The 127,527-nt window shown below is 37.5% G+C and overlaps 8 protein-coding genes across 13 annotated transcripts; 5 read left to right on the top strand and 3 right to left on the bottom strand.

Annotated features, from left to right (window-relative positions):
* Positions 1–4,917: 4,917 nt before the first annotated feature.
* Positions 4,918–7,890, top strand: LOC125241825 (protein ABHD13-like). The gene is given in 6 exon segments (XM_048150472.1): positions 4,918–5,296; positions 5,551–5,779; positions 6,006–6,139; positions 6,142–6,198; positions 6,533–6,693; positions 7,039–7,890. Coding segments are annotated over 6 exon segments (1,053 nt in total). The 5' UTR covers positions 4,918–5,139; the 3' UTR covers positions 7,354–7,890.
* Positions 7,891–14,147: 6,257 nt separating this feature from the next.
* Positions 14,148–39,695, bottom strand: LOC125240847 (staphylococcal nuclease domain-containing protein 1). 2 transcript variants are annotated; one of them, XM_048148987.1, is made up of 10 exons: positions 39,672–39,695; positions 29,327–29,448; positions 28,132–28,435; positions 27,816–27,986; positions 26,986–27,211; positions 26,358–26,574; positions 20,004–20,207; positions 18,940–19,915; positions 18,460–18,699; positions 14,148–15,963 (listed from the first exon to the last, which is right to left on the bottom strand). In XM_048148987.1, the coding sequence occupies exons 1-10, from the start codon at positions 39,678–39,680 to the stop codon at positions 15,790–15,792; spliced, it is 2,643 nt and encodes an 880-aa protein (XP_048004944.1). In that variant the 5' UTR covers positions 39,681–39,695; the 3' UTR covers positions 14,148–15,789. The 2 variants fall into 2 exon arrangements, with proteins under 2 accessions (XP_048004944.1, XP_048004943.1); XM_048148986.1 differs by lacking the exon at positions 39,672–39,695 and adding an exon at positions 29,746–29,906.
* Positions 31,382–46,310, top strand: LOC125240848. Of its 2 annotated transcripts, XM_048148988.1 has the most exons (8): positions 31,383–31,586; positions 32,506–32,688; positions 34,991–35,073; positions 36,979–37,149; positions 37,387–37,530; positions 37,969–38,109; positions 39,220–39,342; positions 45,225–46,310. In XM_048148988.1, the coding sequence occupies exons 1-8, from the start codon at positions 31,506–31,508 to the stop codon at positions 45,325–45,327; spliced, it is 1,029 nt and encodes a 342-aa protein (XP_048004945.1). In that variant the 5' UTR covers positions 31,383–31,505; the 3' UTR covers positions 45,328–46,310. The 2 variants fall into 2 exon arrangements, with proteins under 2 accessions (XP_048004946.1, XP_048004945.1); XM_048148989.1 differs by lacking the exon at positions 34,991–35,073 and having other exon boundaries at positions 31,382–31,586.
* Positions 46,311–48,736: 2,426 nt separating this feature from the next.
* Positions 48,737–101,845, top strand: LOC125240749. Its single transcript, XM_048148801.1, has 7 exons — positions 48,737–49,098; positions 63,261–63,338; positions 64,145–64,546; positions 86,935–87,069; positions 94,905–95,057; positions 96,346–96,520; positions 97,256–101,845. The coding sequence occupies exons 3-7, from the start codon at positions 64,284–64,286 to the stop codon at positions 97,466–97,468; spliced, it is 939 nt and encodes a 312-aa protein (XP_048004758.1). The 5' UTR covers positions 48,737–49,098; positions 63,261–63,338; positions 64,145–64,283; the 3' UTR covers positions 97,469–101,845.
* LOC125240750 lies at positions 65,669–97,225 on the bottom strand. Of its 4 annotated transcripts, none has more exons than XM_048148804.1 (4): positions 96,540–97,225; positions 80,688–80,852; positions 66,943–67,083; positions 65,669–65,889 (listed from the first exon to the last, which is right to left on the bottom strand). In XM_048148804.1, exons 2-4 carry the CDS (start codon positions 80,822–80,824, stop codon positions 65,778–65,780), a joined length of 390 nt encoding a protein of 129 aa, XP_048004761.1. In that variant the 5' UTR covers positions 80,825–80,852; positions 96,540–97,225; the 3' UTR covers positions 65,669–65,777. The 4 variants fall into 4 exon arrangements, with proteins under 4 accessions (XP_048004761.1, XP_048004762.1, XP_048004759.1 ...); XM_048148805.1 differs by lacking the exon at positions 96,540–97,225 and adding an exon at positions 86,904–86,944; XM_048148802.1 differs by lacking the exon at positions 96,540–97,225 and adding an exon at positions 86,899–86,938.
* Positions 101,846–107,679: 5,834 nt separating the features above from the next.
* Positions 107,680–112,937, bottom strand: LOC125241216 (TBC1 domain family member 13). Its single transcript, XM_048149582.1, has 9 exons — positions 112,835–112,937; positions 112,426–112,499; positions 112,173–112,298; positions 111,918–112,096; positions 111,685–111,783; positions 109,820–110,030; positions 109,269–109,470; positions 108,739–108,861; positions 107,680–108,578 (listed from the first exon to the last, which is right to left on the bottom strand). Exons 1-9 carry the CDS (start codon positions 112,852–112,854, stop codon positions 108,458–108,460), a joined length of 1,155 nt encoding a protein of 384 aa, XP_048005539.1. The 5' UTR covers positions 112,855–112,937; the 3' UTR covers positions 107,680–108,457.
* A 3,679-nt stretch (positions 112,938–116,616) lies between these two features.
* On the top strand, positions 116,617–118,606 carry LOC125241918 (CRISP/Allergen/PR-1-like). The gene is made up of 2 exons (XM_048150630.1): positions 116,617–116,660; positions 117,582–118,606. The coding sequence occupies exon 2, from the start codon at positions 117,650–117,652 to the stop codon at positions 118,556–118,558; it is 909 nt and encodes a 302-aa protein (XP_048006587.1). The 5' UTR covers positions 116,617–116,660; positions 117,582–117,649; the 3' UTR covers positions 118,559–118,606.
* Positions 118,607–120,065: 1,459 nt separating this feature from the next.
* Positions 120,066–122,573, top strand: LOC125240469 (plasma serine protease inhibitor-like). Its single transcript, XM_048148362.1, has 3 exons — positions 120,066–120,119; positions 121,733–121,871; positions 122,398–122,573. The coding sequence occupies exons 1-3, from the start codon at positions 120,066–120,068 to the stop codon at positions 122,571–122,573; spliced, it is 369 nt and encodes a 122-aa protein (XP_048004319.1).
* Positions 122,574–127,527: the final 4,954 nt, after the last annotated feature.

Here is a 127,527-nt window from a genome sequence, read left to right as displayed (position 1 = left end):
TTTTGATAACCCCGCCTGTAACGTCGTAATAACTACTAAACGTCGTAATTTTGTCCGATGTTTGACGTTTAAAAAACATTTACACTGACGAGACGAGGCTGTCAAAACTAATCTAAATTGCTGCCAACTTACCCTGGTAGTCAAACCAGGAAACTACTGAAACTAGCATATATTTCGTGCACTGCATAATAGTTATTTTCCCCTCACTAGCTCGGAAACACGTGTTTTGTCCTTCAATACCAGCGGGTAAAAACGCATTTTATCCACTAGTGGGTAAAGTAATTTGACCTTGAATAAAGTCAAATTAACTGCTTTAAAATTTATAAAAGTGAGTGAATCTAGTAATAAAGATGATTTACCACCTGTGGAACTACTGGAAGCAGTGATAAACGCATTTTTTGCGTTGTAGTTTCCTCGCTATAGTGAGGGGAAAAGTTTTGTGTTAGACTCGGGTGCAAGTGTATTTTACTTCTCGTGTGTTAAAAAACTCGCAAGTTCAGGATTATATTCTCGATCCACTCGCTTCGCTCGTGGTTCAACTATAGAATCCTTTCACTTGCTCGTTTTTCAATTCGACACTCGGCGTTAAAATACAACTTTGCCCCCTTGTATAACAATAGTTATTTGTTATACAAGGGGGCAAAGTTGTATTTTAACGCCGAGTGTCGAATTGAAAAACGAGCAAGCGAAAGGATTCTATAGTTGAACCACGAGCGAAGCGAGTGGATCGAGAATATAATCCTGAACTTGCGAGTTTTTTAACACACGAGAAGTAAAATACATTTGCACCCGAGTGTAACACAAAACTTTTCCCTCACTATAGCGAGGAAAGTACAACGCAAAAAACGCGTTTAACACTGCTTCCAGTAGTTCCACAGGTGGTAAATCATCGTAATCACTAGATTCACTTCACTTTTATCAATTTTAAAGCAGAAAAAATGACTATATTCAAGGTCAAATTACTTTATCCACTAGTGGATAAAATGCGTTTTTACCCGCTGGTATTAAAGGACAAAACACGTGTTTCCGAGCTAGTGAGGGGAAAAATATTTTATTTTAAGTATAGGGAACTAAAGTATTATATTAATTCTAGTGGGAGTGGCAGGCTTGTTGTTCATCATAACGAATATGCACAATGAGACGCCTTAATTGTTGCGTGAGCAGTTGTTTGTACCGACCAACCTCTATAGTATATTGTGTCACAAGGAAGCAAAATGATAATATTTACGTCGAGGGAATCCTGAGCGTAGTGAAGGATAATTAATGTTACCGCCCGAAGTGGAAATAATTTTGCTAACATGTGACATCGGAACAGTAGTCCCGCACACGATTGGAAAATGGATAGGACCTATAGATCTCATAGGAAAGAAAAGATAGGGAGCTCCACTCGGATTCCGGTGAGTGTAGAGTCGCGTTCTGATCATCATCGCCTGTTCCAGTTTTTGAACGCAGCTTGATATGTTAATAAAACATAAAACACAAACATTTTTAAATGCACCTATTATAATTGATAATTTAGGGACACCGCAGATCAACAGAAAAAATAAATAACCGTAGGTACAGGAAGGTCGCTTTAAAGGGCCATAAGTAACATAAGTACAAGGTACAATATTTTGCAACTGCAACAAGAGTCGACTCTTGTTGCAGTTGCAAAGAGTATTTTATAATATGGTCGACTCCCTTCGGTCATCAACGTCATCAATTCATCATAGGTCCTTTGTATCGAAATGCCTATTTTTCTCACTTGAGACTGCCACTCACTATCCTAATACTAAGGAAAAACAGGCGGCAAATAAACAATAGAAGATTTAAATTTTGTGTCTTATGCTACTGACAAAGTGGGTGTATCTGAGTATGACTACAAAACTAAATTATATATTTTGTTATTTTAGTTACCGTAAAATCTTAGTTTGTTATCATATAAATTACACTTGGGCGTTTTCCAAATTAAATATTTGAGTCAAATTTCGCTGTCCTACAACTTTAGCCTAACTTTTTTCCATGAAAAAATGCCATGAGAGAAATATTGTCTATATAAAAAGTATAAAGCAAGTAATTATCTATTTAGTCATAGTAAATAAAATGTTTCAAAACCTACATGAAAGAAAAAAAAATACTAAAACCAAAAAAAAAGTACGAATTTTTGGGTGTCCCATGCATACATCGCGAACTTTGGAGCAAAATATTTGTATATTCTGTCTCCTTCTGGCCCAGACATGGCTGTTATTTTGATAAGATCTTTTATGCCCAAGTGAATTATAACGTTATTACTTAGCTTGTAGAGTACAAAATTAAACAAATTTTAATTTATTTGTTGTCCTTCAATATCGGCGTTGTGGAATTTTCCGTATACGTCACGGTGTTTTTAACAATTTGGTAGAAATAAAATACTATATTGAGTTGAATTTTATACCGTGGCAACATTACGATCCCCAATATTGGGCGTTTAATGTTTTAAAACGTCAGTTACGTTCGAAAAGAGCGAGGTGTTTGTCGCGCGTCACGTTGTTCGATTTTTATTCTTCCACTACGAACTGGACAAGCTCGAGGTAAGAAGCCACTTTTTGACTTATTTTTTATGAATCCTTATAGGGTGATATGTGTAGTTATTAAAAAAATAATTTACAGTATAGAAAATTCAAGGGATTATACCGCTATTTCGGTTTATTTCCTAACTCGCATACCTACGTCACGTCCATTACGCCACATCACAAAACGTGTTGTATAAGGGAACCCAAAAACGTGACGTATGGAACAAAAAAGCATGGTTTACATGCCGGTGGCTTTGAACAAATACGCTATGGCTGATTCTGATCCTTTATGGGTAATTCCGAACCTTTAACATTGGTTTTTGACAATTCAAAGCTTATTATGCCATGTATGCATGATTTTTCCATTTAGAATAAAAGTAGCATGAAACGTATTGTTAAAAACACCTACATCAATACATACCAACTAGCTGATTAATAACTACCGGCAACATTTTAAATCTTTTCTCACCATCGATGGACCTTTTGCCATTGGAATAAGGTTCACAACTTGATCAAGTTGTAATAAGGTTTCTGTATGTAACCTGTCCAGCTATATGTCAGTAAAATTCAAGATTTACCTATTCACACGTGTATCGTACTATGTTTTTCAGTACATTTGTTTTTTTGATGAGGCACGCACAGTGCTCTAAACCGCACTAGGGAGGTAAATTAGCACCATGTGTACTAATTTTATTTTTTTATTTTGTTCATCTAGCAAAAAAACCAAATTTAAAATATTGTGATTTCAACTTTCACAAGTTTTTTGTTTAAAATTCCAATGCCTTAGTTTTTTTTTTTAATTTCTAACTTTTTTCTGAAAACTACTATACACCTGCGATAGAAATTATTAAGAAACCGGCTCTGTGTGTTCGATATGCGATTGACATGTCATAGTTTTGACACTTTACTTAGTGTAAGTTAATTGTAAGCCCGTTTCTCTACAACACTCGAAGTTAACATCTATCGCAGATGTATGGTTTTTTTCTAGACAAAAAAAATACGAATTTAAAAAAACTAACTTTGCCATTCGGTTTCTTATACACTTAACTATACGCCGACGTTAACGGAATTCAATAAAAAACCGGCCAAGAGCGTGTCGGGCCACGCTCAGTGTAGGGTTCCGTAGTTTTCCGTATTTTTCTCAAAAACTACTGAACCTATCAAGTTCAAAACAATTTTCCTAGAAAGTATTTATAAAGTTCTACTTTTGTGATTTTTTTCATATTTTTTAAACATATGGTTCAAAAGTTAGAGGGGGGGGACGCACTTTTTTTTCCTTTAGGAGCGATTATTTCCGAAAATATTAATATTATCAAAAAACAATCTTAGTAAACCCTTATTCATTTTTTAATACCTATCCAACAATATATCACACGTTGTGGTTGGAATGAAAAAAAATATCAGCCCCCACTTTACATGTAGGGGGGGTACCCTAATAAAACATTTTTTTCCATTTTTTATTTTTGCACTTTGTTGATGTGATTGATATACATATTGGTACCAAATTTCAGCTTTCTAGTACTTACGGTTACTGAGATTATCCGCGGACGGACGGACGGACGGACGGACAGACAGACATGGCGAAACTATAAGGGTTCCTAGTTGACTACGGAACCCTAAAAACGTGGTGTACACATAATACCTACTGAGGGCCAATTTAAGTGTCTATTTTCGGCACATGTAAACCTTTCATGTAGTTCCTAAACGTGATATTCCGTTCCATTACGTCACTTTGTCCTATTGTTGCTGTGATAGATTTTTAAAAAATATATAATAATTAAAAGGATAAAACATAATACTTTAGACCTCATTTATTTAAGATATTAAGTGTTAATTGGGAAACGAAAAACCAAAGTGTAGCGTATTGGACAAATAATAGTCAATAGCTTTATTATGATACATGTTATAACAAGTATTATTAGTTTTTATACGATTGTTTATGTTTTTTATTACGCTAAATAAATAATACTTCACATAAAACTCTCTGATCTTTACTTTAAATGTACCTCAAAGTTGTAGCGTAATGGATCTTCACACTGGGGCGTCATCAGTTTAAAGTATGTTTTTATCAATATATAATGTTATTTGTGGAACTTAAGTTGTATTTACATAAAATAGAGTAATAAAGCAGTCAATTTAAAGCATTTTTAATAAAAAACTTAAAAAAAAATCGGGGTGGAATTCCATTACGTGACGGAACAAAATTTGAAAAAGGCCCACTTACACTAGTTTGGCATCCCGAATACGTAGTGAATAAAAGATGTCGAATCCAATTAGTTACAAATGAACGCAGATTTTTATTTATAAATGTATTCTATGGTGAACGCACATTAAGCCCATTTGTCAATCACTGTCATAATGCATCTCTGCATATGTGACTGATAATGTCAAAAACATTTTAGTTTATAAATTCGGGCCTTGCATCTAATCTAATACAATTCACAATGCCAATATGCTTTGTCAATTTTAGAATACCGTTTATGCTATGAGACTTTATTATAGCTTCCAATTCCAGCAACTGTAAAATTACGTTATGTTATGATATATTAACAAGAATATTAGAAGCATAATAATTATATTAAAAGAACATTATTTTTTCTTATTCTTAATGTCGTGCCCGTTAAGTGTTAGAATGTACCATATTCTTTGGGTTATATTGTACAGACTGTGGGATGTATCCACGTTAACATTAATATCCAGTATTATAGTATTTTTCCTGTATGGATATTTGATTGCTTTTTGTGTATTTATGGTAGGTTTGTCCGGTAAGTATTGACTGCTGTTCATTCATAATATCTTCTTTTATTTCCTCTTGGATTACTTAACTCAAAAATATTTATTTGATATTTGGATACTTTGTTAAAATGACTTATTGGGTACTTTGTGAAACAAGTTTAAAGTCCCACTGCTGGGTAAAGGTCTCCACTTGACGCTGGTATACTTCTTGTAAGTTAGACTGTACCTGTGTTATGACAAGTCAAGGTTTCAATTTTCATTTAGAAATGTGTACATGTTTCAGGAATCCTGTACAATGCTCAAGACCTGCTATTATACTATCCAAATGACCCACCAGAATCCAGAATGTTCATCCTCCAACCTAGTAACTTTAAGCTTCCCCATGAAAATATTAAGATAAACAACAAGGATAAATTGAAAATTCACATATTTCTTATCAAACAACCGACTAACAGCAACCACATACCAACAATGATATTTTTTCATGGAAATGCTGGAAATATGGGCCAGAGGTAAGTACTCTAATTACAAGTTCTTCATAGATTATACGAATAGCTTGGCTCTTATTTTAAAATCTTTGGCTTTGCTGCCCCAAGAAGTGCACACCGCCTTGTGCCATGGTTCAGTTGGCCTTAGCCTTAGGGTAAATATGTCCTTGTGAACAGTCATTATTCTAAAAACATAACAAAGAATGATCTGGTAGCTAAACATTACAATATACAATAAACTTGTTCACAGGTTGTCTAATGTTTCTGGATTTTATCACAAACTAAAAATAAATATTATGATGGTGGAGTACAGAGGTTATGGTTTATCAGAGGGCACCCCATCAGAAAGGGGGCTATACACTGATGCTCAATCTGCACTGGACTACTAATGCACAGGACTGACATTGATCGCTCAAAGATTATTTTATTTGGCAGATCATTAGGTATGCATATCTCTGGTAAAATTGATTTCATTTAAAGTTTGATTATTTTGTTCATTGTAATAAATTCTAATGCATTGAGCAGGAACCAGACAGATCCATATTCTATTTCATGTACAGTCCATCAGATATATCGGAGCTTCCAAGTTTCTCACAATTATTTGAATTCCCTCTATTATCACTACAGTAAAGTGTCCAGATATGTTTAAGCACCTTGACAGCTCAACTATATCTGATGGCGGCTGTGCAAATTGACTAATAGTATTAAATATGAGTCTAACAATGTTTGTTACAAATAAACATACTACCTGCTGATGGTTCTGTCTTGTTTCAACAGGGGGAGCAGTGGCTATAGATTTAGCTTCCAGGTTGGAGAATAGAAACAAGATTTGGGCATTAGTTGTAGAGAACACATTCACGAGCATACCAGACATGGCCCAGATCATTCTCAAGTGGAGGTGCTTGAAGATACTGCCACTGATATGTTACAAGAACAAGGTGAGATCAGATCAGATCAATTCTAGAATGTTTCATTCAGTTTCAATGGAGACTCTATTTAATAATGTAAAATTTGTTAAATATGATAAACAAATTGATTAATTGAAATTACCCTTTGTACCTTCACTGTTTGTGTCTATAGGTACTTACTTCCGCTTTAAGACATCTTGTTTAGATTTCTCAAAATCTTCCACTTTTATATTTAACTAATATCTTATCGTCGCATATCCACAATACAAGCCTTACTGAGCTTAATATGGGACTAGGTTAATTTACGTAAGATTACCTCATAACATTTTCCATATACCTATTTCATAGTAAACCTTTACTATTTGTCTTTTTCAGTACATGTCAATTAACAAAATTGGTCAAGTCCTAGCACCCACATTAGTAATGTGTGGCTCTAATGACGCTCTAGTGCCGCCCGAAATGGCAAACCAGCTGTACATGAGGTGTGGCGCCATCTGCAAGAAGCTGACCGTGATGCCGGGCGGCGGGCATGACAACACGTGGACCTGCAGGGACTACTACTCTTCCATCCAGCAGTTCCTCGTCAACGTGCCCATGCTGCCCGCCAGTCTCGGACCGCTTCTTGATGACGAAGACAACGATGCCTATGATAATAACGTGACGAGACAGAGCTTAGTGCATACAGTATAGTGAGTTGAGTGACTGAGTGAAAATACCTATTGTGTACAAAAACGTACTTTTACCTCAATTTGCATAAATTACGCTAACATGCAAATTATTTTTATAACATCTTATGTATTTTAACTGTACAGAAACTTAATTAGCACCGCCATTCAATCCTTGACAAGAGCACATAAATGGTGTTGTAAGTTGAAGTAGGTCTTGCAAAATAGATGGAACGTAGTTACGCAAAAACGTTCCAATCCACATTAAATTGTCATTGAGTTTTAGACCTTGTATGAAAAACAAAAGACTTTAGTCTTCTTCTCAAAAGTCAATTTCAGATGAATTAGAACCGTTCTGCGTAACTACGTCCCTATTTTATCTTTATGTAATGTACGGCACTATGTGCACTATGTGCCGTACATTACAAAATCTAAACCGTTAAAATTGTAATGTAGCACAAATCCAGTTAAAAAGCAATATTAAACGCAAGCTTGTCATTTAATTTCGAGAAGCAATATATTTCAAGTTATTTTAATAGAATACAAATAATGCAATTTTTGAATAGTTTTGTAGTTATTACAAAATACTTGAAATAGTGTTTGAAATAGCTCCCGTCTTAACCTGTTTACGAGTGCACAGTATCTTACCGGCGGAAGGCCTCCATGTTAGAGTTAACTGCCGCCTGCGGGCGCAGCACACTAGTGGGATAAACTTTATCGCACTTACGTGATTGCCTTTATAACGCTAGCGTGCTGCTTCCCCGCCTGGTCACGATCAGGGCTGCCAGTGTAATGTTTTACGCTTTCCTCCTAGAATGCCCAGAACCGCTACCCTTCAACGGCTGTCACACAACATGAACTATAATAATAAAGAAATCGCAGTAAGAAACCATAGACTTGGCACGACTTTGTCTAGATTTCATTAGGTACTTTCTAGAGATGAACAAGTAGCTCCATCGAGACTTGGCTAGTTTTTTACATAATGTTTTTGGTGGGATTTCACTTCTTTTTGTAGAAACGTGGGCATGAAATGAAGCGGCACACCAAGTTGAATATTTTTTGTAAAGGCGGTATGTTGATCTCTAATAGTTTGGCTGGGCTCTTGTGTTTTCTAACCAGGGTCACCAGGTACTCCAGATCTTCGATTATCCTACTTTTTATAGTTTTCCCTTTATGTGGCCATTAAACCCTAACTCTGTACCAAATTTCAGCTCTCTGAGTTTATGGGAAGTACTAGTTCTGTTCTGATGATCATGAGTGAGAGTGTCAAAAATTCGAAACTGCTTTCGCTTAACTTCGGAACTAAATGACTTATAGTATGAATTTTTTGAAACGAACGTTTCTAAACAAAGGCATTGTTCCTTTTGTGTTGAGCAAGAGCTTCTGTTTTACGCCGCGCTAAGACAACAAGAAGCAACTGTATCCGGATAATTGTAAGGTTCAAATCTGAGCAACATCAAATTTGAGATAGATTGTTTTGGAAATGTGAAGCGATAGACCACACCGGTATAGTTGCAAATATACAGCGCTTCTAATACTTTGATACTTGGTGGTGGTGGTGTAAGTAATGAAACACGTATATCACTGTTATTTTTTATTAATGATTTTGTTAACAATCAACAATTGTATATAGTAATATATAAATAATTAATTACATATATGTATATATAAGGTACAAGTCTTGATACATAAAATAACATAAATAACTAAACAAACCGTAATCTAAATTATTAGGAATGTTTGTCTAACAATTAGAATATAAAAAAATCAATAAACATTTTTAAATTGTAATAACTACTGTAAAAAACAAATAAAATAAATACTTTAGTTACAATAAATCTAAATTTCAAAATATAAATAATACAGTACGAAAAAATGTGTATGTATATATAGTTAATTAAATAAAACTAGTTTCATATTCACTAACAATCATAAATAAAATAGTATAATAAGATATAACTGAACTGTAAGCACATCTTAATTAAATCATACATTTCTATTACAAGCATACATATAAATCTAGTAATTAATAGTTATAAATATATGATAAATACGTTCAGTATAAAACTTAAATAAATGATTTCCTTACAATTACATAAATCAACATTTAACATTTATAAATAAAGCGCGAGCAACTAAAACGATACTTAATATAATTATAGAACTAATACAAAATAATTTTAACTTATTGCTGTTTCGATTTCGCTTTCAGTCGAGTCACCGTCTGAGGCCGAAACATGAATAACCACCGGCGGGTGGCTATAATTTCTAGCCATATTCTTTTCTACAGTGTGCACATGTTTTCAGCAATTTTTCCAATGAATGTTCGTTTTTAATACAACGTCCCTTATTATATTCAAAACCCCATCACTGAATTTAGGGTTGGTATTCAGCTTCCTAACGTCTCTTTTCACAAGGCTCCACATGAGTTCGATAGGGTTTAGTATGCAATAATAGGGAGGTAATCGCAGTACTTTGCAGTTCTTCGCTTCTGCCATTTCGTCAGTGTAGTATTTTTTTTCAAATGTGTGTTCGGATAATATGTCCAACAGTGCTTGTTTTGTTCCTTTGCGAACTGAACCGTATAATTAATTAATTACATGAGAATAACAGCATCCTCTCGAACCCTATGAAAGGAACAAAACAAGCACTGTTGGACATATTATCCGAACACACATTTGAAAAAAAATACTACACTGACGAAATGGCAGAAGCGAAGAACTGCAAAGTACTGCGATTACCTCCCTATTATTGCATACTAAACCCTATCGAACTCATGTGGAGCCTTGTGAAAAGAGACGTTAGGAAGCTGAATACCAACCCTAAATTCAGTGATGGGGTTTTGAATATAATAAGGGACGTTGTATTAAAAACGAACATTCATTGGAAAAATTGCTGAAAACATGTGCACACTGTAGAAAAGAATATGGCTAGAAATTATAGCCACCCGCCGGTGGTTATTCATGTTTCGGCCTCAGACGGTGACTCGACTGAAAGCGAAATCGAAACAGCAATAACTTAAAATTATTTTGTATTAGTTCTATAATTATATTAAGTATCGTTTTAGTTGCTCGCGCTTTATTTATAAATGTTAAATGTTGATTTATGTAATTGTAAGGAAATCATTTATTTAAGTTTTATACTGAACGTATTTATCATATATTTATAACTATTAATTACTAGATTTATATGTATGCTTGTAATAGAAATGTATGATTTAATTAAGATGTGCTTACAGTTCAGTTATATCTTATTATACTATTTTATTTATGATTGTTAGTGAATATGAAACTTGTTTTATTTAATTAACTATATATACATACACATTTTTTCGTACTGTATTATTTATATTTTGAAATTTAGATTTATTGTAACTAAAGTATTTATTTTATTTGTTTTTTACAGTAGTTATTACAATTTAAAAATGTTTATTGATTTTTTTATATTCCTAATTGTTAGACAAACATTCCTAATAATTTAGATTACGGTTTGTTTAGTTATTTATGTTATTTTATGTATCAAGACTTGTACCTTATATATACATATATGTAATTAATTATTTACACAACATTAATTATTTACATATACAATTGTTGATTGTTAACAAAATCATTAATAAAAAATAACAGTGATATACGTGTTTCATTACTTACACCACCACCACCAAGTATCAAAGTATTAGAAGCGCTGTATATTTGCAACTATACCGGTGTGGTCTATCGCTTCACATTTCCAAAACAATCTATCTCAAATTTGATGTTGCTCAGATTTGAACCTTACAATTATCCGGATACAGTTGCTTCTTGTTGTCTTAGCGCGGCGTAAAACAGAAGCTCTTGCTCAACACAAAAGGAACAATGCCTTTGTTTAGAAACGTTCGTTTCAAAAAATTCATACTATACACCGTTTGGATTTTGAGTATGTGATTATAGCTTACTGGATGACGAAAATTTCTGCGTTCTGGGGCCCATTTCTCGAAGCTACAAGTTACAAGTGGTAGTCACTGTCTAATATGACAAGTTGGAAAGAGACTTCCGCATGTCACTTTCAGTTTCACTGCCGTGCCCCCTGATAGTAAAACCTGACCAGAAATATATGACTATTGTCAGGAGGGCGCTGAAGTTATGGGGTGACAGTTCAGTATAGTATGAAGAAAATAGTTCTGATGAAATTCCGCAACATGGCGCGTAGTCGTATATTTCTGGTCTTGCTTTAGTTGACGTCGGCTGCTCGCGTGCGGTCCGCTTGTTAAGCCTTCCGTACTTGTACTATAATAGATACGGAGTAAGAAGTTCGAGGGGTTAAATTTAATAGCAGTACAATAGGTGCTACAGATGCATGTATATAAATTGTCGGAAACGTTCGTATTTGTCAAACTAGTTCAGTCAACGATAATACTCCTATTGAGATTTGCTGAGAAATACACGTACGAACATTTCCGTGAAAATACGAAGGAAAAATATTTTGCATTACATCTGCATGGAGTTTCTATTTTTTTTAAGGTGATATCTATAATACCATTCTCTCGCTATTCAACGCAAATGCAAAAACGACGAACTATTTGGCTGACTGCTTACATTGTAGCAGCAGCCAAGTTGCCGAAATAATTCGGACATACCGTACCGTACTAAATATAATATATGCCGTGACTTGCCACTACGGCTGACTGTTCCTATGCACGTATCTTCACAGGATCACAGAATATATGAGCAATTCCCGTTAAGTTTGTACATTTGGATCACGTCTCCGATTTTGATAACAATTGGTAGGCTGATAGAGTCCATGATGCTGATGATCCACTAGGTTCCCCAAAATGTTCTAGGCTGATTGTAAGAAACTTTCCTTTTTTGTTACCGAAAATGTATAGAATTCTGGTAACAAAAAAGGAAGGTTTCATACAAACTACATAGGACATTTTGGGAAACCTAGTGGATCTTGCTCAGCGTCATGGACTCTATCAGCCTACCAATTTTTATCAAAATCGGAGACGTGATCCAAATGTACAAACTTAACGGGAATTGCTCATATAATATTACAAGTAGGTACATACCTAGTAGTTAAAACTGATAGGATGTAAAAACCACATAAAACGGCGTATGGGTTCTTTTAACTTACAATTAGAAGTATTTTGTACAAAAACTATTCGGTTTTGTTTCAGCTGATAAGCTTCAAATAAGGTAAACCTACACCTACACCCTATACCGTAAAGAAAGACTATTACGTTTTGCGATCACGATCCTCAGTACAGACGTCTTCTTTTTCAGCTGTCAAACTCGATCACGATTTTATCTCGCACGCTCAATCAATGATTGACTAACGCAACGAGAAATGTTACTTTTTTAACAACCAGCAAACGGGCAGACGAGCTGCCTGATGGGAGTGGGAGAGGGTGCGAAAAATGACACTTTCATCTACGTAAGGCACTGGTCCCACCGCGAGCTAGTAAGCTATGTGCTATCGGCTATAAAAACGAACAAAGTATAAGCAAGCACTCCCGTGCAAATAAAAGAGACACGGCGATATTGATAGCTCACCGCTGGGCGAGTAACTATAAACATCGCCGTGTCTCTTTTATTTACGCGGGATTACTTATCTTTTGTTCGTTTTTATAGCTCATAGTTTACTAGCTCGCGGTGGGACCAGTGCCTAATAGAGACAAGACACGAAATGTTAAGATTTGATAAAATCGCTCTTCATCGGAGCGAGGCACAATTTCGACTGGGGGCAAATGCAACTGATCCATTTTTCCATGTTTGCAATACTAATTAGTATCCACTCCACTGGTTATAATATACATATATGGCGCGCGTGTTTAGTGGATACATGTGGAACCCAATAGTGTGATGTGATAATGGAAAAAATGGATCAGTTACAATTGCCCCAGAGTCGGGATTGTTATACAGTCAACCAATTGGAACCACTGTATAACTATGTCATAGTGACGTTATAAAATAAATCTCTTACTGCTTGTCATTTTTCATTTTGGCATGGTTGTAGAGTGGCCTACTGGTTCCAATAGGGAACTTGACTGTAGTTAAAATAAAATATTTTATACCAGGCACGAAATAAAACATCAGATAATTATAAAAAAAAACATGGACAGAAGTTACTTTTAAATCTAATTTCTATTTAATAAGTCAGGTAGAATAGTATTTTATGCAACAGGCGTTTAAAGGGGGTCAAAAAAGACGAGTGGCGTGGGTAACAATTTAAGGACAATAACTTTCGTGAAATTCACACTGTTTCCTTTATTTTGACGCAAAGGTTTGCACTGTTCAGCGGCCCAAAGCCTTCCCGCACTTTGCCATGGTTACAGAGCCAAACAATGCGTTTTCAGTTTTTTCGATACTGCGCGCAAATCTTTTAATTTCTATGCACGACCCTTAATGACGAATAACAGTTCGGGAGTAGAAAAATATATATAAAGTAACTGAGTTTACCGTGACGTCACTGAATTCGATTTCATAATATAAATTCTATATTGGCAATTCGTTTTGACGTGAGCGTCAGAATGGCGGGTGTACATCAAGCAATCCTGGTGTGGTATACGTCAGGAGTTAGTGCTAGCAATGTGCCAAATGTGCGCCAAAATTCGAGCAATGTGCTCTTTGAACTCCAGAGATATTTAAGAAATTAATGACACTTGCTTGATGTACACCCGCCATTCTGACGCTCACGTTTTGACGGTTCTTAAAAAGAAGCTGATTTGACTAGGAGGCAAGTAGGTAGCCTATTGGTTGACTGTACCTTATTGTATGTTCCCGTAACGAGAAAGTATTTTTAAAACCGTGCAGTACCTATCTAGGTAATAAAATAACATTTTTTCCTAAATTATTTATTTTAATATACCAAGTCCTTTTAACAATCCACGCACCTTATGGTACTTAAATACATAATGTGTAAACAAAGTATCTCCTACCTTATAAAAATCTCAAGAAGAGAGGTAGGTTTACAATACGTTTATAAGTACGCAATACAAAGTTAATAATTATTTCATATATTCAAGATAAAACATGATTCAGTAAAATAATAAAAGGTACATCATTTTAATTCAGACTCGAGAGAACGGTTGTAATAAGAAAACTATATAAATTAAAAAAGAAACAACGTTGACAAAATTGGCCTAGAAAAATGAATAAAGGTGTAACCGCGATGACTGTACCGTTTAGTCCGGCGTCGGGCTCGCCGGCGACCAGCCGCGGGCGCGAGGGCGCGGGCGCCTGCATTGCACTAACTACTTCAACATTATTGATCCGCCAACATCCTCTGATGTACATACATCATTTATTTTATTACATTTTTACTACTTATTACGCAAATACATACATCAATTTAATCATTTACCGTTGGCAAGGAAGACTAACTATTAACCAATAGTAGTTAAAATTATTTTTTTCTTTTCGAAACTGGTGCTATTGAAGGGTACTTGTGTACAATCAAACCGACATACATTTTCAGGGGAAAGCTCACTTATTTTGGCAGAGAATATTTTTTTATTTACCATTTCAAATAAGTAATGATTTGGTCAGTATAAAAACGTAATTTAACGTTAATGTTGGGTCTAAACTGCAAGTACCCAATGGTTGATTATTTGGTCCACCTTAAAACAAATTTACTCTGAAACACAGTATTTCAGTTTAAAATAACACTTAAATAGTATCAGTTCATTTATTTTTTAAAATCAATTATGAGCATGTAAATAACTAAATTAACTTTGACATAAATAAAATACGTATGACTTGCTGATAACACTTATAATTTACAATAGTATTATGAGTATGACTTATTAGTTGATATTAAAGTAATATATTTTATCAATTTAATTTATTATGTCGTACTCTCGCGTGGCAGAAATATAGGTATATGAAATTATGTATATACATCTGGCTTTCACATCTATAAGGTATTTTCTCAAGTTCATTATAGCGATGTCTGTAGTGTACGAATGATAAGAGGGAGCCGGGCGAGGCGTCCGCGGCGGGGCGGTGCGGCGGCGCCCTGCACACGCGCGCTGTCACTTCTGCTCATATCGCCAGTTAACCTCCTGAGTGTTGCCATTGCCACATGACTTTCTGCTCATCTGATTTTATACAGTTTAAAAAATCATTTATGAGATATAAATATAAAAATATTCATGTAATTTCATTTAGTTTACAAAGGATAAATAAATAAATCAAATAAATGTGTATTTACAGATTAATCACTTTTTCGATATAGAGAAGTATCATTTCTGACAACACTGCCGCGTTTAATAAATTACCTACATTATTATGTTTATAAAAGTTATAAAAATACCCAGTCGTGCCCAGGAGGTTAATGTTCACAACTTGAATTGATCGTGTTAGAGTTCCATGTGTCGGTAAGGCGGTTGCGTAAAGAAGAAAGTTTAGATGGTGTGTAGCGTCCGGGCTCGCGGGATGGTGGATCCTGTCGGTAGGCTGAGGTGGCGGGGCGGGGGGCGCTAGCGGCGCGCGCCGAACTCGACGGCGTCGTCCTCGGTGATGTCGCCGTGCTGCCACAGGTTGAGGCGCGAGCTCTTGGCGTGCTCCTGCGCCGCGCGGTACTCGCTCACCAGCGTCGCCAGGCGCCGGTCGCGCACCGCGTCCAGTAACACGAGACCCTCCTTTATCAGGTTCTGCAATCAAACGCAACTATATTACATTTCGTGCATATTGTTAGTCGCTTTAACTGATGTGCCTACAGAAACATTACATGATGATCTTGAACTATAAATATTAATAAATTGATAGATTTCATTCTGTTTGATATTTTACAATTAATATTTTGAAATAAAATGCATTTATTTGCTTAACATTATTTCAACAACATAATATTATTAATTTTCTTCATGATCATGTGGAGAAAAAAATTGTATTTTACTTAGTAATAAAATGTGTTTAACCTGCCTGCCTTGAAGCCCTCGCAACGCTCAAGATTCCACTTTTTGAACCTCTCACTACGCTCGCAGTTCAATATGGGAATCTTTTACTTGGTCGAGTGTCAATATTGGCAGGTTTGGTTAAACAACTTTGCCCACTTGTAAAACAGATAACTATTTCAATTAGAGATGGGCCGAATATTCGGTAAATATTCGGTATTCGGCATATTCGGCAAGTTTTTCAATGTTCGTATTCGGCCGAATAATTCGGTTGCATTGCCGAATATTTACCGAATAAACAAAGTAAATAACTAATGAAGATCTTACGTATTCCATTGGATAATAAGCTTCTATTTTAGTAGCTTTCTAAGGAACTACTAAAAAGAGATAATTACCTACGCGTCAAAATATAAATACAATTGTTTTGTAAAAAAGTTAGAACATCGTAGCGAGTTGAGAAGAGTTCAAACTTCAGAGTTGTTTTAACTAAGTTTTAGTTATCCACTAAAACTTATGAACATAGTTATAGTAACATATGTAACCATTATAAATAAAATTTAATAGTTTTAATGAACATCGTCTTTAAAAATATGGCGTAACCGAATATTCGGCCGAATGTTCGGTTCGGTAAGAGCTGAACCGAATGTTCGGCCGAATATTCGTATTCGGCAAAGTCCATATTCGGCCCATCTCTAATTTCAATATATTTTTTCTAACTCGTAAAGTGGGCTCAGGTGGCGGACATGGGTGTGTTGTCGCCATACAAGCGGGCAGTTATAGATAATAACGTCCTGTTTCTGCCGTATTTTTTGTATGGTAGTGAATGTGTTAAGCACCATTAAAATAAACTCTAGGGAAATGTCATAAGGACGACGTGATATGTAAAGCCTGATCAGAAATATATGACAATACGCCATGTTACGGAATTTCACTAAAGCTATTTTTTCATTGGTACTAGGGTTTCTGATTTCTCGACCTATTTGAATTCTCGAGCCCAAAGTCTCGAGTCTTTTTTTATAAACTGTATAATTTTGATAAAATAATAAACAATAATATGATAAGTAGTTTTTATTGCACCGCGCTATGATAAAAAATGCGTAAGAACAATAAAAATCTTCTTTCAAATAAACATAAATCAAATTTTAACAAGAAAACTACAATTATAGTCTTGATAATAATACTTAATCCTTGGCAACGACTTTAACTGCCCCGCCTGTGCACGGGTGAAGTAAATTAAAATGTCATGTATTAACTCATAATGTCATTGAAATTCGTTCCCTCAATGCTGAGGATCGCAACCACAAGTAGCATGTAACCATTGAACGCGGTCATTAGCCATGTGACTGCACGCGGTGCACGGTATACGCTGCCGCCACTCGATTTCTTCATACAGTCAGACCATCTCTAACGAGCCCCACACCAAGAGTGTACCTCAATTCGCCATATTGTGCATTCATGATCTCATAATGTGTCCGGATAATGTATGGCGGGGAGCCGTGTGGTAATATTCAGTTCCTGCAATGTTAGTTCTGGCTTTCCAAGTTATACACGTAGCAGTCTTCGCCAGCACCACATGTCAAAAGCTTCAAAGTTAGCCACATCAAAAGTCCAAGTTTCGGCATCATACATAAATATCGAGATTACCGAGAAGACAAGAGCTCGAACCAATCCCACTTTAGTTTGACGTCGGATTCCTCTGTTCTTTCAAATCTGGTCGAGGTTAGGCATAGCACTCTTCGCCATACCGACTCTACGGCGTATACCGTCAGTGCCGCCACGGTCGCAGTTTATTAACGACCCAAGTACATAAACGCGCTGACTTTTTTGTACTGATGAAGTGCTTTTAAATAACACGAGGCTGTCAAATCTAGCCAAAATCTCTGCCAGCTTACGTTGGAACGAGAGGTTAGATCGCTTTATCTCATTCCAATTTATGGCCGCCGTTTGACGCCGTCCCCACCGCCTCGCGATGAGACCGGGCAGAAGGTAAAAGGTTGCATTTCGCTTCACGTCTTACGAACGTACTTTACATTCGGAACTCGAGTGTCGAGTACCTGTCATTTTTTTCTCGTCTCGAATGAAGCCGAAATTCTCGAGAATTCTCGAGTTCGAGAGTCTCGAGCAGAAACCCTAATTGGTACTATACTGAACTGTCGCCGCATACATCAGAATAACAGCGCTCCCTTGACAATAGTCATATATTTCTGGTCAGGCTTTATATGGACACAACGTAGGAAAAGATGTTACTCGTACCTTGCCGACGTCTTGGTTGGTGGCGGGGTCGACGAGCGTGACGGCGGCGGGCGCGCCGCGCGCCTCCACGTTGAGCAGCAGCTTCTTGTTGAGCGTGTCCATGGAGAAGGCGGTCACGGCCTCCAGCCGGTCGTCGGGGTCCGCCGGGAACTTCACGCAGCACAGCGCGTACTCCGTCGCGTACGGCGGCTCGCCCTCCGTGCCAGCGGGCAGGCTCGCCAGCCGAGAGTAGTTCACCACCTGCAATACATATTTCAAATTACTACTAATCACTTATTGTTTTAATAATATGTAATATCTTCTATATCATCATTATATTTTGACAGAGATTAGGAAGCGCCTAAAAAGTTTTCAATACCAAAAAAATATGGTGAAATTATGTTGTCATAAAATTCTTAAAAGTTTAATTAAGTATGTGTGTTAGGTAGGGAACTTCTTAATATTACATCAAAAGTATTTAATGATATTTCTAAATCTTACCTCTCTGTTTCCATAATCAATGTAGAATATGTGGACCTTTTTGTCTTCAGTGATCTTTTCTACTTTGGCTCTGTACCACTGGCTGTCTGCAGAAAATAGAGCCGCACAAACTTGACCCCTCCTTGGCGCGAGTGACCCAGGTAGTGGCGCATTCGCTTTGAATTCTTGGTGAATTTTATCCATTAACGCTTCCAATTTTGCACCACTTTCAATATTTTGTGCGTAAAAGTGACCTTCTGGTGTAATTTCGGTGATGATCACTTTGTCGTATTTCACGGTTCTGTCCTGAACTGGGGCATTCTTTTCCTTTTCGATTTCCTTCTCTACTTCGACGTAATCTTTCCAGATACCGATTCGTTTTTTGATGGCGTTCTCTTCGGCGGTCTTGATGACGCGCGCGAACTCGGAGGTCTCGGCCGTGTGGTGCATGGAGGCGAGGCCGTGCTCGACGAGCGACACGGACAGGTTCTCGTTGTCCACCCACAGCCAGCCGATGAAGTTGCCGGCCTTGTCCATCTCCTCGATGGTGACGACTACGTCGTGCTGCAGGCACTTCTCCTTCGTGTAGTGCAGCGCCTCCTCGCCGAAGGGCTCGGCCTCCTGCGTGCCGCCGCCCGCCGTGGGCCTCGCGCCGCGCGGGCAGTTGATGCCGGCCAGTAGGAATGTCACCAGGACAGATTCCTTAGGAATGTATATTCTCATTCTTGAACCGCTCGCCACGAATTCCACTGTGGCTTCGGTTTTCTGAGCTCTCTTTAGGAAGGGGAAGAATTTCTTAGCCTTCGCAGAGTCACCACTTGTGTCTTGGATGCGATGAGCCGGGATGTCCTTTTTAGCGTAAATGCCGATTCCTGCCTTCTGAGCTTTGAGTTCCGCTTCGAGCAGTTTGTCGTAGTGGGAGCTTCTCTGGTCATTGTCTTTGCTGTACCTCACCACTGTTGCGTAGCCTTTACTAACTAGAGCTTCTGCAATGTTCCTGTTTAAAAATGTGTGAGATTAGTAAAATTAAATATTTAGCACTTGGTGGTCATCAAATTCTTAATTACAATTTTATGTATACTTACATTCCACTGGCTTGAACACTGCAACATGTTTTTTCAGGGAAGTTGTCCTTGGCTGGCTGAATGTAATCTACAGTCACGGATACTTTCTTGCCAATTAGCTTTTTTCGCAAAAATTCACGAGCTTCAAACATCCAGGGAATATCATACAGTGGCTTGAAACCTTTCGGCCTGATCGATGGCTTACCCTCTTCATCTGGGCTGTTCCTAAAAACAAATTTAAACAATTAGCTTGTCCATATACATAAATATATACACCGTGTTTCCGGTATCACGCAAAACCTCAGACACCCCAACTGATTTTTATTTTTTTAAATGTATCTAGAATATTCATTTTTTAATTTGATGATTATTATTTTTTTAAATTGAATATTTAATTTTCTGTGCAGCTCTACTCGACTTTTAACTCTACACTCAATAAAATAATTGGTAGCTACCAACGTAAAGCTTAAAACTGATTAATTGTGTATGTTACTGCAACAACATAAGGTTTACCAATACCAGCTATGTCACTGTAAAGCACGTTAAACTGTGTCACAGTACCTAAACTTCAAATTGGACAGGTGACGCAGTAAGCAAATTTAAACCTAAAATTCAAAATAACAAGGTTGTAATTAGGTAAGAGTTCAATTTGTTATGACTTATGATAAACTTTAAAATTAAAGTGACGCACAACGTCAAACTCGTAGCGGAAAAAATAATCGTCCAAGTAACCAGCCAGTATTAATACCCCTAAATACTGAAAAAGGTATACAACCTCTAGCAATATGATATGCACAATGTTGTATTACGAATTTGTAGAATGGGCACGTAAACAATAACTAATTATACAAATTAAAACAAAAAATATTACCCCCATCAAGATATAGCTCAATCGATTCTACTCTCGATTCTGAACAAACGGTTTTCAGGTTTTTAGTGTTAAGTGAAACACGGTGTATAGATAAAGTCATGTGACAAGAAAGGCATTACGAATGAATGTAGAAGGTAGTAACAAACTGAGGAAGAGGTGGACTGAAACAAAAGCAAGTTAATGATGAGATAGATAGATAGAATACTCTTTATTGGCACACCTCAGCAAAAGATACAGTGGAGACAAAACAAATGATTATAAATAGAAGCAGACAACAGGCGGTCTTATCGCTAAAGAGCGATCTCTACCAGACAACCTTTGGGTAGCGGAAATAACAAACATAATCAAAAAGAGTAGGTGCTTCGAAATAAAAAAATCTTAATTATTCTAATGTCCAATGAGATGACGGGTGAATGGTGATAAAGATGTATGGAAGAGGAAGATATGCTGTGCCGACCCCAAGTGAGTTGGATAAGGGCAAGAGAATGATGATATAATGTTAGTAGAGCGGCGAGAGGGTCTCGGAAAAAGTTGATGTGACTGGAGAGTATACTGCTGACAAGTGGTATCGTTGTGATCGGCAGACTTTACTGAGTACGAAATAATGACTTGTCGCATTCTCAGACTGTGGGGGGGTTAACTACGACGTCACAAAGATCGCGGTCCCGGGTTTCAATTTTTTGCCAATTTGTCTAGAACCCCTTATCCAATTTTGAAAAATGAGGTGTCGATTGAAAGCGTATAACATGCTGATTAAGATTTCTTATATGTGAAAAGTATAGTTTTGTTAGTTATTTTTTAATTAACAATAATGCAAAAAATACTTTTTTTTTACTCTCTTTTTTTATTTTTGTGACTCAAAAAGGCAATGAAAACGGCCACTTAGCTAAAAAATACACCGTGTCCAATAAGTCCGAATACTCACATTTTACCTCAGTTCTAAAGATATAGGGATCACAAGCCATCAAATTCTTATTTAAACTGAAGAGTATATTCCTTTTAATAAAATACAAGCACAAAGTTCATGAAATTTCCGAAGTGTCTAAGAAAAACAAAGAGGTAAAGTGCCAACAAAATACTTGCTCGGCACGCAGGTGACGAGTTATTTTTTATAAGCAGAATCTGTATGTGATAAAACAGACGCCACGTGTCCAAAATAAACTATTATGGGTACCGAGGATAGATAACGTTCCGGGCAACTAGAAAAATGTGCCTAGGTTCCAGAGCTCACCATCGGCTCAGGTGTGGGATGCAGTATGTAAGCGAGGTAAACTACCTTCAGTACTTACAGATAAAAGCGTTAAAATCAACGTTTTTTTCTTTAAAACCAAGGTTTTGGAGAAAAAAATGCCTTAAAGTTAAAAAGGATGCTTGGGAATGAGTATCAACCCAACAAGACGCACCTCCAGCACATTCGGCAAATGGTATTCTAGCGTAGTTTCAGACTAATTTGGCAGTTTTTTATCCGAAACATGAGTGGCCACCCAGGCCTCCAGGTTTAGGCGTATTAGACTACTTTGTATGGTCATACATGCTTTGAAGACTAAATGTTTATAAAATCATAAACCTAGATCATTTCAAAAAGATTATTGAGAGTATTTGGGATGAAATGTGAAGAAAACGGTGCGTGCCGCGTGTGATCCGTTTGAGAAGCGTTTGAGGCTGGTAAACAAGTTAATGCTGGAGTTATTCCAAAACATTTGTTGTGAATGTAGTAAATAAGAGTGCCATTCATAAAATATAATAATAATGTAGTAACTATTTGTTCATTTTGTTTTATTGGCTATTTGTGCTGTATTCAAACTTATTGGACACGGTGTATGTTATATAAATCATTTAACTACATTATTAAGCTATCTGTTGCTTTTTAAATTTCTACGATCGGATAATAAATAAGCAAACTACCACCACATACCTGTAGGCGGGGAGTACCGCTTGACACGCGTTCCCATACATTCGGCGTCTACCAAATAACACCTCGCGCAAAATTCGTTTCAAGCAGATATACCTCTAATCTTATTCATCGTAACCTATCAATATTGGTATCATTTGAAAGTACAATTAAAGTACTTTAAGAAACAATGTCAATCATTTTCTTAAAATCAATAATCGCCAGTCTGCGGTGGTTACAAAGGAAAAAAGTGGGTATGCAATTTGACTGGTTTCCTAGGTTTGATACCCTAGACGAGTTTAAAAGGGGAGGTAAAGGTGACATATGGGTTGTTCTCTGGCCTAAAAGCTACACAGAGGGTCAGGGGAGAAAAAACTAGGTATTTAAGTTTTGTTTTAAGTAATTTTTTCTTTTATTTGTTGATTTTATTGTGTTTAATTTTTTTGTAATTTTATCAAGGATACACGTTGGTTTCTTTTGTTAAAAATTCCCCTTTTTTATGAGAAATGTTATGAATTTTATGGCATTTTCCGATAGAGACTAAAATTAACTTTCAAATAAGGCCACATAGTCATAATTTTACTTATATAATATTAAGGGTAATAGCCCCGGCGAAGTACCTAGTGCAAGCGGGACAGCAGTGTAGCAATCCATAGACCTGACTTCACTGGTTCCTCAGTGCCACACATAGTCTTACGAGGCGGCCTGCGTGCCCTGCTCTCTAATATTTCGTGGTTGTTTCCAGTACGCTGGTATGAAGATCTGGAATGACTTGCCTCCACCAATCCGTTCGCTGAAGTCGTTAACTGGTTTCAAGTCAAACTGTCGTGCGCACTTTTTACAAATTCAAACGGAAACTTTCACGTAGCATGTCTTTCACTTACACATTTATACATTCTCACTCACTTATACATTTTCACTATACGAGTACCTACCTACTTTGTTTTCTGTGGCAAAAATTTAAATTTTGAACTGCGGTTCACTAACACAGTTGGTATTGTTGTCCTACCGTCAAAATATTTTATAAATTCTTCTGTTTTTTTTTGTAACGGCTGTTGTGTTTTTTATTTTTTATAATTTGATTTTGTATGTTTATTTTAATTATTCTTTTTTTTTTTTTTCTTAATTGTTTTTATGTGTCGTTGGCGTACGTGCCGCCACTAAACCTAGGTCCTCACAGAAAACCAGCGCTGCGGGTTGCCGTGGCACCATGCTGAGTGAGGGTCCTATTTAGCGTCCATTGTATGTTTTGTTTGCATGCCTTCTTCTTTTTGTGTGTACCATGTTGTGACGTTAAATAAATGAATTCTATTCTATTCTAATATGTGGGTCAATACTGCTTCAACGCAAACGATTGAGATGTGTGATTTTTTTGACACTGAGTGTATTTGCCGGAGCTGCATGTACTTAACAAGTGTACCTCAACAACTATTTCATATTTCTAACGCGTTATTAATAATAAATATGCTCTTAATGTTATCTTGACTTCTGTTGAATAATTATGTTTTGAGAAAAGTGGCTAAAAGTGAGGATTATAATTACTAAAACATTATAGGTAACTTCATTTTAGTGATTTAATATGTATAACGACCGAAGCCCAATCGTTTTGATTTTACGATTACTTTTTAATACCTACTGGGTCAAAAAACAGCACCTCTAAGTCGTTTGAGTTCAAACGGTATTACTTGGTATTACCCTTAATATTATATAAGTATCAGTATGACTATGTGGCCTTATTTGAAAGTTACTTTTAGTCTCTATCGGAAAATGCCATGAAATTCATAACATTTCTCATAAAAAAGGGAATTTTCAGCAAAAGAAACCAACGTGTATCCTTGATAAAATTACAAAAAAATTAAACACAATAAAATCAACAAATAAAAGAAAAAATAACTTAAAACTAAACTTACACCCTAGTTTTTAGGGTTCCGTACCTCAAAAGGAAAAAACGGAACCCTTATAGGATCACTTTGTTGTCCGTCTGTCCGTCCGTCCGTCCGTCTGTCAAGACCCTTTTTCTCAGGAACGCATGGAGGTATGAAGCTGAAATTTATATCAATTACTCAGGTCTACTGTCCCTTGAAGCTGTGAAAAAATCAAACTTCTAAGCCAACGCAATCAAAAGATACAGCCGTTTATGCCGCAAATTTTCGACACTTGCAAGGGAATCAAAACCTACAGGGTGCTTCCCGTGAACTCAGAATCTTGAAATTTGGTACGAAGCAACGTCTTATAGCATAGATAAAGGAAAAATTACGAAAACCATAAATTTTTAGTTACATCACATAATATATTTTTATTAAATAATTTTAACCTTACTACCCATTTCCTCATAAACGCGTAGAGGTATTAAATTGAAATTCATACCAAATACTCAGGTCTATAATACCTTTAAGCTGTAACAAAATCAAACTTCTATGTCAACGCAATCAAAAGAAACAGCAATTTAAGCTGCATATTTTGAAACTCGCAAGTACTCGCAAGGGAATCAAAACCTAAAGGGTACTTCCAGTCGACCTAGAATCTTGAAATTTGGCATGAAGCAACGTTTTATAGCACACATAAAGGAAAAATTCCGAAAACCTTAAATTTTTAGTTACATTACAAAATATATATTTTTTAATAAATATAAACTTATTACTTTTTTCCTCATGAACGCGTAGAGCTATCAAGTTGAAATTCATATCAAATGCAGGTTTGTACGGAACCCTCGGTGCGCGAGTCCGACTCGCACTTGGCCGGTTTTTTTTTTCTCCCCTGACCCTCTGTATAGCTTTTAGGCCAGAGAACAACCAATATGTCACCTTTACCTCCCCTTTTAAACTCGTCTAGGGTATCAAACCTAGGAAACCAGTCAAATTGCATACCCACTTTTTTCCTTTGTAACCACCGCAGACTGGCGATTATTGATTTTAAGAAAATGATTGACATTGTTTCTTAAAGTACTTTAATTGTCCTTTCAAATGATACCAATATTGATAGGTTACGATGAATAAGATTAGAGGTATAGTATATCTGCTTGAAACGAATTTTGCGCGAGGTGTACTTTGGTAGACCCCTAATTTATGGGAACGCGTGTCAAGCGGTACTCCCCGCCTACAGGTATGTGGTGGTAGTTTGCTTATTTATTATCCGATCGTAGAAATTTAAAAAGCAACAGATAGCTTAATAATGTAGTTAAATGATTTATATAACATATTTTTTAGCTAAGTGGCCGTTTTCATTGCCTTTTTGAGTCACAAAAATCAAAAAAGAGAGTAAAAAAAGTATTTTTTGCATTATTGTTAATTAAAAAAAAAGTAACAAAACTATACTTTTCACATAATAAGATATCTTAATATAAGGGATAAGGGGTTCTAGACAAATTGGCAAAAAATTGAAACCCGGGACCGCGATCTTTGTGACGTCATAGTTAACCCCCCCACAGTCTGAGAATGCGACAAGTCATTATTTCGTACTCAGTAAAGGCTACCGATCACAACGATACCACTTGTCAGCAGTATACTCTCCAGTCACATCAACTTCAAAACTAGACGACTTTTTTCAATTCCGCCGCCTTACTATGTAGGCACATGGTAAAATGCGATATAACGGGCGGTTGAGGTGAACTTACTTTTCGCGGGGGGGCCTGATACTGGCCAGGAAGATCTTCTTGGTGGTGTTGTTGGACAGCTTGACGACGAGCGCGTCGCCGTTGACCACCTCGAGCACGGTGGCCGTGAACTCCTTGTCCTTGGCGGCGATCACGGGCGCGTTGCTCACGTAGTTGGTCCACATGCGCAGCTTGGCGTCCCTAGCGGCGCGCTCCGCCGTTCGCAGCGTCGATGCACCTGATTATCAGTTTAATATGTTACTTATCTCTAATTCTTATCTACTTTAATGAGTGTCACTGTATATTTATGTGACATTTTACAACATTTTGTCGCCAGGTTATATTCGCATTGCATAGTTAGCCACGCCGCATAAGCAATTCACATAAAAATTTAGATTTTCCTTTTTTTCTCACATTCATGATCTACTTCGTTTGTTTTACTATGAAAAATGTGTTTAAATAACAATGTCTGTTCAAGATTAAACATAAGTAAGAATACTTTCAAAGATATGTTGTACTACAAAATGTGCACGATAGTAGCTCCTGTCAATAGCAGCATATCAAGAAAACATGTCAAATATCAGCCTAAAAACGAAGTTTTTACTCTTATTTATTGTGGCGTATGGAAAAATTATAATGTCAGACAAACCTGATTTCATAACAGCAAGTGACCAGTCGACACATCTCGCGAAGCCCTGTCGCAGCAGAGCCTCAGCAATGTTACCTTGCGGGTGCAAGATGGTGCCCACAAAGTTATTGTTGTTCACGGACTCCAGAATCACTTCCACATCTTTCTGTAGGAGTCGGGACTCCAGGAAGAATCTGGCTTCTTCGGCATAGGGCTCTGAATCGCCGTCTTGTTTTACAGCAGGACACTAAAATAAACATCAATAAGAATATTATGAGATAAAACTTCCAATTTATTTCACCCTTCACAAAGGATAAATAGTTAAGCTATTTCACCTCTAATAACATGACATTTATGTGTCAGTCTATAAAAGGAATAGTTACAAGTAAACTACAGTCTCCTTCTTGTATTGTTAAGTCAAACTAAATTTAATTTAGCATTATACTAGTACCTATAGTTTGTATCTTTAGGCATTTAACACTTTCGCTACCAAGAACCCGACTGTCGGGCACACCGCTCGTAGAAGCGTAGCCGATTACATGGGTTTCCCCGTATGTAGCGAAAATGTCGTAGCGCCGCGTAGAGCCCGGTTTAGAAAGTGTCAAAAGTGTAAACAAAACTTACTCTCAAAAGGCTTCATATGCCAGTTGAGGGTAAATTAAAACACGCGACCAAATAAGAAAGTTAAAGACAGGTTGCTCAGTGATAAATCTGCTTAGTTTTTGTATTAGATTGGTTAACCGACAAATTTTGCTACTACCCTGTGCTGTTGATTCAATAATTATTTAAAAACCCGTTATTCAGATCAGTAGCAGAGTATATGATCAAAGCATTGTTGATATTATACTTACTCTAATTCCAGAGAGCATCAAGGTGATCTGATGGAAATCAGGCAGCAAGCACAACCTGACAGTGGAGCCGTCGCGGACATACTCAATGATGGCTTTAATGGGCTGGCCATTGTACTTGTTCACAAACTGCTTCGGGTTGTCAATGGTCCATTTGATATCTCGGACATGCCCCTAAAATAATTCGACATTATGTTATTACATAAGATTGCTGGAACATTCTTCCGTTATGTTTTGATATGTAACTACAACAATCTTGCATGAATGAATATTAAACTAATAATTTTTTCTTGCACACCATGTAGAGGACTAAACTTACACTGATATCTGAGCCCCAGATGCCTTTGCCTTGTGATTTGGCAATGTCTTCAATTTCGACAAGTCGCTTCAGCTGAGGGATATTTCTCCCGCCTTCCCTCACTTTTGCCAATCCTTCAGCAAGTAAAGCTTCAGTCACATTCTCATCTTTAGTGGTATCTTTTCCTGTCCACACAGACCCATACTCTCTCGTGGTAGAGTTATTAGGTTTTTCAGATATGAAAACTACTTCTTTTCCAACCAGCTTCTTTCTTAAAAACTCGCGGGCCTCCCACGCAAAAGGTTCGTCTTTTGACTCCACATCACTATAATATTAAAATATTGGTTATTAATGGTGTGGTAGCTTTAAGTAGTAATTCATATTTGACAAATGATCGCTTAAAGTTAGTGCCGCCCATAGTGCAAATCACTGATGATATGTGTACTGTACGCATATTGAGCATATATCATACTCAAATATGAATTATTAACTAATTAAAATTGGAGAAAGTAAGGTGTTTATAAGGAGATTTAATTCATCAGTATGAATTCATGAAAGCAAATATAAGATATCCCATCAAAAGTATTACTCTCAGAGAACAAAAATATCCTCCATAAACTAATTGAAGATGTTAGTTTTCATATGTATAGTTTAGATTACCAAAGTCTATTTAAGAGACCAAAGACTTTTCATAATGATTATTGTACTTCATTACCTAATTAACAATCTAGTTTGTTGACATACTTTTACTAATTACTCTATAAAACTGAAACTATGTATATGTAGCAAAGTTATAGTAAATAGTTCTACAGCCTGGCACGCTAAGATGTATAATTATGGTACACTTATGAATGAATCAGTTAAGATAATTTTACTTGCACTAAAAAGGTGCTGTTAAAGGCAAGATGATATTTTCACAACAATGTTACATATTGTATAAAAATGTCTATGTAGAATGCAATATGTATTGATAAAAATTATAAAGTGAGCTTGGATATTTATTAAAGAAATTTGGTTGTATAATCAGCACATATATAGAATTATTGACAAATAAAAATACAAGACATTGTCTTACACATATCATTAAAGAAAATCCTTTAATGGCTATATTGTTTATTTTTCTTTACCCATGGTTTTCTAATGTAATAAAACATAGGACAGAAATAAGGGAGAAAAGCAGGAGCAAGCGTGAAGGGTGCACACGTTGCGTACTCACTTGTTGGCCGTGCGCTGGCGAGCGAGCTTAGGCGCCGTGATGCCTGAGAGGGCTATCACTTTCTCTGGAGGAGGCCCGCCTCGCGGCTGCTTTCTTATTACTATAGTGTCTCCCGATAATACCTATAGTATAAATAGAGCATATTTTCATTTACAATATTCCATTCCGACGAAGAGTGGAAATTCTTCAGATACATTTTGACAATCGGTACGCGCAACATGCCAGCTGGCAAATAATGCATTAAAAGAATCCGAATAAAGACCCAACGAATTGAATTAAAGTGTATATATTCTGTTTCTGTTCCCATATTTCTACAATTATAGGTGAACCTGTGTGCCAACAAGGCAAACTATGCAATCGGCACGAGGCACCGCAGGACCCCACTGTGTTCAATAATAAAAGTATACACAATTACATACCTGCTTCACTATCCCTATTTTTTGAACGGGAGCTGGTGCTGGAGCACTCATTTTAAGTTATTATCTGGACCACACGTAAATGGATAAGAAGCTAAGAAATTACTGACGAGTGAACAACTAACAAGACTGGCGAAACGTGGCGGGCCGCCGGTGTTTCCACATTCAAAAAAAGTACTTTCTCTGATGAGTTGTGTAATGCCGCGTCTACATGGCAAAAGGTGTTTCGACTTGCCACAGATAAACATCAACAACAAGTTCAAGGAGATAATTATTTATAATTTTTTTCCATACGACCCCTTTTGTATTTACTTTGTTCAGAGCTTTGGAAAATAAAAGTAAATATAACCAAAGAGTATTGAATCACTACGTTTTATATTACCATGAAAATTTGACTTTTATCAAACTAAACTCAGTTTGGAACACATATAATGATGAAATTACAATTTTAAAGCCTATATATCATTTATCATAAGGCTAAGTTAGGATCTGAAAATATACAATAAAGCGAAAACAATTATTTAAAGAAAATATTATATTTTGATGAAATAAACAGAGCTACACTTTTCCGTTAGCACCATCTATTTAACGCAGTAGCACATTAGAAGCCATTGTTTTACTAAAGCTTACTGCATTAATATTCACTAGATGGCGATACTATTGCGTATTGATTACATAGGCCTGTGCTATCTGTGGTAGAGTAGATCTGAGTAATCTGGCGCGCCATTTGAAATTTTTTTAATGTTTTAACATCAGTTAGGAAGTTTGATTACTGATGTATTCTATGTATAGAGCAAAAGTTGAATCAAAATTATGATCGATAAAGTTCCTAGAGACCTCAAGACCTCTAACATGAACCTAATAACAATTTTGGCAAGCGTATTGTATTCTCTACTTTTCCAGGCCATTAAATAAACATGTTATGTATTATGTATTAGGTATTTTTGTCCGGTGCATAACTAAAATACGATGTACAGTTATTTCCCTTACCATACTTTACCGTTAGATTTAATTTAATACTCCGTTTAATACATATAGAGGATCGTCATCGCCGTGTTAACCTTGCACACTAATTGACCCCTGCCGTGCAATGGGATGTTTCCATCCCATCCGAGTACAGTTACTATAGGGTACTATCTACACATAATTATCTGTAGTTTCTTGTAGGTACAATATGTGTACGGCAAACTCGTATAAGTAATAATCAGCGATCAAGCGATCACCGAAGTTTGCTAATTGCAGGCATCTTTCTCTTTTCTACCACTTATCATTTTGTAGGGGCACTTAATTAGAGTAACTCGTAACCTTAGTTCCTAAAAGACCACGTATTGAACATTTTTATCAGATTTGTGGTTTTTGTTTAATTAAGTACATACCATACAGTGTATATGGGTTAGCACCCATGTGAACTCTATGCAAAGACGGGTTGCTAGGCACTGTAATACAGGTTGGCTATGATATTTGAATTTGAGTTGGTAATAGGTATCTTAATTTAGATCCTAATTGAGATATTTTTTATAATAATACTGTATTCAAACCTCCTTGGGCAGAACCAGGCAGACAGAAAGGACAACGCCATATAGAAATGCATAAATTAAATTTCGAATTTAGGAGGAAATAAATGACAAATGACTTCTGTTAATAGCTATCCAAAATATCAATCGGGATTTATGGTTTTTATTATGTAGTATTTCCATCGCTGCTTGTCACTGTTGTTCATGTATTTTATTTAAATACTGGATTTGAGTTGAAGAAATTTGAGAATGGCTAATGCAGACTTTAGAAAGGACGGTACTATACCTGTGCGCCCCAGGAGTGTCTATACGGCACATTCGTACAATCAGGTACTTACCTACTTATGTCAGGTCTCCATTGATAACTATAGATAGCTTTTAGAATTTCTAATGATTTCCTCGGATAAGTAGCATCGTATCCGTTACAGGTGCCTAGCGGCCCTTGCGGGGTGACTGGGCCATTACCTAGTCGCCCTAGCTACCTGTGATAAGTCGATGATCATGGGTTCGAATCCCGGTAAGGTCATTTGTGTTTTTAGCACAGATATTTGTTCCCGAGTCATGCGTGTTTGCATTTGTATAGTTTATGCATAGGTACGTGTCAGTTTACCCACAACGCAAGCCTTCTTGAGTTTATTGCTTAATAGTGTTAGAGTGCCCTAATAATATTTATTAAGTGTCATATATATGTTATAGATTTGGCATTTTTCTAACAATTCTAACCTACAGCAATCTAGGTTTCCCCAAATATCCTCCTTATCCCTCTAATGAATCCATCTGTAACGATTAAACTGTGTAACCGTATAAATTATATATTATGTAGGTAATTTCTTATGTGGTTCAGGCGGGCAATTATGGTCGCGCGATAAGTGATAAAACATCGGGCCGTCCCTATCGCACTTACAAATAGTGCGATAGGGACGGCCCGATATTTTATCATTTATCGCGCGACCATGATTGCCCTGCAGATCATGCCTGAAAAAGGTTAAAGGTGTATTAAACCATTGCATCAGTGGGAGAAGCATATAATGAAACATCCTGTCCCATCAGACGTATTTGAATCATTAAGAACCTAGACAACGAACGTAAGGCAACACCAAGCCATTATTAGGTAGGTATATTAGTACCTATTAACATTAAGGTGCATTCAAACTTGTAGGGATTCTGGGAAATTATTTGTGTTATTGCAGCGTTAGAAGGGTAAGGTAAAGTTTTGTGTTCAGTATGTTGATGTTAAGATGTTCGACAGGATGAGTCCAACCTGTCCGTGTTCCAAGACTACAGCAAGTTCTTGGAAGGGGGCCTGGGACAGGCGGAGCTGGTGGGGGCGGCGGGCTGGCAGCCGCCGTGGCGTGCGCCTCTGCAGCGGAACAAAGCACCGTTCTACCCTGGAGACGACATCTACCATGCTGACACTTGGCGAGAGCTCGAGGTATTACAATTTGTAACATCCCCTTGTATCTCTCAAAAGCGACTGCTGTGGTTATAGGTTAGTATGTGGCGTTCCATGGCTAAAAGGTCCTTGTACCTATTTCATGTGCAAAACGACATCTTATTAGAAATCCCGCGGCACATGGCCTTCTTAGCAAAAATAGTTATTTATTATACAAGGGGGCAAAGTTGCATTTTAACGCCGAGTGTGGAATTGAAAAACGAGCAAACTCGTTTCGCTCGTGGTTCAACTATAGAATCCTGAACTTGCGAGTTTTTTAACACACAAGAAGTAAAATACATTTGCACCCGAGTGTAACACAAAACTTTTCCCCTCACTATAGCGAGGAAACTACAACGCAAAAAATGCGTTTATCACTGCTTCCAGTAGTTCCACAGGTGGTAAATCATCTTTATTACTAGATTCACCTACTTTTATCAATTTTAAAGCAGTTAATTTGACTTTATTCAAGGTCAAATTACTTTACCCACTAGTGGATAAAATGCGTTTTTACCCGCTGGTATTAAAGGACAAAACACGTGTTTCCGAGCTAGTGAGGGGAAAAATACTTTTTGAATTACCTGGGGATCGATTTTTGAATATCGAACGCACGAATTCTGCGTTCGAAAGTATGTGGAAAACGAGCGCCTCGTTTTTAGTAGGAAGTTAAGTCATTTTTTTTGCGAATAATCGATATTTTGAACAAAACGAAACTGAAATATTTAAACGCGCTCACACAATTTCAAGAGATTTGGTAACTGCAGCTGGTTTTGGCAGCGGCAGTGAGCGAAATTCGTAATAGTTATAGTTAGTTAGTTATTATTAGTTAGTTATTAGTTTTTTTCTTTTAAGTCCGACTTACTTTACTGTAGATTTCTAATAGGTTTTCCTGTAATCTATAGATTGAAAACTATCTCGTGTCTTTTTTTGAAAATTTTACGCTTAGTAGTTTCGAAGATAAGGGGGATGGTCATTTTTTGCCTATTTTCTTAAATAACTTGAAAATGACCTTACTACATTTACTAAAAATTATTAAAAAAATATTTTTGAAATACTTATAAAAACCTCTTTCATTTGATATCTAACACAATATAGTTCTTGAAACTTTGATTTTTAATTTTCACATTTTAACCGCCGCCTCAAATCTCTCAAGGAAGGTGGTTTTCAAGTCGTCTGTATGTTTTTTTTTTAATGTTTGTTGCAAGATATCTCCCGGTCGTTACTGGTCCTGGTCGTTACTGGTCCTGGTATGCATACAGATTGATCCCATTTTTCTCAGAACCCAGTTCTGATGATGGGATCCTGGAGAAATCGAGGGAACTCCTCAAATCTGAAAGGCATACATATGGTGATTTTTGTGTTTTTTAAGGAACACCATGCATTTACGTACGGAATCGTGACTTTTGGTGCAGTGGAATTGCTGATGGTCAGAACGGAACTCCTCAAATCTGAACGGCACGCTCATAGTGACTTCGGTATTTTTATAAGAACAGCATGCACTTCTGTCCAGAACAGTGACATTTGGTGCAGTGGAACTGCTGATGATGGTCAGGACGGAACTCTTCAAATCTGAACGGCACGCTTATAGTGACTTTGGTATTTTTATAAGAACAGCATGCACTTACGTCTAGAACAGTGACATTTGGTGCAGTGGGTCTGCTGATGATGGTCAGAACCGAACTCCTTAAATCTGAACGGTACACTTAATAGTGACTTTGGTATTTTTATAAGCACAGCATGCACTTGCGTCCAGAACAGTGACATTTAGTGCAGTGGAACTGCTGATGAAGATCATAAGTATCAGAACGGAACTTCTTAAATCTGAACGGCACACTTATAGTGACTTTGGTATTTTTATAAGAATAGCATGCATTTAAGTTCAGAACAGTGACATTTATTTAGTTATGTTTGTTGAGAATATTGAGTTTTCAAGTCAAATTTTCGCTAGTAGTGGAGATATTATTGACCGAATTTCACGAAATCGAATGGCCGAGATTCAAAAATCGGCCTCCTGCGGCACGTTTCGTCATAAGCAGGTAGATAGATGTTACATACCGTGTCTGATAGCACGAAGTGTGTGTGCGTCATTTAAAATGGTGGATTTTACTCTACATACAGTGGAATGGAATTACTACAATTGCATTTATAAAATTTAGTTTTACAAATTCCGTTCATTCGCTTCCCTGCAAGAATAACAAACATTCACGCATCCAGTGTTGTCTAAACAATGCTTCTCACTTAAAAATCAGTAGGATGAATAAAAGTATAGACTAGTTTGTAAACATGAGTGTTCGACTGACAGGTGACGGAGGTCGGAGGAGCCGGGTACAATGGTTCGGTGACGCCCCACGGCACCATTTGTCTGCGGCTAAGAGACAGAGTCAAGTGAGTGGGATTTTTGGAATAAGTACACAGATAGAAAAGATATTTTAATTTAAGACGGAAAACTCTCTCAAACACTGTTATTTAAAAGGAATAATATAATTCTTCATCAAATAACATGGTCTTAACCTAAAGGGATATTCCTTTTTCAAAGAAGAATCAAAATTGTTCAGTCGTAACTTTATATACATTTGGTACAAATAGGACAGATTTGAATCAAAGAAGTATTTATTTGCAACAAAATATTACACCGTTTTAGTATGAATATGCTAGTTCTTAAAAAACGTCTTTGGTTCAAGTAACCTTATCAAAGCAAAAATAAAAACCTGTTAAAAGAAGATTCACCACAATTTAACTACAAGAATTCTGCGTTTTTAATAGGAAATCATAATTTCTTAATTTAACTTTTACGTTCTACAGTCAAGACATAAAAGTTTAAATAAAAAAAATACACGGTTTTACGTCAAGATTTAGTTCAATCTTGGCTTGATTTTAATAGTTCTTGATTTGATGCTTTGCAACTCCATTCAAAGTTCCAGAATAACTTAAAACAAAAATAAACACAGATTTATGTCAAGATTTATTAAGTTCTTGGCTTTGTGTCACAAATTCTTGATTTAATGTCTACAAGCTCCATTTGAGAATCAACAAGTTCAAATCAAAAAATATCAAGGTTTTACTTCAAGATTTAGAACAATCTTGGCTTGATTATAATAATTCTTGGTTTGATGTTTATAGACTTCATTCATAATTCGAGCAGGTTTTAAATAAAAAATCAACACGGACTTAGGTCAATTTATTACATTCTTGGTTCATATCACAAATTCTTGATTTAATAGACTTCATTCATAATTCGAGCAGTTTTAAATAAAAAATCAACACGGACTTAGGTCAGATTTATCATACACGATTTAGATCGAAAACACGTTTAGATCGAAAAATAATAAAGTTTTGCTTCAAGATTTAGTTCGCGCGCCGAGCGGCGACACCGGTTTAGTTACCAAAAAACCCGCTAGATGGCGCTGACCCCAGCCCATAGAATTCGTACATCGCGGTGTTAAGATTTTTCCCGATTTGGTTAGGCTCGCCGGTTGGAACTTGATATGTATCGAATCATAGGAATACAAATTCCGACATAATAGCCCCCTGCTTCCCTCTGGGAACTACGCGCTATTATTGAGGACTATCCTAAACGTGCTTCCGCTCCAGTTCTCTCTCTCTCTCTAACTGGCTGGGGAACTCGAAATTATATATTTTAAATGAAATAAGATAAATTACATCCAAGAAGTAAGTATATTTGGTTTAAGATACTTACTGTTTCACCCCAAGAAACATTAAATCTAACTTCAAACATGTAAATCTTCATCTAATACCGTCAGAACTTTTAAAATGAAAAATGTATATATTTGGTGTAAGTAACTAATTGTTTCACCCCAAGAAACATTAACTTTTACTTTAATTATGCAGAACTCTTAACCGAAAACCGTCATAACTCTTAATACAACAATTTTATTACTTAGAACCAAGAAATATTATACTTGTTTTTAAGAACTTGCTGATTTGCTTCTGAGTAATAATTATCACTGAACAAAACGTTTACGCTCTTGGAATAAATGATTAAGTTTTAAAAAAGAAGATATAAAATGGTTAGTGCAAGTAATAAACATCGAGACATTTTATGTTTTATATCAAGTAATTAAAATCTTCCTGATATGGGAAACTGGATATCTCTTGGTTCAAATAGGTTTCTTTGGTTGAAGAGATATTTTCTATCTGTGTACCTACTTATTACGTTACCTTTTCTCACTCGTTACCGTCTTATCTCATACAAACAAAGGGAGTTCTTTAAAAAGTCTAATTTCTGCGTCTACTGTACAGAAGAGATTAGCCATATATTGTTTTACTTAGGGTGGACATGACGATTGACGGCGCTGTTCGAGTGACCAACGCCAAGAACAACATCATACTGGCGCTGTCGAGGTCGGGTGCGGCAGCAGCGCTCATCCACCCCAACGGACGAGTGTACCACTACGGGTCTCGCGTCGAGATACAGGCCTGCCACTTGCAGGGCAATAACAAGTGAGTCGTCAATCAAGAATAGCATACTGCTTATCCGCTAACTGACGAGACGAGTCCACCACAATCTCTCTCTCGTCGATATACAGGCCTGCCACCTCCAAAGCAAAATAATAGTGAGTCTTGACTTATCAAGACATTCATATTGGCTAGACAGCTTGGACGTTGCCGTTCAAGCCTTCACCCTGGTCTTCCTACCTAATTATAAAGAAAATATCGATAATGAATAATAATATCCAGATACGCGAAGATGTGGTACAAGGGCGTGTCGTTCACGGCGGAGCAGTGCGCGCTGGTGTACCTGGTGGACGCGGCCGGCACGCGCACCACCACCGACACGTTCCTCGACATGAGCCAGGACTTCACTCTCAACGTGTTCTACAAGTGAGTAGACAAGCGGGACAGTAGCTCGTGTTTTGTTTTGCGGGCAGCAGCAACAGCAGCTAAGCTAATGTGTTTTCGATCAATATCTGCAAACTGCTTTGCTCTTCTGATTAAGCACTGCTGCTGCCTGCTGTACGGTGAATAATACCTATCACTATATAAAACCAGTAGCAGATACGAACTAATGCTTAATACCCTACGCGTCGTCGATAGATGGTCTGACAGTTTTCTCCATTGTTTTATTATGTGACGTAGGTTTATTTGAGTTTCCTCCACTGTTTTGGAGAGTTTTTCTTCCAACATATGTTTACAACCATACATGACAGCTGTTCCATATAAAACTGAACTACAATAGGACACGACGTTAAACAGACACCTACTCTCAGTATCTAGTTGACATAGTTTGCAAAGTGTGGCACTAGTGTACAATGTCCCCAGCGAGTCGCGGCACGGGCCGTCGTACGTGAACGAGGCGCTGTCGCTCCTGGAGACCACGCAGTACTGGCTCACCGACGACGGCATCGACAACTGGATCATCAACAACGTGCGCGTCAGCCAGACCGCTGATGGACTTGTCAGGTGAGTCGCTACTGCTCATACCACAGCGATGCACTGGCTGTATCACCTGTATGTACCAGCGTAACACATGTAAGCGGATGAGAATGAACGAGAATGAATTATTCCTCGGAAGAATGCTCACTCACGTCCATATGTTGCGTACGCATACAACGCGCATACATAACATACTGCACGGCGTACGTTTAATAAAAGTTATAACTGTACCTACTAAATGAATTCGAAAACACATACTTTCGTAGGCAGTCAGTACTCGCGTTTCAGTGCCAAATTATGGGGTGACAGAAAACGAAATTGTGACATTGCTCTGACAGGCTGCCAGCCTTCTCGCCTACGTCACAATTGAACACATCCCACAGTCGACTTCTACGACACCCAAGGAAGGGAAGGAATGTTGAAATACTTAACCCGCCACCACACGGCCTGTTATTTTTCAAATAAGTACTTAGTTAATATTCATTTAGACACGTCAACCCAAAACTAGTATTACTACTTTACTCAGCAGTGTGAATTAGGTGCTGCTTTCTTAAGTCTGGACTAGGGTTGCAAAAAAACGGTTTTTTTTTCTGGCTTGAAAAAAACATGAAAAAAAAACCGTGAAAAAAAACAGTTTTTTTTTCTGGAGTAGGTATGTTTTTTTTCTAAAGAACGAAATCTCAAAATTTGCAAAGCAGTTAATACTTTTATACGGTTTTTTAGACTTAGTGTTAACTATTAAACGAATTTAATCAAATAACTTTAATTTCTGGTCTTATAAAAGTAACATTTACGAAATCTGTAGTTGGTAGTTATCACTATTTACTGTTGGCAACACCACCACCTCTCCACGCTGCACGCAGCATCGGGGATTCCCCAATAAACGTTTATATACTGAATGTTAGTCGAATTAAAATGTACGTTATTGTTATTGAAACACGCGACAAGTCACGAAAAACCGTTATTGTCGAATTATTTGTTCATCTGAAAAAAAAACCATATTTAGAAAAAAAACCATGGTGCTCGGTTTTTTTTCATGTTTTTTTTTCATAATTCTGAAAAAAAAACATTTGTTTTTTTTTCTATTTGCAACCCTAGTCTGGACGGATATTTTGAATGGCTTTTATTATTTGTCAGGATCCACCGTTGCAGCCACAAGTACCAGCTGCGCACGAGCCCAACAAACGGCTCCGCATCGATCACCAGCCCCTTCCTGCACTGCACCGCTTCTCTGGGGCAGACTCAGCATCTTTTCGTACGGTACGTAATTACTGTAATTGTATTAATATCACTAGCGTTCGCCAGCGGCTTCGCTCGCGTTTAGTTCGCAAATTGCGGAATTCTCCATACAAACATCCCCCCCCCCCCCCCCCCCATTTCAGAGAAGTGGGAGGTTAGAAAGAGATAAAAAAGTAGCCTATGTCACTCTCCATCCCTTCAACTGCCTTCACTTAAAAAATCACGACAATTCATCGCTCGGTTTTGCCGTGAAAGACGGACAAACAAACAGACATTCACATTTTCTCATTTATAATATTAGTATGGATTCATACACAGAAACACATCGATAGAGTAGGTAGGTACTGTACTGTTCTCATCTCTGCGCTTTTATCACCTCGCACCTCAAGCCAAACATCAAACTGACGTGAGGTTCTTGAAGAAGCAGGTATTTAGAGTTCTCAAAGGTCGGCATCGCATATGTGGCACCTTTAAGATAGAAAGAAAGATAATATTTATTGACAGATAGATGTTCAAAGTAATTACGAATTAAATTGTACACATGCTTAGCCAAAAAAATATGGCATGCAAATTAACTTAAATCTAAAATATAAAGATTGTACAAAATCACACGCAATTCAGAGTTCAGTATTAATTACATTATAAACACATTTAACTAACCAAAATTACATTTAATAAATAATGATAATACGCAATTGCATTGCCTTGATGTTGCTTATGTCCATGGGCGGCGATGACAGCTTCCCATCAGGCGGCTCGTCTGCCCGTTTGCTGGTTGTTAAAAAAGTAACATTTCTCATTGCGTTAGTCAATCATTGATTGAGCGTGCGAGATAAAATCGTGCTCGAGTTTGACAGCTGAAAAAGAAGACGCCTGTACTGAGGATCGTGATCGCAAAACGTAATAGTCTTTCTTTACGGTATAGGGTGTAGTGTAGGTGTAGGTTTACTTATGTCGGCTTCTGTCCCTTGTGTATGTTTAACCCCCGACGCAAGAACGACGGGGTGTTATAAGTTTGACGTGTCTGTCTGTCTGTGTGTGTGTCTGTCTGTGGCATCGTAGCTCCCGAACGGATGAACCAATTTAGATTTCGTTTTTTTTTGTTTGAAAGCTGAATTAGTCGGGAGTGTTTCATGAAAATCGGTCCACTATGTCGCGGTCTGGGGTTTATTCAAAATTTTAATTTTGTGGTTAGGTTATTAAGTATGGGGAGCTTACAATGTGTTTAAGGTAGGTACAGTACAGATGCTCTAACCCGAAACACATTAGTCATATCAAAACTGTATAGTTATATCAATATCCTCAAATGTAATGTGCATTGAAATGAATAGCTTGTGCCTGAGACGTGACAGTAACAAAAGGCCGGTATCAAGTTGGCTCTAGATAGCGTGCCGCCTCGGGAAAATAGCTCGCTTTCACAAACTAAACTTGTACACTGGTCAAAAAGAGAAATAAAAAAACAAAGTGTGATGTAAAGCTGCATTTTTGGTATGTTATTTGGGGTCCTTGGGGGAATGTGGGACTATATTTTGCAAGCAAAAAAATGGTGTGCTAACTTCGTAATTAAAAAAAAAAGTAAAAAAATCAGACTTTTTTTGGTTTTTGCCGTTTTATTAAAAAACTATGCATTTATGGTCGAAAGTTGCTGTGTAATATTGAAAGCGCATTAAATTCCAAACAGTTTGATATCATTTTTATCAATGTCCGTCAAATATTTTTTGAGATATGAAGCGTCAAAAAAGAGCATTTTTCCTCTTTCTATGAAAATATTCGTTTTGCTAATATTTTGAGACAGATATCAGCAAAACAACTCAGGCTATTACATAAATTGTAAAATAAAAATGTAGAAAATTTCACTAGCTTTCATTTAAGACCAAAAGAGTGCCAGTTATTTAAAAAAATAGGATTATATCATAAGTCTAGTATAACTGGATCAGAAATAATCGGTGGATGGTAATGGCCAAATGGAATAGTTTACATATATTTACAGGAGGCGTAGCGGAGAACGAATTATTATTATTTGGGGGCTGTTCAAGTATTACTTAGGGCCACTTGCACCGACGAAAATGGAGGGTTAACCCGAGGGTTAACCCACCATTTTATATGGAATGTGACAGATGACAGCCCACTAACCCTGAGTTAAGTGGTTGGTGCAAGTGGGCCTTAGACACATATTTGCGTATATCAAATCAACATTTATTTAGTAAGTTAAGTTTACGGTCAGAAAGACCTCAGGATCGCCGCTTGGCGGAAAAAAATATTTACGAGTAGAAAACCCTCATTAATTGAATCAGATTGTTCCGAAATTGTTCTTGTACGGACTGGTTTTTAAAGCATATCACTGAGGGTCAATAACATCACTGCAATCTCACAAGCGTTGTCGTGGACGTGCCCGAATCATAGTATTCTCCGTTTAACGAAATATCAGTACATAGTATGTGTTGTATTGCACGCGCAGGTCTCTCACCGCCGCGCAGGTGTAGTCGGGCCATAACTCGACAGTATACACGCTTGTACAAAAACTGAGGAACAGCTGTCTTTTTACGCTGTCACTACATTTGGTGAATCTTCTAGCCAACATGTTTGCCCTTACTGCGGTGGCTCGCCTCTGCCTTTCTATGTCCTCCTGGTCTTTTAAACTGGACAACAAGATGTGGCCAAGATATTTGACTTCGTGTACTCTCCGCAATTGAACTCCATCAAGCAAAAGAGGTGGTACAGGTGTGGGCATATGTGCTGCCTCCATGAGCATAAATTCAGACTTGTCCGGATTGTATCTCATGTTATGCTGGCTGGCGTATCTCTTGCATTCTGCAAGTAACTTACGCATAGCTCCCACAGATGGTGCTAGTAGGACCATATCGTCTGCATAAGCGATGTGATTTATCATTTGCCCATTGATGGAGCAGCCAACCTCGGTACTGGTCAAAGCCTGCGACAGCCCATCCATGTACACGCTGAAGAGAGCCGGAGACATACTGCCTCCTTGTCTCACGCCACAGTTTAGCCCGCTGGCTGTGGACAGAGTTGACTTCCATCTTACTACGTTCTTCTGCTGGGAATACCACTTCTCCAGTATCTTAATAATTGGCGTGGGCGCTTTCCGTTCCCGTAGTTTATTCCACAGCAATTGGTGGTCAAATACAACTCAAGTGGACTTTCTATCACTACAGGAGTTGTGCCATCAAGATGCAGAACCAGGACCCTCAAAAAGGAAAAAGTAAAATCTAACTAATTCTGTTTTATTTTTCTAATTTACTAAACTTCAAAATTTTATTGTATTTTATTTCTTCATTAGTAATAGTCAAATCGATGCAAAGTTAGCTTAATCGTAAACTAGAACGTTCCTTTGCTAATCCGCGAATTGATAACGTGCACGTTATCAATTCGCGGATTAGCAAAGGAACGTTCTAGTTTACGATTAACATGGATTTCCGCAAAGTAACGCCTGATTCCATCGATTAAAGTTAGCTTAGACAATTTTTTCAGATAAACGGATATCAAAGAAAGTAAGATCGAATAGATAGCACATTCAACCTAAAACTTTTAGCGTAAACTATTTTACCTTAACCAATCTACCAGACTCTTGGCTTCTCTATTTATAGATTTTTTTTTGTTCACCAAAGTAACTATTCGTCTTACTGACCTTTATTTGCACTAAAACTAAAGCAAAATAAATTTTATACAATGTTATATTGCAATATATATCATATCATGAAGTATTTTGCAGATATTTGTCTAAAAATATTGGCAAAACGCTACATTTTATAAATGCTTCAAAAATTAACCTTTTTTGACGCTTCATATCTCGAAAACTATTTGACGGACATTGATAAAAAAGATGTCAAACTGTTTGAAATTTAATGCGCTTTCAACATTACCCAGCAACTTTTGACCAAAAACGCATAGTTTTTTAATAAAAAAAATAAAAACCAAAAAAAGTCCGATTTTTTTACTTTTTTTTTAAATTACGAAGTTAGCGCACTTTTTTTTTGCTTGCAAAATATAGTCTTACATTCCCCCAAGGACTCCAAATAAGATACTAAAAATCCAGCTTTACATCACACTTTGTTTTTTTAGCCGATTTTCATGTAAGATTTGACCGGTGTATTGTGCCGGCAAACGCGTGTTGTTTGTTGTCGCGATGATGGGCTGATTACGATTGACATAGCGTCACTACTTTAAAAAAAACTTGTATATTGGTCTGTCAATGAAAAGAAAATTGTAGTAAGTATGTATGGAATGCATATAGACTTACTGCGTTTTAACTTTGAGGAACAGCGTGAGATACGAGATTTTTTAAAAGTAGTGACGATAGGTAATATTTATGTGAATCTTCTAGTGTTTCAATGTCATGCTCTCTACTAACTAGTAATAACTAAGTACTAACTAACCTCACTGATGCGTTTTGGTTTTTTGATTGCTCCCTTGATCTCCCTCAGATTGGTCCCATTTTTATCAGAACCCAGTTCTGATGGGATCCTGGAGAAATCGAGGGAACTCCTCAAATATAGTGATTTTTGTGTTTTTATAAGAACAGCATGTATTACGTACGGAACAGTGACATTTGGTGCAGTGAAACTGCTGATGATAATCAGAACGGAACTCCTTAAATCTGAACGGCACGCTTATAATGACTTTGGTATTTTTATAAGAACAGCTTGTATTTATGTTTAGAACAATGACATTTGGTGCAGTGGAACTGCTGATGATGATCAGAAGATCAGAACGGAACTCCTCAAATCTGAACGGCACACTTACAGTGACTTTGGCATTTTTATAAGAACAGCATGCATTTACGTTCAGAACAGTGACATTTATTTGTTAGTTTTGTTCTCTTTGTTATGTTTGTTAAGCATATTGAGTTTTCAAGTCAAATTTTGTCAAGCTCGATTTCTTATTATCGGATCGCAACTCGCAAGGCGTCATCCATATATTACGTCACAGTGTAAGGGGGGGGGGGGTCATACTAAATGTGACAATCCCTGTTAAAGGGATACAAAAAAGCGTGACATGGGGGGGGGAGGGGTCCAAAAACCTGAAATTTGGTGTGACGTAATATGTGGATGATCCCCAAGTACCTTTCACCAGAACCCCAAAAGCGGCGGTTTTTTTCTTAAAAATTATTAGCCGTAGGTTTTCTTTTTGGACTGAACATGTAAAAGTTACGACTCTTGTAGATATTCTATTTGAAATGCAGGAATATAACCAGGGTGGCTAGCCGAATGGCACAATCGCTCACGAAACGCTCACGAAACGAAGCGCTAGTAGATATCTATCTCTATCGCGCTTGCGTATTGGCGCGACAGAGCCAGCGGCGTATCGCTTTCGTTTGGCGTCGGAGAAATGCCATTCGGCTACGGGGCCTGGTCTTATCGAATAGCTGTTTTTATTTAGATAACCTTTTTGGCATCGCTGCAATTTCACTGATATTATATAGTTTTTTTTATACCACGTTGGTGGCAAACGGGTATACGGTCCGCCTGATGGAAAGCGGTCACCTATGAACCGCCTGCAACTCAAGGGGTGTCACATGCAGTGGCGTAGCGTCGATACAACTCTATTCCCAACGGGTTCCTTAAAATTCTCCTGCATCTGTAGAAGTCCATACAAAACAGATCCCAAAAACTCCTCCGGCTTTACCAAAGAACATTTTCACGCGCCGCCACTGGTCACATGTCAAAGTTGTAGTATGTGGGCCAATGTCGGCGAAAAGATTAAGCTAATAAGTTTCGAAGAGCAGTTCCCGGCAACTTTGGACTAGAGAACCTTAATGAGGAAATAAAACATAATAAAATCTCAATTCATCAACAAAATCTTGGTAACAAAATAGGAATTAATAAAAACAAATTTTTGTACTTACAAACTTTTCAAGAACTGCTGATAAGTACTGTTTGTGTCAGGCGCGGCGAAAGGCGCATGCACTTCGACGGCAACTCGTTCATCGTGCGCAACGCGGGGCACTCCGCCGGCTTCGACGACAAGAACCAGCTGAAGGTGTACTGACCGCGCCGCCGGCCGCCCGACCGCCCGACCGACCGCCCGCTCCGATGTTGTACAGATCGATTGATTCCCCGACGAACTATCTAACCGACCTGTTTACTAATTACAATTATACCAATCGTTTAATTTTGTTCTAATCGCGAAACACATTGGACAAGTCAAAGGCCAAATTAGCATTTCTATTGATCATTGTTTTTAATTCGTGGAACTTAGTGTGTAAAGCTTGCTGATAGTTTATATCATCACTTTCATTTTGAATACCATTTTACGGCACTGCTAAGCTCACGTTTTTTATGTCGGGTACATGAGTATAGGTACCTACAGTCCAGTCATAGTGATTAAGATTACAGTTTCATGATTCTGTGATATAACGTGCAAGATCTTCAATGAACTCCTCAGTCAACTTTAATATTTTATAAACATTTTGCGTACGGTAGACAGAGAACGTGTTATTACATTTGTCAACGTTGTATAGTCAGCGCCGAAAATAATACTATTTACTTATCATTTTTATTTTGATACGAACTTTATCTCTATTATACTGAACTAAACCCCTCTTACTTGCTTATTTTTTGTTATTATTACATAAGTGTCCGTTTAGTAATTATTACACTTGCCCACATTCATCGAACATTCTTTACATTTATTTCTCTGGATAGGTCTCATATTGTTTTCATTGATTCGATAGGGATTTATAAAATATTATAACAATCCAAAAACATTTTTTATACTGGATTGTTGAAATGTAAAAATTATATCTCTAATATAACATAGACTTCCGTGGTAATAGACCGCTTCAGTGGAGTTATGCAATCGTAATTGCATATAGAAATGAGCTTAGCAGTATTTTGTAAAGCAGATATCAATTTCCTCATGAACATAATTATTCGGATTATCTACCTATATTGCGCTTGTCCCATCTGTTTCTTTTCTTGAAAGTTCAAAGTAATTATATTATGAGTTAATAAATAATTATAATAATGAAAGGCATTGTTTTCTTTTTAACCCTTAACCAGGCTTACTGCGTTTAAACATTATCCGATTCCGATATCGGATTTAACTAGGAAGGATTTCAAAGGCAAAAATCAAAGATGGCGGCTTAACTGATGGGATATCGGTCCTACATCCGATAATGTGAAAAGTTGAAAACTCACTTAGGGTGATGTTTCACATTCAGTATTTCATACCATAAGTAGTTCGGTTTTAACTTTTCAACCTTCTAAAAATCAAGGAGTTCAATTTCCCTAATTCGTCTATGCCAAGTATGCCAACCAAGGACGATATAATACCGGGACAGACAAAGCCCATACAAATAAGCGTGACCCTGAAATGGGCCTTTTAGGCTTATAACTAGATGGCGCTGTTTCGCAGCCTGGAAGTGGCCAAAATCTTATTTTCCCCAAATATTTGAAATATTTTTGCGTTTTTGAGAACAAATTCGTCTATCACTACTTTGAAAAAATCTCTTATCTCACGCTGCTCCTCAAAGTTAAAACGCAGTAAGTCTATATGCATTTACAATTTTCTTTTCATTGACACGAAGATACAAGTTTTTTTCCCCTCACTAGCTCAGAAACACGTGTTTTGTCCTTCAATACCAGCGGGTAAAAACGCATTTTATCCACTAGTGGATAAAGTAATTAGACCTTGAATATAGTCATTTTTTCTGCTTTAAAATTAATAAAAGTGAGTGAATCTAGTGATGACGATGATTTACCACCTGTGGAACTACTGGAAACAGTGATAAACGCGCTTTTTGAGTTGTACTTTCCTCGCTATAGTGAGGGGAAAAGTTTTGTGTTACACTCGGGTGCAAATGTATTTTACTTCTCGTGTGTTAAAAAACTCGCAAGTTCAGGATTCTATTCTAGAACCACTCGCTTCGCTCGTGGTTCAACTATAGAATCCTTTCACTTACTCGTTTTTCAATTCCACACTCGCCGTTAAAATACAACTTTGCACCCTTGTATAACAAATAACTATTAAAAGTAGTGACGAAATTACATGCTTCTTTATTTTAATATCATGATTGATCATGATATCTCGTCAATACACATTTTGAAAAAAATAAATTTGTAGGCATCACCAGTGTAGTTACGATAGTATTTAATAGGTGGCGCTCAAAAATGGAGGTACGATTCTTAGTATGAAGATTGTACATCCTATATAGATTATCATTGATGCCAACTAAATCGATCAATTCCCTAACGGTCATTTCTGCAACTAAAAAAAGAGCAGTAAGTACTTTGTCCAGATCAGAGATAACATATTTTTATTTCCAATTGAAAATACAGTCATCCGGCAGTACTTTGGAATCAGCCGGATGCAGTCAACCTGGACGGGTACGAGTAGGCATGTTATATGATCCGACGGTGCACCCGAGAACCCACGGTACGAATAAAGTGAAAGGTGGTTGCTATACATTCTATATGAGGAGTGTCTTTTCATAAGGACTTATTTCTATAAGTCAACAGAGGTTATTTTCATCTATTATGTCTTCCTAGACAAATAAAATAACCCTTGTTGGATTATAGAAATAAGTCCGTTTGAAAAGACACTCCTCATATATATTTAGGTTAATAATGAAATTGTCCAAACTACCAGGTAATCACAGATTATATTTCACCTGGATTATATTTTACGCATCTTTGAAATTAAAATACTTATGGATGCTCGATTTTCAACAATCACTTCGCTAGCAAAATTTTCTTTGTTTATAGCTAAACTAGCTTTTGCCCGCAGCTTCGCTCGCGTTAGAAAGAGACAAAAAGTAGCCTATGTCACTCTCCATCCCATCAACTATCTCCACCTAAAAAATCACGTCAATTCCTCGCTCCGTTTTGCCGTGAAAGACGGACAAACAAACAGACACACACACTTTACCATTTATAATAGTAGTATAGTATGGATTTTCCTTTCTTCGCGTATACTGGGCCCATAACCTATTGGGTTAATTGGAATGGAATATTGGAAATGATAAGCGAAAAATATTATTTGGCGCAAACAGAAATACGATACGTATTAATTGATTAGTTAAACGACAACAAAAAGCTTGTTAGGCCAAGTTCAGTTTTCTAATGTACCTACTCCTCCAACAATTAATTACAAATACTATCAAACAGAAGAAACTAACCAAGACAGTGCCAATATTATATTATAGGTGCCTGTTACACACAGTAGGAATATAATTTGGTATTGGGGTTTGTGGTGCGTATTTATTGTTGTTGTGGGTCGCGCAGAGGGCGACCGGCGACCGCCGGCCGGCAGCGGGCCTCGGGCGCCCGGCGCCGCGCGCACTCGCCGCCCGCGATATTGATCGCGGCCCGACCGCCGGTGGCGCCGCGGCGCGGCCGCCGCCGGCGTCTCCGCCCGATGCGCCACCAGCTGTCAAGCGTGTGACGTAACAAGTAGGGCTGCGCGCACACGGCAGCCGCCAGCCGTCCGCTTCGTACGTACGTGCGCATCGCCCCCGTTCGCTCCGCGCGCCGAGTTGCACTCGCCGCCTTCCTCCTGCTGACCCGCGAGAGTGCATACATTTACCATTCGCGCAGCAGGTGAGGTTGGGGCCGACGAGGCCCCGGCCGCTCGGAGTACGCTCGACGTGGTATTGATCGCATTCCGTCCCGTTGGACTATCCAATGTTTATAAACAGCCGGCCGCATCCATTCGCTCCTTGTTTTCGGTACGATTGTCTGACAACGAGTGATCCGGACTGCCGGTCCTGAATGCGCTTAGGTTGCAACTCCAAACAATCACCAGCCGGAGTTTAGTCAAGTACGTATGCACTTTACCTATTTATTTCCTATCTATTTGTGTCTATTTTTCGCGAACGAAACATCATGACGACATGATAAGCCTACCTATCTTTAGCTGCATTCCTACATTAGACGCAAAAACAAAACAAGCAACGACGGAGGCATGAAAGGTGGGCTTATTGAAAGTGTAATTGATACAGTCTGTGTTGTTTGGTGTGAGAGTGAGCCGCCGCAGGGCGGTGCGCCGGCAGCCGCGGCGCGCAGGTGAACCGCTGGTGCACTCTTGCAACGGAAATGCAGCCTTCTGTCTGCCTCTCTGCGTAGATACCAAATCGACCTATTCTCTAAACACCAGACACTAGCGTCGCGAAAAAACTAATTAGAATCTACGATAAAGAAACGCATTTAAAATTAGAATTTTAACTACGCAACAAATCACAATTAGGTAACTACTTACTTATATTCTAATTATAAGTACTTATAGTAATCATCATTTGACAGAATCATTAATAGGTATATTTACGTGCAATATAAAAGCGGAGAACTACAAATATCGACAAGTGCGAGTGGAAATCAAACTCCCGAGGGTACAACTACATTATAATACATGTGTGGGTATCGTATATCTACTTGGTACATAATTTTAAAGAAAAAAAACGCCGCTTTTGGGTTCCGGTGAAAGCTGGTACTTGCGAATGTTGGATTATGCAGAAATGTGTAGTTTGTAAAACTGCTTTAATGTAAATATTTGATTAAGTATTTGAATGAGTATACGATACGTATAGTATACCGTTCAGGTTTGAGGAGTTGCCTCAATTCCTCATGAATCCGATATCCAATTATGTATAAGAAAACGAGCTTGACAAAATTTGTCTCCAAAACTCAATATGCTTATCAAACATATCAATGGGGAAAATCGGTATTCGGGGATACATGTATACATTCTAATTCTACATGAATGCAGCTAGCAGAGATATATCGTCACTACTTTTAAAAAAACTTGTATCTTCGTCTGTCAATGAAAAGAAAATTGTAGTAAGTATGTATGGAATGGAATGCATATAGACTTACTGCGTTTTAACTTTAAGGAGCAGCGTGAGATTCGAGATTTTTTCAAAGTAGTGACGATATATTTAGTTTACAATTTGAACTACATAAAACAGTCCTAGGTTACGGGTTAGAGCCTTTCTTTCACCACAAAGCTTAATACATATACATAGTCTAGAGATGGGCCGAATATTCAGTATTCGGCATATTCGGCAAGTTTTTCAATGTTCGTATATTCGGCCGAATAATTCGGTTATATTGCCGAATATTTACTGAATAAACAAAGTAATTAAATAGCGTAAGTTGTTTCGTAATTCATGGGATAATGACTCTAATAAGGAAATACCCCATAATGGACGGTGATGCCATTATGGACAAAAAAACACAAATCCTTAAAAATAAGTATCTAAAATTAGTTTCTAAAAACTGACGACTATGTTACCATAAATTAGAGTTGTAGAGCTGTTTCATTTTGAAGTTTCAATTAATTCGGCTATTTCTGAAGGATTTGGCGACAAGATAAAATTCATCAGTTTACTGAAAAAAATATCAAGACGAATTCTTAGTAATGTTGCTAAGAGAGTTGAGTTCATGTATAAAATAATAAAAAAATAATACTCGGTGTAAACTTTATACGTGCGTTTTACTTACTGCATTAAGCATGAGATAATGTATAAAACATACTAGTTTGTTGCTCCAAAGATATAAAACAATGGCATTATTTTGCGAGTGTCCATTACTGGAACCGAAAAATTGCCTACCTCCTATGACAAGGAAGAATTTACAAAACCAAAATTTACAAGAAACAATGCTATGTTAAAATAACTCAAACTAATTGTATTTATGGTATATAAAATTGACTCATTGAGTATCAGTTGGCTTTAAAAGTAAAATTTTAAACTTATTTCACTGTCCATAATGGGGGATCCATTACTGGAGAACTGCCGTCCATAATTGGAGAAAAAACACCTATTTTTGATTTGTTAAGTATGAAGAAACTAATAGGAGTATCCATTCTGCAATACGCTTGAAATGTAAAAGAAGGATAGGACATTCAAGATTTAACACGCTTAGCGGTAGAATTTTTACATTTATGAGTGAAATATCAAAAACAGTCGAAAATTTTTCTTAAACTGTCCATGATTGGATCCGCTTAGTCATTAGTCTTAGAGTTAAAAACTTTTCAATTATTGCTAATGGGTACTAACTAAGGCTCTTAATGTTCCTATAAAGTAGTGCATAAGAAAATTTTGATTTTTGTTTCTTAAGCTACGTTATTTTTACTTTTTTACATAATTATTGTAGGTAACGCATTTTTAACTCCCTTTGGTCCTTAGAATCCTGAAATAGGATGTCATTAATTGACATCCTATGAATGACTCATTATCCCATGAATTACGAAACAACTTACGCTATTTAATTACTTTGTTTATTCGGTAAATATTCGGCAATATAACCGAATTATTCGGCCGAATATACGAACATTGAAAAACTTGCCGAATATGCCGAATACCGAATATTCGGCCCATCTCTAGACTATGTATATGTATTAAGCTTTGTGGTGAAAGAAAGGCTCTAACCCGTAACCGTAGGTACGTAACGGTACTTATATTTAACGCATTTTTAACTCCCTTTGGTCCTTAGAATCCTGAAATAGGATGTCATTAATAATTAATGTCATTAATAAATAATTAATGACATCCTATTTCAGGATTCTAAGGACCAAAGGGAGTTAAAAATGCGTTAAATATAAGTACCTACAATAATTATGTAAAAAAGTAAAAATAATAAGAGGCCTTATTCCTAAAGACGAGCGTTTTTTGCAAAATGGAACCTTTTTCATTCAAAATTATAAAGAAACTATAAATGATTATTAAAAAAATGATAATGTTCCTAAAAGTACATATCTTAAGCTAGAAAGTCAATTGGTACTACTTTAAAATATGTCTTTTTATACTTCCGAAAAATCAGTTTTTTCGGAAGACGTTTTCAAATTTCGTAGTGGGATAGCTCGTTTAGAATCGTGATTGTGCTGTTAAAAATGTTATTTGGGGTAATAAATGATCACAATCCTATTTGTTATATCCTGTACGAGTTAGCTAATACTTTGACATTTTAAGATTTACTTGAAATGGTGGATAAATAACCTTCCGTATCCTCCCCATTTTTTCGATAAAAAGAGGTTTACATTATGTATTTTTCCTGCGATTCCTGCATTTTTTGTAACTCTTAAATAATATTATCCTAAACTAGAACTTCTTATTGACCTATAAGAAAAAAATCATACATATAAGACATACTTTTCTGTCGATAGATATGTTTTTAAAACACCTAAAATTCGAATAAAAGACACTGTGCTAACGCGAGCCCGCTCAGTCTGCGCCGAGCGCTCGAAAACAACGGACCTGCGTTTGATCGTCCGGCGCACCTAGCTTTCGTAAGCAGCTCGATAGTTCCGAGAAGTGCCGTAAACTGCGACTAAACAAATCTTGATCCTTTTTACACCTTATGCAATTTTAGCATTCGACATGCTTTTCATATGATTTTGGATTTTAAGTTATACGTGAAGTTTGTTGAGAGTTTGAATTATTATTATATTTTGGGACCAGGATGAGGTTCTGGTTCTCATGATGATGGAGTCAGGCAGGAGATGTTCAACAGAACTGCTATTCTACTTATCATAACTCCACCATGTTTGGGCTCATTAGATTTGGGCTGATGAGCACCATCGATCTAGATGAGGTCCAAGGTCTCATGATGGAGTCAGGAGGTGGTCAACAGAACTGCTATTCTCCTCATCATAAACCCATCATGTTTGGGCTCATTAGATTTGGGCTGACGAGCACCATCGAACTAGATGAGGTCCAAAGTCTCATGACGGGGTCAGGAGGTGGCCAACAGAACTGCTATTCTCCTCATCATAACCCCATCATGTTCGGGCTCATTAGATTTGGGCTGACGAGCACCATCGAACTGGATGAGGTCCAAGGTCTCATGATGGAGTCAGGAGGTGGTCAACAGAACAGCTATTCTCCTCATCATAACCCCATCATGTTTGGACTCATTACATTTGGGCTGACGGGCATCATCGAACTAGATGAGGTCCAAGGTCTTATGATGGAGTCAGGAGGTGGTCAACAGAACTGCTATTCTCCTCATCATAACCCCATCATGTTTGGGCTCATTAGATTTGGGCTGACGAGCACCATCGAACTAGATGAGGTCCAGGGTCTCATGATGGAGTCAGGAGGTGGCTAACAGAACTGCTATTCTCCTCATCATAACCCCATCATGTTCGGGCTCATTAGATTTGGGCTGACGAGCACCATCGAACTAGACGAGGTCCAAGTTCTCATGATGGAGTCAGGAGGTGGTCAACAGAACTGCTATTCTCCTCATCATAACCCCATCATGTTTGGGCTCATTATAAATATGTGGAAGGTCGTTAATAATAATAAATGGAAAAAATGTTTTATTAGGGTACCCCTACATGTAAAGAGGGGGCAGATATTTTTTTTCATTTCAACCCCAACGTGTGATATAGGTATAGTTAGATAGGTATTTAAAAATGAATTAGGTTTTACTAAGATCGATTTTTGATAATTTTCATATTTTCGGAAATAATCGCTCCTAAAAGAAAAAAAGTGCGCCCCCCCCTATAACTTTTGAACCATATGTTTAAAAATATGAAAAAAATCACAAAAGTAGAACTTTACAAAGACTTTCTTTGAAAATTGTTTTGAATTTTATAGGTTAGTTTTTGAGAAAAATACGGAAAACTACGGAACCCTACACTGAGCGTGGCCCATACCAACAAACATAACTAAATAAATGTCACTGTTCTGAACTTAAATGCATGCTTTTCTTACAAAAATACCAAAGTCACTATGAGTGTGCCGTTCAGATTTGAGGAGTTCGGTTCTGACCATCATCAGCAGTTCCACTGCACCAAATGTCACTGTTCTGGACGTAAGTGCATGCTGTTCTTATAAAAATACCAAAGTCACTATAAGCGTGCCGTTCAGATTTGAGGAGTTTGGTTCTGAGTGTTCTGACCATCATCAGCAGTTCCACTGCACCAAATATCACTGTTCTGGACTGGACGTAAGTGCATGATGTTCTTATAAGAATACCAAAGTCACTATAAGTGTTCCGTTCAGATTTGAGAAGATCGGTTCTGACCATCATCAGCAGTTCCACTGCATCAAATGTCACTGTTCTGGACGAAAGTGCATGCTGTTCTTATAAAAATACCAAAGTCACTATAAGCGTGCCGTTCAGATTTGAGAAGTTCCGTTCTGGCCATCATCAGCAGTTGCACTGCACCAAATGTCACTGTTCCGTACCTAAATGCATGCTGTTCCTTTAAAAACACAAAAATCACCATACGTATGCCTTTCAGATTCGAGGAGTTCCCTCGATTACTCCAGGATCCCATCATCAGAACTGGGTTCTGAGAAAAATGGGACCAATCTGTATTCATGTACATTCAATATTTTTTTTTAATCGGTCCAGTAACAACGGAGATATCGAGGAACAAACATAAAAAAATTAAAAAAATAAAAATAAACATACAGACGAATTGAGAACTTCGCCTCAAATCTCTCAGATTTGAGGCGACGGTTAAAAAGTGACACATCATGAGCAGTTCCAATGCACCAAATGTCACTGTTCTGGACGTAAGTGCATGCTGTTCTTATAAAAATATGAAAGTCACTATAACTGTGATAATTTCCGAAAATATTAATATTATCAAAAAACGATCTTAGTAAACCCTTATTCATTTTTAAAGACCTATCCAACAATATATCACACGTTGGGGTTGGAATGAAAAAAAAAACAGCCCCCACTTTACATGTAGGGGGGGTACCCTAATAAAACATTTTTTTTCCATTTTTTATTTTTTCACTTTGTTGGCGTGATTGATATACATATTGTTACTAAATTTCAGCTTTCTAGTGCTTACGGTTACTGAGATTATCCGCGGACGGACGGACGGACGGATAGACAGACATGGCGAAACTATAGGGGTTCCTAGTTGACTACGGAACCCTAAAAAACAGAAATCACTATTAAACTATTTTCTAATTTCAAGTTCCTAACTAAAATTTTCCTAATAAAAAAAAAAACAAATTGATCCCGCTACAAACTTTCACTCCCTTTTTCCCTCTACTAGGGCTGTAAATTTTCATAATCAATTCTTATCTCTTCGAAATTGTGTTAATGCAATCTATACAAATTTCGACTTTCTAGCTTTCGTAGTTTCGGCTCAGCGGTGTTGGTTGTTGAATCAATCAATTAGGAAACCTGAATTTATATATGTATATGTTGACTAATACTATACTTTTACTACATTCATATACCTTATTTACTACTACCATACCATGAATATGAAATTAAATAAAGAGTCCCCATATAAAATTGAAAATTATGTTATTAGCAATTTAATTCAAAACTATCAAGATTATTCGTGTCTGCGTTGAAACGCGCGTTGAGTTGCCGGTGCTCGCGTACCGAGCGCCAACGCCATCTATCGATGGCCGTTTCGTGAAATTGATGAGCGCTCTAAGGAATAAGCCATGATTAAGGATATGGTGGAACCGAATATTCGGCCGAATGTTCGGTTCGGTAACAGGCGTAACAGCTGAACCGAATGTTCGGCCGAATATTCGTATTCGGCAAAGTCCGTATTCGGCCCATCTCTAATACATACCTTTTTTTTTTTTTTAATACTACGTCGGTGGCAAACAAGCATACGGCCCGCCTGATGTAAAGCGGTCACCGTAACCTATGGACGCCTGCAACTCAAACAGTGTCACATGCGCGTTGCCACCCCATTAGAAACTAAACCTATCTACTTGTATACCTAGTTCGGTGAAAATCGCTGGCTCATGTTAAGGCTGCTTTCAAAAAAAACGTCAAAAGAATGTAAAATTTATAGTTTTAGCCGGTGAAATACTACACTTTCCGTTATCCAATAGATTTATTTAATTCAAGTTCCAGTTAGAGCATCTTATTATCTTGATTTTTATAAGACTGGATTTTTGAAAACTAACTCACTAAATTAATTATGATTTTTTCTCTAATGCACGTTTAGAAAAACGCACGTATAGAGCTGAATCAGTCGATCTTATTTGTAAAATTTGGACAATTTTGAATATTAAAACGGGTAAATTTATAATTCGTATATCCTGTACCACAATCATTTCAGACTAGATTTTTATTTTAAGTTTTTGAAAAAGAGTAAACTAGCCTAAGGCGAATTCAATTTTTTTCAGAAATTACCTAAAATTAAGTGACAATTTCTTTGAAAATCTACATCACATCGAAGTAAGTTTTGTACTAAATTAATCTGCAATGTTTATTTAAATTGCTGTTATGCCTTAGTGATTATAAATTGCTATTATTGATTTTTGCCAATTTTTTGAAAACGAGCCTTCACCGGTACAATTATTACCACTTTTGGACATTTTCTCATATTTTGTTAGACCAAGTAGAAAAAGTCCTATAATGTGATATATATTTATAAACTACTCGCAAAGCCCTTTAATTTGATACCACACACGGTATGATCGAGCGCTCGGTTGCGATTTCACTATTTTTAACACGAAAGCCCTCTTAAGGATCCCTCGTGACGTGCTGAAAGTTGTATGTTTGCCGTCCATATTACGCCGGTACGTACAATTTTATTTTTTAGTTTTCGTTATAAAACTTATGTACAGCGGGGAAAATCGCAATCAATTGTAACTGATCAATTTTTTTTCCATTATTATTACACTATTAAGTTGAGTTCCACATGTATCCACTGCACACGCGTGCCTTATATAACTAGTGGACACTAATTAATAATGCAAACATTGTAAAACATCGAAAAAAAAATGGATCCGTTGCATTTGCCCCCCTAGTCGAAATTGTCCCGCTGTACCTTATCTGAAATAGACAAAGTTGGAGTTTGGACGGTGCGTGCACAGTCTTACCTAATATAATATTAAACTTTATAAAAACAGAATTATTGAACTAATCTCAAAATAAAGTTTGGTCTAAAGAGGTATAGCTACTTACTTAAAAAAAATGCTACAAAAATGAAGGAACAATTTCTTGACATTGACTGGTATCGAATTTAGGTACGAAAAAACTATAAAGGTCACGACACGGCCGGCCATGGCGATTTTCGAAGCGATAAATTAACATGCGATTGAATCGCGAGATCGACGACATTACGAAATTACGTTAACCAGGCAGGCAATTATGGTCGCGCGATAAGTGATAAAATAGCAGGCACTATTTGTAAGTGCGATAGGGACGGCCTGATATTTTATCGTCTATCGCGCGACCATGCTTCCCGTGCATTTCTATATAGGTATTGGAAACTTACGGCATGCCGAGCGGCATTTCCTTGAACCCGCACATTTACGTGGTATGATCTATTTTTAGCTGCCTCATTAGGTGAGGTCATGTCGTAACGATTTCTAGGTCAGAGTGATGGCAGGATGCGTGAATTTTCTTTGGCCGCGATGACCAGATCTAGATCCAGACAGACGGTAAACGTAGGACGTCCTGTGCTGGCGCGGCCCGTCTCGTGTCGGTACAGGCATCACGGTGATACCGGAAACTGTTCGATGAAAGGAGTTGTGCGAAGGCCGTTTATTTTGAGAGTGACACGTGTATTTTTTATTGTCTAAAGAAGTAAGCCGCTAATGCCGCTATCGATATAAACATTGCGCCGTCTGATTAACCAGATTTTATTAGATGCACGTTGACGTTGATTGCCTGTTTGTCATTTAAAAAGAGCGCGTCAACAAAGACTGCTGCTCCCGAAGATATCTGAGGAACTTTGATAGCGCACTGGAGTAATACTAATATTAAGACGATACAGGAGGGGTCAATTCTCCATACAAACGCTCTTGACTATTTCCTCTCTCTTTTTTGAAGATAGAGCAATGATTTTTTTCAACACAGATTATTATTATGGACCGTTTTGATTTTTGATATTCTTATTTTTAAAGACGCTAGAGCCCATCAAAAATTTCCAAAAACGGCCTTATTGATTATGGCGCAAAAAAGGTGTGGTATTCAAAATTAGTAACAATTAGCCAAAAAAACTAAACGGTCCGACACAGATTATTTCATTGTTATTCAGACTCTCAAATTTCATTACGATTAAGTTTTGAAGGAGGAAACAGTCGAGAGCTAAACCTCGATTAAATAAAAAAGTGCGCAATATCTTTTAACTCAGTTGTTCTGAATGGACATTTTTTTTGATAAATCTGGTTATTATTAGTATATTTAACTAAAATTCCAAATTTGAAAGGAGGGCTCTTTTTTATTTTAGCATTTTCGCTCTTGTATCGTCTTAACCAGATTTTATTAGATGCACGTTGATTGCCTGTTTGTCATTTAAAAAGAGCGCGTCAACAACCACTGCTGCTCCCGAAGATGATCATCTGAGGAAATTTGATAGCGCACTGGAATAATACTAATAAAATAAGACAGTTCGTGGTTCGCTGAAGGTAATGCGCATGATCGACTAAACAATTAACAATGGACATAACTGTCCCGTACTCCAATGGACATAACACAATATGTCCCGATAATTTGGCGATTTTGCGGCTGATACTGTCATAGTTGGTTAATTGAACACTTCGTTTATGATCCTTCTTCTAAGTTAGGACAGTACAATTTGATTTATCACAATAAATCATCATTTATCAGATATCCTAGCCAAATGGGAAATATTATGCAGTTAGGGGACCTATAGTCCGGTTATCATAAATTGACGATATACATTATGCTACAATTTGAGTCACAATTTCATTTATCAACCTAGCCGTGTTAGGTGACATAAATTGGATATACATTATGCTACTAGTTTTTGTATAACCCCGTTCACCACCCCCTTTCTTCCCGTGGGTGTCGTAGAAGTCGACTGTGAGATATGGGTTTGTGGCGTAGGCGAGAGGCTGGCAACCTGTCACTGCAATGTCACAATTTGGATTTCTTTCAACCCCTTTTTGCCAAGAGTGGCACTGAAACTTAGTAGTTCATGTGCTCTGCCTACCCCTTTATGGAATACAGGCGTGATTATATGTACATAATTATGTATGTATCGAGTCGATATTACTGGTCAAACGCGATAAGTTGAGCAAACTGGTTTTTGAAATTCGAACTATGTGTAAATTTCACAATGTTCTTATTTCAAAGGAAAATTATCTCGATTTATCGGGTTTCACCAGTAAACCCTCGGTATGTACTTTTTGTAAATAAAGCTGAGAATCACTATACCGTTAGTATGATTCCACTCCACATCCGATCGGATAATGTGAAAACGCACTTAGATGTACAAAATTTACTTGACTGATAAACTGTTCACAATTGATAAGTTACCTATTTAACATATTTTTGTCCGTATAGGTACTCCGTATTAGTTTAAGTTAGTACTTGTACTATTATACATATATTCTGTGGTTTTAGCTTTAGATGTACAACATGAATATTATGATGCAAGCGTAATAAATCTGAACTTAGATAACCATTCTTCAGATAACCTACGTTATTTAATATCCTATACCTACTTAAATCCAACTACTTAGTCACAAATGCCAGGATTACTTAGTCAAAATTAGGAATTTTGGACTCGGGATGAAGAATTGGTGCGGATGTTTTTCTTCTCGTGTCTTGTATTGTAAAATAAATACAAATAGCGATCATAATGGTCTAAGTATCTCAATAAGTTCAAAAGTTTCAAAACTGTATTTTTTTTTCGATAAGAATTGGGCAAGGTAAACTGCCCATTTCCAACCAGGACAATAGTTATTCGAAATAGAAAGGAATGAATGACACGATAGACGGTTCCAACTCAACTTACCTGCGTACTTCGCTATAGTTAGTATAGTTACCTAAATAGCATAGCATTGTGCATAATAGAATGGGTTTGCGGCTCTATGACATTTAACTGTACCTAGAGCGACCCAGTGAAGAACCAGAGCTGGTGAGCAATGTTGCCATGTTATGAATTAAAATTATCTGGATCGTTTGAAATATCCTGTAAATCCCGAGTCAATGAAGTCTTTTTTTTGTAACTTTTTATTGGGTAACGAAGTTTTTACGGATGCATACCTACGTTTAAGGAAACTACGTAAATAGTATAGTAGTTATTCTTATTGTTATGTTACAGTATAATATTTGAAAACTAAATATGGCAAATCAGTGTCATTTCGAACATCGACTATCAGAGGTAGAATAAGTTCTTGCATTTGTGGGAAAGAGAGTCTGTGCGGAAAGAGAAGAGTCGTGAATCTACAAATTTTGTCTCCGCACAAAAGTCTAGAATATAGTAAAGTAAAAGCTAACATGCTTATGCAGCTACCCTAAATCAGTGTGTAACTAATAGACTGGGAATCTATTGGCAATTGATATGGCAACTCCGCGCGTAAATAGTTCACTTTCCTATTCATGCACGATCATCGGATATTAATAGTACGTACCAGGTACATATGTTTATGTATATACTGACTAGCTACTGATACAGATGCAGTGATGTGCCCTTGCCGCTGCCGTGTTACGTCATATGGACAAACAAAATAAACATTAGGTGTCCAACAATTGTGCCCAGCCCACGCTGTGGGCGCGCCGAATCATTTCCACCATTGCCTACAACATTTTGAATGTCGCTAGCTTGATGACCACTGGGTGAGGCATACGATTATTGTCATTCACGCGGTTCAGGTTGCATCATTGGTTTCATTCTTCAAAAAGGCCATTTTTTTGCACTCGATGAGGAAATGTACGAGTACTTAATGCTCAGTTAATTAAAGTAAATGGCCGTTGGTAGTGTAAATATTCAAAGTCGTTTTCGCTGCTGCTGTAGCAGTTGTAAATAAACCCAGACAAATGAAACAGAAAAACCGGCCAAGTGCGAGTCGGGCTCGCGCACAAAGGGTTCCGTAGCAGCAAATATAATAAACTTATTATGTCAATTTATACACCTGCCAAAATTACAGTTAAATCAACCTATCTCAAAAACTATAAGAGATACTTTGATCAAACCAAAAATCGTTGAAAGAGTTAATTAGCATGCATCACCTCTATTTTTTTTAGAATTTTATACCCCGTAGTTATAAAAATAGAGGGGGGGGATACTTTTTACGACTTTGAGAGCTGATATCTCAAAAACCGTTCACTTTAAGAAAAATGTTTTTTAGAAAACTTTATATCATTTTAAAAGACCTTTCCATTGATACCCCACACGGGTATGTACATCGAAAAAAAAATTTTCATCCCTCAGTTACATGTATGGGGGGCCCCACCCCCAATTCTTTTTTTTACTATTTAGTGTCATAATTTTGTAGCGGTTCATACAACACATATTCCCATCAAATTTCATCACTGTAGTACTTATAGTTTCCGAGTAAATCGGCTGTGACAGACGGACAGACGGACAGACGGACAGACGGACAGACGGACATGACGAAACTATAAGGGTTCCGTTTTTGCCATTTTGGCTACGGAACCCTAAAAAGGGGGTCAACCTCGGAATGCACGATAATGAAAGATAAGAGATAATAAGTTTTCTGTAAACTTTAAATATGTCCTTTAGAACGCCATATTATGCAATGAAGTACACGTCGCGTAGGTAGGTACATAATATGGGCAACAAATATGGAGAATACGTTTTCGATACGATAGGTTGTCGGTTGTTGATACGTCGAATGCTGCAGGCGCAAGAATAAGGCCGCTATATTTACACGGCGATGTGGAAGTTCTAGCCGGTAGGAAATGAATGTGAACTTGTAATTATTTGTTGCCAATCATGAGCGTGTCCAGAGCACAACGGCGCGTGAGTTCACCGCGGGCGAGTGACCTTTCCTTGCCTCAGGAATGCTATTATATTGTCATTCCCACACGGCTTGAGCATAACATTATCAAAAATGCACATATGATAACGAGTCTTCTTAATTTGTCTAGTTTTATAGACATGCTCATTTTAATTCAGCAAGGCCACTGTCTCAGTTCTGAGCGCTTAGGTAACGTGTGACTATGCATAGGTAGTGCGCCAATCAAATTAGATTTTGTCGAGTACTACATACTTATCTAATAAAATTGCAAGCAATCTCAAGAAAAATGTACGCTTAAACCCGTCTAAATTTACACACACCATGGGATTTCGTTAACGCCGTGGCTCGCGTGGGCGACGGTCGCGCGATGGTCGCGCGACGGCGATGCGACGCATACGAAATCAAACCTTATCGATATGGAAGTATAAGACGCGACGGCGACGGTCGCGCGACGGTCGCGCGACCGTCGCCCACGCAAGACACGGCGTAACTCTGACCAAACCCTATTAAGGCATTCAAAAGATTTCCATCTTGCTGGGAATTCATTCCCCAAAACGCTTTTTATGCACTGGTCTTTAGGGAATAAAATGAATAACATCATTTTCGATATCAAATTGCCAAACGATTTCCGCCATAGGAACACAATCATAAGTCTCCACTGTATCGAAATATAATAGAAAAGGCAAAATGCAAATATTTTTTCAGTACAGATGGTGTTTTTTTTACGCACTAGTGCGAGAAGTGGTTCATTATATGCCAGGTCGAAACTTCGGAGTGTCATCTGTACTGAAAAACGTCGTACAATACACGTGCGAAAAGAAAATTCGTAACTCGTGTCGATTTAAAACACTCCCTTCGGTCGTGTTTTAATTTATCGCCACTCGTTTCGAACTTCCTTTTTTACGCACTTGTATCGTAATGTACTATTTCAGTACAGATGGTGTTTTTTTTACGCACTAGTGCGAGAAGTGGTTCATTATATGTCAGGTTGAAACTTCGGAGGGCCATCTGTACTGAAAAACGTCGTACGATACACGTGCGAAAAGGAAATTCGTAACTCGTGTCGATTTAATAATAATTTATCGCCACTCGTTTCGAACTTGTATCGTAATGTACTATTTTACCATTGACGTCTAACCTATTTTGATGAAGGTTGCTTTCATTATTTAGAGCATATTATTAATTAATTGTTAATTTAGTCACCTGCGGCTATATTATAAATTGGTTAGTTTACAATATTTGCAATCTGTATTAGACTCGTATAATTTTAATTACTTAACAATTACTTATTTATTTCCAGATTGACCAGAAGGCAGTAGTCAATAAAGTGAGAAATGTTCACGTGGACTGGGTCACGTGGCGGAGATAATATTAATAGGTAAGTAATAACTATCTAAGCACGTTGCTTATGCGTAGCGCACCTATGCCGATGTCAGCACATGTGACGTTTTCAATCAAAAGGTACCACGTCGATAAGTTCGATTTCATAATGAACCTAATAATATGAAAATAGTGCCTTAAAGATGACCGATAGTAAGTACGATTTTGATAGAACATGACACATATGGCTACATAGATACGTACGAACGTATAGCATAATATATAATGAAGTATAATTCAAGGCATAATATGCCTTTACTAACCTATTCGTAGAGATTATTTATATACAGAAATTTACTGCGCATCCCGCCGCCTTTTCATTAACCGTGCATTATGCGGCTACGGTTATAATCTGTTTTGAATTGCAATTAGGGATCATCCACATATTACGTCACACCAAATTTCAGGTTTTTGGACCCCTCCCCCCCCCCTATGTCACGCTTTTTTGTATCCCTTTAACAGGGATTGTCACATTTAGTATGACCCCCCTCCCCCTTACACTGTGACGTAATATATGGATGACGCCTTATTGCAATTTCGTAACATGAGTGATCTGATCTGGTTTAGTCGATTATTGCGTTGCATTGCTATTAATACGACGCGGCAAGCTTTCTGTTTATGATCAATACTTATTTTATTAATTGATTATGATTATAGTGGCGGGAAAAAGCAATCGATTTTTCCCGTATTTCGGCTTTGGAAAACCTTCTTTACTTATAGTCACACGGCATACATTTTCTAGTGGCTTCCGATGATTTTACTTTACGAAATAAATGCCTCGCTAAATTAGTATGTTTGTTTCAGATCTCAGTAGGGTACGAATCGATTTTTAACTAATAGTGAGTGAAGTGATACTTAAGACTGATAAGGCTATGAATTCAATAGACGGATTACTGAAATAGACTGCGTGAAATGTCACGAGTAGAGAACTAAGGAGGCAGCGATGCTGTCTTACATGGTGCCCGTGGAGCAGAAGCCGCCGGTGGCGCCGGCGCCGGCTGGCAAGGCGCGGCTGGCGCTGGAGCTGGCGCCGGGCAGCCCGGAGTCGGCGGCGCGCCGCGCGCTCAAGACCGCCATCTCCAAGGACTCGTCCACCAGCTCGTTCGCCAGCGACCTGACGCTGTCCTCCTCCACGCCCACGGGCGCGCACGACAAGCCGAAACACAAGCTCCTCTCCAATGGCACCAAGCACACCTCTTTGAAGAGGTAAGTCGATCTTTAGCTGTGGCAGATTGCCAAATTGTGGCGTACGTATACTCGTACTTACTTATAAAATATTAATTTAGGTAGAGTATAAAGGGCCTCTACTTATTGCTTCTAATGTAGGAATCAATATGATATGATTAATAAATGAATGCACCTACTATTATTAGTCTATTACAGATTACTCATATTGTTTTATTAAAAACAGAAATATCACCGTATTTTTATGGAGAACCTATGTATAGCAACAAAGGTCGACCAATGGCTCGTTGGCTATTGATACAGGTAAATATCAGTTACGTAAGTAGGTACATAAATAAACTGTAAAGGTTACGTTATAAAAATTAAATTACCTTTGCAAGTCTACCTACTTAGACTGTCTATAATAATAGCCTAAGGCACTGGTCCCACCACTAGCTAGTAAAGCGATGAGCTATCGGCTATTTATGCGACAAAAGATAGTCGTTGCCGTGTAAACAAAAGAAAGAGATGTATTATAGCTGAGCGATGAACTATAAAATAGTCAATAGCTCAGCTATAATACATCTGTCACTTTTATTTACACGGGAGCGACTATCTTTTGTCGCACAAATAGCCGATAGCTCATAGTTTGCTAGCTCGCCGTGGGACCAGTGCCTAATAGTTATTCATCTTTTATTATAATTTATATGTATTACTATTGGTATTACTGATATTTTTCTTTCCATATGCCAATATTTCCGACAGTTTACTTACCTACTACAATAAATTAAATAGGTAATAATCACCTAGATGTCCTATATTCTAGGTTACGTTAAAGTTAGCGGGTACGATCAAGTATTGTATAGAACATAATTAGGCTCTACGTGACTACAAAATTGATTATATTAATTACCAAAAGGATTGATAACCTGATATGATGACTTAACATTTGTCATAACATAGTGAAATCGATCCGTCTTGAAATAAGAGTAGGTATTGGTACACGCGTAGCGTAGGCAAGCTACTCGTGTAGTGTACCTAGCTACTCGTAGAAGAAATAAAACGATGTTATCGGTCCGGCTATCGCTGTGCGGCTAAATTGGATGAAAGATAGAGCTATTGCAACGAGTTAGCTGTAAAGTGGATCAATCAATTAAACGAAAGTTTTCTTCATAGGCAGCTGTATTGACCAATATTTAAGTCAGTCTAAATATAGATGAAAGCATTAGCGAGGTAGAACAGTAAGTACTAATTGTGTTGAGCAGTAATTGATTTAATGCTTAGTGATTTTCGGTCCCGTGTAGTTTTTCATGTCCCAGGCATCAGGAAGCCTTAAAGGAGGTTTCGAGAGCCACGAAGTGTAAATTTCTAACTGGCAGTCGGGCCTGAAAAATATGAATCTGAGTCATTATGACGTCGACTCTATATACGAATGATGTATTCCACCTACAAATCTTACGCAGCATATTATACGGGTTCGACATTATCATTCACCATAGTTTTCACTTGGAAAATAGAATGAATAGAAATAAGTACAAGTATGTATATTAAGACTAACATTAATTACAACAGCATCATATTTAAAAACTCAACGCCCGTCTAAAACAGGTTAATAAATAAGGTAAATTTCTAACCCCCCTCATAGATATCTTCCATTCAAGCTTATGTATATCCCCATGCATTCAAGCTACAACTAGTATTTTTTTCAAACTATTCACAAGGAATAGAATTTCAGCTGCGTCTATTTAACGTTGGCGTAAGGAACTCATTTCGCGTCTAATCTTAGCCTCGGTGCAAAATGTCCTTCCCGTAAAGTAGAGGCTTGGATAGGGTACACATTCGTGCCGCGATGCCGGGCGAGATGTTTTCAAAAGGGCGCTTTATGTGAAACATGAAAGCACGCCTTACTTTGACAGACATCGATTAAAAAGCTCGTTGGCGCTGCAAAACCGAGAACCGTTTCACACTACGTTCGATCCGAATCCGTGAAAATGAGATCAGTTGTAGCTTATTTGTATGGTAATTTACGCACTAGATCCGATCTCCGTCATCCGACTTCTTTCCGTCATTTTTAGGATCTGGGAGGCGAGTTTTGAATCTCGCATGCGGGATTTTGTCACTCGAATGTCAGACTGCCAGTGGAAAACGGTGACTTGCTATTTTTGAAAGTCTTACGAATTAATTCGAGATTCGAGTGGTGTAGACCACACAATATATTCAATGCGTGCGTTAATTATGTACCTTACAAATAGTTCTACGGCTACAGCGAATCTTATTTTCACGGAATCGGATCACCGCTCTTAGTCTTCAAATTTTGTGAGCACTTCAAAACAGAGCCACTTAGGTCGATATGTTAGTGCAGACTATAGCGAAAGGATAAAGATTACTCTTTAAATGATATATTATCTAAATCGAGTAAATAAATGATAATGACGAACTTGGACGAGAGCCAGCCGATGGCTCCGGTTGAAGTGACGGGGACGGGCTTGAGCGTCTTGGCGGTCTCTTCCTTGGACGCGACGTGCGGCAGGGCGGCCTCTACTTCCTTCTTAGCCGCCTCCGCTTCTGCCTGCGTTTTGCTACAATTTGACAGAATTAGCAGTTGGTATTTAGGTCAAGGGTTACACTGACGTCAGAATGATACTTAATCATTTACTTATTTTGCGTCTCGGCAGAGTCGATACAAAATGTACGTTATTATAGGTAATATTAGTGTATGTTCGACTTGGTCTGATTGCTTCACCATTGATACATATAAATTTACAAGTCTATCTTTATCTCTCTGCTGCAATCGAACCTAGGTACTAGGATTGATTAAAAATGCAGATAATGATGTACCTATATGTATTTTCGTAACGTAATATGTAAACAAACAGAGAGAAGTCTAAGACGTGTCTGATTTTTCAGACAAAGTAGTTAGTGATTGAGTAGGTGTTTTGTTTGTGGAGGAAATAATTTAATAAAGTGTCGTATAATTTATTTATATCCATACTAATATTATAAATGGGAAAGTGTGTGTGTCTGTTTGTTAGTCCGCCTTTACCGGCAAAAGGGAGCGACGAATTGACGTGATTTTTTAAGTGGAGATAGTTGAAGGGATGGAGAGTGACATAGGCTACTTTTTGTCTCTTTCTAAAGACAGATAAAATAATACGCCGAGCGAAGCCGGGGCGGCTCGGTTATAGTAATATAATAAAAGACTTAAAATCCCAAAAAAGTGTTGTTTTATTTGAAAAAGCGAAATAATTAGACCAGTCCCGAAAGTACCGAAAATCCCGGGAAATCCCGGTTCCACATTGCTTCGGTACCGAAAATCCCGGTTCTTTAAAACAGTACCGGTACTGCAATCCCTAAATTGAAAATCCGTTTAGTAGTTTTCGAGTCTATCGCAAAATTAGCGAACACACAGACATACGCGTCGGGAGACTGTTTTATAACATGTAGAGAAATGAGTCAAATGAGAAATAAGATTGAGAGAGAAAAAATAAATACACAAATTAATATAACAAACCTTCACCAAAAATACAAAACTCCACTACCGACTAGCGGGACTAGCTAGGGTATCACGGTGGCTACGGGAACCAGTCTGCCACTGCCACCCGCTATTAAATATTAGTAGGCGCGTGTTACTGTACCTACGCCTATTTTTTAATGGTATAAATAATATAAACAGAAATAAATATTTGTAGCAAAAAAGTCACTAAAAAGTATTTCCCGAAAGTACCGAAAGTACCGGGATTTTTCAACTTGATTTCCCGGTTCTTTGCTTGGCCAAAAATCCCGGGAACTCCCGGTACTTTCGGTACCGGTATTTCCCGGGAGCAAACCCATTTTTCATACGTTTTCCACCTATGTTATTATAAATTGATTAAAACATGACGATATGTGCTAAAATAATATGTGGTAAAAATGACTTAAATGACGCTGCTTAACAGCTGTAATCAAAAACCCTACCCATACCGATCAACATAATAACAAAATAATGTATGGTGGTATTGTACCTCTTATACATTCTTCGTTTCGTTCATTCGTTTTCTTTCAACCCCTTATTTGCCAAGAGTGGCACTGAAGCTTTAGTAGTTTCATGTGTTCTGCCTACCCCTTTATGGAATACAGGCGTGATTGTATGTGTGTGTGTGTGTATGTGTATACATATACATATGTAGGTCTAGAAAAATTTTTAGGTTTATGTCTAACTTTTAAGGATAACTGCTATAAACATGTTAACTTTTAAAAAACGTTTATATTATAATGTGGTATTGCGGTATCCAAATAAATTTCCAGAAAATTACCAATTTTCTCGAGAACGTTCCCTCTGACTAGCAAGAAATAATGTTTTGTTTCCTTTAGTTTACATCCTTTGCTTCAAATGACGTGTTTGGGGAATTTTGTGAGGTTTTACTGCCGGTCTATAATCAGTTATTATATTTCTGTAGTAGTATTTGTCTTATTTCTTTTACTAAGCGATTAAACATCTCTCAGTAATGGCAGATCACTTAATCGGAGCAATGTATTGCAACAGTAACCATTGGTGCCTATGGTTGCCAGATCGGGTTTAGGCGGAATTCTCACGATTTTTTGCTTGTTCTCCCAAATTCCGATTTATAATTAAGTAATAAAAAAGACAGATAAAATAATACGCCGAGCGAAGCCGGGGCGGCTCGGTTATAGTAATATAATAAAAGACTTAAAATCCCAAAAAAGTGTTGTTTTATTTGAAAAAGCGAAATAATTAGACCAGTCCCGAAAGTACCGAAAATCCCGGGAAATCCCGGTTCCACATTGCTTCGGTACCGAAAATCCCGGTTCTTTAAAACAGTACCGGTACTGCAATCCCTACTCGGAGCGCCTACTTTTGCCCAACAGTGGGTCACTTAACATAGGTGGGTCACAATACAGTAGAATAGAAAAAGAAAAAAAATACGTACATTAAAAAACCTAAAATGTACTTTAAAAATAGTATTCTATGCGATCTGTAGACGTTGAATGGAATCACATTCATTGTCATTATGATCATGATTTATGAGATCCTATCCTGCCTGTGCCTACCTCATTCGCACATCGTTTTACACGCCATAGCCATTTGCCAGTGACATTGAATCCACTGTAACATTGGCAAGCACCTACCTATTATCTCGGTATGTCTATTATAGTCAATTTAATTTCCGTACTGAACACTCCCACTTAGATGTCGCCCCCCTTGCGGCGCAACGTAGGCGGATAAATAGATGCACCTAGACATAGACAACATGTGTAAAAGAACATCTACAAAGCTAATCTTATTCCTGCTGCTAATACAAGCGGAGAAGACTTATGCACATGGTTCTAATAGGGTTAAGTCTGCGATCAAGCCGCCAGTTCAACTTGTCAGCTCGCCTCATAAGCGGACTGCGCTATGTGCGCATCGAGAGTTGACGAGGCATGTATGGCTTGACGTGCAGTTGGAGTATGGCCAGTAGTATGATCTAACGTTAGACATTGGCATTCACCATTATTAATAACGCGTTTGGGTTTCGTGTACACTTCCTCGACATAGCGGACCACCTGCCACCCGGATAAGGTGGATACATTTTCGGACATAAATTGCTTTATATAGAGAATTTTCTATTGCGTTAGGTATCCATATTTAATATTTAATGAGTGATTTATTTACGGCAAAGTACCTAAGTCAATTTCTGCAAAATGTTACTTACCAAAGGATAAGGTAATATTGTTACGCATGACGATAAAAGCTTTAACTGTGATAAAAGATACCTAAACTAAGGCCCGATTTAGACGGCGTGCGATCTCGCATACGATTTTAGTTACATTGCGGGCTGTTCAGGTTACATACAAATTTGCACAGCCATCAAATACCGCAATGTAATAAAACTCGTATGCGAGTTCTCGTACCATCTAAATAGGCCCTAAATTACAAAAAAAAATGCTTTAAGTGTGTCTGCTGTTCACTAACACAATTTTTATTACTTATGTCATAAATTATGACATAATAAATTAAATATAACAAGATCATACCATCCCATACATTAAAAATAACTGCGACCGCCTTACGAATGCTTCTAGATAGTCGTATCTAGAGTGCATTTGATTATTTGGATTAAAATAATATTATACGCGCTTACTTATGTCCTACACTCCACCACCGTAGATTTATTTTGTAGTTAAGAACAAAGTGAATATGTATTTAAAGTATAATTGTAAGTATTTGTTTTTTTTTGCCAACAAAAAAAGTGCACCTGCGATCTTTGTCTTGTTGCCACCGAAAAATGCCTTGTTGCCACCGATTATTTGTAGATTGGCATTGTGTCAATTCCGAGCCGTAAATCTATGTCAAAAGTGACACTTAACGCCATCTACAAGTATAATCGAAAGCTACAAGACATTTTTATTGTGGCGCCATCTATGTGTGGTGGAGTGTAAGCGCGGTCTTAGGCGGTCGCATTTTAATGTATGGGATGGTATGATCTTGTTATATTTAATTTATGCTTATGTATAAAACACCTGCGCTATGCTAGTTCTATAAACTTCGTCTCGCAAAAATAAATGTAAAGTGGAATAACCCGGGTGTCGGAGGCACCTGGAGGGTGGCAACGGCCTTAGAAGCAATTGAGGGGTGTTCATGCAATCTAGGCCATCTATGGGTGCGGTCGCCTAGAATTCTACCTACCTACCTTTATAGTACTTCAAATATACTTTAAATTTACAATCTGAAATATATTTTTGGCGAAGCCAACTAGGTACACTGTGTAATGTGCAAAGTTATCGATTCTCAATCGGATAACCGGTACGGTGATATCTTATTACTTACTTACATTTGCGTAAAAATAACAATAAACCAACTAGGTAAACGTATACATATAATATTTAAATGAGGTCCATGGCTCTTCCATAGACATTGTTCTGCGTTCACACTTGATGTGAGAGACGCGTGTCATATATACAGGGTGGCCCATTCACATCGGTCAGTATGGGAAAGTCTGAAACTATAAGACATACGAAGATTTGTTCTTAGGAACCATGTCACCGATTTTGATAAAAAGAAAAACTGCATTCATACAATTAAAAAAAAAAGTGTACCCAGCTGGGGAATCGAACACGGTTGTTTTGAAAAAATAAACTTACACTATTTCTATTCAGATATCGTTTGTGTAGGTCTTAAGCAGTAAATATCTCTAAGAAACATAATGTCTAAAATGAATAAAATGCATTTTTTTCACATACTTTAATTTATCATAGTAGGTGTTCAAAGTGACCACCGTCTTTTTCAATACAATATTCAACACGTCTAGGTAACGATCTTACTATTGCATTTTGTATCTTCATGTGGTGAATCTGCGTTAAAGTTGACTCTATGGCTACTTTTAGGTCTTCAACGGTGTTATGCTATTTTTGTACACTGTTGTAAAGATGAAGTGAACTTGCTGAATATTGTAACGGTGGTCACTTTGAACACCTACTATGATAAATTAAAGTATGTGAAAAAAATGCATTTTATTCATTTTAGACATTATGTTTCTTAGAGATATTTACTGCTTATAGTGGGGATGTTTATCGACAAAAAGGGGCCAAACCTTTTTTTTCTTGACCAAAGCATGAAACTTGGAACAGTTGTTCCTTATATCAAAATAAGCCGATTAAGATCGGGAGCCTTCGGGAGCCTCCCCCCTGGGGCTCGGGAGGGGGGGTCAAAGTACCGCTTCACCCGGCTTGCTTTGAAAAATTCTAACATACCCCGTTTAGTTCATAGGTCATGTTTGGTATCGTTTTTGAGTAAATCAATAACGTAGAATTCATTTGGTACTAAAATTATAATTTAATGGTAAATAAAATAAAATAAAAATGAAAAGTTTGAAATTTTCATCTATGATTTACAAATTCAAGTCATCATAAATGTCAAACTGTTTGCTTTTTCTACAAATAAAAAATATGATATGAAAGCCTATTTAATATAGATTATGAATAATATAACTTTTACCCACCTTTCCTAACGTTAAGTTTCATAAAAAAAACTTTAAGCCGCGCGGCGTCGGGACGCCGCGAGCGTAATTTTAAAATGCCTTTATTTTAAAAAACTCTATTAGAACCCGTTTAGCTATTAGGTCATGTTTAGTATCGTTTTCGAGTAAATAAATAACGTAGGATTTAGTTTTGGTACTAAAATGACCATTTAATGTTAAATGAAAAAAAAAAAAAAAAAAAAATCTGTGAGTTGCAAATTCAAGTCACCATAAATGTCAAACGTTTGCTTTTTCTATAAATATAAAAATATGATATTAAAGCCTATTCACAAAGAATAGTACGCGTTCACCTACGCGAGCTTAGACTGTGTGCGGGGAACGCGCCTCTTTCATATATTTGATCGCCAGTGTCAGAGGTGTGTTAATGCATAAATAGAAAAAGATTCATTATTATTGACTCCGGTGTCGACAACGGCAACAGTCGGGTCGGACCACACTATCTAAAGACCGACTGTACCTGTTATTTATTCATTGTAGTGAATCCTGAAAGAAATTTATACAATAGTATTTTATACAATCGTGATATAATACAAAACTTTTCAGTCGAGTACCATGTGTAGTACGGTACGAGATTGAAAAGCTTAATTATATCACTATTGCATACAATACTTTTTCTACGAGTCATCATCTTCTTCATCAATGGACGGAAATATCACCATTCATGCAAGTTAAAATTAATGTCAATAGAGTCGTTCACCGTTGTATCAACATCAAATTACCTGGCAACCAATTGTTTGTAATAACCGTCTCTGATTGGCCGATAACGCGACAGATAAAAAAAATGTGTTTCAGATGCAGGAAAATTTGCCAGGTATCGCAAATTAGTATAGAAATTGTATGAAGTTCTATTTTTGAAATTATTATAGTTAACTAAAGTCAATTGTAATGAGCTTATTATAATTGAGTCGGAACTGCCATAGAGTATACAACACTGAAAAGTTTGCACTTATAGTTTAGTCTGTGGTCTCCTAATTGACAGATTACTCATACTCATACTATACATTCCCTTCACAGAGACATAGCTGGGTACATATGGAACTGAATAAAGAAGGGTCTACCCTCTTTATGCAGTTGCATCGGTTTTTGCAACCTGATTTACATTTACATCTTGTAACTTCTAAGCATATACTGGCCACTTCAGTGTTGTCTGACCAGTGTGGTACCCATTCGTCTCCTTCTTCCTTCCATCCCCAAGAAGACGGACTTGGCAAATTTTGGTGTGGCACCAACGCCTGACTCCAAACAAGAACGCCCTGAGTCCCATTTCTCAAAACTGAAAGTTACAAGTTACAAGCGGAAGTCTCTTTCCAACTTGTCATATTAGACATTGACAACCAGTTGAAAATTGTAACTTGTAGCTTCGAGAAATGGGCCCCTGGTACACTGTGCGCAGTATATGCTGATGCAAGGCAGCCTCTGAAGGAGGTATATGTTCTCCAATTGTCGATCTTTTCTGGTACCTAAAGAGGTAGGTACTTCGACCACTCATTCACCGTTGCGCAACGACTTGGTCTGAAACAATATGTGCATTATCATTTTAGAGTCTACAACTATCAAATTACAACTTTTTGGTGGATCACGTAACCTTCTGTATTACCCACTTAGGCACTTACGTTACGTATCATACAAAATTATTACAAACTTTAGTAGAATCTGATTTGCCTCTGATATTGCTCCATCTTGTAATAGTTTGACACCTTGGGTGGCCTGGCTAAGCTTCAAAGCCAAAAGAAAACGTTTCTAGATTAGACATAGTATGGGATAGGTACGATAAACGCAGCTTGAAACGATCAACAAGGGAGAAACATGGCCACCCAAGGCTTCAAACTATTACGAGATGGAGCAATATCATAGATAGGCTAATCAAATTCTACAAAAGTTTGTAATTATTTTGTATGATAGGTAAGTGTGTAATAGTGAAGGTGATCCACTAAAAATGTTGTAATTTGATAGTTGCAGAATCTATTTAAATAAGATGACAATGCACATATTGTTTCAGATCAAGGGTCCTTACGCAACAGTGAATGAGTGCCGGAAGAACCTCTTTACTAGAAAAGATCGACACTTGGAGAACATACCTCCTTCCGAGGCTGCCTAACTTCATCATATACTGCCATTTGTCTAAGACTGGGGCTAAATGACATGCCAACCACACCCTTGCTGCCGACGCATTAGGACACCACGGACTCCACTGCCAGTCTAGTGCTGGCCGAATTTTGTGACACGCTGCACTTAACGATTTAATCCGCAAGGCTCTCGGCACAGCGAACATACCGACAACCCTCGAACCTGTCGGCTTGTCAGCAGCAGACGGAAAGCGGTCTGATGGTTGCTCGCTTTTGCCTTGGTTTCTGGGACGACCCTTGGCGTGGGGCGTGACCTGTGTGGATACCTTGGCTCCGTCCAACGTCTAACGCTGGGCCCAGAAACCAGGGACTGCTGCTGCAAAACGCCCAGTTTAAACGCGCAAATATGCATTTTTAAAAAACAACTACATATTTGCGGCAATCGCATTTGAAACATTTGGACCATGGTCATCAGACACCAAGCAGTTCGTGAAGGAAGTTTCCACCAAACTTGTCCGGGTGTTTGGTGACATACGCATAGGCTTTTACATCATATTTTTTATTTAAAGAAAAAGCAAACAGTTGACATTTTTGTTGACTTGAATTTGCAAATCATAGATGAATATATTTTTTTAATTTATTTACCATTAAATTATAATTGTAGTACCAAAAATAAATTCTTTGTTATTAATTTACTCGAAAACTATATCAAACATGACCTAATAGCTAAACCGGGTCTAACAGAGTTTTAAAAATAGAGGTATTTTAAAATTACGCTCGCGGCGTCCCGACGCCGCGCGTTCTAAAGTAATTTTTTTGTGGAACTTAACGTTTGTAAAGGTGGATAAAAGTTATATTTTTTATAATCTATATTAAATAGGCTTTCATATCATATTTTTTATTTATAGAAAAAGCAAACAGTTTGTCATTTATGATGACTTGAATTGTAAATCATGGATGAAAATTTCAATTTTTTTAATTTTTTTTAATTTTACTTACCATTAAATTATAATTTTAGTACCAAAAATGAATTCTACGTTATTGATTTACTCGAAAACGATATCAAACATGACCTAATAGCTAAACGGGGTCTAATAGAGTTTCTAATATAAAGGCATTTTAAAATTACGCTCGCGGCGTCCCGACGCCGCGCGTCTTAAAGTAATTTTTTTGTGGAACTTAACGTTAGTAAAGGTAGATAAAAGTTATATTTTTTATAATCTATATTAAATAGGCTATCATGTCATATTTTTTATTTATAGAAAAAGCAAACAGTTTGTCATTTATGATGACTTGAATTTGTAAATCATGGATGAAAATTTCAAATTTTTTAATTTTTTTTATTTTATTTACCATTAAATTATAATTTTAGTACTAAAAACGAATTCTACGTTATTGATTTACTCGAAAACGATACCAAACATGACCTATTAACTAAACGGGGTAAGTTAGAATTTTTCAAACCAAGCTGGGTGAAGCGGTACTTTGACCCCCCCTCCCGGGCCCCAGGGGGGAGGCTCCCGAAGGCTCCCGATCTTAATCGGCTTATTTTGATATAAGGAACAACTGTGCCAAGTTTCATGCTTTGGTCAAAAAATTTAAGGTTTTGCAATAAACTCCCCAACTATTAAGACCTACACAAACGATATCTGAATAGAAATAGTGTAAGTTTATTTTTTCAAAACAACGTTTTTGTATGAATGCAGTTTTTCTTTTTATCAAAATCGGTGACATGGTTTCTAAGAACAAATCTTCGTATGTCTTACAGTTTCAGACTTTCCCATACTGACCGATTTGAATGGGCCACCCTGTATACCAACTTAATATTTTTTGTCAACGTGTTATTGTTAATTTACATCAAATTGTTGTATGGCAAGGCAAAACATAACGTCTAACAATGGAATTATTCAAATTAGGCAAACTAATAACTCGACAGGCATATATATTTTTTAACAAACTCATTCCTACAGCGAGTCTGTACCACATTAGATTTGAACCCGCGGCTTGGTCCTGGCGACTCGGCGCGCCCCAAATTTCTCGCCCCACGGCCCCACGCTAAAGGCTTTCTGCCCTAGTTTAGATGTGCCCATGATAATTTCGACTGCATTGAGAGGGGCTTTTATTGTCATGGGTAACAATATTAGTTCTTCTTTTGCAAGCAGTGTTGTGCACAGATATCACTTATTTAGGGACCCAATTACTTTACCTATGTTATATTTCTCTCAGGAAATTAAAAACTATGCTTTTGCTTTTTGTTTTTGTGCTTTGCTTGTTTGATTTATTGCTTTGCTTGTTTGCTTTTTTGCTTTAGCCTTTGCGTGCTTGGGAGCACTCTCTGCCCGCAGCTCGGCCTGCGGCCTTCGCGTGCTTGGGAGCATTCTGCCCGCAGCTCGGCCTGCGGCCTTCGCGTGCTTGGGAGCCTCTCAGACACGCTCCGGGCCTTCGGCCCTCCGCGTAGTTACTGTGGGGGTTGTAGGGAAGTTGGAGCTTAAACACGACCCAATAGTAAAAGTGTCTTGAGAAGCTCACGACGGGCCTGCGGCCTGCGGCCTCCGGCCCGTCGTTTCGCTTCTCTAAGACACTTTTACTATTGGGTCGTGTTTAAGCTCCAACTTCCCAGTCCGCCGGCGAGTCGATCAGGGACGCTCCGGGTCTTCGGCCCTACGCGGAGCTCGGCCTTCGGCCTTCGCTCGGCTCCGAAGCTCCGCGTCGGGCCTTCGGCCCGCCGCTTCGCTTGTTAAGATACTTTTTGTTATTGTTTTCTTGGGAGCACAGTCTGTACGCAGCTCGGCCTGCGGCCTTCGCGTGCTTGGGAGCACTCTGCCCGCAGCTCGGCCTGCGGCCTTCGCGTGCTTGGGAGCCTGTCAGACACGCTCCGGGCCTTCGGCCCTCCGCGTAGTTACTGTGGGGGTTGTAGGGAAGTTGGAGCTTTAACACGACCCAATAGTAAAAGTGTCTTGAGAAGCTCAAACAAAGCTGAAAGCTATTTATACTCGTAAATAGATATACATACATACGAGTACCTAATATATATTGATACCCGAGAAAGAGAAAGATTACAATATTTCAAAAAGGTTCTAAAAGTGGAATCTTGAGCGACGCGAGGGTTTCAAGGCACGTATTAGATTAAACAAACTTTGCTACAGAGAGACGCACAAAATTTTTCACCACACCAACGAACAAAATACTGACTATATAACATTAAATTAAATCCAGCGATTTTTCAATATTTATAATTCAAATTTCATTATTTTTGTAGGTAAATTTTACCAGCCAGCTGAGCCAGCTCTAGGCATCAAGTAAAAATTTGTATGAAATTACTTTGCAGTTTGCACTCTTGTCTTGTGGATAAAATGCTATTATGCTATCTGTTTTCGAATACCAAAATTGATCTTTACCAGTTGGTGTGGTGAAAAAATAGTAAATTATAAAGGTGGCTTAGAGTCCTTACCACATTAACGTAATCATACTTAGTTTCGTTTCTAAATTATGATTTGTACTTAACACAGCAAAAGGGAATGTACAAGTTTCTAATGGGGTGGCAACGCGCATGTGACACTATTTGAGTTGCAGGCGTCCATAGGTTACGGTGACCGCTTTACATCAGGCGGGCCGTATACTTGTTTGCCACCGACGTAGTATAAAAAAAGAAAAAATTATGATTTGTAGTAAAATTAAAATACATACCTCTAGTATATGCTACAAACAAACTGATCCTGTTAAACACACAATGATACTAATGGTCTTTTCTCCTTTTGTATATTGGTAACCATTAAATCTATTAATAATTTATTTCGGCATCCCAAAAATATTAATAATAATAACACACCCTAATAAATCCATAGTCATATTACAAATGTGTCCGTCTGTTACATCTTCACGCTTAAATCCCTGACTTGATTCCGGTGAAGATGGTTAAGTATTGTACGTAAGAGTATATAGGGATAGTTGGAGACTCGCCTCCATAATCGTAGTTTAATCTCAAAGATACTAGAGCAGGGGTTCCCAAACTTTTTTTAAGCACGCTCCCCTGTCGTCAAAAAGTCCACGTCGCCAACGTGATGTGTGCTCTTGTCTTACGGTCCCGCGCTCCCCTTTATAATGTTGCTGCCCCCCCCCCCCCCCCCCTCCCGTCAGGAGGGCGCGCCCCACAGTTTGAAAACCACTGTACTAGAGGCTGCCTCTCGGGTGCTCACATCCGTTCGTCCACTAGCCACGCCCAGCGCTTGAACCACTGCTTGCAGTTCATGCCCTGCTCTGCTTCCACGAGCTCGAACTATAACATCTCAGTGTCTGGACCGAACTTTAAAATTACCAAAAGTCAGTCAGTAGAATATTTATTCTACACTCAGTACTCGGGTGCTTACATCTGCACGTTTACATCATTACATGTCCTGCTTCTAGTGCCCCCGTAAGTCCGTCCCCGTCTAAGTGCCTGGGGCCGAACTTCAAATAATACTAAAAGTATACTATAGTCTGACTCTCGCGTGCTCACATCCGCTCGTCCAGCAGCCACGCCCAGCGCTTGTACCACAGCTTGCAGCACATGTCCTGTTTCTAATGAACCTGTAAGTCCATCTCCGTCTAAGTGCCTGGACTGAACTTCAAATATACTAAAAGTATACTTCCCGGAAGAAGGTTCGAATCCCGGTAAGGGTATTTATTTGTGTGACGTGCACAGATATTTGTTCCTGAGTCATGGATGTTTTCTATGTCTATTTTAAATATCGTTGTCTGGGTACCTGCAACACAAACCTTCTTGAGCTTACCGTGGGACTCAGTCAATCTGTGTAAGAATGTCCTATAATATTTATTTATTTATTTTATTTATTTTTATACTGTAGTCAAGACTCTCGCGTGCTCACATCCGCTCGTCCAGCAGCGACGCTTGTACCACAGCTTGCGGCACATGTCATGCTTCTAATGCTCCCGTACTTAAGTGCCTGGGTCGGGCCGACCGTCGGACTTCAAAAATACTAAAAGTATAATTACTATGAGTATAGTCTGTCTCTCGTGTGCTCACATCCGCTCGTCCAGCAGCCACGCTCAGCGCTTGTACCACTGCTTGCGGCACATGTCCTGCTCCCACTGAACACGCATCTATAAAATCTGTGTCTGGGTCGGACTTCAAAAATACTAAAAGTAATACTATAGGTATAGTCTGACTCGTGTGCTCACATCCGCTCGTCCATAAGCCACGCCCAGCGCTTGTACCACTGCTTGCGGCACATGTCATGTTTCTAATGCTCCCGTAAGTGCCTGGGTCGGACTTCAAAAATACTAAAAGTATAATTACTATGAGTATAGTCTGTCTCTCGTGTGCTCACATCCGCTCGTCCAGCAGCCACGCTCAGCGCTTGTACCACTGCTTGCGGCACATGTCCTGCTCCCACTGAACACGCATCTATAACATTTGTGTCTGGGTCGGACTTCAAAAATACTAAAAGTAATACTATAGGTATAGTCTGACTCGTGTGCTCACATCCGCTCGTCCATAAGCCACGCCCAGCGCTTGTACCACAGCTTGCGGCACATGTCATGCTTCTAATGCTCCCGTAAGTGCCTGGGTCGGACTTCAAAAATACTAAAAGTATAATTACTATGAGTATAGTCTGTCTCTCGTGTGCTCACATCCGCTCGTCCAGCAGCCACGCTCAGCGCTTGTACCACTGCTTGCGGCACATGTCCTGCTCCCACTGAACACGCATCTATAACATCTCAGTGTCTGGGTCGGACTTCAAAAATACTAAAAGTAATACTATAGTTATAGTCTGACTCGTGTGCTTACATCCGCTCGTCCATAAGCCACGCCCAGCGCTTGTACCACAGCTTGCGGCCATGTCTCCTTCTAATGGCCCCGTAAGTCCGTCTCCGTCTAAGTGCCTGGGCCGAACTTAAAATACTTATGTACACTATTATAAGTATACTATAGTCTGACTGACCCCCTTATTTATAAACGTACTCTAAAGTTATCAAGCCGGTAAAGTTCGTTTGTTCTTTTCTATCACACCAATACGTCGGAAAGGGACAAACGAACTGTATCGGCTTGATAACTTTAGAGTACGTTTATGAATAAGGGGGTGACTCTCGTGTGCTCACATCCGCTCGTCCAGCAGCCACGCCCAGCGCTTGTACCACAGCTTGCGGCACATGTCCTGCTTCTTCCACTGCGCCCGCATCTGGAACGCTTCCGTGTTGGGGTCGAACTTCAAGGCGCGGGGGGCTTCTTTCGCCATGGCTACTTCTTCAAATCAAACGAATATACTGAAAAGATAATTGAGAAGACATTGAACATTTGACAATATGGAAATTACATTAAATTAGGTAGGTACTCTACTCTATCTACTTACTTTGGCATAGCGAGTAGGTATAGCGACATTATCGACCTACATGGTGTAAAGGAGGAAACTTAAAAAATGTAAGCGGGTGAAGCTCAAATTCTCTAGATATTCTTCGCGCCTACCTAGTTACCTACCGACATCGATAAATATAACGTTAGTAGACTCCCGTGAGAAAACATGTCTGCTCTTTTCATTGAAATGCCGGTTATTGAATATCAGTTTAAATGGAAAAGACTTGTAAATTTTCTTTTATTCTTCTATTAATCTCTCTGTTTGTGTCTTCCTAGTGCATCAGGGCGTACCTTCTTCGAAGTATCGTGCGCAGAAACTATTCACTACACACGTTTTTGTCAGGAAGCTTTAGCACAGCACAGCCTGTCTACAATCTACACAGTGAGGTGATAAACATAATCTTGGGATTATACCGTTCTGCTATGCCTCCTACCTAGTAGGAAACAAGTACAGTTGTTTTATGTAGGTATTATCTGTTTTAATAGTGATTGCACTTATCTAGTATAGTATAATAGTAGTGTATGATAAATATCTAAGTAAGTAATTAAATTTCTAAATAACTTTTTATAAATTTACCTACTTGAGAAATTAGAGTAGATACCCCCAACAAAAGATAAATAGTTATCAAGTATAAGTGATCTCAAAGTTCTCAAACAACAAAATATAAAAATATACACGCTTTCTTATGTGGCTTTCCATTATAAAAGAGTCCTAATGCGCCTTGTATCCTTTAGTATCAGAATTTCAGATAATAAGATCCTAGTTGCGATTGGTCCTATCTGCGCAAGGAAATCACTTATTCTCGTTTTTATACGTCTCAGTACGTAAGGTGAACTAAATGCTTTGTCAAAATACGCGGCGCATAACAAATATTATTCAAGTAGCTTTCCATTAGCCATGAGTCCATCATTCTGTTACGGACAAAATAGTGTTAAAACTACGTGACCGCCTTAAAAGGCTCTGGATTCGACTATTAGAAAGTAATGAAAATCGGTCAACTGCACTTACGAGTCTAACAACGATGAACGCTATTGAATCAGACAGAGATCTACTTATATTTAAAAAAAAAACGCTCGATAGGTATTTGTCCCAGCAAAATAATATAACGAGAAATTCTTTAAGAACAGAATATTTTCCAGCAATAATATGTTACACAACGAATGGTTCAATAATATTAGACATGATCTTATTTGTAGCATAGCACCATAAGAGCGTGCCACATTTTTTGCTCCCTGCGAAGAGTAACGACCGGTCTGGCTCAGTCGGTAGTGACCCTGCCTGCTAAGCCGCGGTCCTGGGTTCGAATCCCGGTAAAGGCATTTATTTGTGTGATGAGCACAGATATTTGTTCCCGAGTCATGGTTGTTTTCTAGGTATGTATGTATTATGCACTGTAATTATGTAACTAATTTAGTTCTAATATACCTAAAAAGTATATGAAAGCAGCAGTTTACCTGCGAATATGAATATATATGGAGGTAGATATTTAGTTGTCGAATAATATTATTTGAAAATAAACACCACGTAAACACAGCTAAAACTGATCAAAAATGACACACCCAATCTGTACATGTCAAAATGACATATTGTTGCAAAATTAAATCTTTTTGCTACGGGATTTTGAAGTATAGAGTCAGTTAATGGCCACGACCACTCTGTAAAAAGAGTAAAAAATAAGAACAACTTATGTAAGTACATATTTATAAAATGAAAGCTCACTTTGTAGGTCTTACGTCCTTAGTTATCACGATTAATCGATTTTATAGTGTCGATATTACCTAACTCTTCCTCAATCGCAAGCGCATAATTTTTGCTATCCCGATCACACATGGACGTAGTTACGCAGAAAGGTTCCAATCCATCTGAAATTGTCATTGAAATGAAAGACTTTTGTTTTTCATACAAGGTCTAAAACTTAATGACAATTTCATGTGGATTGGAACGTTTCTGCGTAACTACGTCCACATTGTCATCACGAGCGGGACTGCAGCTGCACACTTATCCGTTCGACTCCGATAAGTAATCGACCAACTAATATGAAAATTCCGATTAAAATAGCATTTCACACCCCCTGGGTACGTTGCCGAATGGCAAACGCTTACGAAACGAAACGCTCGTAGATATCTATCTCTATCGCTCTTGCGTATTGGCGCGACAGAGCCACTACCTTTCGCGGCGTTTCGTTTTCGTTTCGCGTCGCAGAAATGCCATTCGGTTACAGCATCTGCGTGCGTAGCCGAATGGCATTTCTCCGACGCGAAACGAAAACGAAACGCCGCGAAAGGTAGTCTGGCTCTGTCGCCTTATCGGAAACGGCGCGAGCGCGACCATAGATTAAATATAAGAAGATCATACCAATCCATATATTAAAATGCGACCGCCTAAGAACGCGCATACACTACACATAGATGGCGCCACAAAAAAAAGCCTTGTTGCCAATGCCATCGATTATTTGCAGATTGGCGTTAAGTGTCACTTTCGAGCCATAAATCTATGTCAAAAGTGACACTTAACGCCATCTACAAGTATAATCGAAAGCTACAAGACATTTTTTTTCTGGCGCCATCTACTATGTGTGGTGTAGTGTATGCGCGTTCATAGACGGTCGCATTTTAATGTATGGGATGGTATGATCTTCTTATATTTTAATCTATGGCGCGACTAACTTAAGACTGTTTCTAGGTGTAGTGTAGTTATATTAGGTAAGAGTTAAATACTACGGTTCCTGACGAAGTAGCGGCTGGCTGTAGCTAGGGTGCATATTAAATTACGGGGTATAGTGTAGTTCCTATCGCTTACGATGTGGAGACGAGATGAATTGTCAGGCGACTATTATAAAGGTACCCCAGACACCTGAGTAAAAAATCAGACGTGTGTTGAGTACAGTCATAAACATTGCTATCACTGGATGTCGCAGTTACGCTAGAACCTCAGAGGAAAAAATTCTATAGAGAGGACAAGCCGCGCGCGGCCTGGTCGCAGATGTAGGCCCATTGGGCCTACACCGCCGCCAGTTCGCCGTCCGCTGTCATCGAGTGTACACGCGCGCTGTTCACCGACGAAAAACGAGTTTTATCAAAAATGCCGAAGTGTGCAATAATAACTTGCAAACATCGCAGTGACCTGAATAATTTCCAAGCCGATAGGATAACATTTCATAGGTAAATACTATTTATTTCCTTTTATTTCACATAAAACACGAATTCAACGTAATACTCCGAGTTGTACCATGTAACCTTACGTTTTGCTTGTGCTTTAAAACGTTCATTATACATTGCGGCTACACAAGGAACATATTGTAAACAGTGTAGTGTTTTGCGCCGCAATGAACGGTGTACAAAACGATTCACTCAGTGAGACATTTTTCTCGGAAACGAGGCGAGGCGTTCCCGCCACAGATTTCGGGAGATAGGTCATGCCGGGCGATTTGTATAGAATACGCCTGTCGCAAGGTCTGCGCAACCCACACAAAGCACCAGTAATTGTAAAGATAATGCACGCACACACCTAATCCACACACACTTGTAGCTGGACGCTCCTATTGCGCAATACACGCGCATCATTTCAATGTATGTGTACACGCGAACGATAAGCGAGCGCGATCGCGCACGCACACAACGATAAATAGCGGGAACGCCTCGCCTCGTTTCCGAGAAAAATGTCTCACTGAGTGAATCGTTTTGTACACCGTTCATTGCGGCGCAAAACACTACACTGTTTACAATATGTTCCTTGTGTAGCCGCAATGTATAATGAACGTTTTAAAGCACAAGCAAAACGTAAGGTTACATGGTACAACTCGGAGTATTACGTTGAATTCGTGTTTTATGTGAAATAAAAGGAAATAAATAGTATTTACCTATGAAATGTTATCCTATCGGCTTGGAAATTATTCAGGTCACTGCGATGTTTGCAAGTTATTATTGCACACTTCGGCATTTTTGATAAAACTCGTTTTTCGTCGATGACAGCGGACGGCGAACTGGCGGCGGTGTAGGCCCAATGGGCCTACATCTGCGACCAGGCCGCGCGCGGCTTGTCCTCTCTATAGAATTTTTTCCTCTGAGGTTCCCGCTATTTATCGTTGTGTGCGTGCGCGATCGCGCTCGCTTATCGTTCGCGTGTACACATACATTGAAATGATGCGCGTGTATTGCGCAATAGGAGCGTCCAGCTACAAGTGTGTGTGGATTAGGTGTGTGCGTGCATTATCTTTACAATTACTGGTGCTTTGTGTGGGTTGCGCAGACCTTGCGACAGGCGTATTCTATACAAATCGCCCGGCATGACCTATCTCCCGAAATCTGTGGCTAGAACATAGGTAATTCTAATTACCAGTGATCGGAACTATGGGAGCAAAACTTTAACAAAACCTTAGAGCTGACGTAAATTAAAAAAAAAAAAACAAGATTAATATTTTCAGATCAGTGTAAAATTTGATTCTATATACCTGAATCCAAGATTTACAATACTTTACTACAAGGATACTAATATTTTCAGGTCTGTAAGCACTCTATAATGTCCACGTAGCAAGTTTTGTTAAAGTTTTGCTCCCATAGTTCCGATCACTGGTAATTAGGTAAGCACTAAGCTCCTCACAGACGGAGCGATAATATATTAAGTAACTGGTTTAATGTCATAAGTATTCAGCTGCCAGAGAGTTGCTAGGGCATACTTAACGGTGAACGCATATAAGACTTGCTGGTAGTGAATGTGTCAATCGTAAGACAGGTAGGTTATAAAATAAAAATAACTTACCTACGTATTTTGCCATGTTATCTCGATACTTGATGTTGCTCCTTTCGACTAGACGAAGGACTCAACCTCGCCATAGCTTAGCAATAGGAATATGACAAGAGACAACATTTGGCGAGTCGCATGCCCTTGCGGCGCCCTTGTGGATATAGAGTTCCCTCCTTGATGCACAATAGCCTTCCCCAATATTAGTAGACTATCAAATTTATTGGGCAAGATCAGTTATTTGTCTTATAGTGTATATCAGATTTATCAGACCTACCGTACCGTACGTCAGTTTCGTGACTCAAATGGGACCACAAAATTTAAGAAAAACTTCTTGGGTGCTCCGCTTTGCCACGGATACAGTGTCTGTGCGAAAAGAGAAGTCATGAAATTTATGGGATACAATACAATACATTAATTATATGACTCTTCCCTTTCCGAATGAACTCTAAGCACTTCTAACGGCCGTAATGACACTAATGACCATCAAAATACTCGTCATTCAACTGTTAACCGCAACGTCTCGCACGTAATGCAAAAGTCATTAAAATATTGTGCGAGAATATAATACCTACCTAAATAATTGAATGAGCTTAACAGCATCATAGCTTACAAGGCTGGAGGTCCTGCATACTGGCTTGGTACTAGCCAATTGCACAAACACAAACGCTTACGGTAATATCGCTCTTCTGTATTAGCGCGACAGCGCCATGCAGACGGTGTTTCGATAGGCGCTTAGCGTCAACAATTTTATTGTCATATCGGCTAAGACACGCTGAGGTTCGGAGCACTGTACAAGTTGTACGAGCATTTTTATTTACCTATGTATTTTTTTTGTGATTAATTAATATCGGGGTATAATACAGAGTGGGGCCTGTAACAAAGGCGAAGAATTGAACTGTAGGCTATTCTCCTTATACTAATCAACATTTGTTCAGTGACTTTTAAAAATTATGATGTCTTTAAATTTTTAATTTTTCATACAAAATAAATATTAGCTTCAATGTACGCCATTATTGTTGTCATTGACGTTGTCTGTCACACTTTAGACTTAACAGAATTCGCAATGCATTAGAAAAAACTTTCAAGGGTGATAAAAATAAAAATAAAAGTTATTTTTAAAAGTCGCCGAACAAATGTTGATCAGTATAAGGAGAATAGCCTAGAGTTCTATTCTTCGCCTGTATTACAGGCCCCACTCTGTATATGTATAGTACTTTACAAGTTTTTGATGACGTGTTTGGTTTGTGCAGGGTGTCATTCGGGAGCTCTAAAGGGTCTATGGTGGAGACTCTGATCTACGAGAGCCCCCTGCAAGAGGAGCCTGAGAGCAGTCCCCCGCCGAAGCCGCAGGAGACAGCGTTCCCTTACACCCCTGTGGAGGACGAGTAAGTGTTATAATCGTAATAAGATCGTAATAAACATTATACAGTCCTAAAAGTATCGAATCAATAGCGAGATAAAAAACCAAGAATCATTACACGTTTTGTCTATGGTTAATGTACCCATGGAACATTTTTTCATTGATTTGTGACTTGTCTTTTGAGTATGTCGGTAGGTACCAGAATAGAAACTATTATACTGATGGATACAATTGCAATCGATAGGCATAAACAAATGCTTGTGAACAATATTGTACATCACCACATATGTACAAGGAAAATACTGTCTCGATTTATGGCTTTTCTAGTCAGATTTTTGTTTTTGCCATGTAAGCTTTTGATACGAAAAGTTTCTATCAAAATACACCCTGTGTACATAACACACCCAACTTTCTCTGCAGAATGATGGACGCGATATTCATCATTTAGCGCTACATTTTTTAAACATACCACCTTTTCTTACTGACGAGATGGTTGTCAGAGTATAGGCGTTATTAAAGCTGGAATAGATGGGCGATATTAGGCTCTCTGATGGACGTATATTTTTCTCGCTCTAACTTATAGCTGCGTTCGAAAGACCAACTTCCAAACGTGCCTATTATAGTCTGTCAAGCCTTTTTTGTTACTAGAAAAAGCAGAAACTTAACAAATATTAGGCGCGAATTTTTATCGTCACATAGAAATTTTGAATTAAAAAGCGCCCTTTTCTAGTGGCAAACTTGTTTGAATATCATTACTGCCCCAATAGAACAGTCATTTTGTTAGTTTAGTACTTTTATTATTGTAATAACGACTATATTTGTATACTTACAAACTATTTGAGACTTGGTTGGTAGTAAATTATAAATTACCCCCTAATTTTGACAAGATATCGAGTAAAATATGTAAAATTACTTTCTTTATACAATTCAAAACATATTTCTATAATAAAATCATATTTCTAATTATTATCTTACAGTAATCATTCGGTGTTAACTTATAATAACGAGATTAAAGCTACGAACACACTACGCGGACGTCCGTCGTGAATCGACCGCGGACGGGAATCTGGACAATGGAAATACACTAACCGTGCAAACTATCGGTCGACGGACGTGGACGTGGCCTTGAGCGCATGGACGTCCGATCGAAATCTGGTTCGCTGGATGTTTTGTTTTGTTCCGTGCACACTGATCGGTCGCGGTCGCGGTCGATTTACGACGGACGTTCGCGTAGTATGTTCCTAGCTTAAAGCTAGGAACATATTACGCGGACGTCCGCTGTCGCGCGACTGTGGACGCGGATCTAGACAATGAATATACACTTAACCGTGCAAACTATCGGTCGTCGGTCGTGGACGTGGCCTTGAGCGCACGGACGACCGATCGAAATCTGGCTCGCTGGATATTTTGGTCAGCCGAAGCCACATCCCGAAGACCATGCACACTGATCGGCCGCGGTCGCGGTCGCGTAGTATATTCCTAGCTTGACGAGTTAACCCTTAAATGCATGGTGATGTATATATGCATCATATATTTGATGGCCCGTGGCTCGATATGTAGCTATCCAAAATCACATTTAGTGCTTAATTATTATTCATTACTTATTATTATTTAATATACAATTAAATAAATTAAATAATATAATGATTTACTATTTATTATTTAAGGATTAAGATGAAATGGCGGAAAAGTGTAAACAAACAGGACGATGGCGATTTTTAGTATGTGATTTAGGCTGATTTTTTCGGAGTTAGTAATTAGTTTATGTTTAAACATTTTATCATAAAGGTTTCACAAATAGTGTACCTTTTTAATAGTAGTATTTTTTTTTAATAAAACTTACCAATTACGATATATATATTTATATAAATAAGATTTGGCCTATTTAACTTCTAACACTGATTTAGTATAAAAATCGATCTTAAATATTTTTTTTATTATTTTTCCCAGAGTCAGAAAACCATTGTCTATCACATATATTAGTAGAGCGGCGAGAGGGTCTCGGAAAAAGTTGATGTGACTGGAGAGTATACTGCTGACAAGTGGTATCGTTGTGATCGGTTGACTTTACTGAGTACGAAATAATGACTTGTCGCATTCTCAGACTGTGGGGGGGTTAACTATGACGTCACAAAGATCGCGGTCCCGGGTTTCAATTTTTTGCCAATTTGTCTAGAACCCCTTATCCAATTTTGAAAAACCGGCCAAGAGCGTGTCGGGCCACGCTCAGTGTAGGGTTCCGTAGTTTTCCGTATTTTTCTCAAAAACTACTGAACCTATCAAGTTCAAAACAATTTTCCTAGAAAGTCTTTATAAAGTTCTACTTTTGTGAATTTTTTCATATTTTTTAAACATGTGGTTCAAAAGTTAGAGGGGGGGGACGCACTTTTTTTTTCCTTTAGGAGCGATTATTTCCGAAAATATTAATATTATGAAAAAACGATCTTAGTAAACCCTTATTCATTTTTAAATACCTATCCAACAATATATCACACGTTGGGGTTGGAATGAAAAAAAATATCAGCCCCCACTTTACATGTAAGGGGGGTACCCTAATAAAACATTTTTTTCCATTTTTTATTTTTGCACTTTGTTGGCGTGATTGATATACATATTGTTACCAAATTTCAGCTTTCTAGTGCTAACGGTTACTGAGATTATCCGCGGACGGACGGACGGACGGACGGACGGACGGACGGACGGACGGACGGACGGACGGACAGACAGACATGGCGAAACTATAAGGGTTCCTAGTTGACTACGGAACCCTAAAAATGAGGTGTCGATTGAAAGCGTATAACATGCTGATTAAGATTTCTTATAAGTGAAAAGTATAGTTTTGTTAGTTATTTTTTAATTAACAATAATGCTAAAAATACTTTTTTTTACTCTCTTTTTTGATTTTTGTGACTCAAAAAGGCAATGAAAACGGCCACATAGCTAAAAAATATGTTATATAAATCATTTAACTACATTATTAAGCTATCTGTTGCTTTTTAAATTTCTACGATCAGATAATAAATAAGCAAACTACAAGCACATACCATTTCAAATACGTACTCGAAACTTAACAATAGGGCGGGTTATCTAATTAGGCCCAGTACCGCTTGACACGCGTTCCCAATGTTCCCATACATTCGGCGTCTACCAAAATTTGGTAGACGCCGAAATCGTAACCTATCAATATTGGTATCATTTGAAAGTACAATTAAAGTCCTTTAAGAAACAATATCAACCATTTTCTTAAAATCAATAATCGCCAGTCTACGGTGGTTACAAAGAAAAAAAGCGGGGATGCAATTTTACGGGTTCTCTAGGTTTGATACCCTAGACGAGTTTAAAAGGGGAGGTAAAGGTTACATATGGGTTGTTTTCTGGCCTGAAAGCTACACAGAGGCCCAGGGGAGGAAAAACTAGGGTTTAAGTTTAGTTTTAAGTAATTTTTTCTTTTATTTGTTGATTTTATTGTGTTTATTTTTTTTTTGTAATTTTATCAAGGATACACGTTGGTTTCTTTTGCTGAAAATTCCCTTTTTTATGAGAAATGTGATAAATTTTCCGATAGAGACTAAAATTAACTTTCAAATACGGCCACATAGTCATACTTTTACTTATATAGTACCAAGTAATACCGTTTGAAAAACGACTTAGAGGTGCGGTTTTTTGACCCAGTAGGTAATAAAAAGTAATCGTAAAATCAAAACGATTGGACTTCGGTCGTTATACACATTAAATCACTAAAATGAAGTTACCTATAATGTTTTAGTAATTATAATCATCACTTTTAGCCACTTTTCTCAAAACATAATTATTCAACAGAAGTCAAGATAACATTAAGAGCATATTTATTATTAATAATGCGTTATAAATATGAAATAGTTGTTGGGGTACACTTGATAAGTACATGCAGCTCCTGCAAATACACTCAGTGTCAAAAAAAATCACACATCTCAATCGTTTGCGTTTAAGCAGTATTGACCCACATATTAGAGAGCAGGGCACGCAGGCCACCTCGTAAGACTATGTGTGGCACTGAGGAACCAGTGAAGTCAGGTCTATGGATTGCTACACTGCTGTCCCGCTTGCACTACTCCGCCGGGGCTATTACCCTTAATATTATATAAGTAAAAGTATGACTATGTGGCCTTATTTGAAAGTTAATTTTAGTCTCTATCGAAAAATGCCATGAAATTCATCTCATTTCTCATAAAAAAGGGTATTTTCACAAAAAAAAACCAGCGTGTATTCTTGATAAAATTAAAAAAAATTAAACACAATAAAATCAACAAATAAAAGAAAAAATAACTTAAAACTAAACTTAAACCCTAGTTTTTCCTCCCCTGGGCCTCTGTGTAGCTTTCAGGCCAGAGAACAACCCATATGTAACCTTTACCTCCCCTTTTAAACTCGTCTAGGGTATCAAACCTAGAGACCCTCAAATTGCATCCCCGCTTTTTTCTTTGTAACCACCGTAGACTGGCGATTATTGATTTTAAGAAAATGGTTGATATTGTTTCTTAAAGGACTTTAATTGTACTTTCAAATGATACCAATATTGATAGGTTACGATGAATAAGATTAGAGGTATATCTGCTTGAAACGAATTTTGCGCGAGGTGTAATTTGGTAGACGCCGAATGTATGGGAACGCGTGTCAATTTATTATCCGATCGTAGAAATTTTAAAAGCAACAGATAGCTTAATAATGTAGCTAAATGATTTACATAACATATTTTTTAGCTAAGTGGCCGTTTTCATTGCCTTTTTGAGTCACAAAAATAAAAAAAGAGAGTAAAAAAAAGTATTTTTTGCATTATTGTTAATTAAAAAATAACTAACAAAACTATACTTTTCACTTATAAGAAATCTTAATCAGCATGTTATACGCTTTCAATCGACACCTCATTTTTCAAAATTGGATAAGGAGTTCTAGACAAATTGGCAAAAAATTGAAACCCGGGACCGCGATCTTTGTGACGTCATAGTTAACCCCCTACAGTCTGAGAATGCGACAAGTCATTATTTCGTACTCAGTAAAGTGTACCGATCACAACGATACCACTTGTCAGCAGTATACTCTCCAGTCACATCAACTTCAAAACTAGACGACTTTTTTCAATTCCGCCGCCTTACTATATTAATATCTCGTTAAAAGAAAAATTCATGCATTTAAGGGTTAAAAAATAACGTTTCGTTTTTAATTCTGTGAATGTGTTACGTCACTAGCCGAACAAGTGAACGAACGAATAGCGCTGCTCCTCTCCGTTCCGTTCCATTCGTATTGCGTGCTAGCAACTTCCGAGATCGATGCTTGTTGGGTTGGGTTGGTTGAAGTTGGAAACACTGACGGAGCGAAAAGCGTCTACTAGCGAGCCAAACCCCGTGTTGCGCATATTGCGCTTTTGTTTATAAATTTATAATTCTATGTGTCAGTATAAGTATTTGCGATTCATAACAAGTGGCCAGTGATAATCGTAGTTGTTGAAATATTGTGATATTTATCAGGTGAGTGAGCATTTTAACGTCATTCTTTGGGTGTTAACTCGCCGAATGTACGCCGATCATATTTTGATTGTTTAAGGTACCTATTACAAAACAATAACTTGTTACATTTTAAAGTTTGTTTAGTTTACGTATCAGCTTATGCGACGTTAATGTTTAATATGAGATGTAAAGTTAATAGACATAAAACAAATTTTCACGAGATTCCGTCATCATGACGTCACGAGGACTGATTTATAAACATTAAAATGACTTTTCGTTCCTTTGCCATCAAGAACACAAGGTCACTACTCGGCGTGTTATGTTCATATCGTAAACATGAATTGGCAGACGTTTCGAAATCATAAGCTCTATTTATAATATTGATATCAGTGATCGGCTTCCTTGATCGAGGAGCCGCCCTGCCCGCCGTGCCGTACTGCGAGGCGCGGGTAACCTTCGACGCCATCGCGGCTGCGTCCTGTGCTAGCTAGGCCACCATGCATAGGATATGGTTAAAAGGAACTACATAATCATTTTCTATATATCTCATTGACACTGTTTAGGGAAACACCCTGACAAAATTAAATTAGGAACTTCATAAGCATATTAGGCATCAATTTACTTTAAAGAAAAGTTAAGTTAAAGTTGTTTTCGTGTACAATCCTATAATAAGCTGTTGCATTAATACATTTGCATAGAAAAACTGAATGACTATTCAGCAACATTAGTCTAAATAGCTTCTTTTACTTGATTGGGTACCGTTGCAAGAATTCATCTATTAGACTTTAGAGATTAAAGTGTACAACATTGGTAATGTTGTTAATTGTATCTAAATAGGTACTTGCAATAAACTGAGACAGGAGTTATTCTAATTGATGACAATATTAGTTTTAATTGGCTACTCATAAATAGAATAAGTGGATCGGGAGTTCTGCCGTGGCAAACAGAGTGACCTTGCAGCCACAATTAAGCTGTGCAGCGGTCCATTTTACCTTAAATAGGTATTGAATCATGACTTGTAATGGCTAGAATGATGTCAGATGTTCACATTGTGGAGCCAGACACAGGGACATTTGATGCTAATAGGTCATGTGTGGGTGGAGGACCAATTTGTTGATTTTACTTGTGTGATGTAACAACTAGTTGGACACTTCGGTGGAATATAAAATAATGTCTAATAGAACTAGATATTTCAATTAGGTTTGGTTATGATGAGCTGTCAAAATGGGACTACTCTGAAAAATAAAACTGGTTACAGTGGTTACCCTAGGTATACTATAGGTGTAATGGCATGCGCAGAATGATTGTACTTGTACATATATTCTAAATTATGAAAAACTCCAAGTAATAAGTCTAATATTAATGTATGTTTTCCAGTTATACAAAAATAAATCGGTTTTCTGGAGTCAATTTTATTTATATTAATATAAATGTTGCTGTTATGCACAGTTTTCTTAACACCTTCGCTGCGGAAATTAACCTAACTTGAAATGAACCATACTTTGTAAGAGGTGTAAAGACGTACCACAGTGAATGTGTTAATGAATACAATATACAAGGGCTCCTTGTTGTTATTGTTCTTTACATATTTGTCTGTATGTGTAACATCTACTTTTTAGTTCAGTCAGTTGAAAAGCAAACTTTCTATGCAAAAACTATTGAAATATCTTTGCTGGATTGTATGCTGCACTGAATATTTATAAATGTTTACCATGTATGTGTGTAGTAGCACCTCACCATTAGAACTGTTTACTGTTTGTTGTTCACATATACACTCAAACAAGCAAATGCAAGGCTGAGCTCTCGCTGCATATGTATATTATGTTAGCATCAACCAAGTGGGTGTTGGATTTAGTTGACCTTTTAATAAAAATGTCACCATTTAAAATTAGTTTTTACAGCGTTAGTTTAGTGCTCTAGCTTAAAGAATAAGTCTGATGTAATGAATGCTGCCAAGCGAATTATTTCTCAATTGTCTTTTGTTTTGCCTGAGCAGAAAGAATATACTATAATATGATTCTATTATTCATCAGAATAAGCCAGGTTCACAAAGAGTGATCAGAGTCGGGAGGCAATTCCCTTTAACGGCAAACGGCCGGCATGTTTACATTGGACTTTTGCCGTTGCCTCCGGACAGTCGGGACGCCGCTTGCTCTGTGTAGACCTGGCTATTAAAGTAGATTAATATAATTTATGTACATGGGCGCACTTGTTTAGTATTATGAGTATTATGACATCGAAAATAAATATTGTTTTGTCTAAAGAGATTTTCTGAAGTCGCGTTAGCGTCGCTCAATACCTGAACATAATAACTGACCTACTGTGACCAATCACGTATTACTGGGCCATAATAACATGTATTTGTAACGTGTTTCAGTTCGGAGCGCGCCAAGGTTCGCGTTTCGTTCTACCAGGGCGCGCGCCCGCAGTGCCTGTCCCCGCCGCCGCCCGCCTCGCACGAGCTGTACGCGGCCCTGCTCGCGGCGCACACCGACATGGCGGACCACGCCGCCTACAACCGACAGATCAGGTATGTGCCTGCTCCACAACCACCGTCTCCATCACCAGACCGTCTCATTCACGAACACGCGCGAATTTCTGAAATCATAACTTGTGGAACGCCTATTCGAAAATGACAATAACTCGTGTCATCAGAACTATCCACTCAGATTCAATGCCAGTGGGATCTCGTGCACTATGAATAACGTTAATTTTTGGTTGTCGAAGACTAACTGGTACCAGTAACTAAAATTTTATCAGTGTTTTATCACAAGGAGAAAACACGCGACATTTTTAAATTACGAGTCTCGATTTTAACGGTTTACTAGCCCTTCAGCGTTAGCTCATGAGTTTAGTCAAATAGACTATTTCAAATTACTCGTACCTTATAGCACTACACTTGCATCCTTTTAGATCTAGGCCGGTAGCTCGACCGCTTTGTTCAGTGCCGGCCGACACCGCAACTAATTTCATACTGATGCTTACCGTTCTTTATCACGAAATTAGACTCGGTAAAGTAAGTATTTACCTTGTATTTACGTTGTTTCAAAGTTTTTATAAACAAGATACCTGAATACTGAAAGTATTGAGACTAATTATGGTATAGAGATTAAATTTGTATTTGAACATAAGCCTTCTTGAGCTTACCGTGGGCCTAGGTCAATCTGTGTAAGAATGTCTTATAATAGTTATTATTTATTTATTTAATATCAGTTTTCTAATTGCATTAGAGAATCCGTTTATTGATCAACATACAATTTATCTGTAATCTTGTTATTATTGACATATTCCGAATAGTTAGCAGTATTATTTTTTAAGAATCTATCATAAAATTAAATTGGAAAGGTGAAAATGTTGGTGAACATAATAACAAACATTATTACAAGCCGTGCTACCCAAGTTACACCCTATTTTGTTGTCTGTTAAATCTCTGATCTGAACTCTAATCAAAAACCTATGCCCTCGGTTTTTGATTCGTGCCTGGTTGGTTGTTGTGTAAGTACTCATAACTGGACTCCAGACATTTCGAGCTAAGTTAGACAACGTGACTATTAGCGAATTGGCGTTACGTATCGTCGAACATATGTGACATAGTTTATACCTGACCTTTAGCACAACTTGCCTTGTCGCGCGCGAGTCCATACATCAAACGCGACTTCAAGTATGGACTTGCGCGCGACAGTGCAAGTTGTGCTAGAGGGGCTGGACGTAGGGTTCCTTGGTGTCAAGTGATAGTGAGTGTCATGTAACATAGCTTACATACGTAGTCTATCCCTGGATTTGTGGTGTCAAGCGCTTACATAGTTGTGTGTTTACAGCACGGAGAGCGGTTGGGACAACCCGTTCCGGCCGGACGGCGACTTGAGCCGTGAGGCGGACGAGATCGTGTCGCTGATCAAGGGCGGCAAGCCCATCACGCCCACGCCGACCGCGCAGCCGCAGCTCGCGCCCTGCGTGGAGGAGGAGAAGCAGCAGCATGCTAACAACCTCAGTGTGAGTACCCACTTGATACCTGTTATATCTATCGACCCGAGATGCGCTATGTTCATGTGTTTGATATCTACAAGTCATGTTCCCTGGTCCACATAGCAAAGCACTGGTGTCAAATAAATATTGATTACAATTAATTAGTTTAGAACAACTTTCACACATCACTGACTAGCCAGACATACGTACGAAGCCATATAACTATAAGATATCCAAATAACGAGCAAATGACTAAATTCAACGAAGACTAACTACGACGCGGTCCTTAGCTTGTATACTGTTGATACCTTAGTTGAATGTTTAGTGTAATCACTGTACCTACACATATGAGTGTAAATTAAGAGTATTTTTAGAAGTGAACTCATACATCGTAAACAACTTCGATTTCAAACGTGCAATGTGATTGTGAATGAATGTCGAAATAATTTGATGGTTTGGTGTAATTGAGAAATATTGTGTGAATTGAGAAACAATGAATTATATTTCTTTATATATAATTCTGTCTATTGTAGACGTAAACATTACCAGGTGCGCAACACATCGACACTTGTATGACATGATAAGATAAATATGTACCAAAGTGACATTCTTGTGCTCTGTAATAAAAAATAAAGACATTTATATTATTATGTCTCTCTTAAAGAAGTATAAGAACTCTTCTTCAAACTCTTTCCATCTAATCCACACATTGTATTAAAATGAAATAACTGTGATGGACCTGATGATTTATTATGGTTACAGGCAAATGCGCCCTCTTCGCCCCAGACGAAAGCATCGAGCGGTGTGGTGGCGAGCACCCCGAAGGCGATGAACGGCACTAAGAACGGCGCGGCGGCGGGCGAGCCGCGCGCGGGCGCCGTGGAGGTGAGCCGCGCGCCGCCGGCCGAGCCGCAGCAGCCCGAGCACGTCACCATCAAGAAGAAGCCCAAGTGCAAGTGCTGCGTGCTGCAGTAACCGCACCCGCGCCGCCGCACTGCGCACCGCCCGCACCGTACGTTCGCTTCTCTATACGTCGCATGACCCATCAAGACCTCGGTGTTTACTCGGTGCTATTTCATTTTTACCCATGTTCACAATTTTAACGTTTCGCGATGAATTTCTATCATTACATTTATTGAAATTAATAGGTTATCAATACGGTTTTTCCGACTATAAATATTTTATTTGTGATATTTTACTATTATTACAAGTTTACAAATACTTGTCTACTACTTACTTACTGTTAGTTAGGGTTCCGTACCTACCAAAACCCTTAATATACCTTATTTGGTACTACTATTGTATAAGTATAATCTATCACTATCAAAACAAAACAAACAAAATATCGCATTTACCTAATGATTATGAAATCTCGTACTCTATTTGTAAAAACAAATCATAGTATTAAGTTAATTCATTAAATTCACTTTTCTATTGACAATTTTACTGCAAACTTCCCGAACCCGAATAAAATGTTTACTTCCTATTTAGTGTAGGTATACAACGTTTTTGTTGCCTATATAATGGCTACAAAGTACGGAATCCTTAACGAGTGAGTGTAACTCGTAACAATAAATGTCTTACTTTAATTTTGAACCTAATTTACACATAGTTGCATTTTTAAAATATACTTTCATTTGTTAATGAATGTAACGACGTTATGATTTAAGATCCGGCATAATATACATATACCCTCATCTGTTATGTATTAATGATAGATAATAAATGACCGATTGTCATATATACATATTCTTTATCACACATAAATAATAGATGAGGGTAAATATTTATTATAACGTATCTTCTACTACTATTATATCTATCAAATTAAGGTACAAAGAAAAGTATTTATTTCATTTAGCTAGTGTCACTGAAAACGTAAGATTTTAATTTATTGATTATACTGATAAATCTGTTCGCAAATCCAGTGATATGTCGCACTTGTACATCATGCGAATGATTAAACTATTGAATCTCAGGATTATTACTTTCGCAGAGAAAGTACATAACAGAAGAGAGAACATTAAAGTGGTCAACTTCAACTATGTTGGCGTGTCAAATTTAATAATATTAATAATTTTGTGCAGATTACATATAAATTAAATTTACTGGTTCATTTACAATTGTAAAAATATTTACTGTAATAATCATGTTACAATGAATGTCATAATTTTTGGAATACATAATTTATTTTAGAACTGTTACTTTAGAGTTGAATGTGTTAAATAATATTTAGACGTAATCTTAATGTATATTTTTATATGTTTATTTAAAAAAAGTATTATGAAACGTGCAGAAATTGAAATGTTTGGATATTTAAACAGCGGGCCGCATAGATGTCATCTCACCCGCTACTTCAAGCGATCAGATCACTCAATGGATGGAACTTATTTCAACATAATTATGGTCTAAATGTAATAAATTTATCAATGAATGTTATGATTGTTGTTACGATATTAATGTATCCCTCTAAAATAATTTACGCTTGCGTCCAGTAGTGTTTTGGAAACATAAATGCTTTTTACAATGAAGTGTACGAATTAGGTTTTTACCTATTTTTTAAGATAATATTAAATGCATTTCAATGTTCAATTTCAATTCTGACGTATCCTAATAGTTTTTGTAGAGCAATAGATACGTATTGACATAATTTGGAAGGTGTCTTCTTTTTCCAGTGTTTGTAGCATTATGTAACGAGCATAGACATATTGAGCATTTGATGTAAGTCATCGACGTGAGCTACGGATCCTGTACCAATTGTAGTAGAAATGCCGCAGTTTTACATTATGTGCAAACACTTTTTTCTGCAAAATGCGATCCAGGTTTGTGCGGAGCGGGTTATTAGTCGGAAATGACACTTGTCTACAAGAAACAACTTGTTTTAAATATTGTAGTCCTTCTTTTGTTTATGACTATTTAGCCGTCTAGCAACATCTAATTAATTAATCGTTATTTATTTACTTATTGATGGTAAGAATAAAAAAAAAATGTTAATAATTTGATGTGATGTGTCCATGCATAGGGATTCTCTTTCGTGTCATCAGGACAGCGAAAGATGCCACGAATATTCGCAGAGTCCTTATTTGTGTGGATGCTTGGGATACATTTATCCTTATGGATAAGCCAGAGCTATATACTTATCAATATCATATATTCTCGAGCACTATATGTATGTATATTATGTGCTCAGAGTATTAATGAAATTGTATTAGTACAAGACATTGGTATTTTATTGAATTGATGCATTTGATGGTACACTTCTCTGTTTTTATCATTATGTTTACAATTTTTTGATCGAATACACGTAATGTGATTCACGCTGTCTTTAATTTATTATCGTATGAAATTCTATTGAATTTAACCTATTTAAAATGAATTGTGAGAAGGCGGCTATTTCCTATTGGATTACGATATTATGATTTTAACAGCAAATAAATAAACAGCAAATTTATATTTTTTATTACATTAGTTGCTATTGTACTTATGGAAGTAATGTAATCCACTAATGCAAATAGTCGCTTTTATACTGTTGATAAAAAGCTGTATATAACATACATTTAGGAAGATGAATGGAGGGATAAAGTAGGTGTCACTGTGCCGAGGAGCAGCCGGCCGCCGCCGCCGCCGCCGCCGCGCGAGCCGAGATCACGAGGCGGCCGATCGGTTCATACTTTTTGTAATATTATTGTTAATATCTAAGTCTAATTAGATATGTAGATTATTTATACTTTGCACGACCTAGCTACATTATTGTAATAATACTGAAGAAATAGGATACCTGCCTTTGTTATAATTGCTTAATTCATTTACTTGATTGAGTTACTGATATTATGATATAATCATAAATCAGAATGAAACAAATAATTTGTTTTCTTTTTAATAAGTAGGACAAAAAGCAAAGATAGAACCGCAATGTAACATAACCCTGGATGTCGTAGCTCATCAAGGTAGTGAGATAACGGGAAACGTCGGAAAATGTAAAAAACAAACAAATGAAAATCGTCGGAAAGTGTAAAAAATGTAAAAAAAGCTGGCAACGCAAGCTCGGTGCTGCTAAACAAATGACCAGGACTTTTAGACCTTAAACGCGTGATTAGACGGTTATGTTATGAGAAAATACTACTGGGGCAATCAGATAGTTATTGTTAAAAATTAAGTTATTACTATGGATGTCAAGTATTATTATTTATTGTCGCTAGTAGCTCGGCGAAATGATCCTGCAAAGCCACAAATCAGTCGATTGTGTTGCCTATACAATACATAATGGATCATTTTAGATTGTTGCTTTGGAATTGCACATTAAAACTCGAAAATGTATAGGGCTCATGGAAACATTCGTAAACGAATCCAGAGATATTTAAGTAAGTACCAATTCGCAGTCAAAAAGGGTAACTCAGACCAATATTAAAATTTCATTTGAGAGGTCCAAGTCATCCTGAATTCGGATTCATAGTTTTGAAACAATAAAATAATATTGTGGAATAATATCGTCGATATAACCCAACCCGTTTCTGATTTTCGTAAAACTAATTAGGCTAAATTTGTAGGCCACGGTGTTAGTGATGTGGAATTTAATCTTATGACACCGCTTTTGTAATACATGACTAAAACTATATTTCTAGTTTTCATGTTTTGTTTTATTTAATGTAATTTCCTTGACGACACCGATCAGCAGCAGCCAACGGCAGTCCGTTATTTTTGTTATACACAATGTCAGTAGTGAATCATACTTAATCATCCATAGTTAAGCTTTGCTTTAGTGGAGAGCCACGACAACGATCTACGCAAGTGTTGTAGGGTACAACCACGTATAATAAATGACATTTACAGAATTAACGTATCAATTCTATCAAGTTTGCAATAGTATATTTGAATTTTAATAACATTTTAACTCATCGCAGCCTGATAGCGAAAGGTCCAACACGTAGCGATCCCTATTTCCCTATCTTATGAAATTATAATGAATGTTCTCACGGTCCCCGTGAGATCTGTCGGCGGTTGGAGCAGTTCGCGATCAGGCTCCTGTGTACAATATTATTCCTGTGTCAACTCTACGCTCTTATATACGAAACAAATCGTTGAAACATGCGCGGATCCAGGGGGGGGGGGTCATGGGGGTCATGACCCCCCCTGGAGCCCAAGTTGGCCATACAAATAGACCACGTGACCCCCCTCTGGGGCCTGAGCCTTTACCACGTGACCCCCCCCTGGGCACGAAGCTGGATCCGCGCTTGCGTTGAAAACTTATCATCACATACCGTGGGCCCTTAGGGAACCATAGATTTATTGAATATCAACAGGACGTTTGCTTGTTGCTACAATTATTCTGTACGATTAAATGATTTTATAATACGCCTATGCTTTCAATTTGAGATATCCTTGGAGGACATCCCAATTCATGGTTTTATTTGAGGTGTATGTGTAGTAGTAGTAGTAGTAGTACCTAAGCCGAATGTTTTGTAATGTAACTATTGGGCATTCGGTAAGATCTCTATCTAATGTTCGCTAAAAGATAGTGTCTTAGGTTTGGAAAATATTATATAGGTACCTACAACGGTTATTTGTACCTACTTATTATAGTTATTAAACATACCATCAGAATAATAATGTTAAATATATCCATAATACTTAACATTCAACAATCTTCACTCCATGTTTGGCTCGCCTGTGTCATCATTAGTCATTCTGTTTTGATGTTTTGAGCACAAACTTGAAAATGGTTAATGGAGATTAATCATTTTATACCATTTTAGTAAGGTGGTGATATTATATGCCGTGAATTTATGACCGTTAATAATGTTAATATGTTTTCACCCGTGCACTACGTATTTGTCACAGAGGTAGTGGAAAATATTAATTCTCTGCCATAGTATTTTCTCAGATACTTTAGTATTTACTAGTACTTTTATACCATACGAGTACTTATGTATATTCTGTGGCACATATCTATCTTGCTACTCTAGTCAACCTTAGTACTTTAAGTACTGAGACTATATTATGTTAACCCTTAAATGCATTTTGTTGCCATTTGGCTACAATGCATGTATTTTTTAATAAACTAGCCAAAATATAAGCTGGACTTTTTTATTTATTTTTCTTAGATCTGTAGGATCATCATCCAGTTTTTTCACACTTTTCCGCCATTTTTTCTTAAATGGTTGGAAATAATGTTTTTATTTAAGAAAAAATGGCGGAAAAGTGTGAAAAAACTGGATGATGGTGATTTTTAGTACATGATTCAGGCAGATTTTTTCAGAGTTAGTAACTATTTTATGTTTAATCATTTTATCATAGGGGTTTCTCAAATAGTGTACCTTTTTAATAGTAGTAAAAGTTTTCTTATAAATTTTACTAGTAATTATATATTTATATAAGTAAGATTTAGCCTATTTTACTTCTAACACTGATTTAGTATTAAAATCGATGTTAAATATTTTTTTATTATTTTTCCTAGAGTCAGAAAACCATTGTCTATCACATTATTAATTTCTAGTTAAAAGAAAAAAATCATGCATTTAAGGGTTAAAGGTTACGCACTACTGCAGTAAGAGAATGAGGATAACACCAGAGGGATTGTATAATATTATAGATCTTCGTCGCCGTGCTAGCCTCATAGATGAGAGACGCCTTTTGTTTTTTAAGGGTTGGAAGATTGACGTATATGGGTGGGCCGCCGGTGTCGTTATTCCTCAATAGACCTGACGGTGATCAATGTTCCAGCTACGAGTAAGTATACAGTTACCTCAGAGTAAAAAAAAACTACGTAGTAACATCATTGAACAATAATTAGGTCAGCGCATTTAGCAGACGAGACGATAGGGCACTGAGCTCCAATCGTGTAGTTCAATGGGAGGTCAAATGATAAGATGAGCGCAAAGTTCCCTTTAAACGCTAGATGCCCCAGTGCTGTCTGGGCGACTAATAGTCAATGGGCGCCTTTAGGCGCAGTCGGCCCATTCAATGATGTGCTTAGGTAGGTACTTATTATTGAAAAAAAAAATCACACTGAAAATATATTTCTTTCTTTCGTATACCTTAATTACAATGATTCGTTAAACGTAATATAATATTGTCTTTAAAGAGTATTTATTTTATTCTACTAAACAATTATAGCGTTAAAATTGATCTTGTTATTCAATGGACTTCATTATATTATAACGTAGATAATTACACCAAAACAGCAAGAATAAACAATGTACGTATTTATAAGTATAGTATAGTAGTGTTGCATTTATTTTACATGGAATAATTCAAAAGATATTGCTTACACTGAATTGGTAGGTAGGTACAATCAAAGAGCTCAGAGAAAGCATCAAAACGAAACGAGTAATCATGTTTTCAATGTTATGAAAATAAAAAGGATAGGGACAAGGTCATATAAGGCAATCAGTTGTATATCTATTAGTTATTTATAGAGATTGAAGTGTTCGCATAAAATAAAAGCTAATAATATGAAGTGAAAAAGATTTTTATAATATATAATTTGTAAGGAACAAATCTATAACAAATCTATAAGTTTCTTAACACTTTCGCTACCAAGAACCCGACTGTCGGGCACACCGCTCGTAGAAGCGTAGCCGATTACATGGGTTTCCCCGTATGTAGCGAAAATGTCGTAGCGCCGCGTAGAGCCCGGTTTCGAAAGTGTTAATTACCTACTTTGCATCAAAAATGTACAAACATCGAGTTCAACCTAGATATAAGTAGGTATGTTTATGCGTACATAAATCGTAATTTATTTAACTACAGATAAGTACCACCTACATTACAATTGGACACCTTTAAATTGTTGTAAATTAATAGGTCAGCACACGAATAGTCGTTAAGAGGTATAGAGGGAAATGCTTTAAACACAATTTTAGGCCGCATAACTTTGTTTAGACTAGTAAGAAGCTAAACATCAAAAGTCCTTAGCCCTACCCCTCAAGCCGGCTGGAAGAGAGAGAAACGAATAAAAGCTGAATTAATTTGCTATGCGTTTCATTCAGTCATGTACGTGTTTGTTATCTTGTTTAGTTATTTATACATCCATATATCCGCTCTTAAATGTTTTTCAGTTGCTCTCAATTCGATATTTATTGATAATCTATGTAAAGCTGGTAGGTCATTTTTGGTATAATTTCCGTGTAAATATGGGGTGCTGAGTTCATTTCTGGTAGCACATTAACATCACTTCGAAGTAAAAACATTAAAAAAAAAAATATTTTTAGGGTTCCGTATTTTAGACCTCTTCACGCTTAAACCGTTGAGTCAATTTACTAGAAGTTTGACACAGGGATAGTTTAAGTCTCAGATTAGGACATACGATAGTTTTGATTGCTTAACTCATCCTTCAAGAGTTTAAAAAGTGGGGTGGAACTTTGTATGGAACATCAAAAAATTAAATAGTCGCTCAACCGATTTGTATATTTTCCCCTCACTAGCTCGGAAACACGTGTTTTGTCCTTCAATACCAGCGGGCAAAAACGCATTTTATCCACTAGTGGGTAAAGTAATTTGACCTTGAATAAACTCAAATTAACTGTTTTAAAATTGATAAAAGTAGGTGAATCTAGTAATAAAGATGATTTTTACCACCTGTGGAACTACTGGAAGCAGTGATAAACGCATCTTTTGCGTTGTAGTTTTCTCGCTATTAGTGAGGGGAAAAGTTTTGTGTTACACTCGGGTGCAAATGTATTTTACTTCTCGTGTGTTAAAAAACTCGCAAGTTCAGGATTCCATTCTCGAACCACTCGCTTCGCTCGTGATTCAACTATAGAATCCTTTCACTTGCTCGCTTTTCAATTCCACACTCGGCGTTAAAATACAACTTTGCCCCCTTGTATAACAAATAACTATAAGTGGTAAGCAACTTTGTTATAGTTTTAATTGATACCAAACAAGACTTAAAACCTAATTTCAAACAGTATTAACCTCAGATTTCGCCGGAACTGTATTACTGCGACTCCTTATTTCAAACCCTTCAAGTTTTTTGACATAAAAACGATCCTATGGTCTTGTGACAGTTGTGACTCAAACTCTCTATATACTAAATTTGAACGAATGATTCGGCTAAGCGGTTTGCGTGAACATGAGTTAGGTAAGAAAGGTTTTAGAAACGTTTTTCTTCCGATTAGTGTCAAACGTAATACCGTAAATGAATTTGGCACATTTATACGAAAACGATACCAAATACGACATGGTAGTTTTACTGATGTAGATTTCAAGATAAAGTTTTGATTCCCAAATAAATTTTCAAGAGCGGATATTTCGATAACCGTATCTTGTATCGAAAATCTTTATAGAAACAAACTTGCAGCAATTTTAATTAGCTTTTATTGTTTAATAGTCATCATGTCACTAGGATGCATACTTTTTGAGTTCGAGATATAAACAAAAATCCGAAGAAAGGGACCTTCCTATCCCTCTCTTCTCCCTACTTTAGGGGTACGGCCGGAAAATTTGGATATGTTAAAAGTCCTAATTAGACCAAACAAAGTTCCGACGTCAAAAATTTTGTTCCTCTCATTTTCCTCTACCTACAGCTTTTTATTGCTTGGTCTATAAGTTGAACAAAGTAAAAATATTTAAATCAGGAATATTTTTTAAATATAAAAGTTTTTCTAACCAGTCAATATGATTAATTCATATTATATATTACGCAAAAAAAAAAAAAACTCCTCAAAAACTCGTGGCACGCAAGATGAAAATAGAAAGCCCTGGAAAAACAACTTGCAAAGATACGGGAGATGGGAGTTGTATTTTAATCGAAGTTTTGTGGCAGTTTAATCTGTGTAAATTATACAATAAATTTTGGATCTGACCTGCCCCTCTAACACAACTTGCCATGTCGCGCGCGAGTCCATACTGAAAGTCGCGCTTGATGTATGGACTCGCGCGCGACAAGGCAAGTTGTGCTAAAGGGCAGCTGTCGTTATACCGTATCAATTGCATAAACATCACATCATAATTTCTTAATCATCTTGTATGTACATACTAGGTACCATTAGCCCCGTTTGGTTACAGACGTTACAGTATCTAAATAATAATATAACTGGACTTTGGCAACTCTACCTACCTAGCATATTCTGCAAAAAAATCTTTAACTTATTTACCTACTGTTGGCTATTTGCTCGTCAAAACGAATCGTAGGATTCTAAACTCTGATATGAATCCGAATCCGAATGAATGGAAACGTATCTGAGTAAAACTATTTCATAGTTAAAATAAGATTTAGGTATACAGTAAAATTAACTTCTACTAAATTCGTACAAGATAATAATAGTTAATTTTTGTACATGTGCTTTTTTTATGCAGAATAAGCCACCATCAAACTTTTGCAACATTTTAATATGCATTTTTATTAATTACTAGCTTTTGCTCGCGGCTTCGCTCGCGCTAAATTTAAAAATTGCGGAATGCTCCATACAAACTTCCACCCCCTCCCATTTTAGGGAAGTGGGGGGCAAAAAGTAGGCCTATGTCACTCCATCCCTTCAACTATCTCCACATAAAAAAACACGTGAATTAGTCCCTCCGTTTTGCCGTGAAAGACGGACAAACAAACAGACACACACTTTCACATTTATAATATTAGTATGGATTTACGGTGTTTGTGTGCTAAAATGTTTAAGGTAAATTGTAAATTATAGATGTGTGCCTTCATTGTTGCTAAAACATCTACCTACCTATTTGGTATAAGTTAATAATTATTAAATTACGATTACTTCGTCCCTTGGTTTAGTATCTTATATCTTTTTTAGGGTTCCGTAGTCAACTAGGAACCCTTATAGTTTCGCCATGTCTGTCTGTCCGTCCGTCCGTCCGTCCGTCCGCGGATAATCTCAGTAACCGTAAGCACTAGAAAGCTGAAATTTGGTACCAATACGTATATCAATCACGCCAACAAAGTGCAAAAATAAAAAATGGAAAAAAATGTTTTATTAGGGTACCCCCCCTACATGTAAAGTGGGGGCTGATATTTTTTTTCATTCCAACCCCAACGTGTGATATATTGTTGGATAGGTATTTAAAAATGAATAAGCGTTTACTCAGACCGTTTTTTGGTAATATTAATATTTTCGGAAATAATCGCTCCTAAAGGAAAAAAAAGTGCGTCCCCCCCCTCTAACTTTTGAACCATATGTTTAAAAAATATGAAAAAATCACAAAAGTAGAACTTTTTAAATACTTTCTAGGAAAATTGTTTTGAACTTGATAGGTTCAGTAGTTTTTGAGAAAAATACGAAAAACTACGGAACCCTACACTGAGCGTGGCCCGACACGCTCTTGGCCGGTTTTTAAAGTAAACATTTAATTTAGGACAGACAACAAGATCCACGAAGAAATAATTAATTATTCACAACTACTGAAAAAATAAATTATTGACTTTCTAAATTGATATGAAGGTGATATGATACGAGTATGCTATCTATAGCTAGTGAAATCTTTCCTAACTTGAGTTTTATGTTAAAATTCAGTTATTAGTATAATCTTAGCACATATTAAAGCCTATTTCGTTTAGGCGCGTATTTAAATGATTTTATGGAAAAAAAATGCATTGGTAACTACTTTCATTTAAGACACAAGGTTAGATGGGGTAAGATAAACACTGGGGAAAACTAATAATTTTGCGGAATCCCCTTACTGTTCCTCTACCCCGGATTAAAGAAACTAACGTTATTCTTACCCCAACTGGTATTAAATATAATTATAATATCGAACTAGTCCGAAACTCTCAGCATACGTCTTTCTTATTCTAATGATTTCGATCAACAACCAAAATTTACCCCGGCCGTTTATTATCACTTTTTAGTCTGAAAACTCTTTTTAACCGTTAATTAATTACATACAGTACAGCTATAATATCTTCTTAAGTTTAAATAAATGCTAAAATTTGAAATAAATTCTCCAAACTTACGTATTAAATTATCAATGTAAAATCCTGTAAAGTAGGTATCAAATACACTATGACAAGAGGTATTACCTCTGCGATATTTCAACAGCCTTGTTCAGTATAAGAGAGACGTCCATTGGAGGGAAGTTTTGAAGCAGCTTGACGTTCGAAGCAAAATCGCCGCTGAGCAAGTTGTCTTCCACGAGTCTGTAATCAATTTTACATTTAGTCTGTAATCAATTTTACATTTTAGCCATAAAAATATACGAATGAATGAATATTGTAATTAATGTTCTTTATGAGGACTACAATTTGTTATCTGTTGCGTCTTAATTTGTATTTACCTAAACCAAAAATAAATACTTACAAAATCATGGCACAGCATATGTATATCAGAAAATCAAATCTCATCGCATCTGCAAATAAGGAATCCCATAGCCTTTCTACGTCTGGCAAGGAAAACTCTTGAGAAAGTAGCAACGTTATCCACCTGAAAAAAAATGATTTAAAAATTAACCTACTGAAAACCACTCTACATTGTAGACTCCACTCTACGTTTAGGCGCGAAAACCACTCTACAATGTTATGAATAATACAATTGTTTCATTTTGTATCAATTCTCAGATCAGAGGCTAATATTGTTAGAAATGCCTTTGAATTCGACTTAAAAACATTAAAGGTGGATAAAATTTGTCTTGAATTTGACACCAAAAGTGTCTATCTATACTATACATATACCCCCTTACTAATAAACATACTCTAAAGTAGTCAAGCCGATAAAGTTCGTTTGTCCTTTTCTATCCCACCAATACGTCGGAAAGGGACAAACGAACTTTATCGGCTTGATAACTTTAGAGTACGTTTATGAATAAGGGGGTTAGTATCTAAGTAATTTACCTGAAGCTATAGTATTGGGGTTTAAGCTCCTGAACTTCCATTCGATTCCAAACCTGGGGTCCATTTTTCTTCACACAGTCACAGAGCCGGTTCATCATGTAGTTAATACCACTTTCAGTCTCATCGAGGGTGCGAATGAAGAAATCACGAATTTCGGACATCAAATTGGTAAAGCAAAAGAAGCAGTCTGCCTCGGCATGTTCTGAAAAATAGCCAAATAATCACGAACTCGTTCCAGAGAATTGCAATAAAAGACGAGAGAAAAATACACGCTATTGAAGAAATCCTTTTTATTGACATTTATGGCCAGAATAGGTGTGCATAGCTAATAACGCAATGTATAGCTACAGTACACGTAAACAGGGGTCACTCTGAAACGCGAAAACCGAAGTTCGCAATTTGCTTACTCTTAGCTTAGTAGTAGGTATGTGTTAATAGAAGTAGCTACTGCTACTTGAGCTTGATCGAAAGTTTGTAAATTACGAGTGTCAAACTTACAAACTTCGGTATTGCTGTATTCTCCCTTCATTGACATTGTTTAGAGTACTCACGTCGGTATTCAGAGTTGGGGTCGGTGGCGAAGGTGTGGTAGATCGGGCCAATGATCTCGTTCATGCCCTGCACGTAGCCCTGGCCCGGGTTGAGCTTGGCGTAGAGGAACAGCATGCGCTCCACCACTTCCCAGTGCGCCTCGCAGCCCTCGTTCAGCGGCTCGTAGTCGCCGGACGGCTGGCTGTCTGACCGTCGGATCTCGTTGCTTAGCTGTCGAGTAACACAAGAAGACTTTAAGATTAATATTATATTTGCTGAGATGATTTGTCTGAAAATGTTTTTTTTTGGCATAGTATACAATAAGCTAGTCTATGGCAGCCATTCTCAAAGTGTGCTCCGCGGACCCCTAGGGCTCCGCAAAGCCTCTCTGGGAGCTCCGTGTGAATTTTGGGTTCATTTAATAAGCAATCATGATAGTAAAATCTAATCACTAGATTCTAATGTGAGGTATTACATGGAACTGTTTTTTATTTTTTAACAATTGGTTAATATTTGGTTTTATGGAAGAGAGTTGAAGTTGCATATGCATATCAGGTACCCAAAATTCACACGGAGCTCCCAGAGAGGCTTTGCGGAGCCCTAGGGGTCCGCGGAGCACACTTTGAGAATGGCTGCCATAGACTAGCCATAGCTGGGCATTAACTCGTTAATCCGTTAATCGTTAATTAACGAAGTTAACATTTCGATTAATGGATTAACTTTTAAGTTAACTTGAAAAAATGTTAACGGACTCGTTAACTTCCGTTAAATTTCTCCGAGTCCGTTAATCGTTAATCTAGTAGGGCACAGGCGCCATCTGCGCTGCGAAAAACACGTTCTGAACGCTACTATAAAAGCCCGAAGTACGGCAAATCCTATGATTTGCCGGTAAATCCTAGGTTTTACCGATGTCGATTGCTAAAAGTCCGAAATATTACCTAAAAAAGTATTCTCACATGGATTTGCTTTTACTAACTTTGATTCGGTGAATCCTAAGCCTTACCATGGCGACTGTTGTAGTGATAGGGCAGCAAATTCGAGCCCTATTTACGACCACATTCGCTTCCCTAGCCTCTACCGCCCAAAGTGCCACAACAGTCCCGTCACAGCCAGCATCTCTCCTGACACAGCTCTTGGCAGTAGCTCAGGCGATCACTGCCTTCCACGTGCAGCCTAGAGTTCAATAGGCTAGCTGTACTTCGGCCTTTTACAGAAATATAATACGTTATAGTGGATACTGATGCAACTAAATATTTAAAGAAAAGTTAATTTTTTTTTCACGTGTTAACGGATTAACGATTAACTTTAACTTACGTTAAATTTGTCGAAATGTATCGCTTTAACGATTAACGAAGTTAACTTTTTTAGTAACGGATTAGCGATTAACGAAGTTAACTATTTGATTAACGGTGCCCAGCTATGAGACTAGCTTATTGATTATAAAGATTGCAATAAAAAAAAAATTAAGGGTTCCGTCAGATGTTTTACTTTCTAAAAGGGTTCCATGGGAAAATAAGTTTGAGAACCGCTGGTCTATGGTATAGTGCAACAATAGTAGTAGTGTTGCACTTTTTTGCCAGGATGAATATGTTAAACAGATTTAACATACGTACCACTAGTACAGTCAAGTGTAAAAATATGCATGTACACATCTTACTCAAAAATATGTCCCATAGCATCTTAGCCCAGTGTAATAAGACCGTAGTACAATTATTTATAAGAATGTTTTTTTCTGATATGTATATTTGCACTTGACAGTACCAACACTAAATAAGAAAGAAATAGATTTAGGAAATAAAATTCAGTTTATTTTTCCTGCCATTCATAGTGCTACAAATTATGAAGAAATGTATTCACAAGACAGAAGATACACATTAATTCTTACCTTAGCCACCCCCAGGCCTCTCCTCTCAAGAGTAGAGTACCTCAGCATGGACTGTTCTACTCTTTTATGCAGTCTTTTCACTCCATTGCTGTTTACAATCTGCAATATTTAAAGTTGGGTCAAATCTGTAATTTAAGCTTATAATAAAATTAAACATTGTAGGAATATTTAAAGTAAAATTCATGATAAAAATATTCTAGTCCTAAAACTATTCTTTGTTAAGTTATACATGCCTCTGGACATGGAAATTCAGTAGCCGATTGGAAGAATGATATGTCAGGACATAAACGACGGACATCCTTATCAATTTGTAACAAGACTTCATTGTCTCTGAAGTAGGTACTCCAGGAGCTATCTGGACTCATGTTCAAGGGATGGTCACTGGGGCCTCCTGGTGATACTATGATCTCATCTGAAAATATTAAATAACATTGAATTTGTTTCTAAATTCAGTTACAAGCACAAAGTTACAAGCACAATAAACTTACTTATGTATTGGTTATACAGCTGCCGTTTATTAGTTAGAATTGTTTCTCTAACATTTTTTTCTTGTGGTACATAATGTAGTAATATCTTCCACACCAGGGACCGTAATCCTTTGTCATCGGGTATTCCTAGCAAACAGAAAATATAATAGATTGTTTGCTTAAATAACAAGGGTGAGTGTAACCTTTAACATTTTTTTTAATAAGATTTAGTAGGAAATAATTTTAGTCTTAACAGTTAAATAGATATTTTTACCATTGAAAGCTAGTTTTCTAAGGGAATTGATATCAATCACTTCATTCTCCAATATCTCTTCAAAAAGTTTAATCCTGTAACAATTAAGAAAATTAGAAAGTAACAGTCCTAACATTATATTTATAAAAACAGGTAGGTGGATCCAATATTTTTTTCCTCGTAGGTACATTAATTAACTGCAGGAATTATTGCTATGGTTCTTACGCCCTTCAAAGCGTCAATTTTTTTTAAGAAACTATTTGGAACCAAAAGAGGCTATTAATTAAAAAGTAATCAAAGTAAGTAAGTAGTACGCCCTTTTAAATCGCGATAACAAGACAAGTGAACAATCAAAATAATGTACCTAATTATGAATATTATCATATAGAATATGCGAATGAGTAACACAGAAATATATTTGTCTAATTACCTTGCTTTGTGTAAACTCATTATAGAAAATAAGGAGCTATAATTTCCTAAAAACTTAATAATATCTTGTTTCACTTTACAACTCAGTTGCCGACTTTGACGACTTTCCTTTCGAACTGTCAAGTAAATGTTGCTAGTTGTAGATGTGTTTTTATTTATAAAGTTGCCAGCTGCCCCACCTCCAGTATCAAAGCTTCCGGCCAAACCAAGGGCTCCACCTCATAATGCAATACGTAATTTTCTACTCCATGTCGTTGGCAAAGAAGTATGCGGCTCGCATGAAGGTAATTAGTTATCGTAGCCTATGAACCTAGAGTTGTTACATATGCACCTCCAGAGATGTTACATTCTCGTCTTGATTTAGGCCGTAGTACCAGAGTTTTATTTACTTTAGACTTTTTTATACTTATTAATTTTTTCTTTCTTATATTTATTGTGTTACGGTCACTAACTACGTAGCTACTATACATAAGTATTAGGTACTTATATAAAATGTATATCTTATAATTTTTACTGCCTGGCAGAAAATAGTAGAAAATATAAATAGCACCGTCTATATAAACCGTTTTGCATGTGGCAAATATTTCGACGATTTTCTATAAGAGTTGCTAAGATAAAAAAACTGTTTCTACTCTTTTTTACCAAACTCAAAGACCTTTACAGGGCACAGCGCAATCACATTTTTTTCCATACTAAATTGAACCTTATCACTGAGACAGAAAGGTGATCGTATCAAACTAGCGAAAACGGTCCACATGAGAGGGCATTCATGGGCCGGTGTCCCTCTCGCACGTGTGGCCAGTGTTAATGAGGTTACCATAGTAGTAGTATTTTTATCTGTATATTACCTGATTTTATAACTTCTTATATTATTTTAGTGTTATAATCAAACTAGGGTTTCGATATATGTATTTTAAAGAATTGGCAAATAATTGTAATGTAATTATTTTGATGCCAATAAATCAAAGATTTGTATAATTAAAAAATACCTTCAATTGGGTATTTAGTATTAGTAGATTTAGTAGTAACTAAATTGACTGGTATCCCCAATTTATGACAGTGATGACGTAACTGAATAATGTTGACATTGTCATGTTCGAGAGGGACACCAGCCCAAACAATGCCCTCTCATGTGGACTCACTTTTTGACCTAACTACTCATTCTGGCTTAACTATAATTCTGTGGCCAAACTGTACCTACCTACAGACTGGCAAAAAACTGTAGAAAATAATAGAGGCGCCACCATCTATGTAAACCGTTTTGCATATGGCAACTATTGTGACACTTTTGTACGAGAACAGTAAGTGTTGCTATGATAAAAAAATTGTTCAATTTCTACTCTTTGTTGCCAAGCTATAGCTAGTGGTTCGAAAAAACCTACAGCTCTGTCCTCAATTTTATTTGGCCGCTGTACACATATGGCCAACGGTTCCACCAGCCCTTTGTGAAACCCCTTGGCCAAGATAAGAGCCGCTGTTTACACATTGGCGAACCAATCACTTGGCATTGGCTCTTCATGAAAGATGGACGTGGAATGGAAAAATCTAGGAAATTCTAGGTCATAAACGTTGTCAGAAAAAAAATTATTAAAAAATAATAACCCCGTAGTAAAATAAAATTATTTGCAATATTAACAATTTTTTGAATATTCTGATAAGAACATTTATCTTTTTTAGGAAATATATTAAACATTTGCAAGGTTATTTTATTTCCTAAAATCTACACTATTATTGGCATAGATAAACTTATTATTTTCGTAAATATATCACTACTGTCCTCTCTGACGGCTGACGACCAACTGAATGAAGCGCCAACGTGTAAACGCAGTTGGCCATTGGCGCCAAGATCCTTTGATGTGTGGACAAAAAACCGACACCAATCGGTTGGCCGGCAAGCGCAAGCGCCAACTGCCAACTTACGGCCAAGTAGCCCTCTACACGCTTGGCCAAGGGGGTTGGTGAAACCGTTGGCCATATGTGTACAGGGGCCAATACAATTAGACAATTACTGATAATGTAACACTTGTGATATATTAAGTATATTAATAAGGTGTTAATAAGGGACCAGATTTTTACTATTTTAGCTACGAAACTCAAAAAGAAATAGGTATATTTAGCTCACCGTCGTGATATTAACATCTTGGGGACAACGTTCTTTAACATGCTTCCAGATGATAAAATACACGGCGTACTTACCTTGAAAAAATTAAATATAATTCAGTTCCGATACGAAATTAAGGTAAAATTTAATAGTCTCTCAGTCTGTACTTTGAAAAAGGAGCAATATTCCCTATTTCCCAATAGGGAAATTTGCTCTTTTTTCAAATGACAAACTTGTTTGACTGGCTAAAAATCAGCGCTGGTAGGTAATGAGGGTAATAAGGTGCTGGCCACAACTGGTACATTAGTAAACTTAAACTACTACTTAAACCTAAAATGATGATGAAACTACAGCGCAGAGGCGTTTGTATAGTGACTTAATTATATTTACGCAGAATATTTTGTATATTAAAAAACCTTAGGAAACGAAATAGACAAAAATAAATATCTAATTAGGTACCTACGTTGGGACGACTACGCTGAAAAGTTGTAGGTACCTATAGGCTATATAGATAGTGTAGGTGCCCACACTTCTGTTGTTAATGCTCTTCATTATGCAGTCGCATAAACTACTACTTATTGGAGGTGACGAAACGTGTTATATCCGAATGGGCTTTTTATGAATTTGAACCACATTATTCGGAAGATGGTACAGTTGTATTTTAAACGGGTTGACCTTTAATTACTCGTAAAGGCATTTTTGGTGAGTAACTGCACAAAAGAAACAAAACAATACCATTCATTTAGCAAGTTGGGACCGACCCGTAATGATCATTTCAGAAAATTCATACTAATATCAAAAATATTTAATGCAGCTGCTTAGCTTGCTTGACCTAGCTGGTAATTAGTTTCACAAAGTAAGATCTCCCAGCTTAGACAAAGTCACATGAACTTCGAATAAAACCAAAGACGATAGGACGAATACGTAACGAAAGAGCAGAGTACGAAGAAGACAAACAATTAATATGATCAAAGACAAAGACGAAAGTGACGACTGAAGCTAGCGCTTGACTAAAGTCAAAAAAACGATAGGGGTATCCAAGACTATACCGCCACGGAGTGACATTGATTTGCAACTTGTATAATGTATAGAACTCATTGAAGTATAATGTACTACGTACGTAGTAGTAATAGCTCAATGGTCTAACTCCGAAGAATCAAAACAAATTTGGAAAGAAATATGTGTCTGCGGCCGGGAAATGTTCTACTTTCTTGCTTGCCATAAGCACGTTTTGATCAGTTATTCGTATAAAGATACAAGCAAATATCATCCTTTTGATAAGCAACAATATGTAGTAAGCAACAATATCATATAGTTACCTTTAAATAAGACTGCGTAATAATTACCTCGCTAATTTAATCACTTTTCACAATGGTAATCAAATCTCCAGCGCTGATAGGTAGAATAAAGAATGCAGCAGTACCTTTTCCTATGCTATTGTCTACATCGCATTTGGGATTATGAAAATAAGTCATATATTGTCCAAAAGCAATGATGGCACAAATGATATTTAATGTGATGCCAACAACAAGAAGAATTATCGTAGTGAACCTGTCACTAGATATGAACAGTCCTCCTTCCAAAAGAAGACCTAAACTGACCAAGGTGTATGTACCGTAGCTGGCAGTGAATGTAAAATTTAATGAATAATTGTTCCAGGGACACTCGGATTGGAGAAAAAATGCTACAAGCATTATTATCATAGCCAGTGAACGAAGACACATACGTAAGAGATAAAATGACATTGCATGGTAATTTAGAATTTATACACAAGTAGATAATTAACACCGAAAGGATATATTTGTGGAATGTGATTTATATTCGTAAATAAATAAACACAGGTGGGTACTTACTTATCCGTCACTTTGATGAGTTCATGACAGATTAATCATGATTTTCATAAAAGGTTGTTTCAAGCCATAAACCGCAAATACCTCAACTTTTACTTATTTTCTTATAAAATTAATATTCTCGTAGATAGGTATAAAGAATAATAGAAACTCAAGCACATTTACAATAGATTGTTCTATAGTATCACAGATGTCCTCCATTCACCCAACAATTTTATTTTGGGTGACCAGCAGGACGGCGTTCAATCGGTTTTTCCAAGTAGGCCCTTTGACTGCCTGATCTTCACCCATTGATAGAGTGGTGGTAGACCTCCGTGAGATCGGCGTCGGCAAAAGCCGGCGCTATACCTCTCAAGACCGAGTAAAGTGGCGTGCTTTTGTGTATACATGTATAGGAGTTGGTTCTCTGAACTCATTTTGGGTTATCGCGCCAACTAAGTAATGTAAGTATCACAGATGTACCTACTGTACTTAGCCACGTCCTGTATCCGTCATCAGAGCAGCTGTACGGTAGGTACCATAACATAAGATTGCAAAATGTAGATATATGTATGCAAAGAGGTAACCGGATCACTGGAAGCTCTGCTTGAGGGCCTAGGTCAGAGTAGAATAGAAAATATAATTGTCTTTGGCGATTAAATTTGACTATTTCTGTCACTATGTAGTTTCAAAGCATTTTCAAAGAGAATAAATTATGATTATTTAATGATCTGGCAGATGCTTTGTTTATGTTTTATGTCTATTTTAAAAGTGTGAAATGCGTGTTACGTTGTTTATTTTGGAGTATTTTATTTTAGGGATCGCATTTGGAGATATTGTGAATAAAACTAAAGCCATAGACTACTGTGCCCATCCTCATTGTTCGATGAGAAACCAGCACACGATGTGTGTCGCAACGCGGAAAGTGAGCGGGCGGCTGTACGCGTCCGGCATGACGACTTGGATGCGCTACCAGCTGCTGCTGCTGCACAACCGGCACCGCGACAACGTGGCCATGGGCCTCGACCCCGGCCAGCCCCCCGCCGCCAACATGCGCAAGATGTACTGGGACTACGAGCTCGAGGAGATGGCCGAGCTCTGGGCGAGGCAGTGCCAGAAGAGACACGACGAATGTAGAAATACTTTCCGATTTAATGTTCTTCAAAACATGGATGTCAGGCCTGTCGTCGCTAAGATGACACAAGCACAGCTGCTAGCGGATGCAGTTGACGCTTGGTTTTCTGGTTCGAGGGTTTTACCTCAAGAAAATATTTGGTCCTTCAAACTTACCAACTGTAGTGCGTCAGGTGGATGCAACTCCCATTGGTATTCGGCCGCGGCATGGGCGTCTACGTGGCGCGTAGGTTGTTCCCAAGCACTCTGCACATTAAGAGCGCGCTCTTGTGCCGTTTTTCGGAAACGTCGACGTAGCGACACAAGGTTTCAGCAATCTTCTGAGAATGTTACTCGCACAACTCTAAGGGAAAATTTATTACGCAGAACAAAGTATATGACAGAGGCGTCGGAGAGTAAACAAGATTTTAACGACTTTTCCACTATGTCAAGTACGGCGGTACCCCCGCTGCATCGGGGCGTTCTCGAATTCACTAGGAGAGTTTTAGGAGAGCCTAAAATTATGGCATATACATTTTGTAACTACGGTCCGGCTGGGAATATTGAGGGCTTTCCGATTTACATGAGCGGCAAGCCCTGCAGCCGCTGCCCGCCCGGCACGCGCTGCGGCGACCGCACGCACCGCGCGCTCTGCACCGTCCAGAACGATCCCGACATATGACACCTGTCGTATCTTAGCTCACCACTCACCACACCTGCTCCCGTTCAAATCTGCCCAATAACTCACCAAAATAATAATGTCCAAAAATATATGGGCAAAGGATGCCATAAACAGATATGGGAAAGCACTGAACTTCTAAACATTTATTAACCTATCGTTTGCTATGCCACTAGTATAAATATGTTTTTACAGTCAACATTGCATAATTTTATTTGTTATGATTTGTCTCATTATATGTTATTATTATTTAATTTGATTATGAAAGCGCAGTCAGGAGCTATAGGTAGGTATACATACCTATTATAATATACCAGTTTATATATTTTTTTTATTTCAGTACGTATATGGTGTTTTTTCCCGCACTAGTACGCAAAGTAGGTACTTAGTACATTTCTTTTAGGTCGAAACCTCAAAAGGGCTTTCAGTACCTACCTACTGAAAAAATGTCGTATGATACCCGTGCGAAGAGGGAATTTGGACTTCGTGTCGATTTATAACACTTCCTTCTATCGAGCTTAACTTGTAGGTACGAGTACATACCAAAACGATTTTGTATATTTTTTTTGGTGAGGTGAGGAAAAACAATAATTTCAAAGGAAAATGTAAAAAATACACACCCTCCTTTATCTTCGTTTACCGATCAAAAATTATGATTTTTAGGGTTCCGTACCAAAAAGGTACAAAAGGAACCCTTATGGCGACTCTCTGTCCGTCTGTCTGTCACATTTCTAAATATCTCGAGAACTACTTATGCTACCAATTTGAAATTTGGAACAGTTATGAGCATTTTTAACCTCTACCAAAGAGCATTGAATCACTACGTTACCTCTACAAGCTGAAACTATTATTTTTAAAAATATATTAATATTAATTACAGAAAATGGCCAAAATGGAAGGGGGGCAAACTTTAAATGTCTAATGTTTTGTTGTGAAAAAAAAAAATTATCAGAAAAATTATGTTTTTTTTACAAAATATTGGTTTTATGCTAAATTTTACAGGAAAAATAAAATCGTGTCTGTACCTTGGAAACTTTTTTTTTATTAACAAAAAACTTTTCAGATTTTAACTTTCAACTTAACCACCCTTGCGGATTATATCGAACTTCAAACTAATACGACATTATACGTAAAAAAATCTCTTTCAAATAAAGAAAAAACTGTCCAAATCGGTTAACTTTATAAAGAACTAGCTTTTGCCCGCGGCTTCGCACGCGTTTTGCGGATGTTTATCCTACTTCTCGCACTTGGCCGGTTTTTTACACTGGCCAGAGAGTTGAACTTGAGCGAATGTTGACTTTGCGCAACCGATAATGCTAGCACCGGCTCATAATTCAGGTCAAGAGGGTAGTTATCTGCATAAATCTGTATAATATACACTATCGTAGTAGCGAATGTGTTGTTAAAGCGCAACTCTTTTAAAAACCAGTATAAGAGATCACCAGTTGTTATACGGAAGTTTAGCGCTGGTGTTATTGGGCATGCTTTGCATTAGTGTGTAAGTAATAGGATGGATGGCTATGAGTACACCTTAGGAAGACTTCAAAGCAAAACTATATCTGCAGTAAAACGGCAGCACCCACGCCACGCCTCACCAGTTATTTAAAAAAATAGGTATCTAAAATAAAGTATTCTCTTCCACTTGATAATTATGAGTTTTTTTAATATTAAGTCGTGACAAACAATCATAATGGTCCACTTGATGGCGAGCAGTTACTGTAGCCTATATGGACGAAGGCAGTTCTAGTTCTAAACTTAAAAGTAGCATTAAAAAGTAAACCTCATTTTAAGACTAGCCCGGATTGGTTAATAAAAGGGTGCAAGTGGTGCAACTACTCAACTTATGCTCAACTTACCTGTTTGACAGCGGCTGCCAGGTATTAGGGACCAAATAATTTTTAAGAAAAAAAAACCGCCTTCCTTTGGGGTTCTGGTGATAAATACTTTCAAATGTTGGATTATGTTATCAATTCGTCTGTATATTTTTTAATGTTTGTTATTCGATATCTCCGTCATTTCTGAACCAATTTTGAAATCTGGATGATTCTGAAGTACTTACAGATGAGAATGATTATCAGAACGGAACTATAACCAGGGGCGGCTCACTCTTCATCAGCAGTTCCACTGCACCAAATGTCACTGTTCTGGACGTAAGTGCATGCTGTTCTTATAAAAATACCAAAGTCACTATAAGTGTGCCGTTCAGATTTGAGGAGTTCCGTTCTGACTTCTGACCATCATCAGCAGTTCCACTGCACCAAATGTCACTGTTCTGGACGTAAGTGCATGCTGTTCTTATAAAAATACCAAAGTCACTATAAGTGTGCCGTTCAGATTTGAGGAGTTCCATTCTGACCATCATCAGGAGTTCCACTGCACCAAATGTCACTGTTCCGTACGTAAATGCATGCTGTTCCTTTAAAAACACAAAAATCACCATATGTATGCCTTTCAGATTTGAGGAGTTCCCTCGATTTCTCCAGGATCCCATCATCAGAACTGGGTTCTGAGAAAAATGGGACCAATCTGTATGCATATACATTCAATCAACAAAAAAAAATTTCAAAATCGGTCCAGTAACGACGGAGATATCGAGGAACAAACATTAAAAAAAATAAAATAAAAAAAAACATACAGACGAATTGAAAACCCCTTCCTTTGAGATTTGGAAGGCGGTTAAAAAAGGTAAGCAACTGAGGTGCTGCATATTGTGTATAGAGTACACTTTATATGTATTTCACCGACGTGTATAGATATACTAGTATTTTACTAATCGATGACCAGCTTGACCGTGCAGGATTGTCACTACCATCTTGAAGCATTGTGCTGAGGTTGGGCCAAAGTAAGTATACCAATTTCGGCTATTGTTCAAAAAAATATATTTTTTTTGTGTTTTCGACCTGACACCTATATAAAGTTCAATCTAACGATAAGCACTTGTGAAAGAATGGAGTGTTTATTTATATTTTTTGAAAGAATTTTTTATAAATTTATATTTTGATTATGTTTTTATTTCCGCTACCCAACGGTTGACTGGTAGAGATCGCTCTTTAGCGATAAGACCGCCTGTTGTCTGCCTCTATTTATAATTATTTGTTTTGTCTCCACTGTATCTTTTGCTGAGGTGTGCCAATAAAGAGTATCCTATTTATCTATCTATCTATCTATGTATTGCAGTTTGGAGTGAGCAGCATCTTCAGCCGTGACGCCGAGCTGTCAGGAGTGTCTTCAGCGGAGGGACTCTTCGTGCAGGAGTTGGTGCAACACGACGCGGTTCGCGTCGACAACACCGACACGTCTGCGACACAACTCTCAGGTACTTGTTACATCGTACTTGCCTAGACGTCTAGTTGGAAAGTAATGGCAAATGTATGAAGAGATCACCCGATATTGTAGGGCATTTTCGCGAAAAAAGTAAAAAATGTTTTTTTTTTCCGAAATAGGTAAATATAATGTTTTTCTTACGCAGAATCACAAGCCCTTTTCACAAGTCCTATTCGTTACTATTTTTCAAACCCAGCGGTTATAAAGTGGAAAGTATGCAAAATAATAGAACATTTTGAGACTACTTTTTTGTCTCTCGTTTTTTTTTATCCTAGATCGAAAGGGCTCGTGATTCTGAGTAGGAAAAACATAAAATGTACCTACCTTAAAAAATTTTTTGTTTGGTGATTCTTCTCGCGAAAATGCCCAGAAAGTACTAGAAACATCAGTGCACTAACTTTTTTTTCGCACCATTTTCTCTATTGTGTCATACAGTAAATTTCCAAGCTTACTACTTATAGTCAATGTTTGAAGGATTATACAAAAAAAAAGTTCATAATTAAGCGTTTAATTTACAGCATCCAACGCGGTTCAAGAGTCCCTCAAGAACATCCCATTGTCCAGCATCAAAGAGCCCCGCCGCTTCAGCGTAGACCGACCGTTCATGTTCTTCATCATCGACCGCCTCGACAACTTGGTCGTCATCGCTGGAAAAGTCATTGACCCAGAAGCACCAACGCCGTTCGAAATTTAAACAACTTATATTATTTTAAGAAACAAAAGACTTAATTTTTTATGACTATTTTCAAGTTCGATTCAGGAGTAAGCCGTTAGTCAATTGTTTGTTTATAAAACCTTTTTCTCTATTTGGAACATGATTATGTTTCGCTGTGAATTTAATGTACTGTAATTGTCTTTAATTTTAAATCTACAACAAAGCAAACCAGAAGCATTTGATAATTGAAAGTACACAGCGTAGGTTTAAGTAATTAGATTAAGATTAAGATTATTTATTTTAGTGGCAGTTGTGATCGTGATTAAGATTATATTTATTTTTATTGAAATACAGTTTAGTTTTTATGCGCCTAACTACCCGTCCCAGTTTTTAATAAAAATAAATACCTTATTCAACAAACAGAGCTTTAAATGGCATCATACATTATTATATATTCTTATTTATTTTAGATAATTATATTAGCAAGAATTTTGTTTGCATATTTTCATTGGATTATGACATTTATGACTTATAAACATTCATTTTTTATTACTTAGGTACTTATACTTATATTTGTATTCCATGTGTTAGAACTAGAACCATGTTACATAAAATAAAATACATACATACATACATCATGGACCTAATATTATACGGACGTAACGCTCAATACTAAAAAAACTGTGATTCATTCATTGAACTACTATGTACTACGTACTAGAAATGACAACTCGAACATATTCTGTGCGCCGACCGGCAGCGGCGGCAGCGCGAGGCGCATGCGCGTGAAGCGAACCGTGTCATAGAGTAAGACTTGACCACCTAGACGCGACACTTTTAGTGTAGACCTTTGTTTTATACTTTGTGTGTGAAATACTAAGTAGTTTACTTTTAGCACTATTATACATTGTGTTATATTTAATTTCCACTCAGTGAAATAAAAATAAGTAATTGTTTTTTTCATAAATTTTAATTTCCTTTGAATAAAATTAGTTTTGTAAGTTTCTGTCGCTCAGAATAATAATCGCGCCATTCACCTTGTTTTACCTCCCTTAAACACCGGTTGCATTAAAAATACTATTTCAGTTTTGGTGTCACTATTTTTCGTCAATAATGAGAATTATAATTCAGAAATAATTCAAAATCATGCTTATTGTATAATATTATCGATTAAAATTTGTATTAGAACCGTGTAATATTCAAAACTATAAATTGAAATAAATATTTTTATATTATATATTGAAAACAGAATATGATCACAATTATTATACCTTAATACCTACATGTCATGTCTGCGCGATTCATCTATGATTCCAGTTGTCAAAATGGCGGCCATAGCATCGCGTTTAAGGAGCCCGTCCCTTCATTATAATAATTACTTAAATTAAGTCAGATCAAAATAACTTGTCTACTAACCGATGAAATGTGACACCGCCACTGTTATTAGATTTTCTCGTATAGCTTCAACAGTATCTTATAGCACAGGAAAGCATTTTTTCATTTTATTTGTGTGCAGTCAGAGACAACCTCCTCCCACCACGCGCAGAGACTGACTGAGGCAACATAAGTCCACTGGACTTATGTTCGTGGCGCAAACTTTTTGTTCGCCGTGTCCTCTCTAGTACATTATACCTCAATGGATTCATTAGACTTGACACAAGCGTACACCCGTAAGGGACAGATATAGAATAATGGAGCGAATTTAAGAATCACTTTAAAAATGGCTGACAGTTTACCATAAACAACCTACGTAATTTGGGCGGATAATAAGCTTGACAAGTCACGTCCTTATTGTTTGCCACAAACTCGTTTGTGGCAGCGGCGAAAAAGTGAAACTATGACAAAGACAAAAAATAACATTTTGCTCTCTGTCACTCTTATTATAATTTGTATGTGACCATCTCGTTCGGTAGTGGTATTATTATTTGGCTGTCTAGTCTATAGTATCCTTTGTTTAAGGATTCTATCATCCACATTGACAGCTCTGTCTATGAGCTCATCCACTAATCTCCTGTCAGTCGGATCGAGGCGCCCGTGGCGAAAATATCTAAAGAAAAATAAGAAAATATGCCTACATGCGTTGTCAAACTGTGTAAAAATGACACCTATCGAAAGAAAAAAAATACGGAGTAACTTTTCATGCGTAAATTAATACGTTATCAAGTTATTATACGTAAAATCACAATATTCATTAATGTTCATAATCATAAACCAACAAATTGCAAAACAAGAATGTGACCAGTATTTTTTTAAATAGTGTTTGCACACGGTGCACAGAGTCATTATTATTTGTTAAAAACAAGATATTAAATCCTGTACCGTTATTCAAAACCTTACATTATAATGAGAGCAGCGCTCGTTTTTCGTGCCGGAGGCGGTCATCCCCATGACTGTTACCCTTAAAACGTCTACTTTTTATAGTCTGGCAACACCAGGCAGCTGATTTCAAGTCTTTATAAAAGCAGTTTGAAATCTGGATACCTCATTGGCGTCTTATTTTTCGCTAGGAGCGGTCGTCCCTGGTAAGTGAATTTAGACGACACTACCTGTATACCCTTTATATATATATTTTTTTTTTTGAAAACCTCTCAATAGCCCTTTTTATAAAACATTCCGAATATCTTGATAAAATGGAGGAGCGCGATCCTGATAATCTACCCTCAAGTAAACGGAAAGTTTTACATGAAACTTCGGGAAATACAAAGCGTGTTCGTTACGATGAGGTTCTAAATAACTTGTCATTACAAGTCGCAAATATACAAAATTTTTTGTCAAACAAATTTCCAGTCCCCGAACAGAACCCGCCGTCCCCAAGTGAAAATATAGAAATATCCGCGGACGATGCCATTGATTTGAATGAGAGTGGGGATTTATTCTCCGATGAGGCATCCAATGTATTGCCTGACGGGGACGGTCAGGTATTAAATAATAAAAAAGAACCGGCGGTCCCCGAGCAACCTTTTTCAATGACCTTAGAAACCGTTACTAAAGATCCGCCCGTGCCAAAATCAGCCTCAAACCATTTGGCATCCTTAAAACAGTTTCAAAGATTTGAATCGTCAGATTGGGCTGAGATTCGCTATTCCGAAGTTCAAAAGAATTATGTGTCTACCCCCGGTTTTATAGAATTAGAGACAAACGAAGAAATAAAACCCTATGATCATTTTAACAACCTTAGCCACACAGAAAGAGGTTTCGCAGCTATCTCCTCAGGATTGTTAAAGCAATGCGACGCGATGGAACAAGGAATTCGCACTTTTATGTCGTGGATAGCTGTAACTGAGGTGGTAGATGTCGGAACGATTCAAAATAAGATTAACGAAATTTTCTTGGAAGGAGATTACAAGAAAATCTCGTCAGACTTATTACAAATGGCTTGCGGCCATCGTGCCGATTTAGTACAGCAAAGGAGAGACAGTATTTTACGATCGGTCAAAGATAAATTTACAAAAGAAACCCTTCGCAAAATACCGCCTACCTGCGATAGTCTCTTTCATGTTGACACATTCTCATCTACGTTAGAAAAGAAAGGAGGCATAAGTAAAGTATTTTGGCCTCTTAAAAATGAAACTCGCCTCAATAGGAAAGCCGCGCAGGCTGATTCTACTCCAAATTCAAAGCAAAAATACCTGTTACCCGCGCAGGGTAATCAACCAAGTTTCCAAACTGCCACACCACCGGCTATGAATAATTACTATTATCCACAAACAGCAACCGCGCAGGTTCCTTATTATGCATACCCTCAACTCTCGCAAGTACCAGCTGCGCAAGTTGGTTATGGTATGTACGATCAATCCTTGCAAAGAATGCCCGCGCAGGGTAACCGAAATTTTCGCACCCGGTCCTCTAGAGGTAGGTCAGGACCTTCTAGTAACCAAGCGTCTAGACCATCTTACAATGACTCACGAAAAGAGTCTCGAGGAAAGAAGAAATTCTGACTCGATGTTTCAGGCAGGTCAGATATCCCAATTTGCAAACGTATGGGAATCCTACGGAGCAAGTCCAATGCTATTAAAAATAATACAGGGATATCGCATTCCTTTTTGTTCAAAGCCGATACTTCATTTGCCATGCCTACCCAATCACCCTCAACTTACATTGCCGTCAGACGAAATGGATCTGGCAATCAATCAGTTAATAGATATGAAAGTCATAGAACCAGTACAAATAAGCCCCAGTTTTGTTTCTCGAATTTTTTTGGTCAAAAAACCAGACGGCACTCACCGTCCAGTATTCAACCTGAAAAGCTTAAACCAATTTGTATACGTAGGCAAATTCAAGCTGATAAACATACAAAGAATCCCGAGCTTTGTTCAGGCGTCAGATTGGATGGCCAAAATCGATTTGTCAAATGCTTACTTCCACCTTCCAATAGCACATGCCCACAGGTGCTTTCTAAGGCTAATATACAAGGGCACTTTGTGGCAAATGACCTGCCTTCCGTTTGGCCTCTCATCGGCCCCCAAAGTATTTGCCATGCTCAGCAATTGGATAGCCCAGATATTACGCGAACAAAACGTCAGAGTCATCGTCTACTTAGACGATTATCTTTTAGTGTCCCAAAACAGGGAGCAACTAGAATCTCAAGTGACCATGGCCTTAAACCTATTAAAATCTCTCGGTTGGCACATAAACATGGCAAAATCGGTCCTGGTACCCCAAAGAAGCTTACAATTCTTGGGAGTGATGTGGAACCCCCTCACAAATCTAAAATGGTTACCATCAGACAAATGCCTTGCTCTCCGAAAGAAAATAGAGTATTTATTAACAATAAAGACGGCAAACCTAAAACAAATGCAAAGTCTAGTAGGGACATTGAACTTCGCAAGCTTCTGCGTCATGAACGGACGATTGAATCACCGAGCCCTGCAACGGTTTTGTCAACATCTCCTAAAAACCGATCATCGCAGCGAAGTCCCGATACCGTCCGAAGCCCAAAAAGAGCTCCTTTGGTGGCTACAAAATCACATGAATGCGTCCGTCATTCACCAAT

This window comes from Leguminivora glycinivorella, chromosome Z (genome assembly GCF_023078275.1).
Source record: "Leguminivora glycinivorella isolate SPB_JAAS2020 chromosome Z, LegGlyc_1.1, whole genome shotgun sequence".
Lineage (NCBI taxonomy): Eukaryota > Metazoa > Arthropoda > Insecta > Lepidoptera > Tortricidae > Leguminivora > Leguminivora glycinivorella.
This window is presented reverse-complemented; position numbering and strand designations above follow the sequence as displayed.

Excerpts from the sequence above, each read along its gene's own strand:
- LOC125240847 (XM_048148986.1), bottom strand. The coding sequence starts at position 29,796 with ATGAGTGCTCCAGCACCAGCTCCCGTTCAAAAAATAGGGATAGTGAAG. Across the intron at positions 28,436-29,326 it reads CGCCAGCGCACGGCCAACAA|TGATGTGGAGTCAAAAGACG; the intron begins GTGAGTACGCAA and ends TTAATATTATAG. Across the intron at positions 27,987-28,131 it reads TCTGGGGCTCAGATATCAGT|GGGCATGTCCGAGATATCAA; the intron begins GTAAGTTTAGTC and ends GAATTATTTTAG.
- LOC125240848 (XM_048148988.1), top strand. The coding sequence starts at position 31,506 with ATGGCTAATGCAGACTTTAGAAAGGACGGTACTATACCTGTGCGCCCC. Across the intron at positions 32,689-34,990 it reads ACACTTGGCGAGAGCTCGAG|GTGACGGAGGTCGGAGGAGC; the intron begins GTATTACAATTT and ends TTCGACTGACAG. Across the intron at positions 35,074-36,978 it reads CGGCTAAGAGACAGAGTCAA|GGTGGACATGACGATTGACG; the intron begins GTGAGTGGGATT and ends TGTTTTACTTAG.
- LOC125240749 (XM_048148801.1), top strand. The coding sequence starts at position 64,284 with ATGCTGTCTTACATGGTGCCCGTGGAGCAGAAGCCGCCGGTGGCGCCG. Across the intron at positions 87,070-94,904 it reads TACACCCCTGTGGAGGACGA|TTCGGAGCGCGCCAAGGTTC; the intron begins GTAAGTGTTATA and ends AACGTGTTTCAG. Across the intron at positions 95,058-96,345 it reads GCCTACAACCGACAGATCAG|CACGGAGAGCGGTTGGGACA; the intron begins GTATGTGCCTGC and ends GTGTGTTTACAG.
- LOC125240750 (XM_048148804.1), bottom strand. The coding sequence starts at position 80,824 with ATGGCGAAAGAAGCCCCCCGCGCCTTGAAGTTCGACCCCAACACGGAA. Across the intron at positions 67,084-80,687 it reads TGGCTGCTGGACGAGCGGAT|CAAAACGCAGGCAGAAGCGG; the intron begins GTGAGCACACGA and ends GTCAAATTGTAG. Across the intron at positions 65,890-66,942 it reads ATCGGCTGGCTCTCGTCCAA|GCCCGACTGCCAGTTAGAAA; the intron begins GTTCGTCATTAT and ends CATATTTTTCAG.
- LOC125241216 (XM_048149582.1), bottom strand. The coding sequence starts at position 112,854 with ATGAGTTTACACAAAGCAAG. Across the intron at positions 112,299-112,425 it reads TAGAAAACTAGCTTTCAATG|GAATACCCGATGACAAAGGA; the intron begins GTAAAAATATCT and ends TCTGTTTGCTAG. Across the intron at positions 108,579-108,738 it reads ATATGCTGTGCCATGATTTT|ACTCGTGGAAGACAACTTGC; the intron begins GTAAGTATTTAT and ends AATTGATTACAG.
- LOC125241918 (XM_048150630.1), top strand. The coding sequence starts at position 117,650 with ATGAGAAACCAGCACACGATGTGTGTCGCAACGCGGAAAGTGAGCGGG.
- LOC125240469 (XM_048148362.1), top strand. The coding sequence starts at position 120,066 with ATGGATGGCTATGAGTACACCTTAGGAAGACTTCAAAGCAAAACTATA. Across the intron at positions 120,120-121,732 it reads AAAGCAAAACTATATCTGCA|TTTGGAGTGAGCAGCATCTT; the intron begins GTAAAACGGCAG and ends TATGTATTGCAG. Across the intron at positions 121,872-122,397 it reads GTCTGCGACACAACTCTCAG|CATCCAACGCGGTTCAAGAG; the intron begins GTACTTGTTACA and ends TTTAATTTACAG.